The 142,934-nt window shown below is 45.3% G+C and overlaps 1 protein-coding gene and 1 long non-coding RNA gene across 2 annotated transcripts; one reads left to right on the top strand and one right to left on the bottom strand.

The window, feature by feature from the left end:
- Window positions 1-46,082: 46,082 nt before the first annotated feature.
- LOC142068252 (zinc metalloproteinase-disintegrin-like NaMP) lies at window positions 46,083-69,996 on the bottom strand. Its single transcript, XM_075117542.1, has 24 exons — window positions 69,810-69,996; window positions 66,940-67,040; window positions 66,216-66,292; window positions 64,256-64,334; window positions 62,415-62,491; window positions 61,172-61,367; window positions 60,658-60,720; window positions 60,193-60,264; window positions 59,467-59,636; window positions 58,617-58,701; window positions 57,257-57,387; window positions 56,272-56,449; window positions 55,652-55,741; window positions 55,005-55,200; window positions 54,213-54,315; window positions 53,484-53,640; window positions 52,746-52,826; window positions 52,067-52,145; window positions 51,055-51,145; window positions 50,610-50,709; window positions 50,261-50,326; window positions 49,860-49,937; window positions 48,836-48,898; window positions 46,083-48,747 (listed from the first exon to the last, which is right to left on the bottom strand). The coding sequence occupies exons 1-24, from the start codon at window positions 69,859-69,861 to the stop codon at window positions 48,715-48,717; spliced, it is 2,418 nt and encodes an 805-aa protein (XP_074973643.1). The 5' UTR covers window positions 69,862-69,996; the 3' UTR covers window positions 46,083-48,714.
- Window positions 69,997-75,975: 5,979 nt separating this feature from the next.
- LOC142068253 (uncharacterized) lies at window positions 75,976-123,520 on the top strand. The gene is made up of 4 exons (XR_012664243.1): window positions 75,976-76,090; window positions 77,618-77,710; window positions 78,228-78,336; window positions 121,761-123,520. It is a non-coding gene; the product is annotated as an uncharacterized LOC142068253 (long non-coding RNA).
- Window positions 123,521-142,934: the final 19,414 nt, after the last annotated feature.

The raw sequence follows: 142,934 nt of genomic DNA, 5'->3' as shown, positions 1-142,934 counted from the left end.
AGGAGAGCAGAGAGGGGGATACGCTTCCTGTGCCCGGGTCAAAAGGGGAAATACTTAGTGAAATTCTGTTCTCGTGTGCCAAGCTGCAGAGACTTGCATCCCGCATTAAGCTTTCAAGTGCAGGGTAGCTGCTGGTACGCAACAAATGAAGCTGGGACTTGATGCGTGTGGAAGCCTCCTGTTTTTCTTCAGTGGGTTTAGCGGTCAGGCTTCAGCTGGCAGAAGCGAGTACAGTTCTGCTATGCTGCAGGATAGCACCAGTTTACACCTCCTGAAAATGAATCGTTCTGGCTCATGTTTCGTGAGACTTGGGAAAGTGAAAGCAGTGCAAAAAGACTAGAGGTGATAGTTTAGGGGCCACATGCAACCTTCTGGTTTTATATGTCTGAACAAATATTCAAAAACTATCTGAAATAATACTAATTTAATTAATGCACTCGTTAACTGCATCTGGAAAGTAATTTTGGAGACATGTGGAGCACAGAAGGAGAAGGACGGAAGCTTTTAAAAATGCATGAAGAGCTAAAGCTGCGGAAGCAGAATTGCAGAATAAGAAGAAAAGCAGTCACCCTACGGTATTTTGTGAAGTAATGCATGTTGCTGTGTCTTTAAGAGGTGATTTGTTATATGATCTATAAACTGTTTCTTTATCCCAGCACAGCCGAAAGGCAGGCTACATGTGCATTAATCATGGCATTAGCCTTTATTAAACTCCTTTAACTAATATTGTTCTGGGATGCTAATGGCTACATAGGACATCCGGTGGTAAATCTGCTTTGCATTTTCTCTTAAATTAATTGCGTGACTTCTCCACTCATTGTAATTAGATGGTTAAAACACAATTTCCTCCTTCTGGGCATCAAATGACTGCCCAGCTTCAGAACCGAGATAGAGATAGTTAAATCTAATTTAAATAAACTTTCCAAAAAAATCACAGCTTGCTCCTGCATTGCCTGCTAAATTCTGCATCCTTCCTCCAAATAGCTGTCCTGTTCCCCACTGCTGCCACCTCCTCCCTTGGGGTTGGCGCTGCGCTCCTTCAATGCTGCAGGCACTGCCTCCTCCCTCTGTCAGTGCAGGGTTGTGTTGTGAAGTGCAAGTCTTGTGTAAGGCAAGGGCAGGTCGTGCTGCCTCCCGTACCCTGATTTGGAGGCATGGGATACCAAATATCTCAGCTGCAGCAATGCCCTCTGGTGAAGACATGCCTTGCTGTGCTTGTGATCATAGTGGAAGGCTGCAGAAGAGTAGGAGATGGATTTAGACAAGTGACTTATCCTTTTTGTTTTGAGGATTTCTGAAAACACCAAGAGTGATTTGGGAAGATGAGATCCATGGGTGCTCCCACTTAGGATGAGTCACTTAAGAGAATTAAAGTAGGATTTATAGAAACAGCTAAATTATAGTATTTTTTCACTGCAGAGACATGCTCACTGATTTATTTCATTGCATCATCTGAAAAATGAAAAATCACTCTCCTCAAATGATGATTAGAATCTACAGTGTCTCAGTGTATGATGAAATATCAGTTAGATTTGCTGACCTTTGGATAATAGAGCTTACAGAGTTTAAGGTCACAAGCAATGCCTCTAGAGAGATTTGGTGACGAGGGTTGAGCGGGAATGGGGGTCCTGCAGTTCAGAATATATGGGGTGGAACACAGTGAGTGTATCGCCATTCAGGTTTATGCTCCAATTTCACCTTCATATGCGTGACTGAAAAGCAATGACATGGCATTTTGCTCTTCTCGGAGCCTTAATGTATAGTTGGCGGAATAAATTGTCTTTCCAGAAGAGATCCTGTCATCATTAACAAATAGTAAAGATGCATTAGTAATTACAAGGATTTTTCAGATTTCATGCAGAGATGTTTCTCTTAGTATTTGCGGCTGCAAGGTATTGTGCTAATTGTGCTGTAATTTTGTTTTCCATTAAATGAGTGAGCCCCACCCGACCACCCCTGACAGTCCCAATTCAGGGAAAAGGCTTGGGCACACTAAATGCAAAGGCTGCACTTTCATCTCTACAAAGCAAAGACGTGATAATAATAGAAGCAAAGGGTCGTTATCTGTCGTACATACAGTGCAGCCTGGGAATGCTGTATCTTTTTTCTCTGCTGGGTGATTCTCTGCCAGCCTGCCTGGTGAGGGGTCAGCCCTGGTGATTTGGTCAGAGGTATCACATGCCCTCACCCACCTCGGATCTCCCGCTCGAATCAAGCCAGCGTTAGCAGACCTACTTGATATCCCAGTAGCACCTTCACCCTTGTCTCTTCAGAAGCACGTTTCGTGCCCTCTTCCAGCTGCACTTCCTTCATGTAATCAGCTGTTTGCCAGGAAAGCTTCAACTGTGAAGCAAGTCCAAGGCAGGTCCCTGTGCTGTTCTAAGCAATGCCTGAAACGTGAGAAGAGAACAGAATGTGAACAAAACCTTCTTCACTTCCTTCTCCTTGGTCTCTTTTCCTTTGTCTTCATTTAAACCGCTGTTAGGATCAAGAGCTGTAATGAAAGAAAATGTTGTTTTCAAAATTTATATAATTTCCGCTTGGGTACAACTGATGAGACCTAAGCAATTCTGTCTAATTATCTTTAAAGAAAGACAAAGCAAACAACCCACAACACCCCCATGTATTAAAAAAAAATTGGAATTTTGAGACAAAGACTAGCTTCATAGTCTGAGTCAGGCTGCTGCAAAATATTAATGCTTTCAAAGATGTTTCTGTAGTTACTTTTCATGCTAAATAGTATGTCCTTTGGATTTGATTAGACATTGTATTTATAATGTGTTCATTCAAACAATTATTAATTTTGAACTACAGCCAATTACTTTCTAATTGCATTTTACTTTGCGTGCTTGCAAAAATGCTGTTATTGCTTGTTTCAGTCAATGTTGCAGATTACATTTTCCTAGACAAAGACATGTCCATTAATCTTATTATTTAATCCTGTAAACTGTGTATGTGAAAGTACTCAGAGTACCAGCTCCTGAAGTCCTGGGGCAAGGTCTTTAATTGAGATTGTGAAGCAGACAGCAGGAACTGCTCTGGGGGTTCACTGCTGTGCTTCCCACACCGCTATTTTGGGGCTTGTTGCTTCAGTAACTTTAGAATATGAAAGCTTCAGCTAGAGTTGAATCGAAATTTCGTTTCAAAGTATTTTTTTATCAAAAGTTGCTTCCACCACTCATTTTTCAAAATGTGTCATTTTGATCAACTTTTACTTTTAAAATATTAAAGAGTATTGTTTGTTAAGAATCAGGATGTTTTTCTCTTTGTTATTTGAAATAAAAACATGTCAAGAAAGTAATTTTTACTTCTAACTGTAGGCACTCCTGCCTCAGCTAAGATCAGAAGGTCGCAAATTGCTTACCAAAGCAGGATTATTATTTCCACTTCACAGGTCTAGTGCTCGCTTGAGATCATAGAGGAGCGTGTATGGTAAAGCTGGGAGCCTGCTGAGCGCCTGCTGTACCGTGGTATGCCGACGTGATGTCAGGGCTGTGTTGTAGCAGTAACCACGTGGGGCTCTTAGAATCACAGAATCATTAAGGTTGGAAAAGACCTCTAGGATCATCAAGTCCAACCATCAACCCACCACCCCAGGCCTCTTAAACCATGCCCCCAAGTGCCACGGCTACACGTTGTTTGAACCCCCCAGGGACGGTGACTCCCCCACCTCTCTGGGCAGCCTGTGCCAGTGCCTGACTGCTCTTGCACGGAAGACATTTTCTCTCATACCCAACCTAAACCTGCCCTGATGCAGTTTGAGGCTGTTTCCTCTTGTCCTGTCACTGGTGACTTGGGAGCAGAGACCAGGCCCCCCCCCCTCACTCCAGCCCCTCTCAGGCAGCTGCAGAGAGCGAGAAGGTCTCCCCTCAGCCTCCCCTTCTCCAGGCTAAACCCCCCCAGCTCCCTCAGCCGCCCCCCAGCACACTTGTGCTCCAGACCCTGCCCCAGCCCCGCTGCCCTTCTCTGGACACGCTCCAGCCGCTCAATATCCCTTGTCCCGAGGGGTCCAAAACTGGCCTCACCAGTGCCGAGCACGGGCACCGTCACTGCCCTGCTCTCCAGGGGCAGCCAGAAGCTGCTTGCTTTGTCCGCTTCTAAAGGACCCAGAAGCCCTGTGAATAAGGATGAAGGATGAATTCTGCTATCCTGGTTAACACTCATTTCTGATTGAAAAATATTCTGGTAGTTTACTTCCAGACGAAATGTTGCCTTTAGTCTCAATGTTTGGGGGGGGTTCATCACTGAAGCTCAGTGTTATCTAAAATAATACAGTCAATGAAGAATGCTTCCTGCATTAGCATCAGCCTAGCCTGGGGACAGTCATTTCTGGATCTCTGAAAGCCTCACTTTTGTGTCTCTGTACATGATAAAATTATATCCTCGTTAACTCTACAGGGGACGTCTTATTTAGGTCAAGATGTCACAGATGATGTATAGCTGAGTTAGCTCCCAGCTTTTTCCTTAGGACTGTTATTGCTTTTTTTTTTTTGATCAAAAGGTTTGTAGTTCTCCAATGGAAAAGTAATCTTTTGGGAAGTCTGATTAAAGCACATGACTTTCTATAGCTGACAGGAATATGGCTGGTGCCACATTTGGCTGCCTTTGATTTCTTACCCTGAGGGATCAGATACCCATCCACAGCAGGCAGACCTGCGCAAACCTTGTCCTAATGCTGCTGTTGCGAGGTGCCTCCCATCCTTTGCTTTGTCCTCTTTTCTGTGTCCTTTTATGCTGACAAGGCACTGCCGGGGCCATGGCAAAGGTACTTGCCAACTGCCCAAGTAGGGGCAAGCTCACAGTCCTGGTGAGTTTGTCATCTTCCCCTGCTCAGGCAAGGAGCTCGCTGTGTGTGGGAGTATAAAATAGGTCTGGTTCTCCTTCTTCTGAGTTGGAAACAGTAAGATGTCTTTGCCGTAATTATTCCCTATCTTATAAAACCATAGCACTTTTTCTAGGAGTGTTAGATGCACGGTGGCGTGAAATAACAGTATCATAAACCTGTGTTTTCATGGCTTCATTGCTTGCTGCTTTTGAGTTTAATATTTGCCTCCTTCCATCATGCTATCTTCTGGCCTGTGGGTATCGCCGCACTGTGATGGTGTAAGACAGTTGCCTTTGTGAGCATCATCAGAGGTGAAAGAAACATTGAATGTGAGAAGGGAACGGCAGGTACAGACAGGTTTTGAGGTTTGTGCTAATGCCAAGGTCGTGGGTTTGATGCCTGTATGGGCCACCAGGGGTGGAGAATGTGCTGGGTTTGGCCAAAATAGAGTTAATTTTCTTCACAGTGGCTGCTATCGGGCTGTGTTTGGATTGGTGCTGGAAGCAGTGCTGATAACCCAGGGATGGTTTCATGCACAGAGCCAAGGCCTTTTCTGCCCCTCACCCCACCCCACCAGCGAGGGGCTGGGGGGGCACGGCCGGGACAGTGACCCCAACTGGCCCCAGGGATGTCCCACACCGCATGGCGTCATGCTCAGCGCATAGAGCGGGGGGAAGGAGGAGGAAGGGGGGATGTACAGAGTGATGGTGTTTGTCTTCCCAAGTCACTATTAGGCATGATGGAGCCCTTCTTTCCTAGGGATGCCTGAATGCCTGCCTGCTGAGGGGAAGCAGTGAAGGAATTTCTTGTTTTCCTGTGTTCGTGTGTGGCTTCTGCTTTACCTATTAAACTGTTTTTATCTTAACCCATGAGTTTTCTCACTTTTATTCTTCCAATTCTCTCCCCCATCCCACCGGCGGGGAGTGAGCAAGCAGCTGTGTGGGGCTGAGTTGTCGGTTGGGGTTAAACCCCAACACCAGTAAAGTAGTTAATATCATCTTAAGCCCTGGACATCTGGGTGTTATAATTACAGGCGTTACTATAGGACACTCCATGTTGCTTATGAATGAAAAACCCAAACAAACAAAACCAGATACTGCCCACTTGCTTACTTAACTTGGGTTATGAGAGGAGATTTCCAAGGCTTTACAAGTGGAACCGAGGCTAAGAGATTCCTAAATGCACTGCCCTTTCCCACTATTTCCGTGATGGACCTGTTTCTGCTTGTCCTGGAAGAGGTGTCAGCAAAGGTTATTTTGACCACAGAGATCTAATCAGAAGCTTCTTCCTCGAGCTGCAGCTTTACGGATGCAGTACACAGCCCTTTTAATTAAACACCCATCCTCGTAATCAAATGCTTGGCTTTTGGAGATGTCACCTTGTGTAACTTGATTAGATTTTACTCTGCTAGAGGATGGAATCAATTTTTCTTCTGGTTGTTTGCTAAGAGGGCTTTTTTTTTTATTAATAACGCAAATGGAAATTTGACTTGGAAGGTCTCCTCCTAGTATAGATCTGGTTCTTCTTGCCAAGTCTATGTTCTTGGCTCTGTAGCTGAATCAGTGATGACTTTGGCTTATTCTGGGCCTTGGTTTTCCCTTCATCATTTTCTTGTGCCAGTTCCTCATCTGTAGAATGCAAGTAGCTCTTCCCTGAACCCCTAATCCCTTCATTACTGTGGGGTATCCCAGCTTGCTGGCAATGAGGGCTGCACGTGTGGACAACACATCCTGGTGGGGTTTGTCTCTTAAAGTTCGCTTAACTTAGGGGCTCAGGTTACACAAGTCAAACTTGAGAAAATATGCAAATACATTGAAAAATCAAACTTTGACACTTAAAAAGCAAGCAGGGTTTCCTAGGGTAAAGACAGGCCTGTCTGGATTAAGTGGCTCTGACATATTGCGTGACTGCCTCTTCCTAGAGCTCTGACTCATTTATGCAGTAAAATATTTATGTTTTACAGCAGCAGGGCATGTTTGCATAGGTGAAGTAAAATTGCTCAGGTAGAAAACGCTGCGCTGGGCTTCTGTCCCCTGTAGGCAGCAAATCTGTGTGCGGATGCTCAGCACGGACACTTGAGAAACCTCTACATCTGGTGCCTGCTCGGCGCTGGGGATGTATAATTGATAGGGGCATGTGTCCCTGCCGCAGGCTCCTAACAAGACTCCCATACGTTAATGTATTATCTTCGTGGGCCTCAAGGGCTTCAGGTTTATGTGCATGCGCAGGTTATGTGGGGTAAATCTGTAGTGTCAGCTATTCTGTGCACATACTTATCCCGCAGTAGATGTGCGGTAGCTCATTTTCTTTCACTGGGGAGGAAACTCCCTTTTGCTTACTGATAGGAGAGACATAGGGAGGGAGCCTGGCATGGTGGTTGTCCTGAAGATTGCCTTGTGATTTTCACCTGTGCAGGTGTATCTGTGCCAGTATCCGTATTTGTACTAGTAAAGAAGAAATGGGGCAGAGCGTGTGCCATGTGGCTGTAACCCCGAGACAGATGCAGGAACTCAGGGGGCTGGCAAACTGGGGACGTTGCAGAAAAGCAGGTTAGCTGGTGCTCATCTGACTGATCCTGGCTGTCTTGGAGAAAACGGGCTATCTTTGATAAGTCTCATCGTTACTAGTTCACCAGCAGTTGGAAATACTTAATGGAATTTACTAATTTGATGAGCAATGGAGGCTGCTCCTCTGTGGAGAAGGAAAATGGACTCCCCCCAGATTAGAGTGCCACAATACCTAATTATCTCCTTCTAGCAGTTGCCCTCTATGCCCATACGTGCTCAATCATTCTCGTTTAGTTCTGGCGCCGTAAGGATCTGTCATGTAATATATTTTTTTTAATAATAGCTATTTCCTTTTGATAAAATAAATGTCAGGTGGCTGTTCATGGGCATTCTGCTGGTGACCTGATCATTGAAAAAATTGTTCAAATGTTTCTATATTGATTAAATTACCATAAAGAAGGGAAAGTTGCGTATGCTGCCATAAATTAACCGACTTATTTGTGAATTTTTTTTTGTGTGTGTGCTAACTACTGCTGTAGAGATCTGCCCTAAAGCCCACTGTTGAATCCTTTACTGATATTTTCACCTAGGAATAATATATCTATTTCCCCACTGCAGGTCTCTGTTTTTCTTGATAAAAAGCTCTAATTGTGGTCAAAGATGGGCACGAAATTGGAGGATGCCACATGTGGAAACTCCCTCATGCTCACCTGAGTCTAACAGGGAAGCAGCATCTGACAGCAATCAGCATGTATTTAAGAAATGGATCCTGATCCTCCAGTCTATTTCAAGAGGAAGTAATTGTAGCTTTTTTTTCTTACTGTGATCAGATGTGAAGGTCTGCATAGGTTGTGAATCTTAATTCTGTGTATCGATTTCTCTGTGTGCATTTCCGAAACTGCATAGCCCTGCAGGTACTAGGTATGTGTGTATGCTCTGAATGAATTATAAATGTTTAGTTAGTCTTTTTAGATCTCTTTATCACATCTGAGAGCTCATTAAAGCAAAACAAATGCAATCAATCAAATTTACTGGTAAAATGTGACAGGCAGTTACATTAGGGGATTAAAATCATGGATTCCTGGAGGTGCTCTGAAACAGAGCAAGCAGAGGCTCGGTTCAAATGCACTGCTGTGAGGGTTCTTACTGGATGGCTCACACAACACCGTATGTAGCTGCAATTCGCAGTGAATTGGTGGCCTGTAGGGCAAACCGTATCTTAAAGGAAAGAAATCAAGGCTTAATCTGGCTTTGTTTTGCGTTTCAAATGCAGTCTGTTCGCTTTAGGTTTTTTGAATACCATGTAAGATAAACTCTGGCATACATCCCACCAGAAGAGACAAAACGTATGTGAAGCTATTTGGCAAGGCTGTGTAACAAACAGCTTTATTTAAGAGGTAAATGGCAAAGAAAATTCAGTAACATCGTAATAAGCCACGCTTCGTAGTCCAGGATCATGTCTGAATTGTACTGTGTGAGGTAGAGGCAAATACTGGGTATCGGCGCAAATGTAAGTTTGCGTTTTGTTCAGCCTTGAGCTTGCCTAGACTTTAAATCAGTAGCCAAGAATTTTTCAGAGTAATCTAAAGGAAATTCAGTGAGCTTTTAGTACTTAAATCCTTTTTTATCTGTTGTCTCGTGTGTTCCATTTCCCCCTCTGTATTCCAAGCATAACAATACTTCCTCCTTCATCTGGTTGTTGTGGAATGTAAGCACCCGACCTCGGCACTCGCCCCTCTCCCTGTGGTGCCCAGCGTTCTGCAAAATAGGATTTCACTCTATTTATGGCTGACAGTTTGGGGTGCGGTTTTCATGTTTCCAGTATGTCCTTAACAGCCTCTTAGTAGTCTCTCTGAGATGATCTGATGCCCACTTTTCAAAAAAGTCATTCATCAGTACCCCCAGAAAGACAGCTTTTTCAGGCAGGGTATGGACTGAACGGTCAAAGGGGATTTCTGCTAGCTACCCAATCCCCAAAGCGTTTATTTTCAGACAGATAAGAAACAAAACAGCAGGTATTTCTTAATGGGGGCCATGATGTTGCACTTTACCCAGCAGCGCTGCTGGAGCTCTCTCTTTTGTGTTCTGTTTTACAGGCTTCCTCTCTCATCGGCTTTTGCAAAGGCTGGCGATACATAGGGGTCCTTCTAGTTTCAGAGTCTAGTGACAACCCAGATGAATGTCACTGCAGTGTGTGTTGGTATGGTATTTGCTTATGGAAATTGCCAACCTGTAGGCTTTAATAATGCGCTAGATTTCTTGCTCTATAAGCTCTGATGCAATTGTTATAATAAATAGATATTGTAGATAAGCATATACTGTAAATAAATATGACTTTTAGGTTTAATTTCATTTGGCTGGGGAAAAGAAACAAAACAAAATGCCATGAATAACTTTCCCTTGATTTACTTTAGTCCCAAATATAAACAAGGCTGTTTTTCAAATGCATGAGTCTAAATTGGAGGCACAAATCTTCCCTTTCAATTACTTCAAAGTCATTTTGTCCCACAAACCTCTATTTTTACAGGTCCAAAGTCTTAAACTGAAAGGTGTATTTTCAAATGCGGATCAGACAACCCTAACTCTTATTTCTTTCACCTGCTTGGATCCCAGCATGTGGGTGCCAGAACATCAGCTGGGGTTAATTGGCACTGTACAACTGAAGTCAGTGCAGCTATGCCAATTAACACTAATGTTGTATTTGGATAAAATAATGCAGGCGTGGTCCTAAGCTCTACATACCAACCATTAACTTCTGGCTAGTGGATAATTCTTATTTAAACAGAGCATTGCTATGTGAACTCCACAGCACTGGCAGCGGGGAGTTACTTGTTTATTACCCATCGGCCTTTCATAAAGCTACTCTTAAAAAGTACAGAGTGCCTTGAAATGCCTTTTAAGTCAATGGGATTTGAAAGGTATCCCTAGGTCTCAAGATCTGGCCCCATAATTCCATTGATTTAAGGGGTACCTTTTCACAGCCCAGTGTGTCTGCTTCACTTTTCAGCAGATTAGTTCATCATCAGATCTCTGTCCTGTGCATACAGAGATTAATGCTGCCATCAGAGGTTTCAGAGTGGCATGAGCTACAGTGACATATTTTTCAGTAAGTGGGCTAAGTCCTGCTATTCATCAGGGTTGGGAGGAAGAAAAAGATTCCAGGAAACTAAATTAAGGTTTGTAATGGGAGTTGGAAATAAGGACTCGAGGCTGTTGTTCCCTTGAGCTTGGGGCCATGCTTCACGTCATCATTAGTGATCTTAGGAAATGTTAATCCATGTGGTACAACTTTCATGGAAAGCATTTGTGCTTTTGCAGTGTACAAATTAAAAAGACTATAAAGCCTGGAAGAATTTTTTGAGCTTGGGGGAAGGGTACTAAAGGGAACTCAGAGCTTTGGATCGATGTTATAAAAATTGCATGATGCTTTGCAGATGGCTGGGTATAAATCTCCTAGCTCCCTTACCTACTACTTTTGCGTCTTGTAGTGGCTAAATATAGACAAGTGTTTCTTTGACTGGCGTCAATAGTATAGCTCCATGGAACACAAGGGGCTTTCGTCAGTTTGTACCAGCAGAGGAGTATTTTCCAATGGAAAGTAATAAACTAGAAGTGACCTCGGTATATTCATGTTGTTTCACTGAAAATGCACACTCCAAGTCTTTAAGCACCTGTATCCCCTGCTCCTTCCCCCTCTCCATCTCTGCTGGCTTTAATTCCTGTGGCTCTGGGTGACCAAATTCTTGGTGTTATCTGGGCTCTGCTGATGTGGTAGGGATGGGAAGCTGCCAGAGGCAACAGCTTTAGCGGTTAGGAAACGTTGTAGCTGAATCTGTGTTTCTAAAAGATGGCAAATCATCTGAGACACGTACTGCAAATCAAACAGTTTTCTGGACAAAATGCATCGTGATAATTTTGGATTTTTTAATCTATAAATTAACAAGTAGAGCTACCTGTAGAGCAAGAGAGAAGAGGAGAAATAGTAAAGGCAGGCACTTAACTTCCACGTGCAGATATTGAATTATTCTATGTATCAAACTAATTACTGTAATGAAAGGATAATAATAACAATAATCCTCTAGCAGCCTGTGAGATTGCTTGATGGCATACTGGGCAACCTTTAGTTTGCCACTACTTTAATCCATATTTAGTTGATGACTAATGAAATACAACCCAGAGCTCTTTGTTATGAACCCTTTTATTGAAATAATTTCACTCAGATAGCTATTTATTATGCAGTTCCTATTTTAGTTCCCAATTGCTTTCTGCTGTACGGGCGCAGCGAGTGTTTAGAGTAGAAGCGCGGGCTTTGAATTCTGGTATGGCTCCATGTGTAGACAGACAGAACCATTCTGGCCACAGAGGAACGATCAAGTCAGGGTCAAACCCCACTTGGGCACCCGGCTTGCTGCTTCTGATTTGGAGACACACAGACCTTCAGGCACTGACTATCACTTTTTTTGTATGTCGTTCTATTAAGGTGGGCATTTCCTTCCTGACAACTCTGCCTTGAAGCAAGAGAACTGATGGCCCATGTAGCTAATACAGTACTTAAAACTGCACTTCAGTGCTATGCCCAATAAGTGGAGCAAAAAGTGCTTGGTGCTGAGTCAGGACAAGTGGAAATGGTGTGAAGCTGTCTCTCCTCTGACTTGCTGCATGCAGGCTTTCAGCCGCGTCTATCACATAAACGGGGTGTGCATCTTTGAAGGGAACATGGAGAGTCAAAAGGTTGTTAAAAATCAAAACTGCTGTGGTGAAACCGATGGAGTCAGGAGGTGCTGCCGCCGCTGTCCTTCTAATCTACAAATTGTTCAGCCCGTGTAGGGAGGGAGCAGAGGGGAACTGAATTAGTGGAATGGCACATTGCTTTGGTGTAAACGACAACACAAGCTGCAGAGCAGTGAAGAATCAGTTCCACAGACTGGAGGAGTTTGCAATGAACCTTATAAATCTTTTATTTCCTGGAGACACTTCGGATATATCTGTGAAGTCAGTATGAAAATTAAGGCAAGCATTCTAAGTGCCGTTTTCCCTTGGAGAACTGAATGTGTTTTATTCTGGGATATGAAATATCAGTCAGGCAGAGCAGAGTGTAAGAGGCAATGTTATTTGTGAGTCTACGGTGTTCCATTTTGTACTTATTGTTTAGTTCCTGGTGATTATATTTTTATTACAGTCTGCCTGACCTTGACTAGCAGCATTAAGCAGGTGCATGTTTCAGTCAGTACTTATCCAGGAAGATGGGGTTTTTTTTTATATACTAGACAGGCAGTGGATACTGCAGCATTCACAGCAGAGTTCCAGAAAATTACAAAATCCTTCATTAGCACAAGAGATTGCGATGTGGTTCTTTCCCATAATTAGCCGAGTTGTTAAGTGCCTGAAGTAGTTTTTAGAGTCAAGAAAGTAACGGAAAGCAGGAACTAATGGGGAAAAGGCTATATGAGCCCATCTCCAAGGCAAAATAGGCAGAAACATGCCTGTTCTTCCTCCTGGGATCCAGCCCTGCAGAGCTTTGCCAAGGCTTCGGTGCAGCAGGATCATCTATAATGTATCGCCTTGGGGCTGTGAGCCCATCGCTGAATTGCGTATGGTTCTGTGGCCCAGAAAGCATGCGGGGGGTTAAATTTACTGCTGGGATTAAGCACAGCGTAAAATTTAGCACAACTGCAGTGCTCTTTGGTTGGGGATCTTGCACTGTTTTACCTTCCGTCGTTGCTCTTAGAAGTCTGTGGAGGGGAGCCCATTTTGTCTCCGGGCTGGTCTAAGCTGAAGCACGTTCCTCCTAACAAGGCTCTGGGCAGTGGAAACTGCACCTAAGCAGCCTTATTCTGAATGGGTGTGTGTGCGGGGGAGGCAGGCAGCTTGGTCATGCTAGTGCTGCGTTTCCTATTCCAGACAGGGCAGCAAGGGTGAGAAAGGGATTTTCCCCAAAGCACAAAGCAAATCAGCAGCTGCTGCAGTGGCAACTCTGGTTTCCCAGCATCAAGCTGCCTCAGAGGGAGCGACTCTTCCCCTACAAGGACAAAACTCTAGTAATACTGCAGAATTGACAACCTATGAGTATCTCTTTGCAGAAGACACCTTGCAGCTTTCTTGTTGATATTGCAATTGTTGCATAAAGGGCTCAGTCTTTGGTACTGCTGGCACAGCAGCCTTGTCTAACATGACACTGAGGACTGCTACCCCAAAATAAAAGCGGTGCTGCTTGGGGCTAGTTCCACTTGCAGGGCTGGGCTCTAGCCAGCCTCCTTGCCCCAGCATACCGAGCTTTGCTGTGCTCTTTCAAAGGCAAGGAGGGCTCCTAAGCCGCAGAAATTGCTCTATGTATATTAAGGTGGAATTTTAACTGCCCAGAGAGCAATTTTCTTGCTGATCCGTTTGTCTAGCCTACTGCTGTTTCTTGTGTTATTTTTAAATCTTCACAGTGTAGTGGTAGTGAGGGAGAAGGCTGCCTTAATTACTGCAGATAAAATAAATCAGGGAAATCTCATTGCAAATGCAGGGAGACGAGACAAGCCTAACTACAGCTCCCTGAGTCATCCTGCCAATAAGGCTATTAATTTTAGTCTGAGGGAACAGACTGCATATTCAGAGGCACTGTTAAGAGCTATTGCAGACTTCCAGATCTATGGGATGCTTGCTCCCATACTGACGGCGAAAGGATCCAGCCAGATGATGTAATGCGCTCTTGGATGAGAGCTGCCAAAATGAAGACACAATACACGGAAAGGCTCCTGGGTAGATGATCTTAAACCTTATTTTCCCTTGTGGTAAGATTGAGGGAGGGAGTCTGTCATGCACGTATCTTTAGAATACCTATTTATAAGATGCAATTATTGTTAAGTAATATGTCAGTCCTTGGATCCAATGCTGTTTTGCTAATTTGGGTGCACGAGTAAATGAATCGGAGGCACTATAACTCGATGATTAGAGCAGTGTGACTTCAGATATAAGGGTATCTTGTGTTCATTCCCAACGCTAGCACTTGGGTAAGTCACCTTCTTTCTCGTTACATCAGTTTTTGCTCCTTCCCACTCCCTGAGATCATTATAAAACCTCCTGGAGAGTGAGAAGTGGTCCTAGACTGTGTCCTTGAGATCTGGCACTTGTCCTGTCCAGAGCGTGGAGGGGCTTGCCTGAGATCTTGCATAATTTAGTTTGTTCCATGACCAGTTTTGGGCTATCAAATCCGCAGTCTCATGCTTTGCAATTTTTACAACGTTAGCCAACAGAAGGGATGAGACATCTGTCAAGATGAGCCCAATATTTTTTATGCAACTGAAGTTTAGGTCCAGCAAAAGCAACCTAAGGTGGAAAATACAACAGTGGGAGGCAGCTGATTACATTAGTATAAGAATTATGTCAGCTGCTTTAGTAGAAGTTAAGGCTGCAGGTATGAGAGCTCTGCTTCTAGTGAAGACAGCGAAATCCCCAAGTCTTCTGCGTTGTGCAAGATCAAATTCCAGTCTGCCTGTGACTGGGTTTCACTGCACTGTTCACTGAGTCTGTCCACCCTCCTGTCATATACACAACTGTAACTTCTGCTTGCACATCCATACATGGATGCCGTCTTGCCCACTCCCTATATCTTTCTTTTTAAGCAGGTTGTAAGTGTAAATTGTCAATAAGTGGTTTGCATTTTTTTATCCTTAGGTTTTTTTCCCCTCTCTCTCCTGTGGCTTACAGGAAGTTCCCTCCCATCTGTTCCTACCATATGTTTTTGATGGTAATTTGCACACTGGATAGAACATGGGGATGATTGGGACATTGCATTGCAATTTTTAAAAATAATTTCTCTTGGCAAAGCGGGGTTTAGCTGCACCTAGGAAAAAAAAGCAAGCATACTGTTTTTCATCTGTCTGCCCAGTTTTTTCACACACACAAAATCAGTGATCAGCTACTTTACAACAAACATGAGGTAGGTTTTAATTACCATTACTTAGCTATAAAGGAATGAAACAACACTCCATAAGGCTCTGGATACCCAGACATCACGAATAATCCTGTTCAATCCAAGAGGGAGCGAGTGATCACTTCAGCTGCATTAACTGCAATAATGGCTAAGCTCTGCTTTTTTTAATCTCCTAGTCTGATGGCAGAAAGAGAACAGGCTGGACAAACAGCTTGGTTTATTCTGACCGTGTTCTGTACCTGCTGTATTACTCCAGCAGGATCTCCTTTTTGCAGTGGAAGAAGAAAAAACCTCTATCACAATAAACTATACCATTGTGTTTTCAAAAAGCAAAATACAGCGTGCCATTTTTATGCGCTAAAGACCAACGTGGAGGTAGAATTTAATTTGAATGCAAAGGCAGTGTGGTGTCAGCCCATTAGTTGTTATAATTAGCACCGCACAGTTATTAGCACTGCACAGTCCTGCCAAGGAATTCTTGTGGGCTCGGATCAGTCCTGAGTGTCGGCGAGTAATATTCTGTTTGTCTGGTAAAATGAAACCCCGGCTCAGTGCTGGCTGCTGCTATTCTGAAGGCAGCGCTGTATTTCTGCTTTGCATTGGTGTAATCACTGCTGGTTCCGTGGTGTGTGGTGCCAGTGGAAAAGTCAAAGGAGAGACACAGTCCTGACCGGAACATCAGTCCAGGGAATGAGAAAGGGGAACTTGCTATTGCCCAAATAAGAAGGGCTTACCTGCTCATATCTTTACTGGCAATGTCTTTGTGTCTGGCAGTCCAGTTTCTAGAGGGTTCCAAGAGCTTCATTCAGTGCCTTTTGAAACTGGTGGGACTTTGTGATGACAAATTCTGGGTCGTGCCCTGCAGCCACTGGTATTCATGGTATGCTGCTTTCACTTCACTCCACAGACCAAGAGGAGAAGGTTCAGAAAAGGTCTCTGAGGTAAATCATAGGAATGGAGATCCTATTCTATGGAAAGCTTAAATCTTAAACTGTGCTAGTCAAGTCCCTGCTTACTTAACCCAGGAAATTTGAGGATAAAAAGGGATACAAATACCCTGTCCAGGTATTGGAAGGGGAAGAACTTTTAAGACTAGCAAATAATATTGACAAGGCAAAAAAATATTGAGAAGTTGCTCACAAATCAATTTTAGCTTTGTGAAGAAGTTTGAATTTTGTGAGATTAAATTTGATGCTCACCTGTGATCAATCTCAGGAATATTTATGCAGTGTAGAAGATGCACCTAGTTTTATGTTCCAATAATTGCTCTAGATAACACTGACTGTGGCTCAGCACCTGAGGACTGAGTGTCAGGCAGGGTCTTTGCTGAGTAGTTAAGCTTAAGCAAGACTGAGGTTGTTTGAGGGTTTGGGGTTATTATTCTGAAGGGCTGAAGAGGTATGCCAGTCTGCTGAAGGAACCTAGAACTTGTGTTCAGCTTTCATAGGATGCTTTGGGAAACACGTTCATTACTACATGAAAAAAATGCAAGTTTTTGGTTAGCTAAGGAAGGCCGTTTCCCTCCCATTGTGTTCCTGGCTGTGCCTTTATGCAGGCTCTGCAACATCTCATACGGGTTGCGCTTGTGCCTGTGGCCAGTCTCTCAGCGTAGGCATATGATCTTTCATCTCTGCCCAAAATCATGTTGAAAACTTGTAGGAATAAGCACCTTTTGCCAAACTTGCCAACTGGCCAATGGATTTAACGGACTCACAATTAGTTTTGACCTAAACAGTCTGGGGTTTGAGGTGTGGCAATTAACCTGTGCAGTTGGGCCCATGGAGAATCCAGGCAAGATGGCAGGAGAGCAATGCTCCTGCAATGGGGAGGAACCAGGGGTGCTTTGCACTCGAGGAACTGAGTGCTCCATGGATTTCCATATCCCCAAGTACAGAAAGATTTTAAGCCAATAACATGAGAAAAATTGCGGGTTAATCATAAGTTGCCAGTCCTGGCCTAGGATGTTTTAGGGAGCATAGACTTCAGTGTCTGACAGGGTGACCTGCCAGCTTTAGGGTTATGGTCACACACAGCATGGTTGCATAAGCCTCATCTGTTTTAAAACAAACAACCCTACTAAAAATGCGTGAAAATGGAAAGCACTGTAGCGAGGTTGGGTTCTGTTTCTTCAGCTTGTAGCAGAAGGTGAATGGTGAATGTATGGCGTTGCTATACCAGGTTTGCATGCTCTGTTGTATTTCTTGTTTGCTAAATGCTACCAATTTGAACCATATGAAACAGAAGTTAAAAAGCGGTCTCTAGAATGATTTTTCAAATTAATCTGTGTAATACAAGTGTAACAAATTTCTTCAAAGGCACAGCAGACCCCGGAGCTCTCTGACTGGGCAGTGGTGTGGTTATATCTTTAAATCTCTTCATCCTACAGCAGATATTTTTTTTTCCCCATATAGAAAACCCCACCCATATCTCTGCAGTATCTGCAGCGTGAATTAGAGAGTCCACTGGGACATCTAGGTCAGCATGAGCAGATCTGACATCAGCCTGCAGATTATGCCCACAATCAACAGTGCTGCAGTTGTTTTTCTTTCCTCCGCCTCTTTGTACTAGGAAAAAATTATTCTCAAATGGCAATTCTAAGAAATGTTAAAATGCCTCTACAGACAGTCTTGTCAGAATGCCATTCTCTACAACAGAAAAGCCTCCCCTGCCTCGTGTGTAGAGGATGTATATAATCTAATAATGTATATTTGCTAATGCAGTATTGACTGGAATTCAGAAGCCTTGCAGAGGGATGGAAGAGGAAGGAAGCTGAAAGCTGATGATGATGCAGAGCAGAAAAATGAAACTGTGTTATCTGATCAGAGCTCTCAGCAGCAGAACCGGTGGCCAGATCCAGCGCTCGGTTTCCTTGCTCTCTATTGAGAGCTACTCCACCAGCTTCACAGAATTGCTCTGTCTACTTCTATAAATGAACTTGCCCTGAATTGGCAAATCTATACCAAAATGCCACTTCTTGCTGCTGTCCCCTGTCTGCCAAGCAGGCCCTGCCTGCATTTTAGTTTTTTTCCCCTTAGATCTGTGTATTAAGACATAGTTCCGAATTCTCCAATTTCCTGGGATTTTCACAACCTCAGGCACTGACTCGTACATCCTTGCGCTATTTTTACAAAACTCTAATTATGCTGGCCTCAGTGGATTTATGCCTGATGTATCCTAGGGTAAAACTAAACTCGAGCTCCCCAATTCTAAGCCCAATTATACATCAGTGTAATTCACTGGAATTAACCTTAATTTAGCACATTGTACCTTGGGAGAAAATTTATCCCTCAGGATGTTGTTAAAGCAGCAGGGAATATTCATGTTCCCTAGCAACTTGTTTTGAAGTGAGATAGAAACCTTAAAGATTTCTATATTCTCTATAGAATAGGAACTCGTGTTATACTTTCACCGTGGGCCATCAAAAAATGGACTAAGGTAGAGGCATTATGCCTGAGAGCTTATAGCTTATGTAGAGCTCCCAGCAGAGACTGGGAAAGGAAGGGAGCTGATGCAGAAAGAAGTGGGATTTGCTCAGGGTCATGACGCAGATCAGCGGAGGTTCTGGAAGTACAGTTCACATCTAGTGCCCAAGTCACACTCCCAGTTAGAAGAAAATCCACTTTTTCACAGGGAGCTTTTGCACAGTCTAGGTAGCGTTTCCCTCCTAATCACAAACCATTATTTTCCAGTACAGAAAGTCTTGATTGTAGCTGACCACCCACACGTCTCACCTGATGAATACCTGTGTCCTTTCAATAAGCTGCAAGAGATGTCTGCATTTCTGGTGACCTTAAATACGGGTGTGCCTGAATCTGGGTGCAGCAAACTTAAGCATGCTCGTGCCCAGACCATCCAGGAAAACCTGGGTGACTTCTTCCTGTCAGTCTGGGAAACAAGTATGGCTTAATCTGTTGTATTTTAGCAGTACTGATTATCTAGGGAGGTATTCCGGTATCCTTTCCTGCTGCTAGATGCACAATAGCAGAGCCAGATTTAAGCTGCAGCGAGAAATTCTGCGATGCTGATGACGGGATAAATAATAAATCAAAGCCAGATGGGACGGCTGTTTCTTAATCAGAGGCCAGGACAGGACAGTGCCTTTCTGCCACGCGAATGGTGACGTGCTTGGATTACTGTCCAGGGGAACCTTTGTTCCCCTGCAGAGTCCCATTAGCTTCCCGTGGGCAAAACGGTCTGTCTTTGAGCACTCAGTTGCAGACTTTATCTTCTGCTAGAGATGACTATAAGTACTTTCTTTTATTATTTTCCTGAATTGAACAGCTTCCAGTGCTTGAATGCAGTAAAAATGACATTTAGAGAGCAAATTGGGATGTAATTCTAAGTCCTGAAGTATATTGGAATAGAAAGCTCCACGGAAGGACAGAGTAAAAAAAAATGTTAAGTATCCTTCTAAAAAGCATAACCTTTCTGTCCTATAAGACAAATATTTTTAAGTTTCTCTGCTTTTATAAATGCAATACGCTAACTTTATTCTTCCTTTTTTTCCCCTCTTCCGGAAATTCCATTATGACATGAAAAAGACGGCAGTTAAAGATCAGTAAAAATTATGCTAATACTTTTCTTCCAACCTCTTTTTTTCTGATTATGGATCCAGGGAGGGGGGAATAAAAGCCTTGGACATGATTGTCTGTAAAAGACTTGCATTAGCATATTTTTCTTGCAGTGCGTTGCACATTACATGCCAGTAATGGAAATGCAGGAGAGCAAAAGTCGCTACATTGATGTAGTGTAGATGTATGCATGCCTAGATCAAACAGGAAATCTGTCTTTAATGACTTTGAGTCCTTCAGAAAAAACCTGAGATTCCTATATTGAAATGTAAGGGTTAGCTGCATAACTTGATAGCAATAACTGGTCTGGGAAAGCTTGCACAAGGGCAAGGGCATCAGTGTAAGTGTTACTTCTGAATGGAAGTGTAGCTGTGTCAGATCAGGGTACTAGGAGAGGGAAAGAGATAGTTTTGGGATGAGGATGAGGCAGGAATCTGAGCTAGCAGCATGACAAGGCTGTGTCAGTTGCTGTGCAACAACTGCAGAACAGCAACGTGGTTCCTCTGCATCTCCTGACTAATCATGCATGTGCGAAGCACGGATAGCTGCATAGTGCCAAACACATGAGACTGGAAAATGAAGCCATTAATCCTGCATACAGGTGAATGTGTCTCGCCGCTGAGGAGAGGTAGAAAGGTGGTAAAACTGGTGATCCTTGCAACAATCCCTATCTTTTAGTTTTGCCCTTTAAGGCTTCACACCATGACTTAAGAGTCACAGGGCTCCCAGGCTTTTGGTGAATTTGACCTACAATGAATACAGATTATGTAATTTTGCAGCACCTGCTTAATAGATGCAATTAGATTAAAGTGCCTGGACTCACCTGGGGCTTTGAGCCATGCTGGGAAGTGTTTGTATTTGCTTTTATTGCTGTGTTGCTATTAATTCTTTTTCCATTTCGTATTCTGAAACTTCATTAATTAAAGCACCTTCCTCTTATGAATGCAAAGCATGCAAAGCAGTTTGCAGTATTAAATGCCATTGGGCTGAATATGCCCGAAGAAGATACCATACGGACAGATACAGCATTAAGGACCTGATTATATTATTAACTAGTAATGGGTAATTTTCTCCCAAATAGTGTGCTGCAGCTACAATTATACCCTCTGCTAAGCTGCCTCTATGTTCCAAGGCACAGAACTCGTTCGTATGAGCCCTTCCCAAGCTCTGGCAGGTCAGTCGATGCTTCCCTGACAATAATGGAACATTAACTTAGTCGGTTTTGTCCCTGTGAGTTGTATTTGGCAAAGCCAAGGTGCAGCAGGAATTGAAGATTGACGTTTCAAAACCATTTGAAGGCAGTGCTCCTAGTTTGCAGATGTGTTCTGAGCATACATGGTACACAGATGGGAATTAGCAACCATCTCATCCCAGGATCTTTGAGGTTTTTTATGTACTCAGCCTCCCTCTTAAGTTCGTATTTGGAATTATAACTAAATCTAGAGCTGAGTGAGCTAGCAGAGAGAAGAAAAAAATGGCTTTTATACCCAGAGCTGCAGTGGGGCCGATTTCCATCTTGCTCACTACAAACAAAGCGAAGACAACCACAGAGCCTAGAACTGGCAATTATGCCAAAGGAATCCCAGATTCTGTGCAAGATTTTAGCGCTGTCCTCCAGCTCCCAACTCCAGAGTTTACTCATTTGATTTCAAGAACTGTTTAATAAGAACAGGAAGAGTTTTACAATAAAAAAATGACCCTGAAATCCGTAAGACTCTTCTTTCTTTGGCCTAGAGATCACCTCTACTGACAGAATGCAATTAGGAAAGCCCCAAACCCTGACAACACTACAGGAGGCAGCTAGATGTGCTCACACACAATCTGAAGGACAGTAAGGTGCCCCAGACCCTGAGGGCTGGTAGATGAATCCGGAAGGTGTGCAGAGTAGCACATCAGGTAATGTGGCCGTCCTGGCCATATTCCTAATAAGCTGCCCTGATGCTCTGCAGTGGAAAGAGGGAAGTTATGCTCAATGACAGCATCCAGCTGGGGCTGCTATTGCTTCTGTCACTCAATAGAAGAGGGTGGGGGTTTCTTGTTTTCTTATTTCAACCAGGAAGAGTTTGAGCATATAATTTATTTGCATTTTTAGAGCAGAAAATAATTCAGTTTGGAAGAAAATATTTCTCTCTGGGGTTAGTCCCTTAGCAGGTAGCTCTGCTAACTCTCGTAGAGCTAATGCTTTTACAATCAGGCCAGAATAAATAGCAAGCAGCAGGACCCCAGGTACACTGGTCACTGTGCAGACGTGCCCCAGGTACACTGGTCACTGTGCAGACATGTGCCTGCCCCAAACAGCTGCTGGACTGAGCAGGTAGAGGGTTGAAAGGAAAAGGTTCAAGCCCTGAGCAGCACAGGGTGCAGGGAGAGGCTGGGGCTTGTTACTTCACCTCGAATGCTGGGCTCAAGTTTGGGCCCCTCGGGACAAGAAGGCCCTGGAGGGGCTGGAGCGTGTCCAGAGAAGGGCAGCGGGGCTGGGGCAGGGTCTGGAGCACAAGTGTCCTGGGGGGCGGCTGAGGGGGCTGGGGGGGTTTAGCCTGGAGAAGAGGGGGCTGAGGGGAGCCCTTCTCGCTCTCTGCAGCTGCCTGAGAGGGGCTGGAGTGAGGGGGGGTCGGTCTCTGCTCCCAAGTCACCAGTGACAGGGCGAGAGGGAACGGCCTCAAGCTGTGTCAGGGCAGGTTTAGGTTGGAGATTAGGGGAAATGTCTTTCCTGCAAGAGCAGTCGGGCACTGGCACAGGCTGCCCAGAGAGGTGGGGGAGTCACCGTCCCTGGGCGGGTTCAAACAATGTATAGCCGTGGCACTTGGGGGCATGGTTTAGGAGGCCTGGGGGTGTTGGACTTGATGATCCTAGAGGTCTTTTCGAACCTTTCTGTGATTCTAAAGATTTAGTCACACAACAGCAGTGTCTCAGGGTGGCGGATTGCTTTGGAAGTGCCATTAATTTGTGGTTACACTCTGATTTCAGCAATGCAGTGTTCATAAGAAGTGTGTTCCACTGAAGCAGCTGATGTAAAGTCTGGCCTCTGCATTGTAGATTCAAGGGCAATATCAAATCATCTTAAAACAGCACTGCCACTTAAATACTTTGGTTGTCATGTTGAAGGCAAACCAATGTGAGCCTATGTGAGCCTTAACCAACACTAAACTCAATACATTACCTGTTTAAAAGTCTGAGCCAAAGTCCATGAAATGATTGGGGGTAGATCTGGGGTTGTCTGGTCTAGTACTTTCGGTTTAATGATTATCAGCCCTTCACCTTGTAAAGTTAATGTAACAAGATTACATGGTTTCTGATCCTTGAACTGTCTGTGCACACAATTACATTTGTCTTAATGCTGTCTTTTAGATTGGAGCCCAGTGGGTTAATTTGAATCTCAGCAAAATCAAAGATCAAAAGGAAACCTACTGCATCAAAAAAAAAAAGGTTGGAAAAAGGCGATGTGAAGGGATATAGGTATTTCAGCGAGGTTAAATGCCTGCTGGAATCCACACATGATACATGTAATGTGTAATGTAATGATCCACCTGTAATGAAGTATTGGGAATGATTTCTCTTGAATATGGGTAGGCAAGAACCACTGTGCTGTGGCTGAGTTCCCTTAACTATTAACTGAATAGCTGAGTTAATGATTTCCTTCCCCTCCTCCCCTTCTGGCTGAATTCTCATATTTTTACTGGTCAAGATGGATCTAGCTGCTCTCACGATCGTTGGGCTCGGCAGGCATGACTCCGAATTATACCAATGCAATGTAGTGGAGAGCCAAGGCCGTGGAACCCAGCCTCCAGGAGGGTAAATCAGCGTGCTTGAGGTCAGGCCGATTTCTACAGCTCCAGGCCCGGCGCACTGTGTACATGCAAGGGCTGCCCAGAGGGTTCACTGAACACTGACATTCAGTCTCTTGTTACAGTGACTGATTTAAAAGCCACTTGCAGAGAAATTCAGGCTGCCTGGAATTTTGTGTTCTTTCCAGACAAATATTGTCTAATTAAGGAAGTAAATGATGATAACATCTTAAACTTCAGCCAGGGTTTGTCTTTGAATGAGCTTGTCCTGACTTTTTTTTTTTTCTGATAAGCTTGGAAAACCTCCAGGAATACTTAATGAATTGGCTACCTCAGAATCTGTTGAATTCCTTTGTGTCCTGAGCAAGTTTATCTTTGGGGCACTCTAATAATGTACTGAATGACCATTTTCTTCCTCAAGTGACTGTATGAGCACGTGTGACCTGCTGCTCAGTCCAGTTAACTTTGCATTTTGAAATTGGAGCTTCCATCAGGACTCGTTCAGGACCCAAGGGGAGTCTAGGTAACTCGGGATGCAAGCCAGTATTAGATATTTTGTAAAACCATGGAGCTGTTATGCTTAACAAAATCAGTTTAGTTTGTAAGCCTGGGGAGGAGGCATTGCTGCCCATCTGCATGAGATTTTCATGTTTTGTTTTACGGGCACACTTGTTGCAGCTGAGGCAGCCTACAAAACCTGCGCAGGCATGATCTTGCGAGATCTTGTATCCTCACCTCCAGTTGAATTATCTGGCTTATTTCAGGATAAGCTTTGTGGAGGGCCGTAAGGTGGTACTTCATGACTGCAGCTGGCTTAGTTGTGTGCGCTGAGGTGCTCTGCTGCAAACTTTCAGTGCTTCTGTGCTAGCTCCTTGGTTTGTCTGAATTGGGAAAGCTTTGACTTCAACAGAATTGGGCTGGGGAGGAACTGGTGCTGAAAAAAGCTCTTGAGATGGACTGGGGACCCCAGTGAATGCAGATGAAAAAGTGAGACTCAGGGGCTCGTGGGTATTGCGTGAACCCTCTGCACGGGGAAGAATTTTCTCTTAAAGTCTTGGAAGATAAAAGCAGTGAACACAGGGGAGATCTGCATTTAGTTCAGGGAGATATTATAAATGCTGTGCTATCTTATGATGTGCTTGGTATAATTATTAATCGCATGATTAAGTGTTTGATGTTCTTCATAGCCACGTTATCAACATGTTCAACATTAATTTTGCTTGTACTGCTTTATGCAACTTTCATGCCCCATAAAATGCATGTTAAGTACTGGGGATGTCTAATAATGATGTTTTCACTAGGGCATGATTTTAAAACTCCCCTGGGCTAACAAAGATGAAAAATAGCTATGAATAAACTTTGACAGGATAGGTGAGGCAACACCTGAAGTGGTTGTTTAAGAAAGGATCTTGAAATAATAAAGGTAAATAATAAAGGAGCTTTCATTTAGTTTGTCAGTGGCACAGATTTCAACCAGCATCGAAGTCGGGTTTCTTGTATTAATATTAAAAAGTGACAGGCTCTTTAGTGGTGAGTAATGACAAATGTAATTCAATAGTAGGAGGTAGTCTTAGTAATCTTTTCAGTTGTGCCCTGCATTGCCTCTGATAGCGGGAGTGATTTCTCTGGTCATTTTAGGATACATATATATTCATGTATATTCTTACTCAGCATTGGCAGCTGTTAAGTGGATAACAAATGAATACACCGTCTTTTAAACTGCTCATTGACAAAATGAGATGGGGAAGATTCTCTGCTTCAGAATAGCTGAGGAACATATAAAAGCTTCAAGCAATGTTGTTTTAGATTATTACTGCAATTTTATGGGCCAGTGAAAAGCAAAAAGTCTATTTCTCACACCCTGCTACTCTGTATAATAAATCAATAAATAACTAATGGCAGTCGTTTTAACTCCATCCCTAATGGACTGTTGTCCTATTATTAAATGTGTGCACATTGAAAATCTGGCAAGATCAGAGGGAAAAATGATCTTGCGTGAGTGTTAGTTGCCCCAGAACTGCTGGGAAGTAGGAAGTATAATTTAGGATTATTGTTTGATGTAAATACTTGTAATGAAATCCAAGCATCAGTAAGAAGCATTGGAAAGAAGAGTTTGAACTCAAGATAGCACTTTCTAATAATGAAAAAAATAAAAGTCTGTGGGCTGGTCTGTCTTGAAGTCATGAGAAGAGCAACTGCTGGCATGGGTGAGAATGGGAAATGTTCTTGGGGTGGCCAAAGAGGTACTAGAATAAAAAGTGAAAAAAATTGATTGCAGATCTGAACGCGGAAGTACATTTATGCAGCAGTTTCTGCCAGGAATAGAACTGCTTTCATTTCTGGCTATAATTTGATTTTCAGCATTGCTATTGAGTAACTTTGTGCTAACCTACCTGCCTCCTTCAGTGCCTGACAGGCTGCTTTTCCCACGCCATGTACTGTTTACTCTGTAAATACACTAAGCCTTTGTTTGTAATGCTTTGTTTCATAAATATCCCTAATGTATTTGCCACAGTTTACCATATGCTAAAATTAGCTGCAGAAGCAGAGCATTAATCAATCGATATCTATCTATCCCTGATATTTTGCTGCAGTATCTCTCCAAGAAGCAGGGCTGTGCATAAAAATTGCAAGCCATACCCCTGAATTAAACTGATATTTTTGCTGAGTAACCTTCCAATTTAGAGGACTTCATTTGTAGTAGGGAGCAAGCTGTCTCATAACCCACTCAGTTTAAATGTTCACTGCAGAGGATGTGTTCAACTCTTTTTTGTAATGAAAAAATGCTATGGAAAGTTGTCTAATTCACCCGCATCTTCAAAACGTGCTACTTGTTTCTGCAAAGAAAACCTGTCTTTCATGTACTTTTGCCCTCAGTAGGGAAACTGCTCCATCTTTTAACAAAACCAAAAAAAGCCAACATAGTGACAAAATCCCCCGCTGATATTTGCAGGCCTGCTACCGTTGTCTTCAACAGAGTTGCATCTGCTTGTCCCAATGGCTCAACTCATCTTGGAGGCTCAGTCTCCCCTTCCTAGCAGGGGTGGTTGTTTTTCCTGCATCTCTGCTGACAGAGGGGCTATTGCCTGTGCAGCACAATATGCAGTGCAGCCAAGCAGGGATAGCTGAGCTAGCTTTGAAAGAACAAACTTATTAGACACATGTAGCTTCTCCAGAGTGCAGTGGTTTCTGATCACTGCTATAACTTTGTTAGAAATGGGTTGTTGCTATGTGGTACTGTAACGAAGACATACTCAGAGCCAACACTAGCCGAAGCCCTAGCTCGCCTAGTGAAATACTCCTCTCTTCATGTGACAGGGACTCCCAGGTTGATATTTAGCCAGTAGGTTTTAATTGAATTTGTAGTGAAATTGCCTTATAAGAATTAAATTTAAAGAGGGGAGGTATATGTGATTTCACAGCCTGAACATGTGTTAGGTCAACTTTGCGTGGTAATTTTAACAAATTGCCAGATTGCTCACAAGTGAGAGAACTTTTACGGAGTAACTTAATGTATTTGACAACATTGCGATATGCAACTGTTTAGTCCCTGCAACAGAGACTTTCTCTTGCCACGGTGCCAATACTTATTATTCATCTCTTCTTGTACATAAGGCTGGACCTTCTGTCTAACACAGTTCTCTTCAACCTTCAAGAGCTTGTCAAGATTACCCAAAAGTAGGCCAAAGCTGTGTGCTGTGCTACTAATGTGCTGCAACATGCGGATTTGGTTTCCTGCCGGTCTAAAGCGTAGTTCAATACATAGACATCTCTGCAGTCATAGTAGTGAAGTTCCATCGTTTAACTTCATGCAAATAGAGTGGGTAGCTGCATGAAGCTTTGGAGTAAAAGTCATTGCTGTGTCGTATCTCGCATAGGTTTGTTTTAAAGACTAGAGGTTCCTGTGTCTGAGAGAGAAAATAGCTGTCAGTGTGGTTGTATGTGGCTTTCACCTTGCTGGCTTGTCATTTATGGACTGAGATAACTAATATTTTCAGATAGTTCTAGCTCAATAAATGTAGTTTATTTCTCTTGACTCCTACTGATTTAGAGACGCTTATTTGGGAGACGGCAAAGATTTTCTAAGTTTCTTGATGTGGCCCATATAGCAGATTTACTGCTGTTACCCTTCAGGTGACATTCCCTCACTTTACAAATGTGTCTAGTATTATCCAGTTGTACCGCATTAATGTATTTAAAGCAGTTTAGAAAAATAGACAAGTAAATAATCTTTTATTGCTTATAGAATATAATCTAAAATTGCCTCCTTTCTCTAAAGAGCCCAGTGAGAGTAAATTTGAATGATAATTTGAATAATCAGTAAAAACAGAACCTGGTATTTAAATTCTTTCATTCAATCTGTCAACCTGAAAGGAAACCAGTCACCCAGGCAGTATTCCCTTATCTGGATCCGGGTTCAGACAAACTCTAATGAATTGGTAGAATGGTTCTAGCTGTCAGAACAGGTTCCTTAAGTTTCCCAGTATCATCAATTGCCGTGAATTACTATCTTGTTCTCTACGAAAGACAAAACATTCGAAGGATAATTTTCGATCGTGTTTTGTGAATTAAATTAGTACCTCTTATTCTTCCCCACCTATACCACCCTTCGCAGAAAATTGGTAAGGTGAAATTAGACTTGCTGGATTCCATCTGCTTTGCCTTGCAAAGCTCTGCTCCTGCGAGTTGCTTGCCAAAACCTGCTCCGAAAGGATGAGTTCTCACCCTGCTCGGTCTGTCCGGCGCTGCTTCATCTTAACATATAGTTTAAGCAACTCTGTTTCACAGAAAACCAGTGAGACTCGAAGCATTTTGGTTCAGTTACTTTGGAACTAAGGCTTGGAGCACAGGAGCTGGTCATAACTGGGTAGGCGAAGATGTGGGTTTTGCCGCGTGCTGGGACAGGTGAGTGTGAGGTAGTTGGCACTGAGCGAAGGGTGTCGCAGTCTCCCAGAGGAAAGGCACTAGAAAGTATCTCCTACAACTTGCTTATGCATTTTTTGGCCATGCATCCTGTCCCGCAAACTTACCAGGATGCTTCTCACTGACCTTAAAGGGAGCCTGTTTCTTATCTGTGTCGGTGCTGGGCCAAAGCGCCTAGTAATGCAAATGTAAGGATTGAAAATCTAGGGCTGAATCTCGTAACCCAAGCCCTTGTTCAGTGACCTGGTCCTCTATTGCAGATATTTTTGCTGAAGATACCGACATCTATGACAGCCCATTTTGTCATGTATCAAGAGGAAAATGATAAAAACCACCCAGAGAATCAATGATATGTTGATTTAACACTGAACACTCTCCTGCTCCTGTGTATTTGCCCGAGCTGATGGCAAGACAGCTTGGAACAATTTGACAGGGAAGTCCAGTAGTGGTTTGACCCCAGCATAAACCATTAGCATGTCTGACAGAAAACATCCATTTAAAAAATAAAAACCAAAGGGCAGCTGCAAGTCCAGAAGCGTCTGCAGGAGACAGACAGTTGGGCCATCGATACCTGAGCGTCTCAGTGTCGAGCGTGTGTGCTGGCTGCCAAAGCAGATCTGTTTTCTGGTGACGCGGGGCAGAAGGGGACCCCTGCGTTGGTGTTCTGCTGAGTTCAGTGTGTGCTATCACCCTGTCTTTGCAAGGCTGTACAGCATCATTGCTCTGTCGGCAGCACGGGCATCGCTTTGTGCTAATTGAGGTGTGTTTGAGCTCTTGGCCCCTCGAGTGGGGAGGAGAAAGGTCAGCTCCCAGCTCCCTCATCAGCTTGACTTCTGCATGGCAGCGACTCTCGTTCTCTGTGAGTCGGTAGAATTGCTTTGTGCAGTCCCTTGCCAGCCTCCTCTAGGCGGGGTGCCAGTATAAACGGTGAAGGAGACGGAAGACCGAGGCTCTTCTGTCTGGTTTGCTTTACCCTGGTCAGGGAGACAGAAATTTGGCACCTGAGGGCTCCTTGGCTCCGCATCTCACGTGCGTGCAGGGAAGACGTGACAGTGTCCGGCACTAGTGCTTGACCCCCATTTGTATTTCTCGTAGTTTGTGAATTGTCTGCAAATAACTGAGGGGGGGACTGGGGGTTTGTTAATAATAGAGGCTATGCTCCTATTTAAGGTGTATTTGATAAATAAAGCTGTTTTTGCACTGCAACTATGCAAGATAAACTGTGTATAGCATTTCTCATCCCAGTGTGTCTGGGTACGCTGAGGAGAAGGTAAAGGTGGCCATCGCCTTTGGGGGCACAAAGGCAAGCCAAGGGTAGGTGGGGCTGGTAAAAGGCAGAGCCAGAGGTGCAATGGGATCGCCTACTTCGCCTGACCAATTTCCCAGTTTACTGGAAAATAGGTGATAGTATCTTTATAGCATTGTATATATAATTGAGTATTTTGTGTGTATATCTATATACACACAGAGACATAAAAGAATACTTTCACAATATGTACAGATCCACATTGAAAATTAAAAACCAAAATAATCTTAAAAATAAATTTCAGTCTTTAAATTTTTACCCAATATCACCTTTTATACAATCCAAACTCTTGTCATAACCAGCCTTCCATGTTTGTTTTCTCCCACGTATCTTTCCATGCCTTTCAATGTCTTCAGTATTGTGGCTTTTAGTATAATCCTCATGAGCATTTATTTCTAGAATAGTAGATATTGATGTAAATATGATGTGTGCATGAAGGATGAAACAGGAAAGAAGTCTAATCTAGGAGGAACTATTTATGTAGAGACTCAGTGTGTAAAGATTTAATGAACACACGGAGACTCATTTTGGAATTGTGCCTGTGAGATTAGTCCGTACGGTTGCTGCAGAGCACTTTCACTCGGTAGGACCGCCGGCCCTGCGCAGAGGGGCAGCGATGGTCAGTCCCTACTTACAGAAGAGCTTTTAGAAGGCAAATGCTGATTTTTTTTTTATTTTTGTTTTTTGTCCTGTAGACCTCACTGTTCTTAAGCTTTTGGGAATACATAGTATAGACGATTCCTGAACTTTAAAATATTTTTGTGTATTTTTCAGAATTAATACTTGGTTGTTCACAATTGACCTCTAATTAAAATGCATTTTTTCTAGATCCCATTGAGAATATCATTAATTAAATGAACAGCTGGAATGGGCTGCCTGGAGTTGCAGGCAGCAATGTAATGGGTTCTAGCAAGGATTCAACTGCAATGCAGAAGAAAGAAAATTCAGGGAAGAAAAATCCATTATTTATGATATATTATTCAGAATTAATTTACATCTGTATCTTCTATTTATAAAGCAGAGTATTTTACATTAATGCATGGTTTGGCATCAGTAGGTTTCTCCCCTCTCTGCCCCTTCTGGGAGAAGAAAATGCTGTATTTGAGAATAGTAAGTAGTTTAGGGAGGTCAGACCGTGAAAATATGATATCATTTGTCCTGTTGGTGTGAGGGACAAATGCTGATGGCATCAGTTAGCTGGAGCATCACTATCCCTCTGCCTTGCAAGGCGTAGTGGGAGAAATGCAATGAGATGAGGAGTATCTGAGGGTACTGGCTCATCAGACACTGAACCTATGCTAAGATACTACATCGACTTTAGAAGTTTCAATTCAAAACTAAACTGGCCTCCGTCAGTTTTCAAGGTTAGGATGTGGTTGGAGGGAGAGAACGAGGGAGCCCAAGGAAAAGGGCGTGTTCATGGAAGAGGCAGCCAGGATTAAAAAGGAGTCGTGCCGTCAAGCAGTTTCAGGGAACTGAACAATATTTGCAACTGGTGCTTTGCATTTACAACCCCAACATCCGTAAAGCCCTTCTCACCTCTGTCAGAGGGCGAGTGAAGGTGGCTGGGGTATTTCTCATTTCACAGACAAGGAAAAGCGCATATAATCCAGAAAGTGACTTATTTCCAGTCACACAAGCTGTCTGCTGTAGAGACACAAGGGCCTTTTGTTTTATTACCCTGTGCTGCCATGGTGAATAGATGCGTTCCCTGTCCATCAGGCTGTGCAGGCTGCACTCTCTGCCCAGAGGCACTGCTCATGGGACTCAGGTGCCCATTTTGGGTGGGGGAAAATGAGATCTCACTGTCTAATAAGAGGCCAGCAGGCTTTTATGGGTCAGGGGAAGCAATTCCAGACCATTCATATACTACAGGTTGCCTTTATGCTGTAAGCAAAGCAGCAAGTGGCTTTTAAAATCGAAAGAGGTTTGCAGTTAAATTGCTGCCAATTAAGTGGGTCTTTTAAATAGAACTGTTGGGAAAGGCTTCCATTTGTCAGCTGAAGTGTCCACGTGCTTGTGATTAATGTGTAAAACAAAACAAATATTATGGGAAAATAAGCCTGCTGTGTTTATCTGTGTAATTCTTCATTTAGCATTCTGCACTGTGAAATCAAATACCATAAATTCTCTAAATGAAGTAATTGGAGTGTAGTTCCATTTAATCCATCCGTTATTTTTAACCTTGACACAAAGTTTCTTGATGCTGCTTTTCCCCTTCTTTCTGTTAGTTTTTCTTAATTGCTTGTCTTGGCAGCGGGACACTTCAGCTGTCCCAGTGTAATCTACAATACCCTCTGGGAATGTTTCAACAAAGGTTTCTGCAGAGTCAGCCTTTCTGAAAATAAAGCAGATACTGAGGTTAACATAAGAGGTGCGTGCCTTGAGGTCACATTGTAGGTGCCCCCCCCCCCCCCCCCCCTTTTTTTATTCTTTTACTGCATATAGGAAGGACAAGATTGCCTTGAGATCCTGTCTCTCCCTGGGTGCCTTGAAAAGACAATTATCTTAGATGGTCTTAAGGGGTTGCTTGGTTATCTGGAACCTACTTTTTGTTTATTAAATTATAATACTTGTATAATCTTGTGAAATAATCAGATTTCACTTCAAGTCCTGAATTATATGACAAGAAACGCTTTTGTCCTATTTGTTCTGCATCACTCTTTCTTATTAAAAAATCCCGTTTAAAAGGTGAAACTGTTTTCTGAGAGGGAACAGAGGGCGAACCATGCAACCTTTGAGCAGCAGAAACATCTCCAGCTCTGACACCTAACATGATAAATTTCAGAAAGATTAATTCTTTGAAATGAAGCAGCTGCTGTTCTCAGTGGTTTCCAATACCTGTTGTGGAAGGGCCCTCATCAATCATGTTATTTTGAGACATTAATAAAGAGGCTTAAGGTGTTGGATTTAAGGAGGGGACATTTCATCTCAGACCCGGAGCAGCCTAAGGTGTATTCTTGCCCCTTCTGCAGCAGGCATTTCATTAACGATAAACCTTCCTATTAAGATTTATAGGATGTACACTCAGCCTATTTGTTACAGACGTACTTGTAGGATAATAGCAATTATTCTCTCTCCTCATCTCACTGAACTACTGAGAATTAGCTCCAATATATCTGCACTTTAACATCTCTGGCTTTGCCAAAACTGAAGTTGTTGATGTGTAGGATTTATTAGGCATCAGTTGTCCTTCTGCTGAGATTTGCCTCAAGGTACTGTAGAGGTCAAGTGCTGCTTGCAGAATGGACATTTATTTTAAATAATGAACATACCTGGAATTAAAATAATACAAAGATTTTAAGTTTGGACTGCTGCGTGGAATTCAAACCCAGGTGTGCTGGCTGCAAAACGATCAGGAACTGGAAGAGGATTTTGCCTTGTCAGCGTGTTACTCCATCGCTGCCTGCAGCAGGGCTCCTCGCAGCTTCCAGGGATGCAGGGCTTGGCCATTGCATGTGGCAACGTCCCAGGCTGGGTAATTTGCTCGAGGTAGCGGCTCCCACCTTACCGACACGCTGACAGCAACACGACAGAATGTGTCACTGAGGTGCGTGGGTGGAACATCATGTCAGACAAAGCACTGTATTTTAAATACTGTGTAGTGAATCTGTGGGATTCATTGCTGTGTGAAATTAAATGTACTTGTTTTCCTGAGTGTGATCAGTCGTGCTATATATGATGACTGGATGCTTCAGGAAATTAAGTAGTTCTTTGCACTGGAATGATCCCTCGCTATCCCCATGCACGGCTGTGCACAGGTTTCTAACCTACTGGATTTAATATTTCTCTCTGGATGACCTGAACTTTATAGTATTTTTGGCTACAACCTCCTTCGAGGATTGAGGCTCGATCTACACTGACAAACCTTATACTTATAAACCACCTGTTTGGAGCCCTTTCTTTCCTGCTGTGACTGGTGTGTTATTTCTGTAGAAGTTGAAACATCTGCCAAGAGAGAGGGGTAAGGCTGCCTGTGAAACCTCTGTTTTCAGGTGTCCCTGATCTGACTGATTTTGCTGGAGCAACTCCCTCATCCCAGGATTCTTCAGCTACTCATACTCCTCTCTCTGACAATGTAATCAGTGAGAAGGTGGAAGGAAGTCACATCAAATCAGGCACTAATGTAGTAAGGTTATGCAAGCTGCGAAATAGATTCTGTAGTCAAGTGAGTCCTGTTATGCAAAATACAGTTGGCGTGTGCAGTCCTAGATTTGAATAACAGCAGGAGTTTCATTTAGTCGGAGGCCCTCAGAAATGATGCAGGCTGCATCAGCGAGACCTGCTGCTGATTTGACACTGGGCTGTCTTTGAGAGGATCTAGTCCTGTGCAGGCTGTAAGGCTGTTCCTGGGGATGATTGCCAGTCTGAATGAAGGCTGTAATAAACAGGGAATTGCAGATAAAGCTGGCCTCATGCTTGGGCATCTTTCTGTCGTCAGCAGAGCACTTAAGCATGTACGTAGCTTTGTGAACTAAGCCTGTCCTGAAGCGCATTGACAAAGAGAGGTCACCAAGAGGGTGCTTTTGCACTTATTTTTAAAACCTCTGAGGCTGGCTCCCTGCAGCGTGACACCCTTAGCTTAGCTCTAACTGCGATGATGCCTCGGGGTTCCGCACAATGGCACAGTATCTCCGAGTGCGCTGCAGAGCGCTCTTCCCTTCTGTCCATATGGCCATATTTACAGCTTGAGTTTTACACGTGTTTACTTACAAGGCTTCTGTTGCAAGAGCATGCTGCGGATCAAAAAGGCACACGTTTTGGAGTTTAATTTAAATACATCATTATTAAACTCATAATATTTACTAATGCCTGCAGTTAAGATCACTTACTAATATCTTACTAATATCATACAAAATAAATGAATGCTAGCAGCTCCCTAGGGTAACTGATTAGAAAACAATACTCGTTTTGTTGCTCTGTCAGAGTCCAATCAAAAATCTACTGCAGTCTTTTCTACTGATTTTATGTCATTTTTGGATCAACTCTACAGTGAGACCTGAGTTCTTTTTTTTTTTTTCCAGACAAGGAAATACCACCAATACCTTGTTCGAAAGCTGATGTCACAGAAAATGACCCCCTTAAGTGACAGTATGGGCAGCTTGCGGTTATTTAACTGATGGCCCGAAAGGTCACGCCACTGCTACCGTGCAGTTCAGCATTTCTCCAAAGAGCTGACCTTACTGAAACGCACCCTCTTGTCGTGTGCTTGCAGGTGAACACAACACCAGGCAAATTCCCAACTCGGCACTTCTTTCTCGCAAACGAAAGGGTTTTTTTCTCAGAGGCTAATGTTAATAACCTTAAATCAAACCCAGAAAGTGAGCGACAGCAAATAGCAGCCTTCCTGCTCTTACCAGGTGGGTAGATTTGGGAATAGTCCCTTATTTCCCATGGGCCAAAGGACCAAGAATTTGGGACTGTATTATATGGAAGAGGAGAGGAGATGGTCTGGGGAGCACAGGTTTAATTGGCAGTGAAAGGTTGCTTCCTCAGGCTGCACAGGGCAAAGTTATACAAACCTGGGTTTTAACAAGCTCCCATTTTGTCTGTGACAGCTGCTTCTCTCGCAATTTTGGAAAGATTGCATGAAGTTGCTGCCTCGCTTTCCCCATCTGGAAGGCTGCAACACTAAACTCTGACATGCTGACTGTGCAGGCATATTTGGAGGATTAGTTAATGTTTTCAAAGTGGTTTGTAAATCCCATGAACTCCTCAGACAATGCAGAAGTGAGCAATAGTCTGATTTCTTCAGCACATGCTATTCCATTTTTGAGGTGTTCTTTCGTAACTCAATCTGCCAGGATGCACAGTAGTTTCTACTCCTCTCTTCACACAGCCAGTTTCCACTGGTGTTCATAGGACATAACAGTTTAGGACTAAAATTGGTTTTGATAGTTTTTTCTCACTAAATCATCGCTTAATTTCTAGAGCTTGCGGTCTCGATTGGGTTCCAGCTTGTGTGTGAAGCAGCCCACATTGCTGTCACGTGTGACTGAGAAAGGCAATGCTGGGGTGTTTTATTTCTTCGAGTGGAATAAGTTGAAGATCTGAAAGTTTTGTGATAATATCCTTGTGATACTGTTTTAATTGAATTTTCATGGTGGGACAGGAACCGTATTCTCTAGATAAGAGCATCCTTCCTAAGAGGCCATGCACAGCAGACTGCAAAGGTTAGTCTTAACCAAAGGGAGACATCCCTCCTTACGCAGTCCAGCAAGTTTTCTGTGTGCTATGGGGTCGTACTTGCGTCTTGCATGAGGAGCTGTCTCTCCTCCTCAGACCAAGGAACAGCCTTGTGCTGCTGCTGTGTTAGTCAGCAAGGGCTCCCTAAAGAGGGTTGGTTCACAGGTTCCTGTGAAAACATTCCTGTTTTTAAACAGCAATTGGCTTGTCAAATAAATCAAAGTTGGCACAGATTATCCTTATTCACTTACAAACCTGATTTTTCAGAGATTAAAAACTGTGACATGAGTGTGCTTTGAATTTTTGAGTTGCAGGGTTTGGATTTTTTTTTTTTTTGGCAAACTGACAGGGAAAGATGAGGGGGTTGCTTTTTGCCAAAGAAGGAAATACAATGTAATTCTGTAGCAAAATCTATCTCATATTTTATTTTTAACTAAAATATTCGACAATACAAAGTAAGTCACTGGTGAAAAGAGATTGATGCCATTTAATTGCATTTTTTGAATGGAGATATCTTCCTGACAACCTGTCTATAGTCACAAGCGCAATTAGTGGCTCACGGAGCAACGCTGCACTTCAGCACGCTGAAGTGTATGGACAGGCCAACCTTTGCCTGTGTCAGATGTGGACAAACTCAGGCAGATGCAAGCTCTTTAGCCCAGGCACCAAGTCGTCTAAGTACAGACCAGCTCTGTGCTGGAAGTTTATTCTTTATCATTTTAACACAAAGATGTGGTTCTGCTTCTTAGACATGAGTTATACTGGTGCAGCTGTGACTTTCAGGTTGATATCCAGCCAGCGTGGAGCTCAGTGCAGGGCGAGATCACATCTCCCCGCACCCGTTGGAGCGGTCATCAGCTACTGAAGTTCCTGAGGTTGCTGGATCGGTCAAATGCTGAAAAGCTGGAGCGGTGGCGAGTCCAGCTTGCCTAAAGGTCAGTCTTGAGACCATTTGGGTGACATCCGCATGCAGAGAGCTTCCTTCCTGCTAAAGCCTCAGGGGCTCTTTGCAGGAGAGCTCTTTGCCGCACAGCCTGAGCTCCCTCGCTTTGGGAGTGATGTGCTCCACTGATTGGTGGCACCAGCGTGATGGACTGAGGTCTCACAAGGTTTATGTGTGAAGCAGAGCTGCCTCCTGGCAAAACCTACCATCAGCGTGAGTGGAAGATGACAAGCTGGCTTGTGCAGAGAAAGAAGCTGTGCTCAGGATGTTGCAGCTCGTGTTCTCTTCCAAGCTGGGGTTAGATGGGGTGCTTGCAAAGAGATGTTACCTTACCTGCACCCAAGGCTTTTAAACTGAACACAAAGGTGCAGAATTTAAAGCTGCACAGGGAAATAAATAAAGCTTTGGTCTAGTCTTAAAATCTCACAGCCAAGAGTCTGCTGCTGCCTATGGGAGTTCAGGAGTAGAAGGTCAGATTCTCCTGCTCTCTCTCCTGGCTTTCCCTCTGTATGTGAACAGACTAACAATCATGCAGACCTAGGCAGTCTAAAGCTGCAAGAAGTCAGGTTTCAGCTTTTTGGAGTCACAAAGGTGTGTAGAAAATGAGCTGCATCATTCAGGAGGAGTTTCTATTGCCTGAACACCCTTAACCCCAGGCAAAGTGTTTCAGATCAGTGCCATCGGAGTACAGGCAGCCTTGAAAACTGTGCCTTTATATGTCCTGAAATGAAACGCTCAAAACATAAGTATAGTCTAAGGTAAACAAAACTTCTCATTTTCCGTATGCCCCAACCACAGCTCCTAAAGCTAGCGTAGCATGGTGAGGGTAAGCGAATTTTCAGTGCAACGATCGATTTGTGTAACTCGTGTAGCCACCCTGAGAAACCCTTGGCATCCTGGATTGTGCCTGTCGATGCCTGGTAGTTTGCACAATTGGAAGCTGCTTATAACCTGTGTACTGTGGTCAGATATTCAGAGACATCTGCGTGTTTAGCTACCATGTTCATCTAAATACCTTTGATTTGGGTTTTGGAAGACTTTATAGTTTGCCTTTTTTTTTTTAAGCTAAAATAGGTCATTTCTTCTTACTGTTTGCAAAACAATTCAAAGTGTGTGTGTATTATTAATTTCTCTTCCTTTTGCACATCCTTTCAAGATCCTTTCTAAAGAGGGTTGTCGAATATGTTTTTATCAAGAGTCTGTGCCCCCACCTGCTAATGCATTTAATATAAATTCACTCTCTGTCCTTGCAGATTACATTATGCAGTCTGGGGTTGATGGACTTTTTAATAAAGTGACTATCGGAGACAGATTTGATAAAAGACATGCCACATCTAATGATGTTTAATGAAAATAAAAGCTTTGGGGTTTGGTGTCCTGCCCATTAACTTAAGTGTGATTATATTTATTGTCCATCAGGCAGTTCGACACAGGCTCAGTCAGACAATGAAATTTTAGTGTTACAGTAAAAACAGAAAACAGGATGAATGCTTTGGTTGGGGCAGATAGGGTTTGTGAAGGGCACATTAAATCTATGGAAACATGGCCACTGACTTCAGCAGGGATCAAACTGGGCTGCAGATACTGCCAGGGAAGAAACAAGAATAACACTGCAAGTATTTCTGGTTACGGTTGAAGTCGTATGTTGATGTGTACCAAAATGCTTCTGTTTTCCCTCATGTTCTCTGCCTGTTCGTGGTGGCTCTGGAGATAATGGTGTGTCTGGGTATGGCTTATTCCACTTCTGATGGAGCCTTCCTGGCTGTGAGGAAGACCATGGGCTTGGCAGGGTACAGTCGCAGCTGAAGGTGCTCTGTAAGATAAGCAAAAAAATGTAAGACAAGTGATAGCAATGATGCTATAGAGAATGACAAGACTTTCTTATAAGATCAAGTATGTGCTTAAAACTGAGCACACATTAAGATTCAAGGGCACTGGTGTCACTGGAGTCCCGGTAACGTGGGGCAGAGATGGACACCCAGCGCGGGTTTTCCACTAGTGGGTTTGTGGCTTGACACCAGATCGGTTTTTCCTCCCTGACCTGTTCATAATGCCAAACCAGACCCATGCTAGAGAGTTTCTAGATCTGGTTGGAAAAGACTTAAGAAATGTAGTTTTTTAAAACTTCACCATAAAAATATTTAGAGTTTTCCAACTGATCTAGTGAAAAGTGATCATTTGGGGGAGGAGGGAAAGAGGTCATTTTGTTCTATTTTTTCTCTGCTCCCTTCTCCTTCCTTTTCTTTTCTTTGTATAAAAGAATGATAAAGCAGAAATATAGACACCAAGGAGAGGGAAATACAGGACCCTGGGAAACTGGGAATAAAACTGGTCTTATTCTCCCTTCAAAACAGAGAAAGTCTGCAACAGTTGAAAAATGCCTCAAAAATCATGTTGAAAAAAGGACCATTTTTTCACTAGATAAAAATTAATTTCAGAAATACTACAAGATGAAGTAAGTTTTGTCCAGCTGGATATAGTGAGCCAATGCATCGGGAAAATAAGTAAAGAAAACCTCCTGACCATTCTCTTAAATGTACCGATTACTTCAGTTACTCAGCGGGTTTAGAATTGATTATAGATTTTTGTTTTTCAGAGAAATCAAATACAGAATAATTTAAAACAAATTCTGTTGAAGGGGTTTTAAAAACATCATATGCAAAACACACTGGCCAGAATTCAAAGGATTGGCTGGAAGGAACAGTAGCTGGCTGTAAAGGAGGAATGAACAATAATACATGTGATAAAGAAATAAGGTTGACCCAAAACTGTAAAAACATTCTGAAATGAAGATTCCATGTTACGTTAAATATTTTCTAAATTAATCTCTCTCTACATAGAGACGGCAGTGTGCTGTGCTATCATGTGCAGTTCCACATGCTTTCTATAGGCACGTGTGCCTCTATAGCAGTTATACGTTTGTTGCAGTTAACACGTGCAGCAGCCTTTACCTTCATGTATCAAAGTATTCTATGGATGAACACAGCATTCTGTTCAGTCTACACCTATTCATACATAAATATTAATACATATTCCACATGAATACACAAAGCACCTTTGAGTCTTTCAAACCCTGAGGATACACAGCACTCCCCAGAACAGAGTAATACTTAAAAATAATAAGAGCAGTACTTCTTGCTTTGTTCCACGAGCAGAGACAGCACCAAGCATGTCTCGGTGTGTTCTCGCCCTTGGGAGAGCTGAGCTGAGCTGGTGCCTGGCAGGCGAGTCCCACCGGCTGTGAGGAGGACGAGGCCCCTCCAGCAGAGCTGGGGAGGGAGAGGAGGCCCTTCCCGGCTGCGGCGGGGAGCTGGGGAGCAGCACAGCAGCCTGCGTAGCTGGGGCTGTCTCCTGCCACCCCACTGTGGGGGACACTGCAGCTCACGGGGAGCCCTGTGCTGTTCCAGGTCAATGATTCCTGTATCGCAGTGTGTCGGTTTAAAATTCACTTGTGTGTGGGGAGGGCACAGCCTGGTCTGTGGGCTCCAGAGAGTGGTGAAAGGTTGAATCCTGCACAGGGAGAGGAAAATTTGCCAGAGAACAGACAGGTGCCGATTACCTGTCGGCAGCTACCACTTCCAGGTAGGAAGATGGGTCAAGTCAAGGTCTTAAATTAGACCTGCTCCAAAATTGGGTGGATTTGCAAGGCAAACCCTGGCTGAAGGGGATGGGATCTGCCCTTAGCAACAGCCACAGCTCTCTGGAAAATGAGCAGCGTTAGCATTGCCAGCTGGGGTTTTCTTTCCTCTGAGATTCACAGTGACAGGACCCACGGCACCACCCACTCTTCACAGCAGGGTCGAGCACCGTCAGCTCTCGCTTTACAGAGCAAGGGTGGTCCAAATCCCCAGCTTTTGCAAAACCTCCCACTCTCTGCCTTCTACTGCAGCTCCTGAGATACGGCTCGCATAAATACAGTTTGCTAAACATGTCAAAATCAATCCAAGTGAATGATGCTGTGCAACCTTGAGACAGTTTCGGCTGCCCAGGATCGCATCATGGCTTCCCTAACAAGACATGATGCGTAAGCTCAGCAGGCTGAATATTGCCACTTATTTTCATTCCTAGTCACCCTTTCTAACAGGTTTATTTCTGGTGTACAGAGGCAACTGCTGGCTGGCCCATGAATTTTTTAAACTAACATTGGAGTTTTCTGTGCTACTCCTACATGTCGTGGGGTAGATGCTCAGAAGATGCATATATGTAACTGCTTCCCCCCACCCCTTCTGTTGGGCATAATTTGGCATATATCTCACAAACATCTATGCTGCTTAGCACATTTTAAATAAGTAATGAGAAGGCACTATTGTTTTGATTGCAGCATTCATAATGATGGCAGTGATTAAGTAAATGACTCTAACCCTATGTCAGGATGGCTTTTAAGGCAAGGAAATGGTGACATGAATAAGGAATAGGTGTGAAATTAGTAACGTAATCAGTCAAGGGAAACAAAAACCAAGATGTTGTTATGAATTAGAGCTCTTGCTCATTTCTGACAGAGATCTTGTGTTTCCGCTCTGGTTAAATTTGAAGAGTTTTGGGTCAGGTCTTATCAGTGAGAGGGGGAAGTCTGTCTGCTGGTTTATAACGTCTAGACAGCTGCCGAGGTATAGCGATAAGTGCACAATTAGATCCCGCTCCCCTTCTCATTTCCTGTGGGCTTTGGCCGCCTTGTGACTTGTGCTGCTCAGACCTGCGGTTAGGCAGGAGACTACTTTTGGCACGCGGTGTGCTAATCCAGGCCAAGAAGCTCCAGTGACAAGCTGGAAGGTTTAGCTAACCCGGGTTCCCAGCATGGTACGCAGACCAGCTGCTGACACCCCAAAACCTGGAATCCAGCGCTTCTCCTTCCCAGTGCCTCTGGGACTGCGCCTGTTCGTTTTAATCCACCTGTGTTTTGGACCAAAAGGGAGCAGTTCCACACGGCCATCTAAGGTTCCCTGTCCTCATTTGTAGATCTCTGCCTGCCTGCACTCTGCAGTGGGTCATTAATATTTCAGGTTTATTTTCCATTCAGCTATGTGCCTGCAGCACACAGCTGATTCTAGCATGAAAAATTCACAGCAAATTACAGTTATCCGGAGGTCCGGTGATTGCCGGATGAGTCACGCCCAGGGTCCCACGGCGGTTTCTCCCTCTCCCATTTTCTGGGTGTTGGGCTGCTGCAGTGTATTTGGACCTGTGCAGGGTGACTTTTTTTTCCTTTGCAGGGCTTCAGCATTGGGACTGTCAAACACAAATCAATCCCAGCAGAGCGGTGTGTCAGTAGATTGTGTGTTAAGAGAGGTGGCAGCGTCAAAGGATTTTAGTATGTGCTTTAGTGTTGTTACTGCAAGTCATTCTTGCTACTAAAGCCTAGAAAAGACCAGCACAGCCCCCTTTGTGTGGGCTGCTATAAATGCACAAAAAAAGAGAGTGGGGATCCACACAGGTACAAACCACATGGAGGTTAGATAAGTGATCCCAATGGGCTCAGCCCAAAAATGGGGTTGGGCATCCCCTCCGCAGCCAGCAGAGGTGAGTGAGGGCCTCTGAGTTCTGAGAGATGAGGCGGATGGGGAGAGGAAAGAGGAGCCAGTGTCCTTATTTTGAACATGAAAGCTGAAGCACAAGGAACTTAAGGCTGGAATTGAATTTCTAGGTGAGTGAGCTTAATGTGCTGGGTGTGTGTAAGATGCTAAACTCTTCTGAAAAGCCAACCCTTGATTGCAGCTGCCAAGTGCCAAGAAATCTGACCACTGCTGTGGGAGTCAGTCCCGTAGCGCTGTCTGAGGATCAAAGACGGAGTGTTGCCTTGAAATCTGGCTCAAAGCTGCATGAGCAATGTCACCTAGGCAGTGGGAATTTTCTTGCTTTTCTCAGGTGTGTCTGTTGGGAGCAAAGGCAGCATAAGCAGAGAATGGAGAGGGGTGGACTCGTACCAGAGTTAGACGCCTGCAGCAAAGCATGTAGGTGCTCCGTCGGCGTCTCTGAAGGGGGTGAATCATGTTCATCTATTTCAAGTATGTTGACTGCGAGACTACGCTATGGTTTTGGGTTTTTTTTCTCCTCTGTTCAACTCCTCTCTTGGGTTATGAAGCCTCATCACAGAATGGGGTTGGGAGCAGGGATTTTTAGATGAGCTAATTTATAAAACATGTTTAGCAATTCACTGGAGCACTTTAACGGGATGCATCCACCAATGGGATTCAGGGACACGTCTCTCAGTGATAGCTGCAAAAAGTAACATGGAAAATGCATTACTCCAGTGCACTTAAGGACATGAAAATATAGCTTCAGTGTATGGCAGAGAGCAGCTCGTTTCTCTCTCCATGCATGAACAGATGTAAGAGAGAAATCTGTTCTGTATCCGCAGCACAGAGTAAGCGCGCCTGAGCTCTGTCCTCACCTGTACTGAGGCTTGCTAGGGAAGTTCTCCAGTCTTTCTCAATGATTTGTGACTGCTGAAGGGAGATGCCTCCCTTGCTGAAGTCCTGCTGAAGCTGTGTTATTCTTTTCATTTATCCTGTTGCTTAGTGCTGTGCGCTCAGATCTGTTTTGTCAGGCGTGTGACCAAGGTTTCCGTGTGGACCTGGGCGCAGTGGCTTAGACCAATCCCATGGAAACTGCTTTGCCTTTTTTAATAGCTCTTGCAGACACATCGATCAATATTTCAGCCTCTACTTTTTTTTCCCTAGACCTTCTAAAGGCTGGGGACATGCATTATGTGGAATTATTTATGGATCTAATGTCAGTAGCAGCCTGTTCATATCTGTGCCACTTTTCTGAAGATTGCTTTAAAGTCATCCGGGGGCCAGGGCAATTGCTGGCAGCCTGGCAGACACCCCTGCTCTCTTCCCAGGGCCTCCCATTTCCTCGGCACCAGAGGAAGATTAGAAGCATCCAGCAGTGCCGTACTCGGGAAGTTATCAATAAACTGATGATTAAAGACTGGCACTTCTCAGCCACTGGTAAATAACACTAAGTAGCTGATGGCTGAGGTTCACGTTTAGTGATATTATCAGCCGGTGGCAAAGGCCGTCATGGTTGGAGCCATTTGTTTTGTAGCGCTGGAGAGCCATTAGGCCCACTTGGGTGGTAGACAGACAGTAAGGTCTGAATTCTTAGGGTCTGTCAGCTAGGAAATCTTCAATATTTCCATGAGTTTTCACTGATTTGCACATCAGCGGGTTCAACCTGTGGCCTTTTATTCACTTATTTGTTAAGATGGTAATGATTTATGCAGTACTACGAGGCTACGAAAGATCTACTGGCATAAGGAAGCAAAAGGGGAAGAAAATTCTTAATTTCAAGTTACAAGTGACATTTATTATTAATTTTAGTAAGGGCTGGTAGAAAACATTTTTGTTTTCTGGTCAGTAAAACCTGAATCAATTAGAACTGCCTCTTGCTGTGTAGAGCTTCAAGCATGTACTGCCTATGGTGTCATAATTGAAGGGTTGGCTTTGGCCTATTTATTAGCTGTCTGGTGCCTCTGTGTCTGAAAATCTGAATGTGCTCCAATCTCCCCACTCTTCCTGGCTGATGGAGTCCTTGTTAATGTCTCCCGAATCTATAGCCCAAGGTCAGAGGATGCAGTAAATTCAGAATTGATGCATTCGAGGTGATGGCAGTCATCCGATAGCAAGCGAGAGAAACTTCCATGCCCCATTGCCCTCTAATGGCCAGTGTTGAATCTGCACAGCAAAGTGGACGGTTCAGAGGGACAGATAGGAACTACTGAGGAAACTGGTCTGTTGTGATGGTCGGGTGTGTGCCGTATTTTCAAGAACACCCCAAAACTGTTCACAGTGAAGGTTGGTTTGGGGGTGCAAAGAGGAAAAGGTTTGCTCTCTTGGTAGCACCATCCCTCAGAGGCAGATGGAGGGAGGGAAAAGAGGGATGGAAGAGGGTGGTAAATTCAGAGATTGAAAAGAAGCAAATAAAAAAAAAGGCATTTTTGTTTTTCCATGGGGTAAAGGGAGATGGAGGAGCAACTGCTCACTCGTACTAAAAAGAAACCACCCCAAAACCAGTTGTAAACTGCTTTGCTTTTGGGCCAGGAGCAAGACAAGGGTCTGGCACATGGCTCCTGCATAGCAAATGCAAATTCAGTCAGTGTCAGTTCACTGGTGGTGACTGCACTGTGCCAAAACCCCTTCTGTATTTAGCTATGTGATGCCAGCAGGTGGCCTTGCTGCTCTGCTGGACCGTGCGTGTGGCAAGTCATGCTGGATCAAACTATTGCAATTCGGTGAAAAGCATGAGGCTGTGGAGGGAAATGCATCTGATGATGTATTACCCCTCTGGGGCTGCCTGCTGCAGGGTCTTGGCAATTGGGATGCTGAAGATGTCTTTAGTTTTCTTGGGTTTGCTTTCCTCCTGCAATAGAGGCATTTTAACAGTAGATGTCACGTTTGCATAACGGAACGATGGGTTGTACCTACAGACGAGCCCTTTTGTGCAAGGCCCAGCTGGAATGACAGAACATGTGCTCCATCGCAGGAGATGCCATCACCTCTCCTCTGCATGCTGGGGCCAAGAAAAGCTCTAAATCGTAAACTGGTGTGTGCTCTTATATACTTTTCTTAGGTTTCTACTGCAAGTTGGTGCTGCAGATGGATGCTCGGTCTCAGTACAGCACTCTCACGCTGCTTGGGCGCTGGGGTGCAGGCTTTGCTTACTGAAAGTGTTCAGTTATTAAAGAGGTTTGAGCCTAGACAGGTCAGACAGAAACACTGGTTTTCTGCAGGAGAAAGTGAGCCCAAGCCCCATGGTTTGGGAGTTGAATCTTAGAAAGTTAATTAAGAAGCAGGAAGTCTCCAGACTTCAGCTTGTTTCAAATCTCTGTATCCATGGAAAATTCTTGAGTGCTCACAAGGTGGGAAAGGTTGGAAACCATAAAGGAATAGATTTTAAGGTGGCAGAAAAATTGTGATGTAGTGTTTTGTCAATACGTATTATAAATTTAATTCAGCTTTACTGGCTGACTTGGCAGGGTCTGGCAATACCTGTGAATGACCTTTTTGGCCCAAACCAGGAGCTTCAGGGAGTTGGCAACCTTATAAATGATTCCACTTTACACTATTGTCATGTGTTTCATGTGCAAATGATGATCTCTAAAAAACAAACCAACTACTTTCAGTTTAAACAGAACACTTCTAATATAGAAATATTTGTAAATATGTTAATTACAGTTCATAAAAAATAATTTCTGAATCTTCGCACCATAATCAAATACAGATAGATTAAAATACATTTCTGGCTGTACTGGTTTTGGCTGGGAGAGAGTTAATTTTATCACAGTAGCTGGTGTGGGGCTGTGTTTGGATTGGTGCTGGAAGCAGTGCTGATAACCCAGGGATGGTTTCATGCACAGAGCCAAGGCCTTTTCTGCCCCTCACCCCACCCCACCAGCGAGGGTCTGGGGGGGCACGGCCGGGACAGTGACCCCAGCTGGCCCCAGGGATGTCCCACACCGCATGGGTCACGCTCAGCACATAGAGCTGGGGGAAAGCTGGTTGGGGGGCAAGTGCTTGGGGACTGGCTGGGCATCAGCTGGAGGGGTGGGGAGCAATTGCATCGTACATCACTTGCTCTGTATATTCTATTATTATTACTACTATTTTATTTTACTTCAATTACTAAACTGTTCTTATCTCAGCCCACAAGTTTTCTTACTTTTACCCTTCCGATTCTCTCCCCCATCCCACTGTGGGGAGTGAGCAAACGGCTGCGGGGGGCTCAGTCACCGGCTGGGGTTAAACCCCGACGCTGGCTCAAATAAAGAAGTAATCATCCAAAGTGGAAGAAAGCTATGCTCTTCCAATAAAATCTCTCCTAAAACAAAAAACCCACCTCACTCCTCAAACTGAAGACTGTAATTACATCACATCTGTGTTTTGCAGAGCATACAGTACTTGATTGGCAACCTCAAAGCAAACCTAGGCCAAAAGAAGAAATTGGGGGTTTTTTATATGCATTTCTGTATGGGAGACGATGGATCTGCAGCACGCAGCTGCAGTAACGGTCACTGTAAATGACAAGGCTCCGCGTTTGAAAAGTAACTGTGCAGTTACGTGTTCAGTATCCGAACAAGATTACGTGGACCAGGATTTCAGCAAGTGTGAGCTGGTTCGTGAGCCTGAGTAGAAGGTTTCAGGCCCTCTGAGGGTCGGGCTTTTCAAAAAAGTTCTAAACAGGCCCTGGCCAGCACCAAGTACAGGTAGAGGTTAGTAAGCACAACGCTGGCCCGAGGCCCCAGAGCTTGTTTTGGTAGTTTGGCAGCCATGTGGTCTTCTCGAGCAAAGCCACTGTGCCCAAGGGCTGGAAACTGCCTTCCTGAGTCACAGCGTAATCGGTTTGGATCTGTGTTCTAATTTTGATCCTGGTCCAAACTCAAATCCAGTTCAAACTGGAACCTCTATAAAATCTTGAGTACTTTGGGTTCAGGATGATTTTGTTTCTCTCTCTTTTTTCCTTTTTTTCTTTTTTTTTTTTTCTGGTAAAATTTTTGTTCCTTGAAAAACACTTCTGTGTGCTTTAGCTTAAAATATTAATGCTGATCGCATGAACAATATCGGTGCCAACGCTAACAATAGCATCAGTGCCAGCACCCTCACAGTATCATTAACATCAATGCCAACAGTATCATGCAGATCTACGCCAGCAGGCCGATAGTGTCAACAACACTGATGCCAGCAGGCCAGAACGAATGAAGAACCCCTCAGTAGTAAACCTGCGTGCTAAGCCTCACGCTGCGATGCTGTCCCACAATAACAAACCCCTGTGCCCAGCCTAGTTCTCATTAGCAACTTTACAATAACACGCCCCGGTGCAAGAGCAATTAAATGAAAACACCAAGGTGTGTATATCCTGGAAGGGAGAAAGACTCGGATTATTTCTGGAGCTGAGGGGCAAATGAAATAAATGATTAAGGATTTTGTTGACTGTGCTTTTCTAAATTTTTCTGTCTGAGGGCAATGATGGCAGCTGGAGCTCTCCTAAACTGGCACAGCCAGAGCTCTGGGAGCGCTTGCAAGCAGCAAGTGGTTTGACTCCTGTGTGCTTTGCTTTTGAGCGTATCTCCAGTTCTACCTACTCAACAGAGGAATCTTGTTTAGCAGGTAATCTAAGGATTAATGACAGGGTCTGATCCAGAAGGATCTTTCCAGAATTGATGCATTTCCAGTGTGTGATCTTATTATTCCAAGGCTAGTTCAGGCCTTGAGGACACAAACTTTGCTCCAAAGGGCAGGAAGGTTTTTTTCTTTTTCCAGAACTTGCAGCTTGCACATGAAGGAGGAGATCTGGTCTGTTGCTGAAGAGAGGGCTGGCAAAGAGCCACGAATGTAGAAAAAGTTTACAATTTACAAATATACAGTAGCCATACTTTCCCTGATCTTCTCAGGTCTGTACCCAGAAAAGCGGTATAGATGCAGGGCATCCCAGTGCAGCCACATCCTTCAGCAGTGGCCTCGGAGTTAGGATGTGTTAAGCAGCCTTCATCACTTACTCCTGGTCTACACCTCAGTGCAAGTAGCGATTCTGCTTCGTTTCCTTTTGGACAGTAGCTTGATGTCATCACCGAAGAGTTCCTCGCTGTTTGAAATCCAGCCTTTTTCTTTTAAAGCAGCTGTCAATCAGTTGTTCTTTTTTTAAAGAGAACAGGAAGACTATCTTGGTTGCCTTTGCCAAAAGTGGAGGAATCGGGGACAAACAAATTGTCCCTGAAAATTTCAGGTATCTTGATCAGCCCTTCTTCAGAAACTTCACACTCTGGGATTAACCGGAGGCTTTAAAGCCTATGTGAAAAAGAGTTCAACAAATCAGTGTGCCTGGTGCAGTTTCAACAAACTAAAGAATTGCTGTCGGCATTTGAACTCGGGTTACCTTTGGTGGAGGTGGAGGTCTGCCTTTGGGAACTGGGAGATGAGCAGGTTTTCTCTCTGGTGCCTGTAACAAAAATGTAGTTTAAATGTCGTTAGTCTTCCCTGTCTGAGCAGCTGCAGAACCCCCTCAGAGCTCAGCCGCTACTGTTATCTCATATATTTGCTACAGCATTCTCCCAATGGAAAAACTAGGGGTGAATTAGATAATTCTGTTCACATACAAGAAGACACAATAATACAAACAGGAAGGGGTATAGACCTCCTGTTTCAGAAGACCAGTGAGCTATTCTCAATGTGTAAATGCATCGGTATCTCAAGTATCCATGCTCCAATAGACTGCTTAGGAAGGTAAAGCTCAAGGCGCGTGTGTGTTTATAATCAAGCTGATATGTGGGGTTTTTAAATCTTCTTATTTAGTCCTGATCCATCATTCTTTACGCAGGCAGTACTATGCCATCAGGTTGTTAGTGTGAAGAAGGTTTTTACAGCCTTGTATCAGGTGGGCAAGGGCTCAAATGCCGAGATGGTGAATATCTGAGGGAGATATTTTCATTTAAGTAGGATGCTTTGGGTTTATTAATGGCAAATACTTGTATTCTTCTGGTTTCCAATTTTTTTAAGAATTAAAAAAAAATATATATGTATGTGCACACATTGATGGAGAATCCCTCACAGGTGGCATCTTTAGGGACTACCAGATCTACACAATACAGGGCCCATTGCAGCTGTGTGCAGTAGCAAAGTGCTCTTCATTTGCGTTGTGTTTGCACCTGAAATGCCTGTTGGTTTGGGCTCCATGTGCTATGGCTAATGATGTGTGCTTGTCATGGGTGCAGGACTCCTTGGCTCAGATTAAGAGTATCTTGTACAGTTTAGGATTACATGGCTCCTACCCTAAAAAATATGTGGTTTGAATGTCTGTTGTTTTTTTTTAATCGTAGTCAGAATCTGAAAATAATAATTGGCAGCTGATAGTCATTTGCAACTCAGATGAAAGATGGGAAAAGTTGCAGGGTTATACTTACAAAAATCTGTTCTGTGTGAGAGGAGGCTGGTTTGGTGGCAGGAACAGGAGGTGGGGGACCTTTTGGCCTTACAACAGGCTGTAAAAGAAGAGAATGTAAAACGTATTGACCCTATATACATATTGCATATGTGTGCCTCCACACCTTCCTGTGGGAAGGTGCAGGCTTGTGGTCTATATAAAAAGTGCATTAATAGGGGTAAAAGGATGCATTCATTTCAGAAGCAGGGTTGCTTTATGCTATCTGGCCCTGAGAGAACATGCAGGACCTTATCGGGAGTGCAGTGATTTCCCCAGCCTTTGGAATCAGATTGTCATTGTGGTCCAGCACAGCGTGAACTGGAAAGTGCTCTCTTCCCTAAAGCCAACATGAAAGCAACGAAATTCTCTAGAAGTACTTACGCTCTGGAGCTGTGGTTTGTTCTCCTGCGGTGGAGGCAGGGGAAGGAGAAGTTTCTTGTCATTCAGCTGAAAACAGGGAACGGTTAAATTGGGTGGAGCCCTTATCTTGTGTATTATCTTTGCATGCCCCTAAGAAGCTGCAGGCAGATTACTTGGGGTCCTAGTGCCATGTGCTTTCCCTACTCCCTCATCATGCTGGGATTCACAGCACTCTCCTCTCAGCCCTAGACAAGCATTTTGAAGCCCTCCTGGAAGTGTAGAGCACTTTGGCTGATGAGTTTTGATGTTTCAACCCCTCGGTCACAGTACCAGGGAAACTTTAGCTGACCCAGCACCTCCCCACTCTTACCTTCTGGGCAGGTCCAGCCAGGACATGGTGTTCTCTGTGCCTTTGTTCTTGATCCACAAAGACTTGGTTTGTGGCTCCAGGTCCCCTTCTGGTCTGGCAGCTGTACAAATATTACATATAACTGTAAATCTTACCCTGACTGAAGTAAAAAAACCTGCTGAAGTTTAATGTCTGCCTTACTCCTGTTGGTGTGTTATATAGCCAAGTCCTTTCTTTATTCCTTTCTTTATCCCCCTTATTTTAATAATTTAGGATCAATCTTGAGAGCTAGTTTCAAGTCTTAAGTCTGTTCTCATCTGTGGGTTTTCTGAAACAGCTCAACAAAGGTCATGGACCAACTTCCTTGGCTTGCATTCCACCCTCTTTGAAAACCCCAGCTTAAAACTTATCCAGAAGTTGCTTGGTTTTAGGTTGGATTTTTCCTCAATGGGGGCAAGCATTTTACCTCTTCTTGAATACTCGGAAGCGGATAAGTAACACTGCTGCAGCTGCTGTGACAGCGAGGACAACCAGCACTCCAGCAACAATAGCGAAGCCTGTAGGGTGAGAGAACGCAAGCTGCTGTTGCTTAAAAGATCCACTATTACTGAGTGGTTTCCCATCACAACCACCGGCAAAGCAACTTTTTTTATCAAGGCAAGACCCTATTTTCATCACTATTGCTCAAGTTTGTGGCTGCTTGTCCTGCCAGAAATGGTGATGGAAAGGAATATATTCCTGCCATTTTTGCCATATTTGAAGACTGGTTATTGCCTGCCCTGTCCTTGGGCTAAGCAAACCTAGCCCTTACCATCCATCCTCAAGGATCATTTCATTGTCATTCCTCTCGTCTTTCTCCAAGGGTGTTACCCAAAACTGGGCACAGGCATTGTATCAACTAAGGCTTCACAGTTTTCCTTCAATAAAGCTATTTTAAAGCCTAAACCAAGCCATAATGTTGAGAGCTGACAGTGTTCTAGTGAGTGTGGAGAGGGAGCAAAAATATTTAATAACAAAGGCTTATAATTTCTTTCTCCCAAACACACAGAAATCTGTACAGCAAGTATTTTCCCTCAGAGGCAGAGCAGTTAAAGGCCAGCTCCATGCAGATGATAAAGAAATGAACTTGCCTGTCTCCCTCACAGCAAAACCTCTGGGAGTTTGCCTCCACTCAAATTTGACAGTGAGCTAATATGGTGTGCTTGTTATCTCAGGATGGAGAAAGGAAAAGCCTGCTACTCTAAATAATCTCTTGGGTGTATCGCTTCTGTCGGGTTGGAAAGAAGAAGAGCTTGCTCTAGTCATTCATACAAGCTGCAGCGACTTAAAGATGCGTGGAATTCGGAGACCTAGATACGCAGTATTTGCAAAGGGACGGTCTGGCACCTGGCGCAAGTTAGGGCTCTTTCAGTGGAGTTAAAGCAGCTCATTTCAGCCCACGGATTCCAGTACTCAGTGGGTGGCCATGCAGCACTTACTGGTAACTGCTGTTGAGCTGCCACAGGTTGGTGGTGCCCATCCTTCTTCACACTGGCATTGCAACTCGTGGTCACACACCTAAGGAAGCACAAAGCCAGGAATATCTTCAGGTTGGAAATATGAGTGAAGCTGTGATGTCATAAAACTTCAGTGGCTCTGGATCAGGGTCCTGGTAAGCTTATCAAAGCTAGGTCTGGAAACGCCCTCTCATTTCACTTGGACGAAAAATTTAGCACAGAGTAGCAGTAAAGGATAGGCCTGACCGCCTGCTATCGTGTGCCTTTTGCAGGTGTTTCTGCCGTGAAAGCTACGGTACAAGGCACAGAGCAGGGGAGTTGCTCTTTACATCTGTACGTCTCTGACCGCTCGGGTCAGATGAGCACAATTATCTTCCCAAAACAGAAGGTGACCTGAAAGAGGATAGCTGCGATACTGTGGCTGAGAGGCAGGGCCAGACTCAGAATCACGATCATCTCCTGTGACCTCCTTGGCAAAAATATTGATGTTGTATCAGGTTAGGTTTGCTTTCCTAAAAATGTAGGAAGCTCCTAACTCCACGGCTTTTGCAAATTTCTGTCCCAAAGACTTAAATACTATCATCAATAAGGCCTGTAGCTGATATGCACAATTCTCTTGGGGTTTTTGTTAAGTTAATAGCATCAAATGTTCATCTCTTACAGCATGTCCAGTACACTTGGCAGAGCAGTTGGTTGATCTAAAGACACGTTCAGCATAAACACATTCTCCACTGATGCACACCTGCAACGCACAGGGCAAAGGTTACCAAAGTGACCGATAGCTTTCCGAACACGCAGAGCTTGCACATTGTTGTGTAAAGTGATGAAGAGTAAAAGGAGGTATAGAAAGAGGTCTGCAGATCGCTTAAACCTACGTTAGGAGTTTGATATGTGGATATAATTTTTCATTCAACCTTTGGCTGTTTTGCAGTAAAGGCGAGTGACAAAGATGGACAGGCATCACTGCTTTCCACGCCTCTTCAATCCTTCATCCTCCCTGCACCCCCCCAAGTAGAAATATAGAGCAAAGAGATGAGGTATAGCGCTCAGTGATGCCTAACACATCCATGATGGAAATAATTAAAAATAGTAATAGATGTATAAGTTTTTAAACCTTCATACAAAGGTATGTTTCTGCTGCCACATATATTTGTGTCACTGAAAAATAAGACGACAGTCAAGCATAAGGAAGTTGGAATGGTAGCAGTTCCTGTTCGCTTTGCTGCTGCTTTGCAATAGATGTAAGGCAGAAGGTATGGCAAACCAGATCAGCAGAAGTTTAGTGCCCACCTTGGTCTTCCCTGGTTAAAATCTTTCTTGTCTCATAAAAGAGCTAATGATGGAAGCCAGACTGAAAGAGCAGAAAAAAAAATAAGGAGAAAAACTTTTCTTTACTAACCATCCCATTTCCGCACTTTGTTCCATCAAGAATCATCCCTGGGTCTGCTTCTCCATTTCTAGGAAAGCTTGCTTTGCAAGACTGAAAAGCCACCAGGCTCCCGTCCCGAGGCATCTCGTTCCCCCCAGTACAGAACAACTTCCCGCACATTATGTCTCTGGAAGGAGAACAAGAGGTGCTAGAACAAGGACACGGCACAACAAAACTATCTGAGCTGGTCTCTCCTCCAGCTTGAATTTGTTGTGTCCATAGAGGAACTCTAAAGAAACAGCTGCAGAAAGGAATTTTGGTTTGTGGTGTTTTCAGGTCAGTTTGTGAGCAGAAGGTGGCAGGTTCTTAATTCCTCTTGAGCTTATTAGGGAGCCCACAATACTTTGTAGAAATGAGTATTTAACTGATCCGTCCTGAGCTTCTGATGCTCGCCTGAGGTTCAGGGTTCCCTGTCCAAAAATCCCTTCTCTGTACTTAGCCACACACGCACACACAGCCGTCCTCACAAGCAGGCCCGCATGTATATATGTACACACTTGCTCTTTCTCAGACAGATCTCATGATTTGGAAACTGGTTTTCTCAGAATTGTCTTTACCCAGACGTTCGAACTGAACAAAAAGAAGGGACACATGGGCATACGTGCCATCAAAAACAGCGCTCTTCGCTGCTGTCTCTTCATTTGGATAAGGATGGTCTCTCTTCCCAAATCCCAGCAAATTCTGTAACACGGTGCTTACTTCTTTTTACACGGGACGTGACTACCTCTGTCTCGTCTGCAGTATCCATAATACACCCCTTTCTCGTTCATCCGGTAACAGGAAGCTGCACCCTCAGTAGCCTCTGTGAAAGAGGAAAATGCAATGGGATTAGTTTAGGTTCTCTGTCTGTGAAAACTAATAGTACTCAATTTCCTTTACCTGGTTAGGAAATGGCCTTTCCCAGTGAAGTTACCCATGGGCTTAAACTACTCTCTCTGGCACTTCATGCATTAATTCTGCAATGTTATTGTGTCCACAGAGCGGAACCTACCCTGTGTGTTCTCTCTTTATCTAGTACAAACCTATAGACCTTGCCTAAGAGAAGGGGCATAGTCAGAACTGGGCATGGTTTAGGACTGGGGAGAGGGTGAGCCACCACAGACCTTCAGAAATGTAAAAGACATGCTAAATTTAGACATTAATTTAGAATATAGACATTTCCTCTTCTTACGAAGCAAGGAGTAGTCACCCAGCTCCATTCCAAACTTATCTTAAAAACATCGTGCAAGAGAAACGGGCTTACCACTTCCCATTTCTCTAGAAGCACACTGTATCGTATGCTCTGGGCTTCAGCTCACATGATTATAATCTCTTACAGTATCAATTATAAAAATAATAAAGTGCATGCTACAAATTGAAACTCATTTATATAGACATGCTGTTCCTGATTTATGAAAGGTCTTTGGTGACTTGCTGGCAGACAAAGCCTGCCTCTGCCTCTCTCCTTTGACCTGGGAAATTTGATTTTTTTCAGTGCGAACTTGTACTCACGAGGTCCAAAAGCAGCTTTGCACTGGTTTTCTCGGGTGGGACAACTTCCCATGTAGCAATAGCCTTCGCCGTAGTTGCAGGGATGTCCGTTCATACGGAATCGATCCGCTGGGCAATGTGCAGATAAGCCGGTGCACATCTCGGCCAGGTCACAGTCGTGCTTAACGGCTCGGCAAATAGCTCCTGGTTTTTTATACTGATGCGGGAGGAAGGCAATGCCACAGTTAACACACCACTCTTCCATGCCATTTGAAAACCACACTGAACTAGAGGGCTAAAATTAGGGGAGACAAATCTCATCCTCGCTGTACAAGTTGCATGAGGGGCCAGATCGTATCTAATGCAAAGCTGGTTATGTCAGTTGATGAGGTTTTTGCCTGGTTGTGCCTCAGCTTTTCTTTCGAGGAGAAAATGGGTAATTAAAATGCTTATTTCTCCAGGATGTTGAAAAGTTAGTGATTTGATAGTTGTGGTGCAGTTTGGGATGGACAAAGCGCGCTTGTTGTTGCAGTACTATGTCAGTAACTGCAAGTAAAGGGGACTGGTTCTTTTGGAAGGTCTGTTGCTGGTTTCTCACAGGCAAAAACCAAAAGAAACCAAAACCACCCTGGGAAATATAAGAAGCTGGAGATTAAAGGGAGTCTTACTTGGCAGTTTTCACAGCACTCTCCGTGTGCGCACATGGAACCTGCCGTCAGTTTGCACGTCTGGGGGTCGCAGCAGTCGTTTGTGCACTCCTGTGACAGAACCAGCCGTCAGAGCTCCGGTGCGCTGCTGCAGGGTTTGGGCCCCTCTCTAGCGCCTTCTCAGCGACCCACCCTGTACTTGGGTATCGAGGGTGGGAAGGATGTCCTGGACCTGCGCTTTGCTGCTCTGCAAACCATTTGCACTAGAAGCCATGCCAGCCTTTGTGAGTAAGTGCATAAAGAACATGCAGCGTGTTTGATTATGAAAATGCTGATAGAAGTTGCGCGGGGAGCATGCTTATTTCTGCTGTGAGATAGTTGTGTACGTATGGTTTTTCCCCATTCTCAGTTCCTCCGTCTGCATGACAAACCATGCAGTCATCTTTCCCACCATTTGGCGTGTGCTATATAGGGGTGACTACATTGCAGATCAGCAATTTGATGGCCACAGTTTCTACAGAAGTATTTCAGCTAGGTGTGAACTGACCACCTCAGAAACTAATGGAAGCCAACTACTGTACAGCCCGAAAAAAGCTCTTTGCCTCTTCCAAGTATTATTTTATCCCTGGTTATGCAGATACCTCAGGAGTACCACAGTCGCATTCCTCTCCTTTTTCCACAAAGCCATTTCCACAGGATGGAGGAGCTACGATGCTGTTTATATCTGGGATGTTTGTTAAGCATTTTGGCATGTCGCTCAGCATGTACTTCTCGAAACTTTGGAGGCTGCAAGAGCTGAATTTCTCGGGGATGATAGAACTGTATTGGGAAAGCAGCAGGATTTGCGTTAGGATCGGCATAGGCGAGGAGAAGCAATACCCTTTACAAGAGAAATTAATCAAGTGACTTTCCCCCAAACCATTGGGTGCAACCATTTTCCCAAAGAGAGATATGTATTAATAAATACAATGGCCATCTCCTACTTATAGCAGGAAAAAAAAAAAAAAGTGGAAACAATGTAAACACTGCATATAATAAATCCCCCATCTCAAAGATTTAAGCCTAGTCTACACAATTTGTGCCCGGATGCTCCAGGTGTTAGGAGTTTTCCAGTGAGCTGTTCAGCAGAGGCTCAGGGTGTTCATCTAGAGATGAAAATTGACCTAAAGGCCTATCTAATGGGTGATATTGAAGGTGAAAGCACTTTGTGCAGTTTTCACAGGAGGTATCTTTAGAGCAGAGAACAAAAATAAGCCTTTGGTAAATTTTGGGGAAGCTCTGTTGTCTGAGACACCGCTGCAGTTTCATGCTCTTGTCATTGTAAGGAAGAAATTATGGTTTACTGTGAAGGCCCCCAGCACACATGAAAAGCTAATGTTATCCAAAAGTGATGGAAGATTTGGGTTGGTTTGGGGTGTTTTGGGGGAGGGAGGCTGTATCCGCCTGGGAATATCTTGCAAGGGCCTAGAATGTCTTCATTTTTCTCTACTTTTTGATAATTTGAATGGAATAATCTCAGAGAACAAAAATAATTACTACTCCATTTTGGAAACTGGCAGCTTACTCAAAGACCATCGTTAACCACCCCATGCATTAACGCCCTCGCCTTTTTGTCCAAACTCGTACCTGACAGTGTCTGTCATGATGCAAACTTTACCACTGCATGCGCAGGCTTTGGTGTCGTGGCTCATGCCGAGGTTGTGTCCCATCTCATGCGCCATGGTGGCTGCAACTGCAATTTCGTTTCTGTTATGGTCCTGCAGAGATAAGAACAGGGTGTTACTTCTATGAGTATTTTAGAGCAAGTAGGAACATCAGAGAAGCCATGTGGCTAAGAAATAGGATGATTTTTCTTCAGGTGAAATTATCCTCGCTGCTACATAAGGATCGATCCGTGTCGTTCAATCCATGCCTGCATCTATTCCACAGTTTATGCTGGATGATATTATAACAGCAACGAGTTGATATCACAAGCGAACATGAGTAAATGGGTAGAATTAATTTTTAAATAAACATGAGGAAGTTAGGCTGCCAAGTAACGACCGAGTGCTAAGGGGAACTGAAGATCTGAAATTCTTAATCCTCTCTCTGGATAACTGTCTCTGTGCTTAGGGTGATTGCGCGGGTGCGATATAATTACTACTCATTACATCGAGGTAACGATGGCGTACGGTGCTGTGCGTGCCCAGGAGGGAAAGGCAGGTGCTGCACTCTTAGCTTGGTGCTTTGCGCTGCTTGGTGGGAGGGAGGAAGGGAAAAGTCCTGCTCTTTTGAGCGAAGCCCAGGTGTATAAAGAGCAGGTAGCAGTGGGGATGCACAGAGCACGACTCCCAGTGTACTGGTCATGCTCTTCCAGCACGGCGTTGCAAATCGTGCTGCTACAAAATGCACCCCTGCCCGTTGAAAGCATTCTGGTTTTATGATCTTCCTAGGATTTCCTGTGGTGTGGGAAAGCTGGAATTTTGTGTGGGTTATTCCTCTTACCAACAAGCCTGGCCTCTGAAGCTGGGTGCATCAGCTGAGTTCCTGGTGTTGTTGGTAAAGTTTTAGATGTTCCTGCTTAGGCTGAAGTTTAAGTATAGTAGTTTAGGCAGGTCTAATTGAGTGGTTAAACTGATAATGTGCATTATGACAGTCAGAACCAATTCCCTGTTCAAAACAGGGAACCTTAAGGTAGAGGCACAAAATCACTTATTTCTCTCCCTTGACTCTCCTGGGGCCTATATTCCAAACGCAGGTGTCCAAGTTTGATGTTGGCATTTGGATAACACAGATACCATGCTTCGGGTATGCTTTCTTTACCTTCTGCGCTTCATTTAAACTAAAATCTCTGACTGTGAATTTCTACAGTCTAATAAAATAATGATATGAACCAGACAGAGAACTGAAAGTGTCGCACACCCGGTAATTTTCATAAATGTTCTTTGCTGGTTGAGTAAAAAACATAGAAAAGCCTTTAAAAAAATAAAATAAAAATAGATCAGACCTCAATAATACCTGCAGAATATACATCACTGCATATGGATTTTAGAAAGGCTAATCCAATCGTCGACCCCTCAAAGTCGTAGCCTCTGTAAGGAAGAAGAAAGGCAGAGTGAAATGCAATGATGTGACCGGGAAGCAGATCTGAAGTGAATTCTGCTTTCTCAGCCTGGCTGAAGGCTTTGAGCATGTGCTCGTTTCCAGCTCTGGTTTGCATCCCTGACTTAATACAATATTTAAGGACATGCTTAAGATCACGGTGAATCAGAAAACAATTGAATACACTTTTCATTTTAAATTTTTACTTAAATTGTGTTGCTGTTCATCAGACTTAAAGCATCTGTTTGAGTGTAAAGAGCTTGATGAAGTGCTGTAAATGCAGCAAAGTGCTTGGATGAATCAGGGCCATTGAACGTGAGCCAGAACAGTGAAGTGAGTGCCGGTTTAGTTTGGCAACATGCATTTCCCAGCTGTTAAACTTCATGTCGTGGCTCCTTAGGTTATTAGACTGTGCTGCAGTCGTCGGGACGCGTAACTGTCCTGTGACCAGAGCAGGGAAAAGCAGGGACTGGGGTGTAGCAAAAGTCTGCGTTGCCTGGTTTTGCAGGGATTTGGACAGGAAGATTAGCTACGATGTCCTAGCAGGTAATCGTGCTCCACGAAGAAAATAAAAGCAAGAAACAAGAGCATGCATTTATCTTTTTGTCCTAGAATTAGTGCAATCTGGTATTGGAAAGCATGAAATCCAGTTCGGTATAGACAGCGTCTCTGATGGGTTGGTTGGTGACCGATTTTTAAATAACAGATTCCTTTAACATACTTGGAAAGCAAATAGGAAACAGGCTGGTACGCACGTGATTAGCTGAGCATTGTCATTTCTCTTCCTCTTTAATAAATCAGATACACGCCACTTTGAGAAACTGTCCAGGGTGAATCCCGCAGCATGACTCAGGAGGCATTTATCACCATCTGTCCAGATTTCGAGGCCAATTAAAGCCACGTAGATATTTATGGCCTTATAAACCTGCACCAGAGAGAGAGCGTTGCTGTAAAACCAAAGTACGTTACGAAGACTGTGGAAACAAACACTTATCCTGGTAACTGGTTCGCTTTTGTCACTCTCAGTATAGTCCACTCCAGACCTGAATTTAAGCTTTTCCACACTTCGAATTGAAAAGACAAAACACAACATGAAATCTTATTTCTGCCCAGATTTAAACCAATTATAAAAATGATTTTAAAATACTTGAAAATTCCAGCAATATTTCGGAAGAAATCTGACTTGCAAAAGAAAGCAAGAATGGAAAATCAGTTCATTCTTTTTGAAGGATTTCAGGCCTTCCCTTCAACAGCTGTTAAAGAAATACAGTATAAATCTTCCTTTAACAACAATTTAATTTATAGAAATCTCTTATCTGCAGACAAAGAACAGGATAATATGGGCAGATGTGTTAAATTTGTTTCATGAATTACACTGAAGTTCAGTTTTCATTCTACATGCAGTAATGAAAATTCATTAAGTTTGCAGAAGAAGGAAATGGTAAATAACTTTGATTTCGCTTTGCTGTAGTCGCTCTTACCGTGTTGATGTAATTGACCATTCCAAATATCCTTTGTCTTACAGTTTTAACATCTTCCTTATACTTCTTATACTAAAAAAGTAAATATAGTATGTAAGGAAAAGGAGAGCGGAAAAGTGATTTATCAGAAAAGAACTGTCCCACAGAAGATTGCTTTGCAAACCACGCCACTCCTGTTCTCCTCATTATTATTTTTTCAATGTACTGTTTTATCAGAGAATGTATTTCAAGATCAGGCCCTTTTAAAGAAGACGGGCCCTGTGTGGTGGTTTCTGAATCCCCATTAGCTACAGGTGGGATTTTCAAAATCAGTCGACATTAGGAAATCCTACGCCCAGCCCAAGTCAGCGGTGAGAGACAGTGCAGCGCTGCAGTTGTCGCAGGAGCCCAGGGGTATGAGTAGGACCTACTTTGGAAAGCTCACCTTTAGCTGGTCAAATGAGAAGTCGTCATTTCGGTACTCACCAAAGCATTGTCTGCAACTACGTAAAGTTCCAGATACTTTTTTGCTTTCAGGTATGCCTTTATCTGAGGAAAAGATACATTTAAATGACTTCCAAGGCCTGTTTCAGGCTCAACCTCTGCAATTTCAAACCCATGCGTTAGTTAACAAGGGTATTTCTTTAGCCAAGTCATTTAGAATGGGACTGCCTTGTTTTAAGATGATGAAAGGTGGGCTAGATATTAAAACGATGAAAGGTGGGCTAGATATAAGGAGGGTTTACATGTTTAAAGGTGCATGTGAGCACCTATTAGCACATGCAGGACAGCTCCACTAAGCTGGTGACTCTGAAATCTCAGATCTGTGAGATTTTGCACTGGGTTTTAAGACCGAATTATGCTTCACTGTTTGTGATCGCTTCTTTTCTGGAGGTGCCACCGGGCAAAGAGGGACTTACGCTACTCACAGGGTTCTCCTACGGCCTCAATTTCTTTTCTGACATGTACTTACTGGACTGTTTTTTAAGCATGTACTTACTTCTGGACTGTTGCTGGATTTGAAGATGTCATTTAAGGGGTCGTCTGTATCCTCTTCCCAGGTATTATTGATAACACCACAGGTTTTTATGGACTTCTGTTCGAGTTTCTCATACTTATAGACTGCATGTTCGTCTCTATCTGAGGTTCCCAAGGGTTCAATAAGGTACTTCTGACCACGGGTCTCAAAATATCCACTAAGAAAATTAGAGTGTCATCTTTGAAATCCACAGGACTGAGCTAAGACAGCAACATTATCTCTAAGAGCATTTAGCCCAAGCGTACAGACCGTTGCACACCCTGATGCGATGGAGCAGTTTGTCAGCATGCAAGCAGAGTGTACAACAATTCAAAGGCAGAAATCAAAGCTGCTGAGTCAGTCGGAAGATCCGGCTGGTCAGGTGAGGTCTCTGAGTAGGAGACTGTCAGTCAAAAAGAAACTGGTTTAGGAATCAGATTTAAATTTTGGGGTTTTGGGCTAACAGAGGTGATTGAAAAGTGAATTTCAGTTCAGTGGGGAATTCAAAGATGTTTTCATCTTTAATTGAGATGAAAAGCTGAACTACTGAAAGGATTAAGAGTTTTGAATCATTTTGAGCAGCAAACGTCAAAATAAGCATTTTGTGTTAACATGTAAACTCGCAGGCTGGGCAAGAAGTGTTCACAAAGAAAGTCTGCATTTTTGGCAAAACCCCGCTAACCATTGGGAAAATGTTGTGCTGCAGCTTCTCAGACTTAGCAGCCCCCCTCTTGCCATTTAATGTTGTGCCACTGTCTTCAGTGATAGCAAACGAGCAGGTTCTTTTAACCGAGCTTTTCATGCAACAGCTTGAACTTTCTGACCCTGTAACTGCTGCAGCACTGAAAATATCATAGCCTTCTCCTGAAGCGTCGGCGGAGCTTCCTACAGCTTAGCATCAACCCCAAGCGTTTGCTGTAAGCCCCACCAAATGCTGTGACTTATGACCTGATCTAATATGGAATTAGTCATACAAATTTAGTGATATAGTTGTTCCTTTAGCTTCCTGTTTATGAACTCTGAAACTGGAGTAGAAAGGTACCTTTTTTCTCCTTTCTTCCCCACCCCCCCCCTTTTTTTTCTGTAAATTAGGCTCCTTGTAAGCATGAATAAAAGATAACACCACTCATTTATATCCTGGTTCTATTCAAATTGGAAAATTTATCCTGAAAGAGTACAAATATTCTGCCATTGGTGCCATTTGGGAACGAAACGTCTGTCTTACCGTAAACCACTGCAGGCGCTGATGCTTGCTGTGGAATCAGCATCATTCCGAACGTAACCTTGATAGTAACAGTGATCCTGTTCGGAAGGAAAGAATACATTGGCAAATGAGGCCACGTCTCGCTGGCTGCAAGGAGTTGGCCTAGACCCGGTGATTTCAGGAGACATAGCTACAGTTCTGGCTACAAGCTACAGCAAACCCTGCTGTCTGAGGCAATCTCCCGTTAGAGGAGATTCTTATGATGAGGAGAGCTGCTGACCGTCTCCCCGTTTGCTGCGGTGCTGCCATTGCCTTCAGCGCAGGGTGATGCAGATTGTGACAAGCCCAATCACGGTGTGCTCTGGTCAATACAAAGAGTACGTGAAAATAAGAATATGCGTATTTGCCGCTCAGAATTAAGCGTATACTGATGTGCTCTGCTGAGCTAAGGTCCATGCCAAATTATTTTATTGTGGGCAAATTTCAGGGAAACACCCTTTATATTAACCCAACAATTAAATGCTTTAACTTCAATGAGATTAAAAAGCCTGTATTATATTAAGACATATGATTAGGGGAAAAATTTTCATGACTTAATTGACTTAAGGATCTGAGGTCTAATGAACACTTCTGTGTTCAAAGAGACTTCAAAGTCACCGAGGTATAGTGGAAAATTTTACCCGTAGCGTTTCCTTAATAGATTTCTTGAGAGGTCTATGACAGTATTCAAACCTGCATGCACTGTGCCTTTTCTTGCCTCGTGTTTGGCTTCACTTTATTGTTTATTTGTCTTCCTTCCATCACAACATGCCAACTTTCTCACAGTGAAAAAGACACCAACAAAGGGAAAATTACTAGAGAAAGAGGTGGAGAATTGCTCTCCATCTTTTGAGGATACAAGAGAAACACCACCAGAGATGATAATAAAGTATCCACAGTGTAGGAATTCCTTATTCAGCAGGCTGTACAGGTAGGCCCCTTTGAGATCGTCTTTAACCAGGCGTAAGTGCTATTTGCTTTTCACAGGATCCGCTCGGGGAGTGAAAGTAATGGGAGCAATCAGAAATGGCATCTTTTTCCACAAAAAAAAAAAACCCAACCCAGAATTCTTTATGCACATCTATTTCACTCCCAATCCTGCTGTTACTGCTAATCCCTCCATGACAAAGAATATTAGGCTTCGTATTCCAAATCACATGTTTTAAAACACACAGCGTGACCTTGGACAGAGGGCTTCAGGTGAGAGCTTTGTTGAAGATAAGACCCATGAGTACGCAGTTAATTAAAAAATAACTTCTACAGTGACTTCGTTTGTGTCTGGATCTGAATAACTGATTTGTCATGGCTCAGAGAAACCACCTGGGGTAACCTGCAGTGCATTTGCTGTGAGCGTGGGTGGTAATGTGAGCCAGTGAGGAAATGTGTCTTTATCTGAATCTATGATCTCACTGAGATTAGGCTGTAAAAGCAAGCCGGGGAGCTGCACAGAACAGGCAAAGTCAGAAGGTAGAAGGCGCTGGAATGGCCCTGGCTCCACTCCCTTTCCTGACAAAAGACAGAAACTCAGCTCAGAGGATGTGTTCATCAGCCTCTAAGGTGAAAAGTAGTCATCTGGTTCTCAAAAGGTGTAAATCAGTGTAGCTCTGCCAAAGTCACGGGTCACATCTTCCCTGTCCCTCCAGAGGCATCCTAAATTGCGGTGCTTAGAACCTTTTAAAAGATTTAAAACCTTTTAAAACCTTTTAAAAGATTTTAAATCTTTTATTTCTGTCTGATATTTTGTATTATTTCATGGACCAACGAATCTCACACGGACCTCCTCGAGACTGCAAGTACGAGGGAAGGAAACCTTTTTTTATTACCTTGATGTGAGGACTTGTTGTTATTTGTCGACCGTCATCAGAATAAACTGTTTCAGTGTAGTCGCTAGCTAATAGGTGCCTGCAAAGAGTCAAGGGCAATTATTATTCAAAATAAATTGTAGTCATCTAAAAATGAGGCAATTGCATAACACGCAAAGTATGTAGGGAATTCAAATGATTGCTCAGGTTATTATTAGTATCGAAAAAAATAGGGAGGCAAAGCTACTGGGTGGGGAATTCTGCCTGTTCGTAATCTTTATTCAAACAAAGGGATGTTTTTAAAACAAGTAAGCCATTCAAGTCTACATATTTCATTGGCATCAACTAATCCCTTAGTAGATCTGAAAAGTAAACGTATAATTACACATGCAGGATTGATCCTTTTTTGACCTCCACTTTGTGCAGACGTATCCACCACTCCACGGTGTGTGTGAAGTGGTACCGTTCTGTTCCCTTCCCAGCTCACCCCCGCTGATTGCAAACAGGAAAGATCTGGGTCAGTGGAACAGCCGCCTCATCGGTTTCACGTGTGCCCGTGCATACACGTGCGCGTACACGTGCACACACTCAGAGGTCATGTGCCGAGATCACGCTAACATATATTTGTCCAATTCTTTTGCTCACGGCTTTATTATAACTTCACTAGTGCAAGTTCTCATCTTTGTAATCATTCTATCGGAACTTGTTTTTTCTTTTCTGTCTACATAAAACGCTATTTTTGGACACATACGTGTTCCTGAACCTTCAGAGAAGGACATCTTGACTATGGAACAAATGACTGTGTTTCTTCCACCACTGTGAAAGGTACCTTTGGGTATCTTACTAGCATGCACATTTGTGATTTGCTGTGGAAGGCCAGATCCTGCAAGGCTCTGCGCACTCGGGCTCCTATGCGGCAGAGCACTAAGCAGATGTTGAACTTTAAGCCAGGGCTGTAGTCTTAGTAAAGCTAGCAGCAAAGCAAGCCTACGTTCACTTCTGTTTGCGCAACAACCCCAGATGGCCACAATCCAATTTTTTTTTTTTTTAAAAGAGTGGGATTTAATACAATATAATTTCCCTTCCCCACCTCCAAATATTTAGATTAGACTAAAACGGGGGCAAACAGTTAATTATAGACTATATTAAACATGAACTGATTATAGTACGATTGTATTTACACAGCCATTAGAAAAGTACCTGTTAAAGCAGACTTGTTTGATCCCATGTTAAATATTATGGTGAAGCCAGCGAGCAGAATATCACAGCTGTGCTTTATCTGTGTTGCTCTGTACAGTTTTGGGCTTTTCTTTGTACTCTTTGCTCTGCAACAAAGGCCGCTGCTTCTCTGTACCCTCTGCATGGCCTGTTTAAATGCCACTAATCTCTTCAGCTGAGGTGAGCTCTCCTTGCTTTCAGTTCCCATAAAGCATTTTGTCACTGCCAGTTAGTATTAGACTACTCAAAGTCCAACAACAGTAGTGTTAATGTGGCGAGTGCTGTCCAAATTATTAAGGGTTATTGCATTTCTTATTGATATTTTCCATTTTTGAAAAGCGTAAGGAGCCAAGACTGAGCGCCCCATTTCATGGATATTTCTCTTGCTCTTCTCTGTAGTTTCTACCAGCATCGAAGAACTGTAACCCATAGACTATCCATGGGCACAGAAAACTTGTGAAATAATATGCAAGCATTAAATTTTGGGTGGATTTAGCCATTTAGGAAATAAATGGGAGAAGGGAGTTAGCAGTATAGGCAAGTCATTCCACCGTGGTAGTGTCACACGCCTCTGTAGCTATTTCACATTACCAAAATAGTGACACGGTGCTTTCTCTCCCCTCTTCTGTCATTGGAAAGTGGTATTTGCCCAAATACTTCTGTCTTACAGGAGCCTGAGTCCTGTGTCTTTGTACCCCGAGTGCCCTACAGAGCCATTTACAGGGAGGAATAAAACTCAAGAAAAAGGTTGAATTGAACCTACTTATTTTTTTGTAGGTGCAGTATGACTTCCTCTCCATTGGCTTTGATTCCGTACTCCATTGTGTCATCGTATTTTGTCTGTAAACAGATTTAAGTGTTAGAATATGGACTGTTACAATTCCTGGCCTCACTATGAGCCGCCTGCTACTGACTTGCCAACTGCATTCTTTTCCTCCTCTTCCCATCAAAAATAAGTACTCTGGCACTTACAGAACAAGCAGGAGGTCACTCTGTTTCATATTTTTTAATTAGAGGAACAAATTTAACTTTGCAAATGTATTTCTAGAACCATAAGCACATACCCTGCACATTTGGGAAAGTGCTGAAGCGGATGCTTAAATTGAAATATGAAGTATGAAAGTATGAAATATTGAAGTATGAAAGAGCATGCTTAGTTATAAGCGTTTGATTTAATTTACTTCAAATTAAAATGTCTATAGGTTATTCAAAATCCGAGTAGCATCAAGACGTACATCTCTGCAGAGCTACGAGTACAGAAGACCCACTGAGGGCCCACAGGTGCCACTGAGCACGCCTCACAGCCTGCCTCTACCAGGCCTGGGATCGCTCTTCCAGGTTTTCTCTTTCATTTCATTTTGCAAGATCAAGCGTCTGGCTCCAAATTCTCTTACCCTCGAAAACCAAGGGTACTCTGACTCCAGAAAACCTTCCCCATCTCCCAGCAAAAAAAAAAAAAACAAACATGAAGTTATGTCTTTTAATACCTCATTGTTTCTTTCTACATCTCTTTTATGTACTGTGTGCAGTTTCCGTGCATAAACTATCTCATACCGCTCAACTCCAGGTAATTTCTTGCTCGTGATCCCTAGGGAGAGACAGATGTATATTTATGAAAACACAGTATTAACTTACTAAACACCGTATTTCGTGTCTGTCAGGACTGATTCTTTTGGGCTGTTCAGTCATTCATCTGTTGCACCACTTGTGTCTCATGTATTCTCTGCACCGGCCCTGGCATGTGCTCGTCTGGGCTGCTAAGCAGTCACTCCCATGCCGTGACCTAGCACGAGGTTTGTTACAGGCTGGATTTCAGATGAGGTCACGTACCTGGCTATTTCCAGGCGTCAAAATATTTTATGCAATTCGCTTTGGATTTCTTTCCCCGGCACCAGTCAGAGGTTTCGAGCACCAATGCGCTAGGGCAGCTGTGCGAGGTGCAGCCCATGCCTTCGCATTTTGCGGATGACATGAATTAAATCACACGGTTCTGTGACATTAGTGATCTCCAAACCTTATCACATGACTACATACAAGTTAAGACTGCCTCTGGGTAAGCAAATAAACTTACACAATTCACCACAAGTCTAGAACAAGCCTGGATTTCTGCCTTAGAAAGCTTTCCAGCTGGTCTTCCCAGGTAAATACCTGTGAGGGTACTTTGATAGACACACTCTTACCTATTGAATCAGACCGAGGGTGGTTACGTACTTGTGAGAGCAGAAGGACTGAAGAAGGTGTTTGAACAAGGCTACGTGAAATAATAGGAGCTAGACGATAAAGTAGGAAAATCTTGCAGGTGGTAAGGAATCCATATGATTCCTTGACTCGCAAAGCCCTTTTTACTCGTCTTACTCGTAAGGCGTGTTGTGTCTCTGCAGTGGCTATGAGGAGCTTGTGGAGGAGATACAGTGCTGATGAAAAGTGTTTCTTTTTCTTTTCTGCTTCTGAGCCTGGGCGAACCTTGACAAAAGTCAATTTGTGGCCTGACTTGCAGGGGTGGTCAGCACCCGTTGCATCATCCAAAGTTAATAATAGCAGCTGGTGCACAGCATTTGGGGAAACAGGGTCCTACGAGGGATGTGTTAGTCTCCAATAAAGCAACAGCAGGTTTTATATTCCTCCAAAGCTCTTTAATCTCCTACAAAAGGTCATTTCATCTGAATTGGCAAATTCTTGAGGGCTCAGCACCAAGCACAAGAGCCTGTATTTGGAAAAAAAGCCCAAACCACAAACAACAAAGGGAGGGTGCAACTCCCATTTTAATTGTCTGCCTCAAGGCCAGATTTTTACGGGAGTGGGGCATCCAAGTACTGTAATTTTCTATATCTGGAACAACAGAGCACATCCTCATGCAAATTGTTCCAGTAAAATAAACAGATTAATTCTTCATAACTGCTTTATTTGATTAAACCCTTTCCAAAAATAATTGCAGAATAAACTTGGTGGCATCTTGACAAAGCTGAGCGCTGCAGAGAAAGGCGTGCTGGTATAATGGTAATGAGCCCTAAGAAGTTACCTGACATCGGCTGAGCCGTTACACAACGCACAGTAACTACCCGAGCACATGCTGTTTGCAAATACCAAGTGCAAGTCTGTGTCTGTGATTTGCAATGATGTTTTATATTTTAAGCAATTAATCATGTTTACTTTTAAAAAATCTTTTGCTTGGCAGATTTAGCCTTTCCATGAGCTTAAAGTATGTTCTTAGGTAACGATCACAGCAATATCGTAGACCTCTCGAACAGAGTTCTCTGCTCTGATTTTATTTATCCACTCCCTGTTGCTGACTCTTTTTACAGTGTCAGCTGTAAATCTAGCTTAGGCTAGATTTGAATCGAGACTCAGAACTAAGCTTTCCCTTTTCCTGCAGTGTGATACAAACAGCATTTCGAGGAAAACGGGTTAGTTTTGTTCTGGAACAAATTGTTTCTTAGAGGTAGTTTTTTTTAATCAATGCAGTATATTGTCTTTGTCTTGCTTCAGGCATTGTCTTGAGTCAGTGGCTTTAAGGAGAAAAGAAATTCCTTGGCCTCATACAACAGCTAGAAAGAAGTGCTAATAAGGAACAAATAGTTATGTACTTTTTCAAGAGCCTAAACCAGGAAGAAAAATTGTTGGTGGGGATTTCGCTGACGACGAAGGTTTGGTTTTGTCAAGAAACAATACTTGTAACACCTTAAGCATTAGTGCTGTGCACATTTTCAGTTATTCTGTACAACTAATGAAATCATAAAGATACCTGCCCGAATACAAACTGCACGTCTGATTAGGTATATAAAACCTGTGCATGCTCGTGCATGCCAAGCTCTGAAAAAATCTGTTCCCGGTTGATGGGAATTGAAAGAAACAATGCACGTGGAAAAAAAAGCGTGGTCTGTTAAGGTTAAGCCATATGAACACTCATGACCTGAAGTATCGCACAGATCATAAGGGTGCTGCCTATTTTTATTCAGGTAATGTCATTAATTGAAGTCAAATAAAAGTCTTTTCTTTTATGGCCAAAATGCTGTCAGTGTAATAAGTTGTCCCAACTGGATAAATTATCTGCTCACTTGCAGGGGAAGTACTTTCCTAGTTGGCTCACAAAAGTGACCGGTTCTGGGTCTTCAGGCAATCTATGGCCATTTTCAGACAAGTAAATAATTCTCTAACTAGAGAAGTTTAGATAATGGCTTGGAACAGAAAGGGAAAACAGCAAACATCCCTAACTTCAGCAATACCATTTTTTTCGATGGCTTTAATTTACTGTTCTTCAGTATTATCTACATGTTAATGATTAAAAATCCATAAAAGCTGTATAAAGTTATCCATAGCAACCACTGATAAAGGATAAAATAAAAAAAAAAAGCCATACCTTGTTGGAGAAAATGTAGCAAAACAACAGAAAGAAGAAGTGCGTAAGCCATCTCAGTTGCACTTGTCTAGCAGTGGCCTCCGTGGTCTGGCAAAGCCGGGTTCCCAGGCTGCCGCGGCTTTGAGCAGTCCTCTCCGGGGCAGTGAACGAGAGCGAGTGAGTTGTTCAACTTTATTCTTGTTCCTATATGAGGAAGTGTTTGCTAAAGGTGTTGCACAATTTTGAAGTCACAGTCTGTTACAGCAAGCGGAAGTTCCTGCGGGTTAGTTAATGTCACACGAATTGTGATATATTGATTGCTTCTTTGAAAAACTGTTCATCAGGAAAAATAGAAATAAATAAATAAATAACAAGGGAGATTGGACTGGCCCTAATGTTTTGTTTTCATAGTCTGGCTGGTGAAAAGCTACAAGAGAAACAGTGGGAACCACCGGTGGCTCCAGGAATGGGAAAATTTTCAAGAGCTTTAAGGTAAAACACATACTCACGGCTGGTGCTAAATGTGTCTTTCAGTTCTTGCTGATTACCCTTTAATTGGTACAGAAGGGAAGGGTTTAGAGCGCGGGTAAATGTACATGTAATTCTGAATCTGTGAATCATATCTAGAATATAAACACTGGGTAGGTCCTTTTCTGCCCCTTCTATCTATATTAGTAATGTTTGCTTGAGGTTTCATGTGATGATGTGATAAAAGGGGCTGCAGACAAATGAGCAATCAAGGTGGTATCTGTCTAATAATACTCTAAAAATCTATGCTAGAAGCTTATCGCACTGACTTAGCCAGTTGTAAGAAAAGAATACTGTCTGCTTCTGGGGGCCTCAGCTACCCATATAGAACCGCTTTGAGGGAGTTGAACTTCTCATATGTTGGAACAGGTATGATGGAGTACATAGAACTAGACTGGATTGTGCTCTGTACTGTAGTATAGGAATATATGTTTACATTAGCAATACATATTATCCAGTAATATATATACAAAAATGTATTGCATTCATAAATAAATATATCTATGTAATTCTACAGGGGAAATCTCACTGCCATAACTAAGTAACAAAAGTTTACACTTCTAATACAAGTTTTATTGGATTAATATTTCTCCCTCAAGTCTCAGGTGTGTGTTGAAAAGTTCTGATTTTTTGGACATTGGAATCTTCAACAATTTGAACAATTGAACAATTTGAAACTTTGAATCAATTGAACATTCAGCGCTGAAATTGTAAATACCCTCCCCTTAGATTTTGCTGAATCTCCAGACATCTGGGACAGATGGGGAGCTACCAACAAATGGGCTCTGAGCTTTCTTTAAGGATAGAAATGGTACTAATTAAAAACAACTTTTGTGCAATATGATTGCAATGATCAGCTTCGGCGCAGAACTGGTAACTTAATAGTAAAACTCGATTCTACGATGAGCCTGATTATCTGTGTGTCCTTATTTTGTTTAGCCATTTACAGTGAGGCAAAGCGATTTTAAAACGGACGTAAACCGCTGCTGAACAGAAGCAGGAAAGCTTCGCATCCCTTCGCGCCGCTTCGCGGTGGGGTACGTGATGGAGGCTGAGTGCAGAATAACTTCATCTCGTCCCCTGTGAGAGCAGGGCAGCCCAGGCATGTTGCTTTGGCTTCAGTTGCTCTGAGAGACGCCGGGCTGGAGGCACATGCAAACCCTACGTGCAGCTTTTCTGGACGCTTAGCGCTCGGGTCTTCCTCCAGCGTTTACATTTTACAAATAATTTATTCTGGTCTGTTGAAGAGCGTGCTCTGCTTTGGTAGAAGCAAGATGTTTTTACAGGGGATATGGAAGTGTAAAATACTTCTTCATAGGACTAAGTGTAGACCAGACATATTGTCTGGCCTCCAAGCCTGCTCCAAGATGTGCTAGTGCAAACACTGCGTTCTTCATGAGTAATGGTGGGCTTGAACGGTGTCTGCAAGTGTTTGAGAGCCCCTGGAGCAGGATTTAGTGGCGGGAAGAGGGCCTGAGAGAGGAAAAGGGCATCTGTGTGCCAGGGTCCTGGTAACTACCCTCAAACCTCTTCTCAGCTGCAGGACTGGAGCCCAGGAGTCCTGGTGAGCTGCAGCAACGTTATCATAACCTGGATCAATATTAATCTCCCACCTGCTATCGTAACACCACTAATTTTAGCTAGCACTGTGCTCTGATAAAGGGCACCTTTCTAGATGGTCCTTCTGTCTCGCTGCATGCCTTGGGAGCTGAGCCTTCCCAGGACAGAGCTGCAACCTGACACTCCTGGGACAGGAATGCTTCTTGGTAGCAACTTCTTTGGGACGTTATAGCTTGGAGACAGAGCGAGCTTATTTTCTGTAAGAAAAGTCACATACCACGCCAAACTGTGTCGCCATCCCAGGTTATGAAAGAGCACTTCAGGCAAAGAGTTCATGAAGCGTAGTTGTGAAGGATTTGGATGTGTCCCTGTCGAGGTGTTCATTTCAGTCAAAGCGAGCATCAGAGGGGAGCTGGGTCATTTAATTTATGTCGATGTCTTTTTAGTTCTGTAAAGGTAAAGCTTAGCCTAAAAGGTAGACAATTTAGTATTTTAAATGCTACGTGAATGGAAATAAGCAGTGCATTCTTGGACTACATCTTTGCATTACAAAAATAAATAAGAAAAATAACTGTGAACAACTGGTTTTAAAAATGAGTGGCTGCTATCCAAGCATTTATCTCAGCTCACTCTCTCTGCGTGACGCACTTCAAAACCATGTACGACCCCACCAATCTCCCAAGCTAATGTACTTAATAAGGTGTACTTTCAAACAGTATGTAAGGGGGTTACTTATGAGTAGACACAAGACCCCAACAAAGAGCCGGCGTTAAGAAGGGAATGGGATGTGGTGAAGGTCTTGGGGAGACTTGAAAGGGAATTGGATGTCATTTCCTTTTGTGAGCTGGGAAGCATTTGATGGTTTTGCCCTTGCTTCACTGATTCTGTAACAGCATGTTTGTAGCTTCTTCCCCCAGAGGTGGTCAAAGAGGTATCTGTGAGGTCTCAGCTGACAGGAAAGCTGCTTCTGACTTTTTGAAACCCCTTAACAATTGTGCAATGTCTGAGACAGAAGTTTTCATACTTGGGGGCGGGCGGTGGTAAAACTGGATGACCAGTTTGTCTCAACATTTAATAACTTCCATGTCCATTTGTCCTCTTCTGCTTTCCCCCCATCTAACCCTGGGACAGTGTCAGCACAGCGACTGCATCCTGTTCCTCCTGGGAGCACGTTCAGGGGAGGAATGGGCTATTTCACATGCAGCTGCCATCAAACCAACCACAGGTCTGTTGGTTCAGCTCAAATAGTAACCTGCCTTCCGCTGACCTCCATTTTCTTTTTTCCCCGAGCTTTAACCCAAGCCAGCCTGCAGGTTATTTTTCTCTGACATACAAACCAAACCATGTGGCTTTTGCATCTGCGTTCCAGCCCTACGCTCCTGTTTGCTTCCTCCGTCTATTCGCAGCTGCATTCCAGTCTCCCCACAACCTGCCTCTCCGTGCCAGCCCCAGGCCCTTCCCCTCCATTTCCAGAGCTGATCCAAAACCCATGGAAGTCAACAGAAGACCTTCTATTGCTTTCCAGGGCCCTTGGATCAGCTCAACAGTTCCTCTTTAAAACCTACTCTTTACATAAAGCTCTTTCTTGCGCTTGCCTCTGTTGTCTCACACATTCCCAAAGTGAATTAGGCTTCTTTTCCTCAGCTATCTGTCTTCAAAGTTTTGTCCTCCTGATTTCCTGGGTTTCTGTGGAAGGATATAATCAGGCGGGTGCTTTAGACCTGTTCAGAGTGTTTGGAAAAGTTACCTCCCTTCTAGCTATTAGTTACCTGCCCCTCAGCTTATGTGCAGCACTTGGCTACTTTTGTGTTGAAAGGGTTTGATATAAAGTAGAATTCCTTCGCCTAAACTGTGATCAAAACTGATTTAGCACCAGCTGAGTTATTTTTGGTGTGGCTCTAATCAAATCACAGACTGTCATCTGATTCTGACTAATGAAACCTCATTACAAACTTTTTACATTTCTGTCACCCTTTTTGCCTTGGAGAAGATTATAGACATATACGGTATGTTACAAGTATGTTGCTTCCTTCTTTACTTCCCTTTTCTTCAAAATATAAGACAAAAAATGATTACTTCATCTTCCTTCTACGTCCCTCTTTGTGAGTTGCATTTTGCTTAATTCTCCAGCACCAATGTGATGTCATATATACAGTAGCAAGCTAATGCAGGCAGTAGGTAGTTAATTGAAGTCGATATATATCTCAAGAACCACTAGCTTCTCTTAGCTTCTTAACATGATTTAGGGTGACTTTTTGAAGGTTAATGCTTCTCAGAAAACATGCAGCCCCGATGCTGGCTGTGCCACGTGTTGTGCAATTATGTGCACACGTACGAGGTGTTTAATGTTCTCCGTCTGTACACCACGAGTGACAATGCAGATCATTGTGAATTAAGCACTGTGGTCTTAGTTCCTGTTTTTTCAAGGTGTTGTTTGTTGTGTTGTTTGTAGGCGAGGTGTGGCTCAATTTTGCCAAAGGCCAGAGGAATCCTGTATGGATTACCGCGACGTGGTATCTAACACGATTCTTTGCTGGCTGGCATCCATCCGGGGCTCTGCTTGCTGTGCACGAGGGCAAAGAGTGGCTCAATTCTTAGAGCTGGCTTTTAGGAGGAAGGAGGCACCACCCAAGGCTCTGGGGAGACCTACTAGGCTGTGTTAGAGCTGTGCAAGGCGATGTCTGTGCACGACAAGAATGGTTCGACACCTTGGACCTCCATGAACTGAGCTTCGTCTCTGCCCGTCCTCACCCTCCTTCACCCCCGCATTGCCCATGGAAGGTCTCGCACCTGCCTGCCCTGCCTGCTGTCCTGCCGACTCTGCCACAATCAGGCCTTTCAGCTCAAGTCCTTTCCCTCACGGGGAGTTCGGGGAGAGCTGGCAAGACAGGCAGCTTTTCTCTGGCAAACAAGAAAGGGGAAGCAGAACTATTTTACCTGGATGACCTGTCATGGTGTCTCCAGTCTAAAGGACTCCAATTGCTTCCCACACACGTAGAGAACATAGAGAACATTTTACTGAGCCATCTTACCTCTTTGCTTGAGGCAAGAATATGAACAAAGAAGCAACTGTCCGACCTGAGCTACCTCTGCAGCAGGAGATTTTTCCTGGCAGAGGGAACTTGATGTAGTTACTGACAAAGAGCTCCCAGTGTGGACAGAGCTATCCACCAGCCAAGCTGTGCTTTGGACCAGCAGAGTAAAGGTACCTTCTGCTTGAGTAAAACAAGCCCTACAAGTACAATTGTGTCTATATCAAGGAGCCATGTCTAGCACAGCAGCCTCTTTTCACCCCAATTAACATCCTTATGTGATAAAGACTTCATACTATAAACAGCCTTGGCTTTTATAGCAGCTGCAGCTCCTCTGTAGCCTAAGACATCTTCTTGGCCCCGTCTACTGTCTCAAAAGACATGTGGGGTTTGCTGTTCAGTTTCAGTAGCTGCCTTTAGCTTTTTCAGGCCTTGATCCTTTCAAAGAACTGCCCCCAAAACACCTTTAGACTGCTCCGACCTCCAACATGTAGATTTTGTATTCTCCTGATGAATACGAGAAACGTCTTCAAAGGATATAAAGCAGTCAAAAATCAAACACATTAATGACCTTTTGAAATTATCCCGTTCTCCGTGACCTCAGCAGCATAACAGTGAGCAGTTAGATGTGTCCCCGCTTCACACGAATGCAGGGTAGCTGAAGCCATTTCCCAACCCGCTTAGTCCAAACAAAGAGAACAGATGTGTGGAAATAAGTGCATGGCAGGTGCTCTGCAGCAAACCCCACAGGCGTGTTTTATTGCACAGGGAGAGACCTTGACCTGCAGCGAACGAGCACATTCTTTCACGCTGAGATGAAAGCGTGTGTGCAGGGGTAGCTGAGGAGGGAGTGAGCGGCAGGTTTACGCTGTACCTTACCTTGTGATAACTAATAATAGTCATATGTGCACGCTCTTAAGAGACCACCGAGAAGGGAGGCTGGTGAGAAGGAGCTGTGTGTCGTCTTCTGCTGACTTCCTCATGGAAATGCTTGCTGTGATGCATGATTCCAAAGTAACGTTTGCCTTTTCTTTCCTATGTTAACCACTTCCTCCTTTTGCTTCCAGCTACTTGTGAGTCTCAGCCTATGAGAACGGCAGCGGTGGCTTTCTGCTATTCCCTCGGTTAGCTCTGGAGCCTTCGGAAAAGCTGTCCTCTCGGAGATGGTCACTACCCACAAGGGTGAGGATACAATTCTCCCCACTCCCTCTGAACTGCAGATTTCTAAAATGATCTGTGGCTTTACTAATCTTCTTTTAAGTCGGGCTCTGAAGCAACAGACACGGCTGCAAGTGGCCCCGATATTCTTTGACACTATCCTTTCAAGATCAAAGGGCCACTGCGCAGGTGCAAATGCAGTTAAGACCCTCTTACACCTCCTTCTTATAAATAAGAGTCAGACCTTAACAGTCTAATCATACCTGTATTTTATATAATGCTTTTCATCAGTAGGTCGTAAAACACTTTGTCAATGAGGTTAGTGTTTCCCCGTCTTACAGGTAGGGAAAGCTGGGATGTGCAAATTGGGTGGTTTGCTGCAGGTGTCCATCCAGCCTGGTGGCAACCTTCTGGACCAGACCTGTATCTTCGGGATTGTGTGAAACTGAGCTGCAGCTTTGCAGTGAGCTGTCACACCTTGTGAGAGAATACAGACAGTGTTTGGACTCAGGGCAAGATGTTGGTCATCTTGGTTTTTTATATTGTTTTGATGTAAGCAACTATGAGAAAAGCAAAAAAAAAAAAAACACACCCCACTGATGAGCTGGAGCATCTTTGGATACTTCGGCTACAGGGAATTGCGATGCTTGAACACGTTTCGTTGCCTCTCATGTTGTCTTCATTAAACGGGCCTTGAAAGTGCTTATTCAGTATTGCTGACAATAGGCAGCCGCGAGTCAGTGTGACAGGATAGATCAGTGGATTCAACTACACTTTTTCCTTCAAAAACCTTGGCACTTATTCATATCACATCATTTTACTTACCTAAACTGCTCTGCATACTTCAGCTGCTCTCAGCAGTACCTGAGCGTTTTCTTAGGTATGAGCACAGAATCATAGAATCATTAAGGTTAGAAAAGACCTCTAGGATCATCAAGTTGAAGTGCTGTACCGTCCTGGTGATTTCTGGTCCCTTTGGGTGGGATGTGTGAAGGGTCTTACTTCCAATCCTGGTACTGAACGGTCCAATGTGCCCCCTCAATGGTATTTGCACTGGGATGACTCCACTGGAGCCACAGCAAACTAGGGGCCTGAAAACCATTGCTCCTCAGTGCAAGCGGTGAGGACAGTGCTGGAAGCCTTCTGTGATATATGAAGATGCATCTTTCTTCTGAGACGGGAGAGCCACTTTTAACAATAGCAAGCTAGAAATGATAAATGGCTGTGTTTGCTGGGGCCTGCTCCTGGTAGTCATGAGGCACAGAGCGCCTGCCAGCTCATGTGGTTTCGTGATGAGTCTCAGTACACTTACTGCTTTCCCTGAAGTCTTGATCCCTGGAGTCATGTGAATAGTTCAGTCTCAGCTTTCTGTTATTATTCTTTTAATTAAAAGGAAAGCAGTTTTCTAGGTCTCAGGGATCTAGAGAAATGCTTGAAAACATGAACCTGAGCAATGTAAAACTGAGAAAGCAAATAAAAAGAACTCCAAATGCATTGGTTTGGTGTTTGTTTTTTTTTTTTAATCTCTTGGTGTCTCTGTTATTTTTTTAGGCCTGGCTGATGGTTTTGAATGGTTGGAGTTGACAGTCCTGATCTGAGCCATTCGCTTTTCCAAAGAGACTGCAAGTCATCAAAAGACAAAAGGTGAATTAAAGCATGTATTTAATCCTGCTTTACAGAAGTAGCGCTTTGGAGAGTTTGGGACTAAGGAGTCTCATAGGAAGTCTAGTGACATAAAGAACCGATTTCAGATCTTTTAAGTCTCAGTCTTCTCAGCAGCAAAGTAGCCTAGAGCCTCCACTAACGATGCTGTGGTGCTTCTGAATAGCTCGGAGTAAGCTCTTTCTAAAGCTAAAAAAAACCCAAGAATTCCAAATAGTCCTTGACTGGGTATAAACGAGCAGAGCTGCGGTGCTTTGGTCATGGAGGGGTCAGGTCTAAAAAGGGAGTTTCCGGACCTAAAATACAGGTCTGTACAAAGTGATCCCTGCCTACCAGCTTCCCTCGTCTTGTGATCAGGCACTTTTGTGTGGATCGTGTTTCTCCAGCCACCCTCCATGTGCCCCGTGAGAAGGACAGGCACTGAGCGTAGAAGAGAAGGAACAAAGGCAAGGCCCAGTGTGGCTGTTTGCTCACTCCACGCACTGTTGTCTTCAATCAGATAAGCCCGTGGCCATACGGTGGTGGAACGTTTCCAGATCCAAATCAGCCAGAAAAAAAAGTGAGACTACAAGACAAACACCAGACCTCTTGAGTTTCGTCTGTCCCAGGTAAGTACCTGCCCCATCAAGTCATATGATAGGGAACTGGCTGTGATTCCCATACAGAGAGTGCCTTCTAGTTTCATCCTGCTCTAAGGTGTGCCTCTTACTGCAGATATATTTTTCTGCATCAGGCTTTTAATCCGCTAAGGTAGGGCAAACTGGTGAAGGGGGGATAAAGGAGTTGGGTATCTGGAAGAAAAACTGCATCTGCCATAGAGTAGGTAGGTTGTTGCTCTAAAGCTGCCAAGACAGGAGACACAGGAGGGCTACAAGAGGCAGGAGCCAACCCTGTGAATGGCACTTTCGGTGGCTGGGGCCTGGCAGGTTGGCAAACTCTTGCGTTCGCTCTCCACAGCCGCATCTCCAAACGGAAGCAACAGGTCAGCCCGCTGTCCTAACCTGTCCACACTCAGCCTGTAAACATTAGCTAATTCAAAACTTACTGACTTGCATTTATTTTTCTTTCTGAGTTGGAACACAGCCAGGCTTAAATTGATGTCATTCAGCCAAAACTTATTTACCGTCTTTTCCTGGTTTCCGTGTGACTTTTGGCCTGTTTGAGTATTTTAATTGGAGGCAAAGTAAAGACTGCTTTAAAATTACATTTGTACAGGAGAAGTTTTTAACCATCCTGTTTAAAGAGTACATTTGCTGAGTGCCAATGCAAACGTACACAGGTACATTAAATAGAAAAGGTCCTTTCAAATTATTACCTGCAAAAGGTAAAATTCTGAAAATTAAATCAAGTAAAACAAACTTCCAAATGCATTTAATTGAAAGTTAGTCAATTTTTTTACAGAATACCGCACATTTATTAGCTGACTATTTTGAGTTGCTAATCCACGCTTTCCTGTTATTGTTGGTGTTTTAATCCTCAGAAAACAATGAAAACTATTTTTAAAGAACAGACTTGGTATAATATTTCAGAGGGAAGGTAGCAAACAGCAGTAATGTGCGCTCCAGCTTAGCGCAGCTCATCGGCACTGTCTGAAATACTTCGTGTTCACAACGGCGGTAGTTCCAAGGTTAACGCTGAGCGGCTGTTGCCGTAGAGTGGCTCTTGTCGTGGTCTTTCCTTGTGCTATTACAGCTCTTGGCTTGGGTTGACTTTTTGTAAGCTGCCACTCTTGCTCACCTCATTTATTTGAGGCTCTGACAGCACTGATAGTATCAGTAAAGCTTCCCCAAATCCCTGCACTATATTAATGAGCTGTTAGCAATTACTTAGGTTAGCAAATAGTGGCAGAGATACTTAGGTATTTGCTAATACCATTCAAATACAGGCATAAAGACGTTAATATAAATGAGAGACAGAACCTCCGCAATTCCTTTTCCACTGCCTCAACTCCATTCAAACAGGGCGATGGCTTTAAATTTGCATCACTTTAAAGAAGTAGTGGGAGAAAGACCCATGCGCTTTGCACAAGAGTTGTTATACCTGTTCCCTGTGTGCCACCAGCTGCGGGCACCACTGTCCCTAACCTGAGGCGTTTAATGGCTTCGTGCAGCCGGGGAAGAACATCCAGCGCTCATCTTTCACAGGCAGCCCGTGTGTCATTCGTGCTGGTATCGTATCCTTCGGGTGTAGAGCTGTGGGCTTCGACTCCTGTGCGCAAACGCAGGAAAAAATATTAAAACGAACTAAAAAACCCCTTAAATTCTGCAGTGCATTTAAATACGTGTCCCCTCATCTGCGTCTTCATTATGTGAGCGTTTACAGTCTTGATTTGTGTGTCTGCATGTAGATAAGAGAGGAGAAGAACGTGCACAGGCGCAGAGGAGATTACAAAATCTTTAAGTCAATACCCCATGTAATCACTGCTTTTGTGTGTGTGGCAATTTCTCTAGTGGGTTTAGTTACACATTTCCAAGTTCCTTTCTTAAAATAAGCCTGGTAGATATTTTTGAGCTCTGATCTGATGCCTGGGAAAATTAATGGGGCTTTTTTTTCCTCTTTTTGTTTTCAATCGTAAAAATTAGGGAAGGGCACAGTAACCTTGAAGCTTGCTAAGATACTAATCTGGAGCCAGACTTTTTTTTTTTTTTTTGAAGTTTCATAAAGCTTCAGGAAAACATTTTTTAAAAGATCTTGTTTTCTTCTGAGCATCCTGGCCTTGGATAGTTCTGTGCAAAATGTCCCAGAACGCCCGAAGAAAGGCTGATTTTGCAGTATTTCCAAGCTCACCAGTGCCATGAAAGAGTAAAACAAAATTCATGAGAAAGAAACATTACAAGATTTCAGGGACAAAATATTTGGGATACAATTGCCCAAGTATTTTACTAAATGAACACTGGAACTTTTAAGGACTCTTGTCAGCTATAGAACGGAGTAACGAATTGAATAAGAAAATTTTATAATGTTTATTCATACTAAAGACACCCAATTTTACAAAAGATTCTAGGATGAGTCCAATAGGGACATGAATAAAAGTGGAAAAACTATAAAATGAAATTATGTTTTATTGAATTGGAATGGATTCTGCCTCTCTACTAGACAAATAACTTCTATGACCTAACTTAATCAGTATATATACCCTTTCATTAATATTGCATTTGAAAAGAAAAAAAAACCCAGCTCGACACCTGAAGAGGGGTCAGAGTGGAGGAGCTGGGGGGAGTAAAGCAAAGTGGCTCATGGAAAAGATAGGGTCTTCCCCGGGTGATTTAGACCCATATTTTGAAAAGATCCTAGGATTTTTAAGTACCCGTCCTCCCATTTCTTTCTGTAAAGGCCAGATATGTAGTTCACATATGCCTCTCTAAAAGTCTCTGGTTTCTACTTTTTGGAGGTTTTTTAATTACTGCTACGAGGCGATCGGTGCGGGGGGAAGAGGCGGTTGGTGTGGTGGTAGGAGGAGGTTGGCGCGGCGGGAGGAGGTTGGCGCTGTAGGAGGACGTTGGCGCTGTAGGAGGAGGTTGGTGCTGTAGGAGGAGGTTGGTGCTGTAGGAGGAGGTTGGCGCGGTAGGAGGAGGTTGGCGCGGTAGGAGGAGGTTGGCGCGGTAGGAGGAGGTTGGCGCGGTAGGAGGAGGTTGGCGCTGTAGGAGGAGGTTGGCGCTGTAGGAGGAGGTTGGCGCTGTAGGAGGAGGTTGGCGCGGTAGGAGGAGGTTGGCGCTGTAGGAGGAGGTTGGCGCTGTAGGAGGAGGTTGGCGCTGTAGGAGGAGGTTGGTGCGGTAGGAGGAGGTTGGCGCTGTAGGAGGAGGTTGGTGCTGTAGGAGGAGGTTGGTGCTGTAGGAGGAGGATGGTGCTGTAGGAGGAGGTTGGCGCGGCGGGAGGCGGTTGGCGCGGCGGGAGGCGGTCGGCGCGGCGGGAGGAGGTTGGTGCGGCGGGAGGAGGTTGGCGCGGTGGGAGAAGGTTGGCGCGGTAGGAGGAGGTTGGTGCTGTAGGAGAAGGTTGGTGCTGTAGGAGAAGGTGTGCTGTAGGTGGAGGTTGGCGCCGTAGGAGGAGGTTGGCGCCGTAGGAGGAGGTTGGTGCGGTAGGAGGAGGTTGGTGCGGTAGGAGGCGGTTGTTGCGGTAGGAGGAGGTTGGTGCTGTAGGAGGAGGTTGGCGCTGTAGGAAGAGGTTGGTGCGGTGGGAGGAGGTTGGTGCTGTAGGAGGTGGTTGGTGCGGTAGGGGGAGGTTGGTGCGGTGGGAGGCGGTTGGTGCGGTAGGAGGAGGTTGGTGCGGTGGGAGGAGGTTGGTGCTGCAGGAGGAGGTTGGTGCTGTAGGAGGAGGTTGGCGCGGCGGGAGGAGGTTGGCGCGGCGGGAGGAGGTTGGCGCGGTAGGAGGAGGTTGGCGCGGTAGGAGGAGGTTGGCGCGGTGGGAGGAGGCTGGCGCGGCGGGAGGAGGCTGGCGCGGCGGGAGGAGGTTGGCGCGGTGGGAGGAGGTTGGTGCTGCAGGAGGCGGTTGGTGCGGCGAGAGGAGGTTGGCGCGGTAGGAGGAGGTTGGCGCGGTAGGAGGAGGTTGGCGCGGCGGGGGGAGGTTGGCGCGGCGGGGGGAGGTTGGCGCGGCGAGAGGAGGTTGGCGCGGCGGGAGGAGGTTGGCGCGGTGGGAGGAGGTTGGCGCTGTAGGAGGAGGTTGGCGCGGTGGGAGGCGGTTGGTGCTGCGGGAGGCGGTTGGTGCTGCGGGAGGCGGTTGGTGCGGCGGGAGGCGGTTGGTGCGGCGAGAGGAGGTTGGCGCGGTAGGAGGAGGTTGGCGCGGCGGGGGGAGGTTGGCGCGGTGGGAGGAGGTTGGCGCTGTAGGAAGAGGTTGGCGCGGTAGGAGGAGGTTGGCGCGGTGGGAGGAGGTTGGCGCGGTGGGAGGAGGTTGGCGCAGTGGGAGGAGGTTGGCGCGGTGGGAGGAGGTTGGCGCGGTGGGAGAAGGTTGGTGCGGTGGGAGGAGGTTGGTGCTGTAGGAGGAGTTTGGCGCGCTGGAAGGAGTTTGGCGCGGCGGGAGGAGGTTGGCGCGGTAGGAGGAGGTTGGTGCGGTGGGAGGAGGTTGGTGTGGTGGGAGGAGGTTGGTGCTGTAGGAGGAGGTTGGCGCGCCGGGAGGAGGTTGGCGCGGTAGGAGGAGGTTAGTGCGGTGGGAGGACATTGGTGCGGTGGGAGGCGGTTGGTGCGGTATGAGGCGGTTGGTGTGGCGGGAGGCGGTTGGTGCGGTGAGAGGAGGTTGGTGCGGTGGGAGAAGGTTGGCGCGGTGGGAGGAGGTTGGTGCGGTGGGAGGAGGTTGGTGCGGTAGGAGAAGGTTGGCGCGGTCGGAGGAGGTTGGTGCTGTAGGAGAAGGTTGGTGCTGTAGGAGAAGGTTGGTGCTGTAGGTGGAGGTTGGCGCCGTAGGAGGAGGTTGGCGCGGTAGGAGGAGGTTGGCGCAGTGCGAGGAGGTTGGTGCTGTAGGAGGAGGTTGGCGCGGTGGGAGGAGGTTGGTGCTGTAGGAGGAGGTTGGCGCGATAGGAGGAGGTTGGTGCTGTAGGAGGAGGTTGGTGCTGTAGGAGGAGGTTGGTGCGGTGGGAGGAGGTTGGTGCTGTAGGAAGAGGTTGGTGCGGTGGGAGGAGGTTGGTGCTGTAGGAGGAGGTTGGTGCGGTAGGAGGAGGTTGGTGCGGTAGGAGGAGGTTGGTGCGGTAGGAGGAGGTTGGCGCGGTGGGAGGAGGTTGGTGCTGTAGGAAGAGGTTGGCGCAGTGGGAGGAGATTGGTGCGGTAGGAGGAGGTTGGTGCGGTGGGAGGCGGTTGGTGCTGCAGGAGGAGGTTGGTGCTGCAGGAGGAGGTTGGTGCTGCAGGAGGAGGTTGGTGCTGTAGGAGGAGGTTGGCGCGGCGGGAGGAGGTTGGCCCGGCGGGAGGAGGTTGGCCCGGCGGGAGGAGGTTGGCGCGGTGGGAGGAGGTTGGCGCGGTGGGAGGCGGTTGGTGCGGTGGGAGGCGGTTGGTGCTGCAGGAGGAGGTTGGTGCTGCAGGAGGAGGTTGGTGCGGTGGGAGGAGGTTGGCGCGGCGGGAGGAGGCTGGCGCGGCGGGAGGAGGTTGGTGCGGTGGGAGGCGGTTGGTGCGGCGGGAGGAGGTTGGTGCGGTGGGAGGAGATTGGCGCGGTAGGAGGAGATTGGTGCTGTAGGAGGAGGTTGGCGCAGTAGGAGGAGGTTGGCGCAGTAGGAGGAGGTTGGCGCAGTAGGACGAGGTTGGCGCAGTAGGACGAGGTTGGCGCGGTAGGAGAAGGTTGGCGCTGTAGGAAGAGGTTGGCACGGTGGGAGGAGGTTGGTGCGGTAGGAGGAGGTTGGTGCTGTAGGAGGAGGTTGGCGCTGTAGGAGAAGGTTGGTCTGTAAGTGGAGGTTGGCGCGGTGGGAGGAGGTTGGTGTGGTGGGAGGAGGTTGACACGGTAGGAGGAGGTTGGCGCGTTGGGAGGAGGTTGGCGCGGTGGGAGGAGGTTGGCGTGGTAGGAGGAGGTTGGCGCGGTAGGAGGAGGTTGGCGCGGTGGGAGAAGGTTGGCGCGGTGGGAGGAGGTTGGCGCGGTAGGAGGAGGTTGGTGCTGTAGGAGAAGGTTGGTGCTGTAGGAGGAGGTTGGCGCGGTGGGAGGAGGTTGGTGCTGTAAGAGGAGGTTGGCGCGGTGGGAGGAGGTTGGTGCTGTAGGAGGAGGTTGGCGCGGTGGGAGGAGGTTGGCGTGGTAGGAGGAGGTTGGTGCTGTAGGAGGAGGTTGGTGCGGTAGGAGGAGGTTGGTGCTGTAGGAAGAGGTTGGTGCGGTAGGAGGAGGTTGGTGCTGTAGGAGGAGGTTGGCGCGGTGGGAGGAGGTTGGCGCGGTGGGAGGAGGTTGGCGCGGTAGGAGGAGGTTGGCGCGGTAGGAGGAGGTTGGTGCGGTAGGAGGAGGTTGGCGCTGTAGGAAGAGGTTGGCGCGGTAGGAGGAGGTTGGCGCGGTGGGAGGAGGTTGGCGCGGTGGGAGGAGGTTGGCGCTGTAGGAGGAGGTTGGCGCTGTAGGAGAAGGTTGGTGCAGTGGGAGGAGGTTGGCACGGTAGGAGGAGGTTGGCTCGGCAGGAGGAGGTTGGCGCGGTGCGAGGAGGTTGGTGCTGTAGGAGGAGGTTGGCGCGGCGGGAGGATGTTGGCGCTGTAGGAGGAGGTTGGTGCGGTGGGAGGCGGTTGGCGCGGCGGGAGGAGGTTGGCCCGGCGGGAGGAGGTTGGTGCTGTAGGAAGTGGTTGGTGCGGTAGGAGGAGGTTGGTGCGGTGGAAGGAGGTTGGTGCTGCAGGAGGAGGTTGGCGCGGCGGGAGGAGGTTGGCGCGGCGGGAGGAGGCTGGTGCGGTGGGAGGAGGTTGGCGCGGCGGGAGGAGGTTGGTGCGGTAGGAGGAGGTTGGTGCTGTAGGAGAAGGTTGGCGCGGTAGGAGGAGGTTGGCGCGGTAGGTGGAGGTTGGCGCTGTAGGAGAAGTTTGGTGCGGCGGGAGGAGGTTGGCACGGTAGGAGGAGGTTGGTGCGGTGGGAGGAGGTTGGCGCGGTAGGAGGAGGTTGGTGCTGTAGGAGAAGGTTGGTGCGGTGGGAGGAGGTTGGCGCGGTGGGAGGAGGTTGGCGCGGTAGGAGGAGGTTGGCGCTGTAGGAGGAGGTTGGCGCTGTAGGAGGAGGTTGGCGCGGTAGGAGGAGGTTGGTGCTGTAGGAGGAGGTTGGCGTGGTGGGAGGAGGTTGGTGCGGTGGGAGGAGGTTGGCGCTGTAGGAGGAGGTTGGTGCTGTAGGAGGAGGTTGGTGCTGTAGGAGGAGGTTGGTGCTGTAGGAGGAGGATGGTGCTGTAGGAGGAGGTTGGCGCGGCGGGAGGCGGTTGGCGCGGCGGGAGGCGGTCGGCGCGGCGGGAGGAGGTTGGTGCGGCGGGAGGAGGTTGGCGCGGTGGGAGAAGGTTGGCGCGGTAGGAGGAGGTTGGTGCTGTAGGAGAAGGTTGGTGCTGTAGGAGAAGGTGTGCTGTAGGTGGAGGTTGGCGCCGTAGGAGGAGGTTGGCGCCGTAGGAGGAGGTTGGTGCGGTAGGAGGAGGTTGGTGCGGTAGGAGGAGGTTGTTGCGGTAGGAGGAGGTTGGTGCTGTAGGAGGAGGTTGGCGCTGTAGGAAGAGGTTGGTGCGGTGGGAGGAGGTTGGTGCTGTAGGAGGTGGTTGGTGCGGTAGGGGGAGGTTGGTGCGGTGGGAGGCGGTTGGTGCGGTAGGAGGAGGTTGGTGCGGTGGGAGGAGGTTGGTGCTGCAGGAGGAGGTTGGTGCTGTAGGAGGAGGTTGGCGCGGCGGGAGGAGGTTGGCGCGGCGGGAGGAGGTTGGCGCGGTAGGAGGAGGTTGGCGCGGTGGGAGGAGGCTGGCGCGGCGGGAGGAGGCTGGCGCGGCGGGAGGAGGTTGGCGCGGTGGGAGGAGGTTGGTGCTGCAGGAGGCGGTTGGTGCGGCGAGAGGAGGTTGGCGCGGTAGGAGGAGGTTGGCGCGGCGGGGGGAGGTTGGCGCGGCGGGGGGAGGTTGGCGCGGCGGGAGGAGGTTGGCGCGGTGGGAGGAGGTTGGCGCTGTAGGAGGAGGTTGGCGCGGTGGGAGGCGGTTGGTGCTGCGGGAGGCGGTTGGTGCTGCGGGAGGCGGTTGGTGCGGCGGGAGGCGGTTGGTGCGGCGAGAGGAGGTTGGCGCGGTAGGAGGAGGTTGGCGTGGCGGGGGGAGGTTGGCGCGGTGGGAGGAGGTTGGCGCTGTAGGAAGAGGTTGGCGCGGTAGGAGGAGGTTGGCGCGGTGGGAGGAGGTTGGCGCAGTGGGAGGAGGTTGGCGCGGTGGGAGGAGGTTGGCGCGGTGGGAGAAGGTTGGTGCGGTGGGAGGAGGTTGGTGCTGTAGGAGGAGTTTGGCGCGCTGGAAGGAGTTTGGCGCGGCGGGAGGAGGTTGGCGCGGTAGGAGGAGGTTGGTGCGGTGGGAGGAGGTTGGTGTGGTGGGAGGAGGTTGGTGCTGTAGGAGGAGGTTGGCGCGCCGGGAGGAGGTTGGCGCGGTAGGAGGAGGTTAGTGCGGTGGGAGGACGTTGGTGCGGTGGGAGGCGGTTGGTGCGGTAGGAGGCGGTTGGTGTGGCGGGAGGCGGTTGGTGCGGTGAGAGGAGGTTGGTGCGGTGGGAGAAGGTTGGCGCGGTGGGAGGAGGTTGGTGCGGTGGGAGGAGGTTGGTGCGGTAGGAGAAGGTTGGCGCGGTCGGAGGAGGTTGGTGCTGTAGGAGAAGGTTGGTGCTGTAGGAGAAGGTTGGTGCTGTAGGTGGAGGTTGGCGCCGTAGGAGGAGGTTGGCGCGGTAGGAGGAGGTTGGCGCAGTGCGAGGAGGTTGGTGCTGTAGGAGGAGGTTGGCGCGGTGGGAGGAGGTTGGTGCTGTAGGAGGAAGTTGGCGCGGTGGGAGGAGGTTGGCGCGATAGGAGGAGGTTGGTGCTGTAGGAGGAGGTTGGTGCTGTAGGAGGAGGTTGGTGCGGTGGGAGGAGGTTGGTGCTGTAGGAAGAGGTTGGTGCGGTGGGAGGAGGTTGGTGCTGTAGGAGGAGGTTGGTGCGGTAGGAGGAGGTTGGTGCGGTAGGAGGAGGTTGGTGCGGTAGGAGGAGGTTGGCGCGGTGGGAGGAGGTTGGTGCTGTAGGAAGAGGTTGGCGCAGTGGGAGGAGATTGGTGCGGTAGGAGGAGGTTGGTGCGGTGGGAGGCGGTTGGTGCTGCAGGAGGAGGTTGGTGCTGCAGGAGGAGGTTGGTGCTGTAGGAGGAGGTTGGCGCGGCGGGAGGAGGTTGGCCCGGCGGGAGGAGGTTGGCCCGGCGGGAGGAGGTTGGCGCGGTGGGAGGAGGTTGGCGCGGTGGGAGGCGGTTGGTGCGGTGGGAGGCGGTTGGTGCTGCAGGAGGAGGTTGGTGCTGCAGGAGGAGGTTGGTGCGGTGGGAGGAGGTTGGCGCGGCGGGAGGAGGATGGCGCGGCGGGAGGAGGTTGGTGCGGTGGGAGGAGATTGGTGCGGCGGGAGGCGGTTGGTGCGGCGGGAGGAGGTTGGTGCGGTGGGAGGAGATTGGCGCGGTAGGAGGAGATTGGTGCTGTAGGAGGAGGTTGGCGCAGTAGGAGGAGGTTGGCGCAGTAGGACGAGGTTGGCGCAGTAGGACGAGGTTGGCGCGGTAGGAGAAGGTTGGCGCTGTAGGAAGAGGTTGGCACGGTGGGAGGAGGTTGGTGCGGTAGGAGGAGGTTGGTGCTGTAGGAGGAGGTTGGCGCTGTAGGAGAAGGTTGGTGCTGTAAGTGGAGGTTGGCGCGGTGGGAGGAGGTTGGTGTGGTGGGAGGAGGTTGACACGGTAGGAGGAGGTTGGCGCGTTGGGAGGAGGTTGGCGCGGTGGGAGGAGGTTGGCGTGGTAGGAGGAGGTTGGCGCGGTAGGAGGAGGTTGGCGCGGTGGGAGAAGGTTGGCGCGGTGGGAGGAGGTTGGCGCTGTAGGAGAAGGTTGGTGCTGTAGGAGGAGGTTGGCGCGGTGGGAGGAGGTTGGTGCTGTAAGAGGAGGTTGGTGCTGTAGGAGGAGGTTGGCGCGGTGGGAGGAGGTTGGCGTGGTAGGAGGAGGTTGGTGCTGTAGGAGGAGGTTGGTGCGGTAGGAGGAGGTTGGTGCTGTAGGAGGAGGTTGGCGCGGTGGGAGGAGGTTGGCGTGGTAGGAGGAGGTTGGTGCTGTAAGAGGAGGTTGGCGCGGTGGGAGGAGGTTGGTGCTGTAGGAGGAGGTTGGCGCGGTGGGAGGAGGTTGGCGCGGTGGGAGGAGGTTGGCGCGGTGGGAGGAGGTTGGCGCGGTGGGAGGAGGTTGGCGCGGTAGGAGGAGGTTGGCGCGGTAGGAGGAGATTGGCGCGGTGGGAGGAGGTTGGCGCGGTGGGAGGAGGTTGGCGCTGTAGGAAGAGGTTGGCGCGGTAGGAGGAGGTTGGCGCGGTGGGAGGAGGTTGGCGCGGTGGGAGGAGGTTGGCGCTGTAGGAGGAGGTTGGTGCAGTGGCAGGAGGTTGGCGCGGTAGGAGGAGGTTGGCTCGGCAGGAGGAGGTTGGCGCGGTGCGAGGAGGTTGGTGCTGTAGGAGGAGGTTGGTGCGGTGGGAGGCGGTTGGCGCGGCGGGAGGAGGTTGGCCCGGCGGGAGGAGGTTGGTGCTGTAGGAAGTGGTTGGTGCGGTAGGAGGAGGTTGGTGCGGTGGGAGGAGGTTGGTGCTGCAGGAGGAGGTTGGCGCGGCGGGAGGAGGTTGGCGCGGCGGGAGGAGGCTGGTGCGGTGGGAGGAGGTTGGCGCGGCGGGAGGAGGTTGGTGCGGTAGGAGGAGGTTGGTGCTGTAGGAGAAGGTTGGCGCTGTAGGAAGAGGTTGGCGCGGTAGGTGGAGGTTGGCGCTGTAGGAGAAGTTTGGTGCGGCGGGAGGAGGTTGGCACGGTAGGAGGAGGTTGGTGCGGTGGGAGGAGGTTGGCGCGGTAGGAGGAGGTTGGTGCTGTAGGAGAAGGTTGGTGCGGTGGGAGGAGGTTGGCGCGGTGGGAGGAGGTTGGCGCTGTAGGAGGAGGTTGGCGCGGTGGGAAGAGGTTGGCGTGGTAGGAGGAGGTTGGCGCTGTAGGAGGAGGTTGGCGCGGTGGGAGGAGGTTGGTGTGGTAGGAGGAGGTTGGCGTGGTGGGAGGAGGTTGGTGCGGTGGGAGGAGGTTGGCGCTGTAGGAGGAGGTTGGCGCCGCAGGAGGAGGTTGGCGCTGTAGGAGGATGTTGGCGCGGTAGGAGGAGGTTGGCGCGGTGGGAGGTGGTTGGTGCGGTGGGAGGAGGTTGGCGCGGTGGGAGGAGGTTGGCGTGGTGGGAGGAGGTTGGTGCGGTAGTAGGAGGTTGGTGCAGTCGACAGCTCCTGCCTCGGTGTCTGTCTGGTTCGGACTAGAGCTCGCAGGATATTGCTGCTTCAAGGGAGCAGTTCCAAGCTGAATTAACAGTTGAATTTTTTATGCCATTATTCTTTGACCATGCAAGAACATGCAGGGGCTGGGCAGGGGGCAGAGCCCACAGCTAGTCATCTACTTCTAATCTCACATAATATGCTTTTTGTTGTTGTTGCTGTCTAATTCTATGTAATCCTGTACTCTGGCAACCCATCTTCATCCTGGATAGTCCTCCTCTTAGAAGAACAGATACTCTAACGCACCGTGCAAAATGCTGTGTTCAATATCTCAATTAATAGCAGCGAAATTTAAACAAAAGATTTTCCTGTGTGAGAAAATCTTGCACTCGCGGTGATATTTGGATAGTAAATAGATGGCAGGGTGCCCCTTAGACAAAGCAGGAACATCCCTGGCGTGAGATCCTCTGCTCCTTGTCCTTTTTAAGCTGGTTAGGGCAGAAAAATCCCCTGCAGATCATGGCTTGTTTTGCAGTATTAATCATTTTCACCCACTTGCCATCTTGGAAGCTGGGACTGGCACCCCGGGGGGTGCTGCAGGACGCCTTCTCTGACCTGCGAGACCATCCCTGCCCACGAGTGTCCGGTGTACTGGCAGGCACCAGGTACAGATCATAGACTCACAGGATGGTTTGGGTTGGAAGGGACCTTTAGAGCCCATCTAGTCCAACCCCCTGCAGTGAGCAGGGACATTCTCAACTCGATCAGGTCGCTCAGAGCCCCGTCCAGCCTGGCCTTGAGTGTTTCCAGGGATGGGGCATCGACCACCTCTCTGGGCAACCTGGGCCAGTGTGTCACCACCCTCGCTGTAAAAATTTTTTTCCTTGTATCCAGTCTAAATCTCCCCTCCTTTAGTTCAAAACCGTCACCCCTTGACCTGTCACAACAGGCCTTGCTAAAGAGATTGCGCCCATCTTTCCAATGGTTTCCCTTTAAGCACTGGGAGGCCGCAATAAGGTCTCCCCGCAGCCTTCTCTTCTCCAGCTGAACAACCCCAGCTCTCCCAGCCCGGCCTCGGATCATTTCTGTGGCACTCTGAAGGTGGCATGGGACAGCAGACAGGCAGTACACGGAGCCCGCCAGACCTGTAGCTGTTCTAGAGGCCTCTCTTTCACTGCAGGGTAGGTTTTACTGTCAATTCTCATTGACAAAAACCTCTCGGACTGGCAGCCAGCTTCTGATGGGAGGAAGAAATTAAGAGCCAGGTCACTAAGACAATTGCCAAGATAATGGCTTCTCCAAACAGGTCTGTTTATTCTGCAATTTGTTCAGTAAATTGCCCTGTCTAAATGAAATTTGATGGGAAATTATTCCGGGCATGGAACATAGCTTACAACATGTCCACAGCTGCCATGTATCTCCCTATCCGAATTAGAGCAAATCTGACCCTTAGAAGATGTTATTTTAAAAATTTGAAATCTATTTAGCACATTTCAGAAAATCTGCCCTGTCAATGAATGTCATGAAAGCAAATTTCTACAATATCAGCATTTGCAAAAAGTTTAGCCTACAAGATCTCTGGCACGTCATTGTTGTTTGTACTCGTTAGAGTCTCATTTGATCCATATTCCCTTCAAAAGGTGCTGGCAGGAAATTAAAGTCTTGCCATAGAGGTCAATACAATGAATCTGTCTTTCTTTCTGTGAAAAATCTTAAACTCCAGTTTAATCCCCACGTTCCCTTTTAAAGTAAGCCCAGAGACTTTATTCTTCCAAAGCTGTAGATAACAGGTGGAACGAGTGTAGGGGGTGAAGCTGTAAAAGAGCTTCTTGTTACAGTTTGGTAGCCTGTGCTTGCTGACTTGTCCTCATAAACACTGCCCAGAGATACACCTGCCTGTACGGTAACAGCGGTTCCTGGGCAAATAGGCAGCTTTGCGCTTTGAAATCCATTTTTGGCTGGGATGCGTTTCCTGAGCACTTCTTTCCAACTTCCCGCTCACACGCAATGATGTGTACATGAACACGCGTTTCCTCGCTTACTCATTCACACAGCTCTCCGCTTCTCATACGAACCCAGCCTTTCTGCACCGCTCTGCAAGAGGAAATAAAGTGGCCGTGAATTGCAGTCATGTCCTCCTTCGCTCTGCATCGGTAACAGCCGCTGCCATACCGCGTTACAGGGGGTGCAGCGTGAGTGGGCTTTGGGGACATGCAGGGGGACACGCGCCTGTGCTTGTAGGTGCATGGAGCCAAGCAGGTTTCCTTGCATGTGCACGCGAAGGTATTCACCGTCTTGCTACAGAAAGCTCTAATTTCTAGGACAAAAAAGAAAAGAAAAAGGATTTTCTTCTTCTGTTCAGGAACGTATGTTTAATCCCTCATCCTGTGATAATTTTCGGTGAGCACTTCTGAACTACTCACTCATGGGACCGGGTTTTTTAGCCAAGAGCAATCAGCTGAGGACCAAACTTGCTGTTCTACCCAGAAGACTCCAAATGTGAGCCTTTGTTACCACACTGCACCTTTTAAGGACATGCTTGCTCTTGCTGTAACACCAGAATGCTCACGCTGCGCTTCTTGAATTAGTAGTTTAGTAAAAGTACCTTTGTGATTAATTGCATAAGCCTGTCCAAGCGTTTTGAAAAGCTGCATAAATATTGTTAGATGTATTTCACAAGGTGGAAAACAGAAGAGCAAAGCTATTTACTGGAGGTGTTAACAGTGCTATTGACAGGGCTGGGGATGGACTGCGGGTGCGCCAGGGCTGGCATTGGTGATGGAATCCAGAGGCAAGTACCAGGCAGGATTTGGGAGTGAAGATGGGCACAGATCATTCTCCAGGCTCCCTGAGGGTTTGGTTTCTGTTGGTATCCAAGCTGATGAGGTTAAAGGTAGCACCAAGGTCTCTAACTGGACTCTGGACTCAGTCTGCGGTGTAGGCTCACACACCTTTGTAAAGCTTTTAGGCTCAGGTTCCTCAAAGAGTCCCTGGGAACGCAGTGCCTAACGCCAAGGAAGTGCAAACCAGGTTGTACTGACTGAGGGGGAGGGAAGAAGGGGAACATTTATGAGTGATTCAGAGGCCACATCATCCTTCTCTTTCCCCAAAATGGCACTAGAATTTTAGGCTTTTCAGTCACACCACACTGTCAGAAATGTTACCCTCAGAAACTGCTGTCATTTGGGAATTTCAGCGGTACTCAAGCACTTCAGAGAACAGTTTTGCAAAACCACAGTCTACTCTCTAAAATACTTTGAGAGTTTGGAAGGGTCTCCGGATTGCGACTTTCCTTTCATATGTGATTTTGCTCGGTATATACCATGACAAAGAAAAAGAGGGAAAGTGGAGAGTAAGATGCAGAAATGATTGAAGAGTGTGAACAAAGCCAGTCCCCCGCTCTCTGTAGCTCTAAACATTTTTCAAAAAGTGCTTAAGATAAGGATTTATTGCTGAGCAGCCTGTCGGTCTCTGCTTTGCCAGGTTTCGCATCGCTGACTAACACCGTTCAGTTGTTACAAGCCAATGACTCTATATTTGCGTCATCAAAGCACTCAACCCAAATAAATGTGTAGGAATTCATGTCTGAAAAATTCAGTGAAAGACCTTATGGAAAGGAAAGGAGACATGTATTTTACTTGACTTTTCTAAGTCGTATCTAGCTATCCGCCTTCTCATATCTACAGAGTCAAAACCACCCATATGTGCATGCCCGAGTAGTCCGGGCAGGATTGGTCGCGGCAGCATGGAGAGCAAGGGATGCCAGCTCCTGCATCCCCATTCCATCTGCTGTGTTCCTCCGGAATGGTGACAGTGAATTGGGTTTCGAATAGGTCTTTTAATACCTTTTTGAAGTCAGCAGTTATCAGGACAAGAACCACCTTGTTTACTTTACCCTCCCTACATCTTAGGCAATTGTCTCTTGTTTCCTCATTTTGGGTATCTTACAGCTACACCATATTTTCCTGTTAGGGTAGCAGGAAAGAGGTACGGTATGTACAATTCTCTTCTTGCCATCCTCCTGTCCTTCAATAGGAAGCACAGGTCTTCTGCTGACTCTTCGTCTGTGCTGTGTTCTTGATGCAGAAAATACCGTCCTTGATGTTTGCCAGCATTAATTGCACTCAATTGTATCCTTAGTTCTCAACGGATGCCAGTTTTTTAACTCTTGCTTATTATTTTTTTCTGGTGGTTTCCCAAAAGCACATTTACATTTGCACCTCACTCTTACCTATCAGAATTTCTGACGCTAAACTCCACAAGTGCAAGAGTACACTAAACTCTACCGATTGCAAGGCTGAGAGGATAAAAAGGCAACACCAGGAAATGCTCTGTGACTACTCGAAATAGAATAGGCAGGAGAGAGGAAGGATGAGGGAGGAGAAGGAAGATGCAAGAGAGACTCTCTCAAAGCTTTTCCTAAGACTTTTGAACATTATCTATAAAACTCCTGCAAAACAAAACATGATAGCGCCTACTCAGGTCTGTAGCAACATTTCTGTTTACTCCAAGATGACTCACTCTGAAAGTGATATTTGTGCCCTCAGGTTTAGAGACAAGTGCATCAGTTCTGTCAAAAAAAAAAAGAAGCCCAAGCACCGCGGGCCCTTCCAGTCCGATTGCTGTGACAACTTGGAACCAGCTGCTTTTTGGAAACTAAGCAAGTACAATTGATGTTAGATAAGTTTGTTCTTAACTTCCCAGTGTGCTCCTGGGTTTCACATTACTAAGGGAGATTTAAAGCACTCTCAAAAGGTCACTTCTCATTAACATATTTCAAGCAGGGAGAGATGGATTCATTTGCTAAGGGCAAAATTTTGACTGTTACATAAGAGCAGAGCTTAAATAGTTTCATGGAGAGTGGGTTTTACCTTCAAGCAACCTAAGCGTATCAGAGAGCTTTGATATAAACTTTATCACAGTGTAACAGGAGTTTATCCTCACTGGAGGCATTACTATTATTTCATTTCTTATTCAGTTTTATTACCTGATGTTTGTGACCAGAGCCAGATAGGGAACTGCTGAGTGCTTATAATCCCATGCTCTATAAGCATTCCCAGGAACCGCTGTTGAACTACGTTTGAAAAACGTGTGGAAAGCACACTTAAAATCAAACTCTATATTAGCCAGATTTGGTTCAACTCCCTTGAGGAATGAAAGGTATTAAAGCAGAGACTATTCCTGTTGAGCAGTTAGCTGTGTGATTACAGTACAAGACCTGTGCATGCCAGTGTTCAGTTTTATTTGACAGGTTAGGGACAGGAGATGTGGTTGGAAGGTGAGACTTGGAGCTTGTACTCTTAGAGGTGGCTTGAAAAGCTCTTTTTTGGGCGATCATGCCTGTGCAGCTGGGGTGTGAAGGCTGGGTCCATGACTGCTTTTGATAGTGCATGTGCAAAGTTCATGAGTGGACTTGTTTTTCCAGTAGATTTGCAGAGCAGGGGAAAAACAGGCTCTCCGTTGCCCCTGTAGATGCCATTCCTCATGATGCTAGACAGGTTGTTCAGGAAGTGCCAAAGCCATCAGGAATCGCAGAGGCAAGACGAAGCCGTCTCTCAGCTGCACTCATGCTGCGGTACCTGTCCTGGCACTCGGGCAAAGGATGGGAAACACCTGCAGCACTGGGGCCAATGCTTCTATGCTGTGTGTTGCTGCCATCCAGAGCTCACTGGAGTGTGGTGCATTTGGAGGAGATTTTCTGCTTGCTCTACACATGCAAGATAAAGGCAATAAATAATAAATGCCATAAATAAAGAATGATGTTCCGAAATAGCTTCAGTTTCCAGCAAGAACTGGAAGCTGCGTCTGCCACATCTGGAGAAAGTCTGCTTCCATTTCATATTCAGTCTGCTCTTCCTTCCCCAGACACTGGCTTCGATGAGAACACAATCTCTTCAAAAGAACCTGCAGGAGACCAGTGTTCATAGATAAGAATTTCTATAAACTTATTCAGTTATTCTTAAGTGACTCGTGATAGTTCTGTGTAAAACAAATAGGTGTAACTTTGGCTGCTCATTATTATAATGATACACCTAAAAGTGAAGGGTACCGAGCTACCGTTTGCATTATTGCATGGGGCCTTCTGACTTCTTGTTTCAAAGAGAACAGAGGCTTGAGAATTGTATTCCTGGGAAAATTGCTGTGGGGTCAGACACAGATACTAGAAACTAAGGATGTAGCACTGTGGCCCTCATTCCAGATGCCAACAACTACCTGCAACATGGTTGTATTGTCAATGTACTCTTCTGCCACGGAGACAAAAACCATCCCAGGCGAATCTGTGGCCGGTGAGGTGCTTGTACTTCAGGGTATCTTTGTGAGCTCTTGTAATGTCAAGCATTGTTGGAAGGAACCAGCTTCTGGTCAGGAGCTCTAGGTTTTCAGGAGGGGCATTTTTGTGACTCCTCTCTTGCTTATTTTTCAAGTGCTAGTTTTAAATCAAGGGAGTGGAGATCATGCTCTTACCGATTCTTACACACCCAGCACACTTGAATTCATATTCTGTTCTGCTGCTTCTCCCCACCCCATCCACATGAAAGAGCGGCTCCTGTGGAGGGGCAGATCCTTGGCTGGCATCAGCGGCACAACGCTGTTGAAATCAGTGCGAGTGCCCCAGGGATATTGCCCGCAGTGTTTGCTGTGGTGCTACCTGATTATACCTGCACAAAGAGGCACTTGTGACCCGCAGTGCGACTGAGGCTTGCTGATTAATTTTAAAACTACTGATCTGGTGTAAGGGAAAGTTCAGCTGTTTTACTGGAGAGCAAGGCTTGGTTGCGAGATCGTGCATGAGGCATGGGGAGCAAAGGCAGTGCAAGAAAACAAATACCGAGAAAGTGAGTCACCCGGCTCTTTACTTGAAAGCTCCACACTCCCCCTCTAGCAATATTCCAGCTCAAATCCAGACTGTAAATCACTACCTGCGTGAACTCGTGAATTACTCATTCGTCATGTGTCCGGCCAAGTCATGCCAGGCTCCATTGTTTGAAGTGGTTAACCCCCTGGCCTGGGCTGCCCGAGCGCAGCGTCCGAGCGGGGCTGCCGGGGCAGCGCCCGGGAAAGCTGCCGTGGTTGCTCTGCTCGGACACAAGAGAACTGCACGGGAAGCCTTGGCCTTCGTGGGGGTGAAGGTCACGGGAGACGTCTGGCTGTGTTGTAGCTGTACAGTAGGTGTCTTTGCAGCGACAGGTCAATAATTAACAACCCAGGTGACTGATGAATTGGCAAAGCATTAACTTCGCAACAGGGCAGGGCGGTCTGGCTTTCTGCTTCACTTGTTATTTTATAGTGATCAGTATTGTCTCATCTCATTTCCATTTAAATGGGAGGGAATGCAATAGGAGGGACTGCCTGAGTGTCATAAGGAGCAGACGTCTCCCAGCTTGTCTGGGAGACCCAGGTTCACTCCAGATCTGATTCCCTGAACTGTCCGTGAGTTTAAAGCGGGACCTAGAGCTGTGCAGAGCAGAGCATGGGCGCTTCAGCGTGGCAGGACAGCCCTGGAGACACAAAGCCTTACTGGACTGTTAGGCAAGACTGGAGGCTTGAAGGACCTGCTTTCCTTCCCCTCTCTGAGGGGTCTGAGGTAGAGGCAGGTGAGCCTCCTACCCTCATAAAATCACAGCAATCAGACTGTGCTGTTGATTCCTGGGTGTTGTGTTATAAGAGGAATGATGCGGGCGTGGGTGGTAGCGTTGCAGCGAGGCGCTGGTCTGGCATTGGTAATCTGAGAGGCTAATCCAGGCACACTCAGGCTTGTTTTGGCAGTGAAGGAACGGGAGAGGGCAGCAGTAATACTCCCGGCCTGGACCACAGTCCCCCAGGAGCCTTCCCAGCTTGCGGGGTGCCAGGACCCCTCTCAGCTGCGGCGTTCACCTGGAGTTGGTCCTTCTCTGCATTTCCAGAGCTGCTCAGGCTCTTCTGCCTCTTCTCTCTGGGTACTTGCTGTTCTCTGTTCCCCATCTCAGGAGCAAAACCCCACTTTTTTAAGGCAGGGATCAAAAAACTTCCTGACTGCTGCAGGGACCAGGTTTTACAGGGAAACAGAGCAGTGTAAATGGCTGCAAACGTGCTCCCCTGGAGCTGGTTTCCAGTGGCGTGATGTAGATATGTTAGAGGCGAGGCTTTTGTGCCCCTCGGGAGCCTGTTGGGCTGTGCTCGCGGTGATGTTGAGTGTCGTAGCAGTGCTGCAGCTCGAGAGCGATCTCGGCATTTTCCATCTTCCGAGTTCCCCGGTTGAGGCTGGTCCCTCTGCAGGTCTTGTTCTGAGAATCCTGCAATAAGCAGAGCTTTTCCAGCAGAAAGTTGATAAAGCATTTATCCATATGAAAACAGCTATGTGTTGCAAGTCGTGACTTCAGTCCCGGTTTGTGAGAGGAAGCTAGTGAGCAGGGAAGAAAAATTACTGAGCTGTCAGAGTCAGCCCTCATTTCTTCCCCAGAAACCACTCCAGACTGCTGTTTCTTCGAGTGTCACAGTGCTATGGAGGCATGGCCTGGGAAAACTTGCAAGAGGAAAATAGGTCCCCACTTCCCTCCTTCCTGAGCTCCCCCACAGGCAGATGAAGCATCTCAGCTTTTCGTGAACAAAAATCTTAGGCTAGTCCTCCCAGCTCGCTCAGGGAAAGGCTGCTCAGGTGAGACTTAGCTGCCCAGGCAAAGATAGTTTATACTATCCAGAATGTCACAGAAAACCTCCATGAAATGCTGTTTCAGTTCCACAAGGTTGAGGCTCTCCATAGGAGCTGAATTTCCCAGCCTCATTCAAACATCCTAGAACCTCAAATGGCGTTAGCTATTTACGTCTTGGCAACTGTTCTAAGCGAAATCTTCTGTAAAACAATACCGATTATACCTCATATACACCCCAAATCCCCCTGTCGCTATAGAAACCAGGAATCTGGAACTGGGCACACTTAGTCTCCTATAACAAATTACTGACATACAAGAAAAGGGATGAGGTTTGGAGGGAGCTCTCCAGAGAAGCCCGAGGGCGAGCGGACTAAATCACATGGCAAATGCTGTTACCTGCATACTTATTATTTTTGTGCTTGCAAAGAAATTAGCTGGCAACTAAAACAGCTCAAGCAACTAATCCCGGGGAAAAAAGACCAAACAAAAAAAAAACCACCCAAAACATTTTTAAGGATTAAGCAATACAGAGACAGTATTAAGTTGTTTTTCTATGGTTTTCATGATACATTAGCCTTGCAGTGGCCTAGAGTTTTTGCTCTGTGGGATGTTTTCGTAGAAAGAACAGAACAGAAACTTCAGTCGCTAGTTCTGGGGAGAGGAGCTCCCATTCCCAGCTGAGCTGGTGGTGTTGGTTTGGACCCACATTGAGAATATCCAGGCTGAGTTCTGAAAAATTCGCTCATGTTCCTGGGTTGTTGTTTTGTTTGTTTGTTTGTTTAAGTGATTATTAAGAACAGCTAACAAACAGAGTTAAAACTTCCTGAGTTTATTCCATTCAGTAGTTGGATCCTGAATAGGAAATAATCCTGGAAGGTACCGAGCTGGACTCACGCAGAGTGGTGATAGAAGACTGTATAATAAAATCTGAAGCCACTAAACTGCTTACCTGCATTCACCCAGGGAATAGGGAATATAGCATCAAGCCACCTCTCATATACTTTAAACCGAAGAGTTCATGTGCTTTGGTTCATTCCTGCACGGTTCTTGTGTCAAAACAGCTGTGTGCCATTTGGACATTTCTATGGCATTGTGGGGAATGCTTAATCTTGGGAAAGTCTTTGTTGGCCAAGTGAGCGCAGGGCTCTTTCAGGGGAAGGGTGGATTCAGCTGTAGCATTAGCTGGTATTATTGTCTTGTTTAAATCAGATGCTTTGGGAGATCAGCAATGCCGGTGCCCACAGGAGGGAGCCAAATACATTGCTCTCAGGAAAGAAAAAAAAACCAAACCACCTTTGTCTTCAGTGTCTTCATCAGATGTTCAAATATGAAAAGAAGCAAAAGCCAATGGCAACTTCTAAATATACCCATGAAGCCTCATAGATAATCTCGAAGGGAGCTCAGACTTATCTGGGAGATTATCTAAAAGTATTCAGGGAAAAAAGCGTCATGCTGAGATACATCTCCAAGCCGCGATACCCACTTTTAACGATGGTGGGCTCTCACGAGGAGACCAGTTCTGTCTCTGACCTGAGCAGCAGCAGACCCACTGGAAAGGAATGCCTCCTGCGTGTTTGCCGCGCTCCCGCACTGAAGTGGGGAGGGCTGGCACTCGCTCTCGTCTCCTTCTCGTACTCCAGCCCCCGGCCCATCAGGATAAAAAGCCCCATCAACGTTTGCAACCACCGCGGGCCGGTTTCCTGCAACCCTTATCGCAGACCCTCCACCATCGCAGGGCCTGGGGACGTGGGAGGCAACAGGGATCTTTAGGAGCAAAAGAAACCCCTCTTTAAGGAGGCCGGGCCCTTCGCTGGGTGGCTGCAGGAGGGCTGTGTCGGAGGCAGTGCCCTTGCACGGAAAGTAGCCTGGGATCTGTGAACCTCTTCCTGTGGCTTGTTTTTATTTTTCCCTCTAAACAAAACCTCAGCTTTGGTATGTGGCCTGCTGCTGAATGAGGAAAATATAAAGAAAAGAAAGCTTTCAACTGACTAAAAATAAACAGTGTTTTATGAATATGCTGGCAAATTTCATGGAAGGATGGGATTTCTTCATCTTTAGCTTCATTAGAGACACTGGGGGTAACTTTTCCATATTAAAAGGAATTCTTTTTTTATTATTATTTGCTAGATTCCATGAGTTTTTGAGCTCTTTGCTGACATCTGACGTTGTTTTGTGATTGCACTTGGAGATAAGGTGGCGCACACATTTGCTTTTGCTTTCAGGATGAAGTGACCTTTCTCAGCTCACTGAGGGCTGCAGCCTGGTTCCTTTTATCCGCATCCCAAAGCGATAGCACCAACAGACAACACACCCTGCCAGTCCGCAGCCGTCATGCCAGTAACGACCCGTTGCTGTTTGCTGTCCCCATAACAGAGGTGGCTGGAGTTGGGGACTGGAAGTTGGCAAACCTGATTGTTTCCTTTGTAAGTCATCTGGAGGGCTATGAGGAATATTTATAACATCTCTTCTCCCTGACCTGCGTATATAATGCTAGTAGAAGCTAACTCAAAATGCCATTTTTCTTTAAGTTGGATGATAAATGGCTTTGTGCCTGTTGTGTGGATGATGCTGGTTAACAGCAAAACCCTATCTCTGAGCTCTCGCCGACAGCGTGTCAGTAGTACAGGAACGCAGTGCTACAGCAGGATTCTGGAGAGGCAAAACAAGTGGTGTTTCATACAATTACACGATCAACGATAAAGAACATTTTAGAACAGCCAGAGTACCCACAGACACAAAAAGGCACAAGAACAAGCAACGACTGACTACGCGGTATATAATTCATAACAGCTATGGGACTGAAAAGAAAATAGACATGTCATGCATGATGTTTTTTCATATGTTAAAAGAATACATTCCTTTCCGCTGTGCTGTAGTTATGAATTTGTCAGGGTTCACGTTTTTTCCTTTCAGTATTTCTCATCGTTAAAGGTCATCGGGCTTTAAAATTACGGATAGCCTGCGTCTTTGCTCTATCTAATGCATTGAATCCAAAGATTAAATCCCTGACAAAACAGTGCCAGATGAATCCTGCTCGTCTACCCCCAAGTTCTTGTGTGAGTGGCAGGGTGGATTCTGGTAACAACAGGGCCAAGATTCCGTTAAATACACGGTATAGTTCACAGTAATTGATCGTGAGACTTGCAAGGAACAGAAGTGTTTGCCTAGCTTTGTACTGCTGTGACGGGCTGGCTTTGGCAAAACAGCGGAGACCAGGATAGCAGCGCAAAGCTGAAGGGTGGAGCTACCAAGCAGGTCCCTGTTGCTGCAGGTGTAAAAAATGCTTGTCTAAAACACATCCCCACTGATGGCAGTCAGTGGCTTCATGGAAAATGCCATGAACTAGATGGTACCAATTCAGTGATGGCCGACGCAGACCTGCTTTCCACCGTGCTGACTTGCTGTAGACGATGCACCTCAGCTGCGACTGAAGAGGACTTCAGTCTGCAAGGCCCCGTCCCTTCCCCAAGTGTCGTAATCCTACAGACTGTCATAAGCCAGGACTGCTTGTCAAGATCATGTCAGTGGTGGCTTTGCCTTGGAGCTGTTTATATTCCAGCCTGACACCAGCACTGTTCCATGGATTTTTTAACAGTCCCAGTGGGAGTTAAGACAATGATTTTTAGGAAAATGTGGGTCCTTTGGGGCATCTCAGTGAAGGCCAAACTTTCTAACGTGCTGAGGCCCCGCTAGGTACACTTTATACTGATTCTGTTTGTAGCCTTGGCCTGGAGTAAACTCTGCTTAGTAATTCTTGTGCCTTGAGTCCCAGAAGCCACCCCCTCTGACTGTGAGCAAGAAAAAGGTATATTCAGGCTTCTGTGCAGTTTGGTTGGACATCTTTTTCTAATTTAGTAGAAGCAGTTTATTTTGCTTTCAGGTAGCATCTCCCTATTGAAAGCTCTTCTATGCTGTGGTTGACACCGCAACAGTACCAGTTAGGGCTGGTCTGCAGCTAATTTCCAGCCTGAGCATAGGGACTTCTGTGCCAGTGTAACGTCCATTCCTGTGCTCTCTGCAGTCAGATGTTGCTCTGGTCTGATCTGAGCGTGCCTGTGGTGGTGGAGGGGGGATACTGTATTCTCCAGCGTGGTCTGGATACGCCCTCTGGGACCCTGGCATCTTACTTTGTTTGCTAAATGAAGTCTGCCTAATGAAATCTGTGCTGTGCTGTCCTTCACTTGTTATTAATAAGCTGTCTGACTCAGAGCTTGTAACTTTGAGTCTTTACTATGACAACAGATAAAGTGACAAGCTTTAAAAGAAAGAGCTTGTGTAAGAGGAGGAGGGATTTGAGAATCTTTTGGCCAGGCTGTTCATTGATTTGTCCAAACGACTGTTTTGTACGAGAAAGTTTCAGGGAAATGTTACCTTCAGGCCCATGCCTCTTAAAAGATTGGTTATGCACAGATACCTTAGCTGGAAGCTAAAGCTGGTACAAGTGCCAGTGCTGAAATCACGTCTTAAACTGCGGAGTAGCTGAATGCAGGTTTCATCGTAAATCCACAGGTCCAGGAGTCTCCATCTTGTTATGATTTACATACCAGGGAAATACTTACAAACTTGGAGATGGAATCATATTCATACAAATGGGGTCATGTTTGTTATTTGAAGCCTGCTAAAGTATGCTGTAATTAATTTGCTTTATTGTTCTGTTTTTTGTTTGCCCTTATTTTTTTTTCTCCCCCCAAAGAAGCAGCAAACACTTGCACTGCTGTGTATGGAAATGAGAACGCCCTGTCCCCTGAAGGCACAAATACGACCAAGATTAATTTCGTACTGACTCTGTAGAGCCGTGGTCCCGCAAGACGTGTTTGGTTGGGGAGCCACATTGGAGCCGCACAGGCTTTTTTCCCAGTTTAAGGATTAGCAAGGTGTGTCCATGCCTGAAATAACTAGTTAACTGCAGTTCTGAAACTGTGCGGTCTTCCATGTGCTAGAGCAAGAAAATGGGCTCTATCCCGCCTTTGCTTTGGGATTGACTAGGTACTATCACCGTGCGCTGACTGTAGGACTAGCCCAGGCCTAGATACTGGACAGTGCAGTAAGCCAAAAAATCTGGGGTATCGTACACTCTTGTAGAGTCATTCTGTGCTTCCTGGGCACTACAGAGAGCCATGTGAAGCAGAGCTGTTTTCCTGCTTTGCCCCTAATCATAAACCCTTGCGTGAAGGGGCTAGAAATTGCTCCATCATTTAGGACAGATAGAAATTGCTGCAGGACAGCTGAAGTAAAACCCTGTGCTTGCTGCTCCTAAGCTGTCCCATCCCCTTTAAGCAAATACACCACAGAGAGAGCGCCTGGCCCAGCTTTCAGATCAACTGACAATTATTCATTTACCGTCCCTAGGGTAAGCAGTATGGATGGTAAAGAATATCAAAGCCAGCTTTTGGTTGATGGCAAAATGCCTGTAGTCCTCAATCGCTCAAGAATTGGCCCTAAACTGGTCACAGCTGAAGAAGAGATTTGAGTTGCAGTTACACAGGGAAAGCAATTGGCTGAACCTTAGGGGTCGTGTTCGCAGGTGCCTGCAGAGCTTTCAGAAACGGGGTTCCCATTCGTGTGCTGGAAGGGGTAGGCTGGTCTTGGGAAGCTCGGATGTTTGCAGCGTTACGGGTGAGGGAGGGAGACACAGAGAGGTAAGCTTCTGGTTTCCCATCATATGTTGGGGAGGCCTTGGCTCATGGTTCCTCAGGCTTTCCCTCTTCCCCTGTGCATCTGTCCTGGGCCCCTGCTCCACATTAAACTTAGCTGCAGAGCTGGTATAGCTAGCATGGCATTCATACTGCAAGGTTTCTGTAACCTCATGTCTCAAGACGTGCTCTTCTCAGGCCAGAGAAAAACATCTCGTTATACATTATCCACCCTGGCAGCCCCTAATCTGCATACACTAATAGAGGGGTCCTTGTAACTTCGAGGAGTAAAGAATCTCTTGCCTAAGGTTCTTTGCCACCCAACCCAGTGTATTTGACTGACAAGGACAAAGCATTCCCATTCCCAAAGGACATTGAAGCATAGGGAAGATGACTTAGCCAAAGTCACTCAGAAAATTAGTGGCAGCACCTAGATTCTGGTACAGTTTTTCCCCCTTCAAATGCTGGTTTAAAACTGTTAGAGCTCTTCTGAAGTGTCCCTTCTGCTTTAGAATTTGGGATTGGGAGGGGGTGAAAAATGGGAAGTAAATGAGGAGAGGAAAGGGTAGTTCTGTCTAAATCCCCCAGTATAATTTTTATACTCCTCTGTGGGTTTTAAGTACTTTGTTAAAACAAAAAGCTTTTATACTAGAGGCCATAATATAAGATATAAAGATGATCCAAAGCATAAAATAAGAGGATGGATTAAATGGAGAATAAAAAGGAAAATAAATGAAGAACTTTTGTGGTTAAGTGCTAGGAGCTTTGGAAAATAATGCTCAAATTGGAAGCATGTGGTCTAGAAAGTTACAACATAGGTATTGCAAAAAATGCATTCTTCCCAGAGGATGGGGATGAATTGGGATTCAAAATTATGAAATGAGCTGGGGAAGAGATCTAGCCTTCTGCATAGGAAAACAAAATTTAGAGGCAGATCAAATGTAGCTTACATAGGTAATTGTCAAGCGCAATACACCAAAGAAGAGCTCTTGTGGATCTCCGGTGGGTAATGTGGTATCCACTTATATGAAATGTGAAAGAGCTGGAATAGAGAAGGCCTCGATTTTCAAGACTCAAGGGGGCAATTCCTCGGCTAACTAAATTTGCACAGCTTAGAGGTTAATAGACATCCCCGATTTCTGTTAGCTGAGAAGATGTCGAGCTTAGGATGGGAGTGGGCACTTTTACTCTACCGAAACAAATGACGTTTAAATGATTGTGGGTACTCTTGTGGTTATTCCTTTGGTCTCCTGTTTTCAGTAAACTTCCTTCATATGGATAGAGGAGGTGCATTAATGGGGCAAGAGAGAGAGTTTATGGCTTATGATCCAGAGGTCCCATGTCTGGGAAGGGGGCCCTCTTCCTACTTGTCAAAGAAATGGCCAAAATCATTATATCTAGATCCGGGACAGATTCTTTGCTAAAATTTGCAGTGTGCTGCAGCAATTTCCCAGTTGGAGAATTAAGGAAGGAGAAGAGAATTCAGAGCTGGAGTCTGGAGATCAAACGCGTTAATTAGAAGCCCCTGCATGTGGCTATCTCATCCCTGCCCCTATATGTAGAGCTCAAACAGATGCAAAAGCTTATTTCTGTGTCTCTGTCCAGCACTTCTCTCACAGAACAGATATTCTTGCTGTGCTTTAGCAACCAGGCTTCTGTGATATTTTTTGTTGTCAACTGGTCTGATCCTGCACTCTGAAGCCTTCAGGAACTCACCCATCATGCTGCAACGTATAACCTTGGAGCGTAATCTTTCTGCACAGCGGATGGTGCGCTTTCCAACTGGCTCATTTGCGAGAGTCACAACGCAGAAGGGAGACGAGCGCTATTACCAACCTGAAAGAGCCAGCTGAGTTTGAATGAATGAGGAATGGAAGGCTGAAAACATCGTGGATAAATATACACTTAATATATACAGCCAGATCATCAACCCACGTAAATCAGCGTTGCTCCAGTGAAGCCAGCACAACCGGATTTTCACCAGCTGAAAAGCAGGACATGTGGTCTCATCTAAACTAATAGTCTCGAAAACGTAGCTGTGGAGGTTTGTCGAGGAAGTGACAGAGAGGAAACTGGGGAGGGATATACTATCCTACACAGGCAGCAGGAAGGAGAAAAAAAAAAACCAAAGGAAATGGGCAGAAACCAAAGTAAAAGGGTGAAAAGAGTGGGAAATGCTCGGAGCATGAGCATTGCTTCGAAGTGTTACAGCCGTCCTCGATAGCGACAGCAAGAGCAGAGCGTTGCCATTTCATTCAGCGGAGCTGATGCCATGAAAAAGCAGAATACCGTAGTGTGCCCATCAATAACATGGCGTTAATGTAAGACAGTATGAGGAGCAATGAATAGGAAAGCCATTCACTTCATTTGTACGTTCAAAGCTGTTCTGGTAATAGAGTGAATTATGCACACAGGCTCCGTCCTCAGACGTGGCTAGGCAGGCTCGGTCGGCATCGCGGCTGACGGCTGGTAGGTATTATAACCATTGCGCCTCTGAGAGCAGACCTGTCTGTGATGTAGCTTGTGAGCGACTGTCAGACCTTTGAGTCCGGGAGGAAGAAAAGCACGGGGAAATTGCTGTGGTTCCAGTTCTGTGGTGGCTGTTGCTAACACTGACTTCAGGATTCATCCCTCCGAGTCCGCGTACAGGTCGTTCTAATTTTATCCCTGTGGAATTCCTAGAAGCTGGACAAAATTGACTTTCACACAAGAATCTTCATTGTTTAAACACCAGAGTATTCTGTTCAGTCAACGAAACATGTTTTTTATTAGATTTCCCTTGGAAAAAAAGAGACATTTTAAATTAAGGGAAAAAATGTTTGTTTTGGGGTTTTTTGGTGAAATTTGGGAGTGGGGTGGTGGTGAGCAGAGAACGCTAATGCAAGACCAAAGCTTTTCTTTTTTTTTTTTTACAACTCAAAGGTTATCAAGTGCCCCAGAGCATCCTCAGCTTAAGAATCACAGAGAGTTCAGGTGGGAAGGACCTGTGCAGGTCTCCAGTCCCACACTCGGCACAGGGGAGATGCATGGTTAGGTCAGGTTAATGTTCAGACTTGGAATTTCACAGAGTCACAGAACGGTGGGTGTCAGAAGGGCCCTCTGGAGCTCACCCCGTCCCACCCCTGCTGGAGCAGGCACCCCCAGAGCAGGGGCACAGGGCCGCGTCCAGGCGGGGTGTGAATGTCTCCAGGGAAGGGACCCCACAGCCTCTCTGGGCAGCCTGTGCCCCTGCTCTGGCACCTGCACAGGGAAGGGGTTTGTCCTCATGTTCAGGTGGAACTTCCCGTGTTCCAGCTTGTGCCCGTGGCCCCTTGGCCTGGCGTTGGGCACCGCTGAAAAGAGCCCGGCCCCATCGTCCTGACACCCGCCCTTCAGATATTTATAGGCACTGATGAGATCCCCCCTCAGCCTTCTCTTCTCCAGGCTGAACAGACCCAGGTCTCTCAGCCTTTCCTCCCGAGGGAGATGCTCCAGCCCCTGATCCCCTTGGCAGCTCTGCGCTGGCCTTGCTCCAGCGGTTCCCTGCCCTTCTTGAACTGGGGGGCCCAGAATTAGACACAAAATTTCCCTTGGTTTTGGATGTGGCTCAGTGACTTGTGCTATAGCTTTGACTTTTAACTTCAAGTTAATGTACTGATTTATCTGTCTAAATCCATGTTAAACAGCGGGGTATTTCTGTGGCTGGTTACAGATGTTGAAAAAGGAAATTTAGAAGAGAATTTTCATGGTTATGCCTGGCTGTACAAAATAGCTGTTGCCTGCACTTCATGCTATGCCTGAAGACAAAATTCACTCTTTATTACCAGCACAAAATAGATATGAGGAAAGTGCATTTGAATCCTGCTACACTGGTGTAAATGAGCACAAAAGACAAAAAGCAATGGGGGCATCTAGTCTGTTAGCCCTGTATGGAGCAAGACAAGAGGAAAAAGACTACTGAACCCAGGAGAGTATGAATGCATATATATACTGGCCTGATACTGGAATCAGTGCTGATGTTCATAACAGTCTAGGATATGGATTTGCTGTTGCCGGCTTCCCTCATGGAAGCAAAATGAACTTGGTCGCTTCTGTGCTGGAACTGGAAGAAAATGCTTATCCACGCAGCAAGTATCTGGGTGGAAGGGAGGAAGGAAATAAATAAAATAATAGTACTCTAGTAGTAGATTTTAAATCTAGATAAAGAAAATGCAGTTTGCTTTAAATGTCTACCTTGGTGATTCCTATCTGGGCTGCTGGAACATTACCCGCACCAAGGCTTCGTTACGGGAGAGTCAAAAATGTCACTTTTCTGACATTAGAACCCAGGCAACTAGAGATCAATTACCTGTGTACGTCTAATTGCTGGGGTCATAGTCAACTCTGTGCTTTAATTTTCCACCAAGTTGTTATTTCTGTCTCTCTCTCTCTCTCTTTTTCCTTTTCTCCTTTAGCAATGACATTTGCATTCCTTTTAGCAAAATACCAAGGTTAAACTAAAAATAATTCTACCCATCAGTTTTAGATTAGGACTAGAGCAGGCACAGATTTACTGTAAATGTGTATGTAATGATTGCTGCTTACACTGCCAGGAAATTTCTACAGTCAGACATTTGAGGAATTAGAGTAATGTTTTTTAACATAATCTGAAGTTAGTTTTGATCGCCAAGCTGTAACTGCTATTAATATCTGCATGAATCCCCCTTCTTTCAGGAGCAATGAAGATATATAGAAAGGGTTTCCTTTCCTGAAACTGAGGAGGGTTTTGAAACCTGTGCCCTTCTCGCTGGAATTGTTCTGGAGAAAGCAGCAGCACACCCCTGAATCCCAGTACCCTTGAAATCAATGAGCTAACACTTATTAAACCCCTGTGTGTTTGCAAAGTTTTTACCTCTGGATGTGAATGTAAGTTACCTGACGCAGTTTTACAGAGATGCCCCTGCTGTTCCCTAGTGAAAGCACAGATTCGGTGTTTTGGAAGTTCAGTTTGTGCGTTTGCAGGGCTGGACGCAGGAGACCATGTAAGGAAGTGTTAATTCTCCCTCTTCCAAAATGCAGAGATTTAAAGGAAGGCGATACAATATGTAGTCCCACATCCGTTATTAGAACCAGCTCTAATTATGAAATCAGATTCTCCCTCACCGGCCTATTACCCCGGAAGCCAAAGTCTATGGAAGTAATCGGTTTCTCTGTTACCCTTTCAGAAGGTCTCAACATGCAAAGTATGACATTATTTTTGATCCCTGTGGCTGAGATAGAATCCGTAGCTTGCTTTCACTGTCATTTGAAAGGGCTAAGTGAGATCACCAGTGAAGTCACATGATTGTCTTTTCCTCCTCAATTTATCCATTGACTGCGTTCCCGTCTTTTTGACAGCTCTAACTGGAACAAGCTTATGTTGATGTAATGGCATATAGTGAAGAGGATCTATGTGGGATCTGATACTCTACCAAGATGTGTTTTAGGCAGCCAGTCTGAATGACCCAACCATTTAACACCATGTTAACACTAAAAAACACCAACCCAACGCATTAGCTGGAATTAAACAATATTCCCTTGACACACTGTATATGTTCTGCTCGCCAGACAGCCACGGTATTAATTTCCTTAAAACTAGCAGTATACCCAGGGGACAAAGCCAGCCTCTGAACAGATGTTGACTCTTTAGGCTTGAATGGGATAAAACATCGCTGACGCTGAGAGTGTTTTGGCTTACTATCTTAAATTAAGAGAGCTTCATATGGCCCAAGATTCAGAAGTCCTGCTTGCTGTAAGCAATGGCTCGAGGCTTTACTGTATGAGCAGCAACAGCTTATCTTGGGGCACTGGCGTGGGTCCTTCCTTTCTTCTGTCTCTCCATTAGCGTTCCTACCTCACTGCACGGTCGTCTCGACTCCCTGCAGAGCTGCTTTCGAATGGCCACAGTTTACTGCCTGGGACAGCCAGCGCAAGGTCAGTGCTCCTTCTCCCACCTTCCTTTCCTCGCTTATGAACGAGCCGAGCTGTACGGGAAGGACATCTGCTAACCTGCCTTCAGCCCGAGTAGCTGTAGGTGTCCCTGTTCGTTAATTGGAGCCGTATGGAGGAAGCACCGTGGTTTGACCTCCGCTGCTTCTGTGGCCCTCCCTGCAGCTGTTCTACTAGCTGAGCGTCAGCCCCTCTCTTCTCCATCATTAATGGATGCAGCATGGTTTAATAACTGCGAGTGATTCAGACGCGTCAGGTGCATTCAGTCCCAAGGTCTGCAAAGTTGCTGAGAGTGCAAATGTTGTCGCAACTGTTTGTACAGATGGGTGAGGTAGCACGTATCTGAGAGAAGTCACGGTTCTCATTCCCAGTCATGGGCTCTACGCGCTATAATTTATCACAAACCTTAAAGAGAGACAGTAAAATTTGTTCAGCATTTATTAGTGTGGCTATAAAACTTCCATTTTATTTGCAGTGGCTTTGGCTAATAACAGTGGCTATTTCAGATAGAGACATGTAGTTGGAACAAAGACAGCAGCCTGCGAGATGTTCTCTCGCTGTCTTGTTTATTTTAAATCTACTGCTGTCTTAGCTTTCTTCGCTGTAGGTGGTAGAATATTTTTACACGCACTTGCAAAAAGATCTGAGTATTTAAATTTTTTTCCAGTGTAATGAGGCCACGTGTAAATTTGTGAACCAATTTCTTAATAACTAACGCACTGCAGACTAAAAAAATCCCTGTACTAAACTCCTCTCCAGAATTGCCTGACCTTCTTTGGAGACCAATGGGTTCTCCTTCCCTCTGTAATTGGTCCTCGGTCGGCTGGTTTTGTGTCCTCCATCTGCTTTCACTGATCAGTGACACTTGTGAAGCTCAGACAGTGATTTATCATCACAGTAAGACCTAAACCACATAGCTGAGCCCCAGCGTTCAGTGCTATTCTTAAATGTACGTGTTTCTTATCGAAGACGCCAACTCTTGAGGAATCCGACTGTGCAGTTAGGGCCCAGTTCCTGGGAGTCATGAGAGGCAAGCTTTACTCCGGGAGCTTACGTTGTGTCCTTCAAAGGAGCAAACTGTCATAGAGTTAGGGACGGACAAAGCCTCCTCCATGAAGGTCCCAGTTCTGTTGAAACCTGGCTAGCGTGGGATCGCTCAGAGCCGGTTTCCCAAGTCAGAGCTTTTCATGGGACGCTATTAGGCTTCTCCTGGAAAGCTTTGCAGCGTGAGATGATACGTGATTTAAAGATGGATTTTGCTCTGTTTCCCAAGAGCTGGATGATTCCTTGTAGCTTTTGCTGCTTTACTCCATCATCTCAGATCAAATGAGAGGCTATTGAGGCCTTCACTCAAGCCACGGTTTTAAGAGCCCTGGGCCAGAGAAGAAGGCTGAGAACCTAAGAGACGCCTGAATGCGATAAAAAGGGGTGGTATGAGATTTACTAAAGCTATGGCTGTAGGAGTAGAAATCCTTGCCAGAACCAGCCAAACATCTGATCCCACATTTGCCAGCAGGCCTAGGAGAATGTTGTGTTCAAACATTATTTCTGGTTTTATGCCCTTTATATTCTACCCGCTAGGAATTGACTGTGTTTGCTACCAATGAAAAAGGTGCGCTGTACAGTTACGTACTGGTTTCACAGGCTTAAATAGTTCTAAATAATGGCTTTCCTGCTTTGTGTTTTTGGTGGATTATATATCTGCAAACCTTGATTCGTGTGTGTCGCTTCAGGGAAGCTTGCTCGCGTTCTCTGATTGCACTTGATTGCATTCCACGGGAAATGGATGCTCCCGTGCCACATCGCCCTAGTACGGCATCCAGCCACAGGCTTTAACGTGGCTATCATAGCTCTGCTATTTTGAGCTACAAAAATACAGCAATTAATGCTGTACCCTTGTGAGCCTCTGCAGACTCAATGCTTACAGTGGATATTTGTCATCTAGAGCCTGGTAACGCTGAGTATTGAGGTTCGACTTACAGAGAGCTTATAGAGTTAAAGGAATGCTGACGATTGATCAACTACTTTTAAAGGCTTAATCCCATAAGGCAGTTAATTACCTACGCCTACTAGCAAAGCTTTCAGCAATGTGTTTATGATCGTTAATAACATCTTGAAGGGATGTGTTCTTAACATGCGATGCATATTGTTGTCTTTAACGGGCTCATCTTCGGTTATTAACCTTCTGCAAACCACTTATACGTGCAACTGTAATATAAAGTATGGCTGAAATAATTTGCAGTCAAAATTACCTCCTGTAATATGTCCTAAAACAAGCTGAAATATTCTACTCTGTCAAACAGAGCCTTTAAAGAATTCCCCGCTTCCTTTGGCTTTGAGGAAGGGAAGTTGTAAATTTGATTTTGGAGTTGTTCAGCTCTGGAACTTTTTAAACATTTACTTAAGGGTAAAAAAAAAGTTTTGGTGTAGAGCTATTGTGATCGCTTTTACATACACTTGCATATGCGTGTTTCTTCCCCATGAATATGGAAGGAGCGGAGAAGATACATCGTAAAATTAATTTATGTTTTCAAAGCTCTTCTCCTATAATAGGAGCAGAAAAAGTTGACCTTAAAAAAAAAAAGTCCCTGAAAAGTATCTGCCAAGGAGAAAGCTTTCCATTCATTCAGGATCTAACATATGTTTTTTTCATTTACTGGCCCTAACAGCTGACTTTATCTGTTAGCTAATTACCTAGTGACATTTAATTGAAACCTAAAAAGAGCCCAAGGGGCTAAAAATAATCACAAACCAAAAGTGAACACACCACTTGTTTGAAATTAACGCTGCGCGGCAGAGTGATCCCTAACATACGCTGCTGGTAAATCGGGGGTTTGAAATCTCGTGAGGTGGCAAATCTCCCTCTACCTTTGTGGGATCGTCGGCCCTTGTCGCGGTACCTTGGGCTCAGTCGTATGAGGGCTGTAAATACTCAGTAACGTACACGGGCATCCGGCTTCCAGTGGCTGTTTGAGCTTCGTTCACTAAATGTGCACTGCAGCCCTTTCTCGAATCTTTCTCTTGCTTCTGGAGGCAGGACTTGGCATCCTGTAGAACTGGAGATGTTTCTCCGTGTCCTTACCTTTGCTAAATGAATTGTGCCGTGTATTTACCGGGATTAATTTAAAGCACGTGTGCCTCTTGCAGGATCAGAACCAAATGCTGAAATATATGCATTGTCTTTGTCTCTTTTTTCCCTCCATTTCTAAAAAACAAAAAATCAGCTTTCTGATGATCTGGTAGGGCTTCTGTTAGAACTGAGGTCAATGTGTGGGATATATACTGTTCTGGTTTTAAAGTACAGTGTCCCAATTCAAGCATGTAGAAGGAATCGGAGCCCATCATAACACACCTCACCAACAGAGCTCACAAAGGTGCTGGTTGCTGACTCAGCCAAGAGAGCAGAAGTGCTGTGCCCAGGTGGTTCAATCTGAAGAATGGCATTCGGGCTTTAGGTCTTCATGTGCCTTTCCAAGAGTGCTAAAGAAAGAATACTGGGGCTGTGCCAAAATCGGAGAAAAAAAATCAGTAAGGCAGTTCCTTCCTTCAGTCTGGGGCTATCTGTACACTTTTGAGAGCTGGTAAACCTTTCCAAGAAATCTGGTCATTGATCTGTCCTACATCTTGCCTAACTGTTACATCTTATCTACTATACTTAGACAAGTATTTATTTCCCAGCTTTTTCCCAGTGGCATTACAGCAACAGAATGCATACTCTCTGCTTCCAAAAGGAAAGAAAGTGAGCTGGCCCATCAACTTTGAAAGTCTGTGAATGGTCGGCAGGAGTCTAACAGGAAGCAATGGCACAAAAATGGCACCTTCTCAGGAGACACCGCCTGCTCTCTGTTGCTGCTTTATGTTTCAGTCCCTGCTCCAACACTCAGAGTGCATCGGGAGCTTTACTTATGTGAGTAGTACTGTGAATTTCTGTAGGATGCCCACTGCATCGGTATTTGGTTTATACAGTGGCTGCCTTTGCTAGTCCCCACTGCAGAGCATGAATTCAATGCACTATGTACTTTACGAACATAAATCAAGGCAGTGGCCTCCACGCCAGGGAGTTTAGCTACAACAATGGATGGCAGATGGATACAAGCAGACAGAAAAACACAAGGAAACACTTGTGCACTGGTGTTCAGTCTGATGGACAGTGGTCTCAGCCCAACAGCTGGCTGGCTGGCTCTAGGAGAAGAGCTACTTGCACGCTTCTGTATTTGCAAGGTCAAGGCCTTCCTTCTCAAAAGAAGCTTTCTCTCCCACCAGCCCTGCAAAGCCAGCTTCGCTTGAGAGAGAACCCCCCAAGGCTGTTCTAGTTCATGCCTCTCTGACAAACAGCGTCAGCAAAGTTTTGATCATCAAACGCTCTCATTTAGTAACAATAGAGATGGAAGGATGGCTGTTCTGCTTGAGCAATGCTTGCTCTGACGAGGAGGATGTGATGAAATTGCTATCTGTTTTGTAAACTAAACCAAGGAGATCTGGAATTACTGAAAAATAAGTATGAATGGCCCTAAACAGTGCCACTTGTCTGAATATAACCAGACTTAGAGCTGTTGTGCTGAGATCTCCCTTCAAGATTTCTATCTGGATACACAGAGCACATCTAGAAATAGAGCTGGGGAGGAAATAGCTTTCCTGGTCTGCAAAATTTTTTAAGATTTCAAACTTATTCTGTGTCGCAACAGGATGAAACTGAGAACTTCTGATGTATTTTATGGAAAAAACTGAGAGGGGTTCCAAAATAAAAATAGCTCAGGGCCTAGATCACCTGGGATGTAGAAAAACCACATCCCTCTTTTGCCTGAAATACACGAGGAGCTTGAACCTACACCATTTGCATCCGAGATGAATATTCAAACTCCTAGCCTGTATAACCCATCAGTCACCCTCTTGCATTGAGTCTTCTTGGTCTGCAGCAACAAAGGTATGTCCTCAGGGTGTCGTTTGTCAGCTGAGGATCTTTGCAGTCACTGCGGATTAACTGTGACTGAAAAATTTCTGTTACATTGGGAAAGATTATCTGATGTCAGGCTAAAGCATCCACCTTGAATCACTCCATTTTCTGAAAATGTCCATGCTTTGCCTCTGAAGACTCCTGTCCTCTGCCATGTGTCATGCCATGAACCTCCTGTTAATCTAGGACCTCTTAAAATGAAGACCTGTTTTATGCTTGAGGCTATGTAAGCATTGCTGTATCTTAAGCAAATCAGTGGATCCTGTTACAGCAGAGCATATGAAAATTCACAGGTGTCCTTTGGGCACATGCTCTCCTCTCCAGTGTCTGAATAATAATCTGAATTATAGCTGAACTCTTCTCTGTGGCTTAGAGGTATTCGTCCAGCAAACACTGCTAAGAGTGTGCGACAGTACCCAGTAGTACATTAGGTCACCCAGGATGACCTTGACTGGTCACCTGCTGTGCTGAGGTACCTCTGAGGTCCAGAGGAGTGTCGTAAGCAGGAGTCAGGTTTTCTGTCCAACGGGGCGTCTTCTGTGTGATTTTGTGGTTTATGGTAGGGACAATGTGTGAGTACTTCGGTTACAAGCACGTTCAGTCCAAAGGGAACGAAGTGTAAGAGTCAGGTTTTAATCCCATAGAACTCATTACTTCAAAATGCCATTGATTAAAGGACCAGGCAGTGCCTGACGATTAAGATCCTTAAAACAAAGCTGTCAGATTATTTGACATTTTTAATTTGTCCAGTTGCCTGGACTGAGGATTAAAGGGACTTCCTTCCCTTCTCAGTGCTTGCTTTGGGTTTGCAAAAGGCAACATTCTCTTTACAGATAGGACGTCAAGGACAGAGGTCCAGTTTGAGTGATTTCCTTTTATACGACGTCGCTAATTTTGTAGTTTGCTCTGAAAACAATATGCTTTTTAACTTGATCCACAAGGCAGCTAATGAGCTATAGGCATGCAATCCAAGCAGGCCTGAATATGAAAACCAGACACCCCAGCGGAAAGCTCCCAGGGTTTCAAGCCTGCAGAACCTATTTACTCCTCTGAAACTTGTGTTTACACTTCTGCCCTCCTGCCCTTCACCCATCCCTTCTGCAAACGCAGGGCATATAAGGGCTGTGTGTTAGGAGCTAGATGTGATTTCAGTCCTTTGTTGGCCCTCCACAAAGATAATAATTGCACCCATAAAGCATACTCCGATCTAGTGGTAGTTAATGAATGAGTCCTGGACTATTTCCATAACTGGATTTGGTTTTAATCCTTGTCCAATTTCTGAGTTTGGTCTGAGACTGAAACCTCAAGGTCTCTCTGACTTTTCCCATTGCCTAGTAATGAGAGAATAGTATTAGTCAGGATTACTGGATGGCATTGGTTGAATTCCCCAGTCTGTCTTGATGCTGGATACATTATCAAGAGGAGAAGGGAAAAGAAAACATCATGTTGTCTGGGACGAACATCTTAGCCTGTCTGCTGCTTAAACGTGGAGCTTGGAAAAGCTCCATTTTGAATCAGAACCTCTAATGCAGATGAATGGTAGCTTATTTCTGGCAGACTTCAAGTTCCTGCATTCCCAAGCAGAACATCCTCTTCTGTGCCCTTAAACACCTCATTGCAGGTTTGAATTCAATACACAGAATTTCATCTTGACCACATCAAAACAGCTGTTAGCTCTCTTTTACACTGCAGACCCAGGAATTGTTCGGCTGAAGTAGTGGAGACATGAGGAGTTATCTGAAATCTGCCAAGCCTCTTTTATAGTATTGCCTCTGGATACAGGGTAAGAAAATTGGTGTCCATTTTAGAGACACCATATGCCCCAGCATATTAAAAAGTATAGTTAGTGTAATGGAGCTCTAGGCATGCGTCTTCCCCAGCAGATCAGCCAGTTCTAGGTCATTTTAACCGATGTCCTTTGTTAATTGTTGTTTGTGGATCAGATTTTCTTTTGCCCGTTTCTCTGTGGGTTATGAGAATGGCTGGTATCTCAAGCCCATTTCAGGCTGTGTCTGGCTGTCTCTATTCAACAGTCCAGATGTTTTTTACCATAGGCATTTTATAAAAGCCTAAAACAAATAAATACATGGTCCTATCCCTTCACCTCTCCTGGGATTAAATATTCCCAGAGTGCTATTAAGGCTAATGTGTGTTTTCATCTCTTAAGCAGCAGCGGCAGTGAACAGCAAATTCACACAGATACCACTGCAGGCTTGTACATGCCAGGGCTTGAGAATCGCAGTCGTAATGCGTGCTGGAGACGGCATCCTCTCTCCCCCGGTGGGACCCTGCCCCAGTGTGCATCTCACATGTAAGGAGCCAGTGTCTCGGCAAGAAAACCACTGCTCTAGAGCCCTCGGCCAGGCTGGATGTGCAGCCCATAAAGTAAACAAGATCATCTCTCCCTTCTCTGTGTCCCCTTCCCACCACCAATAACCAACATTTACAAATGAGATGATTTGTAGCTACATCAGTGGAACTTTAAAACAAGCATTTCCCTGGCAGATTCATTTGAAATACCAAGTGGTTTTATAATGGGAAAAATTAACCAAGAGGTCTTACATTTCTTTTCTGTTGTTGTTTATAATCACGGTCAACAGAAACGTCATCTTGTAATACTTCGCCCACTTATCTTGCCACACGATTATTCATACCAGAAGTGGGGATGGGAGGAAAAGAGGCTTCTGTGATTGTTATGTTTTGTAACCTCCTCCTATTTTTAAAAGTAATATAGTCCAGGACCAAACTGTGTGGGTTTACCTCAGCCCCACATCACCTCATTGCCACCAGAACCTTTGTTAATGCTCACGGGTTCTGCGTATATAGTTAAAATGGCCTCGGAGCTGCTCTGACATATGGTCCTGGGGAATTCATGGTGCAGAGCTCTGCCCTCTGCCCCCGTTTTGCTGCCCGCTCCAGCCAATCTGTCTGTGCTGGGAAAGGACCGGGCTGCTCTCCATCTTTTTCCCAGTGGTGAATTGTTTCGCACCAGCTTGGGCTGGAGAAACAAGTCTAGTCCAAGATCATCCTACACCTGACTGGTCTGGCTATAGCTCAAGGCTGGGAAATTTGAGCAGTCCTTTGAAATGATGAGTTAGGGAGTCACAGAGAGGAAGTAGGAGGTGAAGGCAACTCTTGAGGTGAAAGTCGATGGGTGTAGCCACATGGCCAGAGTTATCTGCTCATACAAAGAAGGGGAAGGGTTTACTGCCATGGCCTAACGGTGTGTTCGAGCGGTGACCTTTAGGCTTGAAACTTCACAGTTTGATTCATCCATACGTTGCTCTGTTGGCTGTGATGCAGCCCGAATTCCTATCTCGCTTTCCAAGGATTCCCTGCACCAACCAGTCACTGAGCACGTAAGGGCTGTTGGTATCCATTTCTGAGCTACACAATATGGTAGGAACCCACGGGGAGGCAAGATGCCTTACACCGCAAACTTGGAATGCATTAATGTTGAAGCAAGTCCTCAGTCTTCATTTTTTTTGTTCTGTGTCTCACGTAGGACTAATGACCAGGGTACTAATTAGTGCCAGTGGAAGAAAAGAGCTTAAATGAACACTTAACCACAAAAAATAGATAGAGATTTCCCAAACAAATTTAAGAAAAGCCAGCGAGTATAAATCAGTTGCTGGAAAGTTTAGCTAAATTAATTGTGAATTGCTTTGAAGTCAGCGTATGTAAACAAACATATATACATAATTATTTACCACCACGTTATTTAGGAATTTGCATGTGACAAAACACCAAGCTATTCAAAACACATTTCTTCCACTTTATTATTGTTTATAAATCTCTTCTAGAGTTCCCAGGAAAAACAAAACCCCTGCCACAGACGGCATTATGTAACTAGGTAATAGAGGGAGCACTCTGGTTCGCGAGATAGGTACAACACGGGAGAGGAACGAGTGTGGTGAAATGAAGTCACACGGTTAATCAGTTGCAGACTCGTTAATACAGCTCACTCACATGAGCGTCTTTCCATTGAGAAATTCTTCTTGTGGCTGCACTTACAGACACAGGCAGCCTTCGAGCTCCGGCCTATTGGTTACCATGACCTAGTGGAGTCTATCGTTTTGCTGAGCAAGCTGTCCGTGAGAGTTCAAGGAGAATTAGTCGTCTGTGTGCTCTGATCACTCGCTTGAGGGACAGCGGTGGGACTGTTCCCAGAACTTGAGGGGGGTTTGTGTTCCCTCTGAAAACTGAATAATCTCTGGCTTACTGTGAGGGTCATTTCTATGGGGTTTGTTGCTTTATGCACGCCAGCTTACAGCCCCGCGGCCCTTGCGAGCGGTCTCCCCCGCAAGTAACCAATTCGTGTTTCTTGCTCCAGGCAGCCCTGTAGTTCTGCAGTTCTTATACACCTGGCAGTTATCAGCAGCAGCATCCGGCTATCTGCAGTGGGTTTTAGTGTCTTCTGTATAAATCTATTCTTCAATTACACCAACCAGCCACCCTAGAATAAGAAATAAGACCAGTGCATTATCTGTATTCTGTGCAAAGCCTGGAGTGTAATGTCTCCAGTGATACAGAACAGCCACAGGTCTGTCATGCTACTGCACCAGGCAGACGTGATTGGGGCATCGTTACTGGACGAGCAAGAAGGCAGAAGAAGGTAATTAAGGGAATCTGGAACAAATTCTCCCCATAGGATGATGATGTGATGGTGACTTGCGCCAGCAGAAAAGCTGGCCCACTGAAACTCATCTAAGATTTTGGGGTTATTGAGTTACAAACTACTAAAGGTATATTTTCACCTTCAGCCGATAAGGAGATGGATGCTCTGACTAATTATCTTGACAGAAGAGTTTGTTTAGAATAAATAGATAAGCTTTCATAAATCTGGAGTTATATGTGATATGACTGATATCTTGCACTTAGCCTGGCTTTAACTGTGTTGGAGGATGCTTCAGCTGGGTAGCGAGGGACAAAGCATACAGCACCGAAGACGCAAGGGTAAAAACTAGGTCTCCCGTCTTGTTTCCACCAAGGCTAATGGGAGCTTGTGTTTCAGCATTACATATGTTAGGATAAAGGTTCTCGATTCTGATTCCGCCTGGCTCCATGGTAGTGATGCTGGTTAAGTCAGTCTTGTTTCTGGTCAGGATAAGCAAGGCCAGAGAGCAATTCCTAGCAAAAAAATTCAGAAACAGCTTTGGGACCTGAAATCCTGTTCACCTGCCACCCGCGGATCAGCCGTATGCTTCAGGGTACAGTAGGATAGGAAGAACCAATAGACTAGACTCAGATCTGTCTTCCATTTCTGATAAATTCTTTCAGTCCCAAAGCACTTCCAGCTTACAAAAAAATCAGCTTGCATGCAGGCATGCACAGCCAGGGCTGTAAACGGCTGTCAGCGGCTGTCCTTCATTGTTAAAAGGACATTTTGCCAGAATCTTTATTCTTCCATCCAGCGCCACCCAAAACGGGTCGGTCATTTTTCGCTCATGCCATATAAAAGACTTTGCCTTGGAGAACTGTTCCAACCCATTTTAATCTCAAACTATGAAGGCCAGATGGGCCCCTGCGTCGTGCTTCAGGGGAGCCTGGGTCTGCATCAGCTTATTTAAAGATTTCAAAGAGCGGCATAAGCTGACTCTGGTCCACAGCCATGTCTCCAGTGCGCAGGTTTAGGGCTGCACCTCACACTCTCCAGAGTGTAGCAGGTTTTGAAGGATAATTATTTTGCTCTGATGTAAGAGGGAGAAATATTGGGGTGTAGAAAGGAAGGGCTACCCTCAGTAAATGACCTCTAATTTGTAGGTCACAGTTTTCCCATTCCTTCATGATTTCAACACTTATATTCTTCTCTGGGACAAAAAAGCAGCAGATCATAAATTGGCCATTTGAAAGGAAAAAAGGGAAAAAACTGAAATTAAAAAGTGTGGATTGGGCACTTGAAACGCTATATTTCAAGCATTTTGCTATATCTTGCTTTGATTTAACAGTAAAAGTTTTACAAATTTGTTTTAGTGGAAATTAACATTTCTCAAGTAAATTACTCAAGTTCTGGAACAAGAAATCTCTGTTCGGTTTGAAAAACTGAAACCAGAAAATTCAAAAATTGTGTTTTTCAGACAAGGAAGTTAAATTAAGAAAAGATTTGAAACCAGAGCAGAAACGTAATAAAAATGTTTTCCATTATGTTCTCATATGTGCTGAAAGCCAGATTTCCTAAGTTTTTAACCTGAAGGAGACATGGTAAATGCACGCTGTCCCAGCCAGGCTGTTATATGAATCTGTAATTTTTAAATGGAAATCTATTACAGCCTGAATTCTCAGAAAGGAAAGGATGCTGCCTAGCAAGCAGGACATTCTTGTTTCATTAGGGAGAAGAAAATAACCGAAAGACCTCCAACAAAAGGCATTTGTTGAGGTTTTACACGTAATAGGAAACATTGCACGTTTTTAAGCGGAGTGCAGTTGTAGTGGCTTAATGACAAAGAGCGTTGCGTTTGTGAGGGGGCACACGGAAGCGCGACATGGGGAGGAGAATTTCTCCACAATTTTAAAGAGATTGTGACCTGCAGATTCAACACCAAACTCCTTTTGTAAGGTGTGGTGCTCCCTTCATTCTTTCTAGATAAATCGCATCTGAAGAATTGGTTGGTCCTGTGAAGTTTCTTCCACTTGCAATGAAGAGCACGCACTGGGTGAGTCAGGGCTGGATCTGAGCCCCAGCTGCGTCTGAAGTGAGTTGCCATGTGTGCTTATGGCTGCTCTCAAACACAGGGCACTCTTGTGTTTTTACGTATGAAGTAAAACTATGGCTCCCACCAATGATCTAGACGCCGGTATCGTAACCAGCACTCTGTAGACTTACTTAGATCTGTATTGCATTTATTACAGCTCCTGTGTTTTTCCATCAGTGGAAATCAAATTAGCATTTCAACTCTTCAGCTTCTAATAGTAGCACCAACACTTGTCTTCTGTCAGGGGGTTACCCTACTGTTCCTGTTCAACAGAACTGCTTGCAAATAAAAACAGTCTCTCTCTTGGTTTGCATTATGGATTTAAACAACTTCACCAGACTAACTAGGAACTGTTTCTCATTTTCGTTTCTGCCAGGAATCACAACCATCTCTCTGAACGCTCAGCCCGAAGAAGGTTAGAGGGATCCCGCACCGCGAACTGAAACACCAGGGCGATATACGTCATGCGCGGTCTGAAGGGAAATGTTAAGGCAGAGCTTGGACAGCTATCAACGAACGGCTTTTGCAACGTACGAGTTTCATCTGTCCTACAAAATATGGGGGTTTGATGCTTCTGTTACTCTTACTAAACTAGAGGACGGCAGGCTAAGTGCTGTAAAACTGCAGTGCTGTGGTTACTCCTTCTACCTCTTTTACAGCTTTCCTGTGTGTCGGCACCACCCAGGGAAAGAAATACCTAAATTTAACTTGCCACCTCCCAAAATCATTTCCAAGACTGAAAAAGGGAACTGAAATAACTACTGTCACAAGAACTTTTTCACAAAAAAGAAACGCTTTAGCCTGATTTCCAAATGAAATCCAACTGATGTCTTGCTTGGAAGGGACAGCTACGCTTTAATAGGTTCATCGGCTATTTCTTTTCTGCCTCTGTGTTCTTAATGATAAAGGATAAATAGGTAGAGCTGATGCCTGGGTGAGCAAATTCTCATGGAACTTCTCCAATTTAGAGAGATGAGTTAATTTGCTTTTTCTTTCCAATGCTATTTCATGCATCATATGACAAGACACATCTGTTCAGTGACTAATATAAAGGGAATATCCCATGTGTGTAAGCGGCACAAGCCTGCCTCACACTCAACCTTTCTGAATTTTTTTCGAGGGCTGGTTATGCAATAAATAAATGGGGACAAATTCATCCCAGGGAAGAACTTTTAGTCAGCTTTGAAAGCAGCAATTTGGCTTGGAAAAATATTCAACATCAAAATAATAATGAGTGCATGTTAGTGCTGACAGTCCTGGAGACAAGAATTCTCCGTGCATCCGGAGCCAACTTCTCAAGTCCTCTCTCCTTCATATCTTAGCTCTTACGTATGGAAAACCCTCAGCAGAAGGGGTGGAGGATGGGAGTGGAAGGGTTTGTAAGACTAAATGCCTCGAGATTTGGCTTTCAGCGAACAGGCATGCCAGGCCTCGAAAACCAGTGGTGAGGACATTGATGGCACCCGACGCTGTTTTGCTCCACTGCTGATCCCGAGGGAACCCACGGGGAAAGAGGGGGGTAGAGAAGAGGGGCCACTGATGTCTTCGTGCTGGCTAAGGTGCCAATAAAACACCAGACACTTGCTTTTTGCAGTCCCTACGCTGGTTCTGTAGGACCTCCCTGTAGGCCACGGAGCAGGCAGCTGAAGTGAATGGCATTTGGTCTGTGCCATCTGGAGTTGTCAGTTTAATGATGTAGGACTCAGGGAACAGTTTAATAACTAAATCTAGCCAGTAGCCCTAGCAGTCCTTGGAGCTTTGCAATACTTTGAAACAGTTGTGCAATAAAGAGGAAAATAAGAACGTATTGAAAAGGAGTATTTCATCAACTAGAGGCTAGGGAATAAATCACAGAAAACCATGTACTGAAAGTAATGTATCTGCTAGATTTGGCTGGGCTTTGGGATTTGTTTTTCGTCTTTTTCTATTCACAAATTGTTCGTCTGCAAATTGCTGTCCACGGCTTCAAGTGGTGTATAAGTGCATCATGCCGTTAAAGTTTATGAACCAGTGTCGCCAGTGGAGCTCCGTTACTTCCACTAGCTGAACTGTTGGCCTTATGTATGTTTTTATGACCTTTTTCATTATTCTTGATTGTTTGATGATGACAATATATTCCTTCCTTTCTGTGAGTGACCTGCTGTGTCTTTTGTTCTCCTTTTTGACGAATTACAATTCAGAACAGAAATAATCGCGGGCATAGCAGATCTCTTGGGATAAGGGAGGGGAGTACCCCAGGGAGAGAGAACAGTTATAGAATCATAGAATCGTTTAGGTTGGAAAAGACCTTTAAGATCTTCGAGTGCAATCGTTAACCTAACACTGCCAAGTCCACCACTAAACCGTGTCCCCAAGCACCACGAGCAGGCTTAGCTCATAGCTGGATAATCTGCACATGAATCACCATCCACTGCATGAGGAATTGGATCTATGGAGTCCATCTCCACCATCTCATCCCCTCTGACACGGCGTTCTGGGAACTCCGCGAGCACTGGGGCAGTACTGCTGGTGGTAGTGGCAAAAGCAGAAGGCAGTTGTTTGGTCCTAGGAGAGTTGCAGAGCTGTAGAAGTTCTTTCCTCTTCCAAAGGTGAGGCAAAAAGTTGAGTGCTGAATAATTCATATTTCATTACTTTGCTGGAGTAATTTTGGAAGGTCTGTCTCTCTCTTTGTATAGGTGGGTTTTGATGTTCTAATCTGGGGGTTATTTTAACGCCCAGCCCACTCCCCCCAGTGGAGCTCTTGCATATGATGAAGTTTAAATGCACTTTGGTGTAAGTAATAGCCTGCTTTTCCAGACTTGTTTAGAAGGAGGATATTGTCCCTAGCTGACCGCTTCCCACTAAGAGTTTTGATTTTTACAAACTATTTCTAACAGTCTGCAATTGGCTCTAATGATTATCGGCCACAAGCTGTAGATGAAGCAACTGTGCCGTTCCTGTGTTAGCCTTTGGCTGAAGCTGTGCCTCACTTTTTACTGATCAGCACTATGGATTTATCCTGCTTAGACACTCCTTTCAAGCACGCAGGCAGTCTTTACCGCGTCAGTGGAAAGATGAGGGTAATATTGTGAATGGCAAGGTTCCAGTTGTTCATAACTGAAGTCGTGGGATGATTGCCTTTTGTTTAAATGTCAGAGGATCATAGATGTCAGAGACGAGAAATGGCCTTTTAAAATCATCAAATCTGGATCACAGCATGGAATTCATAGAAAATCGAGGCAAGAGTGACATTGTGTGAGCGTCCGTGTTATCCCTTCCGAGTTACTGCGAATTAGCAGCTCTGACTGACATCCCACCCGAACCCAGCTGATGGAGGGGCACGTGGCATGAACTAGTCGCTGAAGAATTTTACTGAACAACACATATGGCCATATTTCATATTTCACGGTTAAAGTAATATGAAACATGTTAGGAATTAACATGAACAAACTTTGGAGGCCAAGCTAATCACAGTTCTTTAAAATATAGGCAATGAACCATAACCTGGGTATAAAATATTTCCCAATAGCTACTATAATACAACCAGCTGGACTCCGATTCCCTTGCACCGGTCAGCTCTGACACTGGAAATAACTTTAAGATCGATGCTACTGCTCGTGAAGGGAAGTACTGCTTTTGGTAGAAACCAGCACAGCTCTGTTGGCAGCGACACAGCATCCTTTCCACCGGCTGAGAATCAAGCCAGTATTTCTTTAATACTAGTACTGTTATGTAACCCAGAATAACTGTTACCCCTCTTTCCTTAATCTTGCTAATTACAACCCAAGAACACATTTACCTCCTTATCTTCCTGGTGTTGCTCAAGCACTGAGTGGTTGAAGAGTTTACCACCTAGATTGTGAGGCTCAGTTTGCTTCAGGCAAATTAAGACCTAAAGCAGCACTGTGAGGTTGCAAAGTTCTCCCGTCCCTGTTTCAGAGATGGTAAAAAGGAAGCACTGGAGAGTTTAGTTGACTCGGTTTGTGAATCCTCTGGCAGAGCAGGGAAGAAAAATTGCTCTTCCTGACACCTTAGTTTACCCACCAGATTAACCTCTCTCTCAATTGCTCTACACTTATTTTATTCTTTCTTTTTTTCCTCTTTTTTTTTTCCATGGGTTAAATCTACTTGATTCTTTTTTCTTTTTTTCATTTTGTGTTTTTTAAAAATGTGCTTTGGCAGGAGTTGTGATTTTTTGGTTAGTAATCCACTTATTTTGTGGTTTAGAAAATATCTCAAATAACAACTTGGACATGTTGTTGACTGTCATTGTTGGCCGCTCATGTGGCGTGAGGAACATGCAAGGAAACACGTCCTTTCATGTTTAACCCCCCCTTCCCAAACAAAAAAATGATCCACTTCCTACCACGTGCATACCTTTGGGGTTGGAGAGGAGCTGCAAATTTCCTATAAAAATGCTCACAGGTATGTAACCTTGAAAGACAGATACAACCACGAACATGCGCACGTCGTTATGTCTTTGTCTCTCTATTTCTGTACGTGTAGCTGTCTATCTCTGTCTTCACAGTCAAACATAAAAATACACCTTTTTAACTGAAAGGGTATTTTTATTTATACATATATTTGCCTGTTGTTGGCATTTTCTTATACTGTAGCTGTGACAGCTCAAATACTAGTTAGAGAAAAGCTCACTTTTTCTTTCTTTTCTGTAAACCTCGGAACTGATGGGAGCATTTTTTCTCATAACCCATAGATCAAGCCGATATGCCTTTTTCTCGAGGATGAGGAAAAGAAGCTGAACAAATAGCAGCTGTCCTTCAGTAACATGCATACGATGGCCGTAGGGTGTTTGAGGATGTCAAATTTTATTGCAAATAACACGTTTATTTGCATACATTTGCTTATGCTTGTCTTTACCAGAATAAAATCCGCACTGAAGATGAAGGCTGAGCCCTTAAAGAGCAGATGTAGAATATAGTTGGAGTAAGCTTGTTGTATATATTTATGGTACATTCTATAGGTCCCAATCAAGATCTTGGCTCACTCACGCTAGGCACTGCATAAACAATTTGCGAGAGCCTACTCTTCTCCAAGAAACCTAAATAGGCCAGGGAAGTAGTATGACAGAGGAAGAATTACTAGTTCCTTTCCACAAATAGAAAAACAGGCAGAATTGAGGAAGTCGCTTGCCAAAAATCATGGGTGACAACCCAGATCCCCCAAGTCTCCACGCAATGCTTTAAAACAGAAGTGCAGAAGAAACGGGTGCATATACCTCTATAAAGTAGAAGTTTGGAGTCTCAAATGGGTTTTCGGTCAGCTCAGGTTATGAGCTTGGAGAGCAACAAAATCTGAGTGGGGACAGAATGTGAGGGATGTAGAAGTAGTCAGGTTTTATCGGCCTGTTGGAAAAAAAAAACGACCAAATATTATTAATGGCAGCGTCATTATTGAACGTTGCCTGACTAAAGACCGCAGGACTCTAACCACGCTTTCGAACCGCTGTCTGCACAGGCCGCTGCAAACCGTTCCACGGAAGGCATGCTGCCCACCCGACGTTGGAGCCGCTTCGCTTCCTCGCTCCGTACTTACCATCAAAGCTATCATTCATGTCAACATGTAACAGGGGAACGTCAGGCTTGAATTCATTATGAAACTCTTGCAGTAGAACTAGCCTAGACAACCAGCCTTCTGTTTAGCTATTTCAATGTACATTTTTATTAGGGAACCAGTGTGGACTTCCCACAAAGTGATTCATAGGTCATCTTCCCTAAGCTGCGGTGACTATCGCAATGGTTTCTTGCTTTTTAACCATCTTCACTTACGGACTGTCATTCGAAGACTAATAAATCTGGCTCCAGTCACTAGGCTCTGTGGTATACATTAGACGACTGGAGAGTCTAAATTGTTCAACCACTGTCTTGTTTAGAGGCTGTTTTGAATGATGCTTTTCCATTATTACAGGCTTTACTAATTATTTAGTTTTATTGCAGTGATGCTAACAAGGCCCAGTACTGCAGCGGGACAGCGCTAGGCAAACACACAGTAAAATGTCTGCGCCTGAATCCTGTAACACATAAATACTGTAATACATGGTTAATTAACTCTTACAAATAAAGAGAGGGCTGGAATGCTTATAGGACATTTTAGGTTGGGCTGGACCTCAGTGTTGGTCCTTTCGCAGATCCTCAGCAGAGGTGGCAAACTCCCCTTTAGCAGAGTAAAACCCCAAAGATTCAGAAATAAGATTTTCATATGGCCTCAGAGAAAATCCTCACGCTAGGTTAAGTTCGCTGAATTTGGTTCTTTTGAGCCTATATGGAAATTGGTTTTAATACCACCTTCTTGTGGATATGGTAAGCTTTTGGACACATTCAGGCTGTGTCAGGTTGTTAAATATTGACTACCGATGGTAATTATCTTCGAAAAAATAACGAGAGGGCGTTAAGCAATGGTTTTGCTTGAAAGCCCTCTCTTGTTCCTTTAATGGCAAAGCTGCTCAGAAGGTCAGAAAAGCAAAAGGGAATTAAGAAGTGTCTGTGACATAAAACTTCCTGTGATTCCCAGCAATTAATGGCGCACTGGTGCAGCTCACAGAACGCTTCTGCCGGCAAGTTGAAATAAAATACTAAAAGTGTCAGAAAGATGTTCGTCCGGTGCTCTACAAACATAAAATAAAAAACATGAGAAAGGTAAAAGCCCCAAGGGCAGTATTTGGAAAGATAACCAGGATCCCAGCTCCTTGTGGGGGCTATGTACCCAGCCGAGTTCAATCTTCTCCTACACCCAATATTCTGCCGGCCGTACCTCAGAAGAGTCCTTTAATAATGTTGCTCAAGTTCCATGTTAATAACTCTTAGGCTCTGAAGCGAAATGCCTGTATTAGGGACACAGGTACATTATGCTCCTCTGGCTGAGGGCAGTTTCTTAGGCACTGGACATTTCTCTCATGGTTTTGATGAACCCCATCGGGCATCTTAAAGTATGTTGTACTAAACTCAGCACTGAGAGGGTCGGAGGTGTAGCACAGCATCTGGAGGGACGAACTGGGTGAAGCCCGGTTAGCGATTGCGCCGCAGAAGGGCGTTCCAGGTTTCGTACAGAAGTTCAAACAAATACTGCAGTTAATGTCATTTATCGTAGAGGGATGTTGGGGAACAGAGCGGAGAAGTAACTGGAAACGACTAAAGAGCCAGAGCGTAGAACTTCTGACGTGGAGCTGGACGACCAAACCCCCGTAATAGCCTTTTTTTTTTCCATGTAAATAACGTCTGATGATGAAGACAGTGGAATTTTACAGTGGTTCGTAAGCAAACTAGATTTTCAGGTTCAGTAACATTGCAGATCAGTAGTTGCTGTTTTCAGTTCCCAGGTTAATTTTATGGAATATTTTGCATTGTGCCAGACTCTAATTAATTCCAAATGATCTCTGCTTTCCCTTATTTTTTTCCCCTTTTGCATGTTACTGTCTTACAAAGGAACTAAACTCTCAATTTTCTCTAAGACCGGTAATTATGTGCATAACTGATGAGAAATCTCAAGCATTTTTCTGTAAACCAATTACAGATATTTAGGATAAGGATAATACACTTCCTTAAAAATACGTTCAAAACTCATTTAAACGAAAGTAAATGAAATAACTAAATAAGCTACTAAGGAGAAATTTCAAGGTACAGGTTTAGAGGACACAAAAACCTTGGGTTTTGCACGATATTTTCAGACTATAATTTCTAATATATCTCAAGGAATTGTGACTTTTATTTAAAGGAAACTGTTTCTGGTGCATCAGCTCGTTGAACTAAATATTAGTCTACTTGCAAACTGCCTTGGGTGAAGCACTTTGTAGTTTTAGGGTATGTTGCTTGCATTCAGTTTTTGTAAGAATGCTTGGATAAAAATCAACCCGATAGAGACAGCTGAGCTTTCAACAACTTCAGCTACCTCTTAGTAGCATCGCTTAACCTGATGTAGACCATTCCAAAAGATACCTAAAAACCCCTGAGCACGTGAACCTGGCCCCTTTCGCATTGGGCAGGTGGAACTGAAGCGGAGATTAACTCGTGTAGAAAGAAAGATTTGTGCCGGCGTCTCTGCGGGTCCACTGGGAGCAGCCAAAACGACTACAGACGCTTTCTTTGACGCGGTGCTGCTGGTCGGTCTTTCCCCACAGTTGAGGACAGAAGAATGTGTACAACTTCCACTTGTTGCGACTTGGCCGGTGCCAGAAAAACTGTCTTCCATCTCCCCACTTCATCACAGCATTAATCAACCAGCGCATTGTTCACATCTCCCTCTTCGCTGCCGCTTCAGCCTTGCAGCTTCTTTTAATCACGTTAACATGCTCAGATTTATTAAGCTCCCGAATCACAAGGTCCCTAAGCAGAGGGCTGAAGAAGTTGCCGGGGCATCTCTTAGAGGCAAAACACTCCCCCTGCCCTTGTGTCGGGAGGGTCAGCCGATGTTCCAGGTTGGCCCTCGTGTCCCACAGCGGCAGCTCTTGGAGCCAAGCGTGGGGGTACCTCTGCAGGGGGGCTCTGCCAGGCTGGGAGGGAGTTACGGGCTACGGGGATGGTTCATATTCTGAAGTTCTGGGATCCCAGACCTTCTGCCTAAGTCAAGGACTTTTGCCAGAGGTGGTGCAGCAAGGTTTCTCTGCTGCCTGTGTTCTTCTGTCTGTTTTCATTCCCGTCTTTATCATGTCAGTGATTTCCTTTGCTCGCCTCATTTGTAATAATGATAACATTGTAAAAGCCTGCCCTTTCAAAGAGTGGGAGCCCTTTGAGTAATAGACCTGCTCTGCTGAATCAGAGCCCTTTTCTTCCTTTCCAGTGCAGCCTTCTTCCCATCCTGCCTCCCTGTCCAAGAGCCGTGCCAGGTCCCAAATGACACATGAGGCCTTTCTTTAAAACAAGAGTTTAAAGGGACAAAAAAATAAAGAAAATAAATCGGAAGGCAAAGGCTAGCAAAGCAAAGCATTGCTGCCTTTCTGTGTGCATCCCCCCCCTCGCCTCCGGGAGCCAGGAGCGGAGTAACCAAAGTAAATGGATGAGACTCTAATTCGAACAAGTTGCTGGCATGGCTCTGGGCCAGCGTCCCCCCCTGCGCCGGCTCCCAGGCCCCCAGGAAAGAGCAAGGCGGGGGTGGGGGCTGAGTCAACAGCTCAGATGCACTTTCTCAGCAGTCAGCTGGGAAGTCCATTCGGGTTAGTCTATTTGAGTGGGATTTCTGTCTCTTCTCATTGATCTGTTTTGGATACCAGGCTCCAGTGTTTTCATATCCAGTCATGAAACAGGAGGCAGAGGGGTAAAAGGGCTGAGGTGAAGGAGAGTGCAGATGCTGAAGCAGGCAGGGTCTGCGGCACGGAGCAACTGTGGAACGAGTCTGAGGAGAGTGAAAACATGGAAAGGGTAGAAGATAGTGGGGGAGGTGGAGAGAGGTCAAAGATGAGTATGGTAATGGAAGGGTCAAAAAAGGAGGAGGAAAGATAGAGGAGGAGAGAGACCGCAAGGTACGGGGGCAGGTCTAAATGGCATGGGGCTGCAGTGCTTGGTTTGTCGGGCCTGCCAACAAATAGCCGGGGCTGGGAACTGGGGGACTGTGTGCACTGAGAAAGCAGCAGGCTTTTAATTAGAGACTGATTAAGAAGGGGAGGAAAAAGAATAAGGGGATGATGCGGCAAGGCACCAGGAGGGTGACGCAGTAGTGGCGACAGAAAACAAAGCATGGGTGTATACAGACGGAGGGATGGGCAGTGGACACAGCCGTCAGGCCCAGAGTTGTTATAAACATCCTGCCTAGAAAGAATCTTGCTTCTTCAGATATTTTGGTCTGAAACTGTTCCAGCTAACATCTCTCCAAATAACAAATACTGTAATGGATGTTTACCCTACTTCCCCCCATGCACACACACATTGTCAATCATTATTTTGGCTAAACATTTTTATGACTCTTCCCTAAAGTTGTGTTTATTATTACAACTAAACAGTGAATTTTCTAACAGCCTTTTTATACATCCTTTTAAGGGTCATCTCTAAGAATCCAAAGAAAATTCTCATAAAATCCCCTTGAGCGAGAGAGGGGCAAGATTGCTTGGGCAGATTAGCCAGGCGCGGTTTCGCCGCTGTGTATGTTTTACAGAATATGATCACCAACAGCTAATGCAGGACTAGAAAGCCATGAGCAGGATTTTCACGAGATATTCAGCTGCTAAGCTTGGTTACTATCAACTTTATGTGCTTATTTACATGTTTTGACTGAAATAGCACCCTATTTTTTATTTCCTTATAACTTCTAGACAGTGGAAAGTGTGTGCTTTTAAACCCGTGGGTAAGAGCAAGAGATTTAGGGATTTAGAGCACAGCCATGTAGTCCTCTTTTGTAGCACACTGAGCAGTAACTCAAAGAAGCTTTACCAGTGACTTATCTCCAAAAGAACCTGTTTCTCCATCGCTTCACACTGTACAGAGTGGTTAGCACTCATGAAAACTGCTGCCTTATAACTAGAGTAGAAATTGTCCACGCTCTGTCCCTGAGCCTGGCGGCGTATTTCCTGCCAGAGGTTAACGACAAGGCACTAACCTGCTCAAAAATTGCTCTGACGCTGCAAGGTAGAAGCAATCGGAATTCATCGTCATGGGTAGCTTTGCTCCGCAGTGAGAGCTAAAGGTCCCATTAAGTTTGTGGTCATAGAGATGCCATCGGTCTCTAACCACATCCTGCTCTGACGCTGAATGGGTTTTGTTTGCCAGTTCTGGGAGCAGCGCGCTCAAATCCCTTAAATTTGGCATGTTGTTTGTTCGCGTCCCCTTCGAATGTTTTTAGAGAAAGCTGCCTTTTGATGAAGAAATAATAATAGTAATGATAATACTTCGATACTGCTTCCTACAAGTACTTCTCAAGGTGTTTGACATTGCATTTAAAGTCCTTAAACAAATCGCTGCTATAGACCTTCGTTTGGTAAGGCCAGACCTTTGTTCAGCAAGGCCACAGTGCACGGAGCGAGAAGGGGCAGGTTTATGCCGCAGCAAGAGTGACTCAGGTTAAATACTAGGAAAAACATCCTGGCGATAAAGAAACCGAGTTTTTAAGAGAGTGTAAACTTCATATAGGTTTACAGAGAATTTATTGTTTTTCAAGAGCAATTTCCAGCCCAGGCAGTCCTTATGAACAGGCCTAACAAAAACTGCTTTTGGAAATGACATGGACAAAACTGCTCCCGTCTTGGAAGAGGGTACTGGAAGTTGACCTGGAGCTCCCTTCTGACCCTGCTGCTATGAATATCCCCACTTTATACATGGGAAACTAAGACAGAGCAGTGAAAGGCCATATCCAACGTCATGAGGCAAAACTGCAAGTAGAACTTAGGTCTCTTCTCTGTGGGGGCAAGCAAAGAAAAAAGGGAAAACAACAAAAAAAGAAAAGTAAATAATGGATTCATTACAGGCTTTTCCTGCCTCTCAGTTCTAGGCTTTCCTGCATTTCTGCAGACATAATTGAATCTTTACCTGCGGTGCAAGAGCAGGCCAACTTATCCAGACCAACTTCTCTTCTATCCTAGCGCCTCAAAATCTCCTTGTGCGATCAGCACACCCACGTATAGCCAGAGGAATGCTTGTTTCTGGGCCGTTTCGCCTGTACTTGCTTGATGGACACTGTGCAGCATTTGGGCGGTACCAGGTAACGCCAGCTTTAGGCAACTTGCACTGTGGCAGCAGGAAGGCGCTGCCTGGACGTAAGAACTGGTTTGGCCCGTGTAATTTTTCCCAAGCCAATAAAATCTCTTTTGTTCTTTATGAATTTTTTGGTCGCTTTCAAAAAATAATTGGTAATGCTAAAACTATACACTGGGTAGTTAAGAATTAGAAGGGAATGTTGTTGGTCCTTGCAGTATTAGTGGTTACCACTCATCTGAAAATAATTGCAGCCCAAGATAAAATCTGATTGCAATTGCAAATTTTGTTCAAGAGCGCTGCTCTCATTTTGAGGTTACAGTCACTGTCCTTCTCCAGTTTTAGCATCGTTTGGTATTCCCGAACTTGAAATTAAGACAAATGCTGCTGGGTTTGAGCTGGGTTTCAGCCATTAATCACCAGGGATGCTGGTGAGATTCTCAGCTCGGATAAGTTAGAGCCCGTCTCTCCACTACCTTCCTTACCTACCCAAGCCTGGTGTTAGTGTGCAGCTTACCAAGACTTTATTGAGATAACAACTAAAACCTCCTTCCCACTGAATCCAAAATTCTGTTGAATTTGGAGGGAAAAGCGAGAGGATGTTGCATGTAATTAGCCCGTGGATGAAATTCCTTCTGAGGTAAGCCTGAATCAAGCCCCAGATCTGCGCACCCCTAGATGTAGGGGGGAAAGTGAAAAGAGAGGCGCAGCCCGGTCTCCTAACCTGGATCCGGTTTCAAATCAAGCTGTACCCCACCCACGTAATGTGCTAAACCAGAGATGTTTAGGCTTTGGGACTGGTAGAAAATTCTTTTGAAACTTTCTCCTCTCATTTTCTTATATAAACTTGAGTTTTCAAACTAAATTGAAAACATTCACAGAAAGCATGTTTGCCTCAATTTTTTTCATATTTTCACCAGAAAACAGCAAATCCAGTTTTATCTGCAAACAAATAGCGTCAACTTTTTGTAAAATAATAATAATCACAAACTGGAAAATAATCAGGTTTTGATGCAAAGTCATAATTTTCCATGGGAAAACCTCCAAATTCCATTTCAGGGCCTGTCAGCATTCTAGATGAATAAAACAGATGCAGGCAAGCTTTAAACTAGCTCGCTCCGGTACCAGTGAGAGTCTAGTACTGGCCACATGAACTCACCGTAGAGTACTCTACCCACTTCTCCAACAGAAATCAGCTACATGCACAAGCTCCTATTAATCCATGTCGGACAGTGGCTCTGAGCCACCTTGTCCTTTGCCTCTGGCCAGTCTCTTCAGAAAAGCATTAATGAACTCAGTAATAAAATTAGTTAATCATGTCCCATCCTTTCTTCAGTACCAGATGTTATGTGGGGTTGGAGGGGGGACACTGCCAGCAAAGAAAACTTTACGGTTTTCACCCTGTTGGGGAGCTTTATTCTGCACCTGATCTCTTCTCTGCAGCTTCTTCAGCGCAGAGGATCTGCAGAGGAAAGGAGCCGCCGGTTTTGCTTGCTTTGTGACGGGGAGCAGCCGGCGTCCCCGCTCTGGGGAGCCCGAGCCTGCCTGATTCGCAGGCCGTCAGGCGGGAAGTGTGTGGGGAACGCCGAGAGCGGGGCCCGGAGCGCCGCTGCCTCCCACCACGTAACAGCAAAGTGATATTTTCTCTGCGCAGGAAATTGGATCTCAGTCTTTAGAAGCAAGGAGGTCTAGAGAGCAATTGCCTCTCTCCTGGCCAGACCCATGCCAGTAAGTGTTGGCATTAGGCACAAAGAGAAAAGGACAAGAGATTTTCCTATTGACCTTTGCAAGCTTTAAAAAGGCTCCCGTTGGTAATGCTAAAGGCAACATACATTATTGTTCAAAAGAGAAGTCCCTCTAGCAAGGTCCTGATGGAACAGCGGTGTTTACTTAAGGAAACTGGGTAATCACCAAGGTTATGTTTTATTGGGTGCCATCCTTTTTAGCATCCTCGCACACAGCCGACGTCAATGCGTGTCATTAACAATGACTTGTAAAAGGATCCAGCGGTTGCTAAGGAAACCTCTGTTGCACAGGAGCTAAACAAATAACAGCAAATTAAGCAGGGAGCAGAGGCCACGAAGGGCCTGATTCTGCAAATCTTTACCCACGCAGGCAGTCTTAGGCTGCAAAACTGGTCTCTGGACTTTGCTAGGAGACGCTCAACCCCTCGCATGAGAAGTTTGTAGGTGCAGGTTGCTTGTCAGAGACTGCTCAAACTTCTGTGCGCGCGCTCGAGCAGATCAAAGGCAGCCTACAGTAGAAATAGCACGTTGCTATTTCTGATCTCTGAATATAATTAATTGTCATTTGAAAGCATCTGTGTAGTCTTTGTTGTGATATTAATTTCACTGAGAGATGCTAACAGGAAACATCAATGGACGTGGCCTTCAATCCTCCGTTAATCTTCAGGAGGTGTAGAGCAGATTAGACACCTTTAAGCATTAACGAGGTGCGTCCTTAGGACATAGGCAGGTATCCCTGTGTGTTTCAAGGGGTCTGAGAGATTTTCAGGGAAGGTCGTCTTGGAGGCAGTGGTTGCCGCTCTGACTGGCGGGCTGGGTGGGCGAGTCAGTAGGACCCGTATTTCCAAAGAACGACAGCCCAGCTTTACAAGAGTTCTGCAGAGATGCTTTGACATCCTTTTGCCTCTGAAAGAGAAAGAAGAATAGTAGTTCAGCAGACACTTTTCCTCCATGCAAAATCCTCTTTTTTTCAGGGGGCAGGTAGTTTTCCCTTCACGGTGACCGGACAGGATCAACCACGAGAGTCGGCGACGCGCAGCCCGTACGCAGCCGTGCGACAGCTCCTGGCGGAGACGGCTCTGCAGCATCTCGGGGCATTCCTCACACGCCACAAAACAGCCCCAACAGCCTGCTACAAAGGCAAGGTTTGTAACAAAGAGCAGGAAAGTGTAACTGGAATGTTGTGGGAATGAGCAGATCGGAGAGGATGGTGCAGCCCTTCAGTGGCAGATATTTTTTAGCTGCATCCAGGTAAAAATAACAGGGTCTTATGACTGCTGGAATTAACACCAAAAGAGGCATTTCAATACAAAAACCCACAAAGTTCCTGACAGTGAGGAATAGCCTTACTCCACTCAAGGGACTTAAAGTGGTTTATTGAAGTTGTGATTTTAAACTAGTTTAGCTAAAGGGTTGCAAATTGCTGAGTAAACATTGATTCTTCAACTTCAATCAAATTTGTTTCAGTTCAGTTCAAGCCAGGAAGGAGCATATTTAGCCTATGCTGGGATAAGCCGCTGCAACCAAAATAATAGTGACCATTGTAAGTTTGTATCAGTTTAAGTTAACCAATGTCAAAGTCTGTAAGTAGACAGTAAGATCTTTAGACTAAAGGGCTGTTTCTTATGCACATTTCCACTAAACCCAGGACAATGGGACCAGGATTACAGGGTGTTACCATGATACAAATGAGACACAGTATTAAGAAAAACAAGTGTTACCACAGAAACAGCTGATAAATGGGCACATGCAAGAAATTTGCGCTTAATTTGCTTGTTTAAAAGGGAGGGGAACTATTTTGATCCTGCTTAATTGCAGCTGATCCTATTTAATTGCATTTTCTTCTACCAAGTCCAATACAGCTTCACCGTTAGAGCAGCAGGATAAAACTCCAGTGATCTGTAATCTTAGGTCCTGCCGCTGGGAAACTGAGGCACGGAGAGATGACTGTGCTAGCTCCCACCAGCTTATTGACCTACCCTTGCCTCAGTTTCACCCATTCGGAAGGGTGACTGTATAGCAGGAAAAAATGAAAATTAGAAAAATGTAGGAGGGAAAAATTGTTTGCTCGCCTGCTTTGCTTGAGCGGGAATAAGATCGGGTCCTGTGGTTGCAAAGAAGGGGGAGGTCGTCTTTTCCTGTTTGTCCTTTGCAAGGTGCTAATGCTGATTTTAAGGTCGCAGGAAAAAGAGCTCCGCATTTAGCAAAGCGGAAAAACATCAGCTAAGTGTGGAGAATCGGAAACCTGATTTGAATAAGAGTAACCAGATTGTAGGGACTTTAAATAGAATGGCAACTAATGTAATTAAAATGAAAAGGTTCAAAGCACATTAAAGGGCATTAATATGCAATAAGGAAATTCTTAACTTGCTATATCTCCAGATGCACAGTCCTGAAGGTGAAAGGAGCAGTGCCCATAAAAGCCATTCTTCTGGGGAGGGCACTGGGTTCAGTGCATGAGAAAGGTTCAGACGCAAAAGCCTTCCATGGAAAGTTTGGTGCTGCAGGACATTTAGCATGATAGAGGCTTGATAACAAGCGCCAGGCACGCTCAAGCCACGCAGCAGCTTCACGTGTGAGCTAAACAAACCTTCATCTTAGAGTGTGATGCACATGAGCGAAGTCCTTCAGTCTCTCAAGGTCTGCCCAGGCAGCTAAACGTTTAAATAGAAGAGAGAAAGGGCCACACTGGTTCATTAGTCCAATTGCTCTCGTGAGCTCTCCCCTGTAATGGCTGGTACCAGATGCCTTGAAAGAAAGCGTGTTCTGCAGCGAGCACCTCCGAAATAACCTACCTTCAGGGAATTTCCTTCCCAGACTCCTTTGTTAGATGTTAGCTTAAGTCCTTATAACAGATTATGCCCCTAAATATAGCTTCGTTTCAGCAGCAGATTGTTTTATTTTAGCAGTAGAAATGGAGATGACTTTTTTTTTTCTTTTTGGACGGTGCAATGGCACTAATAGCATCACTATTCTAACATTTTTCAAAGCTTTAAAAAACTAAATGAAAAATTCCCATTACGTATTATCCTTTCTACACTGAAAGGATTAAAACCAGCTAGTCAACACAAGCCCTGTATGTCCTAATTAACTCCTTTTCTTGTAGCTTTAAACGAGTCATTTAAGCTCCCTGCATAAATACATATTTCACCTAAAGGAACTGGAATTTTGCCATGGATACCGCTCCAAGAAGGATTACACCTCCGGGCATCAAAGTAGCTGGGCAAATACAAACTTTGCGACTTAAACTCCACAAAGAGAGCAACAAACGCTCTGAAGAGGAACAGAAAACGGGAGCTGGTAGATGGCAAATTCCCCTTGTTGGGAGAGAAGTGTTTCTGGTTGGAGGTGTCGCAGTCACCTCTGGATGGGAGGCAAAGACCACACGCACTCGCTCATACCTACACACAGGCTCCGAATATTCTCACCGGGGCTGTCGCCAAGCGTATGGTTAACAGATTAGGTTTTAGTGTCCCCCACGTGCGGTAACTGCCATACGCCCGATCCCCCAAATTAAAGACTTACATTTCTCCGCGCGGTGCCAATGCGACTTGTTCTCCTGCAGGAATCCCCATCTCCCTCCTCAGACTGTGGTCCGGGGAAGGCTGTTCGGTGGGGTTTTGGACCTTGCATTCGCCAAAGGCTGCCGGGACGTACTGTTTTCCCGGTGTTGGTGTTTCAGCTCACAATTGCTGTGTGCTGGCTGTCTGTTTTAACTATAGGGACATAGTTCTCCTTCTTGAATTTTAAAGGAGTGCAGCTGACAGTATTCCTCTTAAATATTTGGTTTTTGTGATCTGCTTTTTTTGCCTTTTGAAAGAAAATCTTAAGAAAACCCAAACGCTCAGTTTCCGGTCTCAGTGGAAGTTGTTTCCTACTAAGACAAATTAGTAGATGTGAGGATAGAAAACATATACCCATTCTAGTTGTGTCCTAGGTATTTATGTTGCTGCAGCATAAAAACCCTCCAGTTTTAATCCCACATGATGGAAGATGATCCTCCTAGGGATAATATTAGGCAGGAGCCATGAGAGGCCATCCACGGCTTCTTAAAAATAATAAGCTCATGGTTGAGTTCTCTGCTCTGGGATTTACAAGTGTCTTTATAGTCTCTATTGGACAACAGTTTTCTCCAGAAAGGATAGTGTTTCCCAAACTGGAAAATATCTTCTTGCTACAGCAGAGGAATTTCTCCCTCCTCCTCCCCTTGGAGTTGATCCCTTTACTGGGGCTCTCGCCAAATCTGCATGGGACAGGAGAGACAGAGAGAGGCTGTCCTTGGTGAGGGAGAAAAGGGGCCTGGACACGGTGCCATGGCCCATGTCACGAGTAGGAAAAGCGAGGGATGCGTCTCAGCTTCAATCAATAACAACGAGTCAGCAACGATGGGGGAGATCTTTGGCTGATGTACGTCCGTAGCTCTAAGTCAGCGAGTGGACCCAAAGGCGTGACACCACATGCGCTGCTGTGTTTGTTGTATCTGCCTCTGGCCTTCTGCACAGTTTTTAGCAGCAAAACTGATTTTCCACTTCTCTCAACTTGCCTGCTAAATCACACGGGTTTCTCCTATTTTATTATGTAACTTCATTGTCTTGAAGCAAGGGATGAATCCCAATGATTTTCTTTCTCCTCCCAGCTGCTATTTGCTATTCTATTAAGGAAAGCCAAAACCCAAACACAACCCAGATGCTAATGTGAATTCTAGAGACTCTGGTAGGATTCAATGTTATAGTTTTAGCTGAGAAACCAGAATATTCTGAATCAAGTGATGGAAATGTAACTGAAACCATTTCCAAAGGGAGGCACAATAATGCTAAACCAGTGGATAACTAGGAAGTTTTTATAATTGCATCAATTAGAGATGCGACCACAATCCATTTTGCATTTGAAAGGAAATGAAATAGATGCTCTGGGTTCGAATATCATCACACACTGACGCTATTACTTGATATGAAAGAAATCTGTGGGCCTGAAGGCTTTAAAAAAGTCTCTTCTGGATCTGTCGGGGCATGAAGTGAAGTTCCTGCTGATTCTAAGTGTATCTTTCATAGCCCAGCATGTACAGGTATAACTTTGGCTGGTCTGAAAATGAAGATGACACCAGACTTCTCAGTGTCATATACAGGCATCACCTTCTGGATTTCACAGGAACTACTGAGATTTCAAAAGGAATGTATTTGCTTCTGATTAGAAGCCCAGACCAGAAGTAGGAAACTTATGCAACAAAGTAATTAAACCGAATTCCTCTCAGTCCCTGTGCGCCTTGTGTCCCGTCAGGCAGGAGCTTCCATTTCAACGAGCCGTGTTTGTCAGCCAGGGTCTCGTGGTGGGTAACGCCGTGAGAGTCAGCGGCCGTGTGTTCGTTCGTGCCAGCTGAGAACGTCTCTAGGTGACACCAGAGGGTGAAAAACCCAGGCTGGAACAGAAAGCAAGGCAGAAAATATCAGTGGCCTAGAAAAAAACTGAATATTAAGTCTTAATTGTGACATGTGAATTAAATGTCATTAAGCTTATGAGGTCTCTGTATTGAATCCTCCGTAGGACTGGAATACTTGCCCAACCTCAGGGTACTGCTCATCAGGTGGAAAATAGGTTCATCAGGCTCAGGATTTTTTAAGTGTGATACAATTGTGCCTTGAATTAGCCCACTCCCTTCCAATGACCTTTCTTGCAGCATATTTTGGATATTAAGAAGAGCTGGATCTGGGGCAGAGCAGTTCATCCCTCAAGCCAGGAAGCTGAGATGCAGCCAACTCAGAGGAACAGTTTTTCTGTTGGGTTTGTTTTTTTTTTTTTTTGACTGTGTGTGTTGCCAAAAGATTAGAAATGACAATCATCAACAAGAACGAGAGCCAGGGTAGGACAAGACTGCCTGCAATAACAGAGGGAGCCCCTCTGACAACCCTGGAAACGCTCCTTCAGGGATCACGGAGGCCAAGGGGTTCTCAACCCTTTTCGTAGGGTGGATGATGTTTTAATACTGAGATTCTCTGCTGAGAACATGATCCCACGGACCCCACCTCTCCTTTCACTGGGAAGGGAGCGAGCTTCAGCAGTTGCTTACATGGGAAGTGACGGTAATGGGAGCGAATTGAATGTAGCTTTAGCTGCCTTTAAACGATTTAACAGCTGGATAGAAGGAGAGGTGACTGCCACTGAAGTTGTTCCATTGGGTTTAGGAGCTGGACTGGCTTCCAAGCAACTGAGCCGATTTAAGAGATTCTATATGGCAAGCGTGGGAACCCCAGATATGAGCACCAACTTGGGACAGTTATCTTCTTAAGGCCCCTTTGAGAAAGGGAGGTGCAGCCAGCCGCCACCACGCACCCAGGCAAGCAAGGGCGTGATTTTAAGATGCCTTTGATGACATTGGCTTTGGCATGTTCACACTTTGCTTTCCTTTGAGCTGCTGGGGAGATGCTCTGGTGGAAGTAAATACCATTTTAAACTTTCGGCAGCACCACAGGCTGCAGTGAAACAGGATGGTGGTCTAGGTAGCCTTTTGCTCTAACCATGGCCTTTTTTTATACAAACTAGTAAACCCCAAACTACACGAAACTTTCCTCGTTAGTATGCATTTTAAGTAGGTAAATCTTTCAACCAAAGGCCTGAGAAAAATGTGTGCTTGCCCAAAATAAAACTGCTGGGTGTTCCTTGGGGCAAGAAGTTTTGGAGGAGCTAGTAGTTAATGAGTTCAGTAGAAATACTTCTGGAACAAGTGTACCCAAAAGCGTGCTACAGAGGGGAAAAAAACACGAAACTGCAGTTTTCATAGAAATCTGACTTTCTTCAGCAAAGTGTCTTTGCGTTTCCTGTATTTCTCTCTTATAAATTCCAGCTCTGTCCATTCCTTCCGGTGTGGGTAATCACAGAGCTTTGTGTTATGCTTAAGAGTTCAGAAATCTTTGTCCTTGTCTAAACTTTGCACTACAGGCCTTGTTTATGAGCTGTCTGGAGAGGATCTGTGAATCAATGGAGCATTGTTCAATAAATAATAAAAGCCAGACACGACTAGGTTTCTTTTTATATGAGGCTTTTCCCATAGGAGATAGTATATAAAAATTTCTGATGTGTAAGAACATGGTTTCTTCCTCTATAGAATGTAATTTAAACTCATCAAATTAATTACCACTTTGACATACTGTCACTTGAAGTAATTTGTAACATCACACGTGGAACATAAAGTCGCTTTGTAAGATGGGACCTTGTTGTGATTTAGATTCTTTTATGATCATGCTGGAGGAAGCTGTAATTAATTTCTGTCAGTGTGATATATAAGTGGCACTTCGCTTGATGTTTAATACAAAAGAATTAAACAGGCCTTTCTGGCCCACCTCACTTGTGTTGAAGAGTCAGAGTTGTCTTATGTCTTTCATCCTACGCTCAGTTCATCGTACGTATCACAGTGCTCGAGCAAGACGTGATGTCTGTCTCATTTAAAGTGCCTGCACAGTGGTCAGGGTTAATGTAGCAGATGTTCAGATTTTATTCGTACTTGCGCAAGACCCAGAGTAGACAGTCCTGCTCCATAATCACTCTGTTTTCTTTTGGTCAGTAACACTTGGTTTCATCATCACTGAAAACATAGCTCTTGAAAACAGAGGAACATGGAAGGCATTTCATGGTAAAGAGGATCAAACCTCTAATCTTCCTGAAGTGCTGTTACTAAGCAGTGCAAGTGGTGACAAACTCATTTGCTCTACTCGTTCCAGGCAGTTCCTGAGTTTTTAATAAAATATTTTGAATCAAAGTACAAAATTGCAGCCTGTGCTCTGGTATTACTGCTTTTTCTATACTTCCCAGAGTCAGCCGCTGCCCACTGCACATACCCATCAGCCTCAACATCCCCATTACTTCATCTGTTTGAGAGATACAGTGCTCAGGTATGAAAAAAAGGCTGCAGATAGCCCAGTATCTTCTCTTGGAATATGAGGTAAGTGATATTAGTAATGCAATGTTCCGTAAATCATCTTTATCTGCACAGCTGGATGGGACTTAAAGGAACGGGGTCAAAAAGACAAGTACATGTCTTCATCTTTGCATTAGTCAAAATGCCTAAGGCCAGCCTGTAGCTTCACCTGACACAGCTTTCATCATGTTGCCTTGCAGGGCTTGCTTTGTTAGAAATGCTCTTCAGTTCTACACTATTACTACTCCTCGTTGCAAACGATATGTCATCGGACTCCTCCTTTGTCT

This window comes from Phalacrocorax aristotelis, chromosome 24 (genome assembly GCF_949628215.1).
Source record: "Phalacrocorax aristotelis chromosome 24, bGulAri2.1, whole genome shotgun sequence".
NCBI lineage: Eukaryota > Metazoa > Chordata > Aves > Suliformes > Phalacrocoracidae > Phalacrocorax > Phalacrocorax aristotelis.
This window is presented reverse-complemented; position numbering and strand designations above follow the sequence as displayed.

Excerpts from the sequence above, each read along its gene's own strand:
- LOC142068252 (XM_075117542.1), bottom strand. The coding sequence starts at position 69,861 with ATGGCTTACGCACTTCTTCTTTCTGTTGTTTTGCTACATTTTCTCCAA. Across the intron at positions 59,637-60,192 it reads TGGTCAATTACATCAACACG|GTTTATAAGGCCATAAATAT; the intron begins GTAAGAGCGACT and ends TCTCTGGTGCAG. Across the intron at positions 51,146-52,066 it reads CAGCTCAACAGCAGTTACCA|GCTTCGCTATTGTTGCTGGA; the intron begins GTAAGTGCTGCA and ends CTCACCCTACAG.